Below are 144,179 nucleotides of genomic sequence, written 5' to 3' on the forward strand. Positions count from 1 at the left end.
ATATGTCAACAGCCACACTGAAAATGTCTCTCTGCTTAACCATTTCTACCAGAAGGGGGACCAGTCCGTCTGCCGTAGACGGAGAGTGGCCGACGGCGAGCTGAGGCAGAGGAGACGCCAGGGTGAGCAAGCCGACTTTGGGTTTAGAGTTCGACTCCGGATCCGGGGACCAGCAGATCCAGCAATCCGCATCTTGCCGTGATCCCTAGGATTTTAATCATGCCTCTCTGTCTGTGTGTGAGTGCAGGCAGGCTGACAATGATTTCCTCAGTGATTACGTACAGAGCGAGTCCCTGCGGGGTAGGGGCCCCCTCTGGAGCCATCCTGATGGCTTTGGGGGCCTTGCTTCCATTTTCCATTATTATGTGGACTACCGGAGCGACAGCGCAGTCCAAGACCTTGCAGGTTTGTGATGAGGAGGGAGCTTCCATCTTCTCTCTGCTTCTTCATCCTCTTTTAAGAACAATTTAGACGTAGACTTAGATCAGATTCCGAACCTAATTCATGATTAGCTGACTGGAGTGAGAAAAGGAAGAGTCTATAATAGTTTTGATGCTGTTAGGTGGATATGAAGTGAAAAGTGTAATTATCATTTTTCCGCCTTTTTTTTGGTTTTGTTGCATTTTTTTCTGCACTCTCACAGGAGGCGTTTTGCTGATGTCTTTCTCACGCGGATGCATTTGAGATGAGAGGCGAAAAGCAAATATTCCGCTTTTATTTCTAAACGAACATCATGCCTGCACGCGTGTGTGTTTTCCCGGAGAATGGAAGCGCATGACGGGATTACTATATCCTCACACTTTTCCCGATACCCAGCTCAACTACTAAATAGTGTCGCCTATATACCGATCGGGCTAATTGGATTTTATAACATCCACCTACTCATCACAAAATAACAGCAAAAAACTCGTGTTGAGACCGCGCGGCAAAGGGGCTAAGTTGCATCTTTCTGTAATGGTAAAAAGGCAGCCGCGATTTTGGCCAGTGGAATTTAGAGAGACTACACCTTTAGACTATCCCGTTTTACACAAATTATCAGACAGAAACTGAGCAACTTCAGCGTTTTCTATAGGATGTCGCGCCGCAAGCAAGCTAAGCCAAGATCACTGAAAGGTAAGTGATAAGCCTATGTTTGCTGGCTCTCAGAACATTTTTATTTTTAAGGGTGATGACAAGTCTAGACGAGCATGAACTGAACTTATCGCTCACTGAAATGTAACTGTCTTCCCTCTTCTTCTTCTTCCTTTTTTTTTTAACGCATTTGGAAGTGTTCTTCCTCTTTTATGTTTGCGCATGAAATCGGCTGCTCATATAGCTTATAGCCCACGTACTTGGCATCGGGGGGATGGGGGAGGTGGGGGGGTTGGTCGCTTTCAGTTCAGACTGTATTGTAATGATAGTTAAAGTGCAAGGGCAGGGCATGGATCATTCAGAGAGCAACAGTGCAGCGCGACGCCGGCAAACATCTGGATGTGTTAAAGACGCTCCTGGTCGGAACTTAAGCCGTCTGATGGAATGGGGTGCAGAGTCACGTGACAGCCCCCCTCCACCCCCCCACCCCCTCGTCTGAGAAACTAAGGAGGAAACATTTCGTATGTTGGGGAAAGGGAGGGCTGTGATGTGTGTGTGTGTGTGCGTGTGTGTGTGTGTGGGTGTATACAACAGTTAAACGTGAAATTAGAGGTGGGATAAGTGTTGAGTGCTAATTGGACATGTTCATTAATAAGTTGTAAACATCTGGATTTATCAGTCATCAGCTCAAAGCAACAGAGTAGTGTTTATATTTCATTAAAAAGAATATATCTTAGCACAGCATGAAAAGTATATAATGTAGAGTAGATGTATATGATTTTTGTTTTTCTTTATTTTGTTTCCGTTTCATCTCTTTTTTTTTTTTCTTTTTTTTTTAAACAGTTGGACTGGTGGTAATTTGAGCGTGTATTTGTGTCTGAGTGTACATGTACATGTGTGAGCGGGTGAGAGAGGGAGGGGGGGGAAATAGAGACAGAATGAGAGAGAGAGAGAGAGAGAGAGCGAGCACACGCACACTTACACACACTTATTCATGCACTACTTTTCTCTGTAGCCTTTTGGTGGGGGAGCTGCTGGGTTATGGAGGTTGAGCTCCAGTTCATCTGGCAGGCATTGTATTTTGCTCAGCAAATAATTGTCCACAATTTCACATTCCCAGCTTGTGGTCTGTGGACCCCCTTTCTCTCTACCCCTTTCGTTCTCGGAAGTCTTCATCTCAAAGGAAGATTACATGGTCTGCGGTAGTACATTCATGCAGCCACCATTTTAAATCAATACCCAGGAGAGGGTGGAAATGTGAGTGCATGCACATCTTAAAAATTGTCACATTCTGTTTCCAGACCTGCACTGCTCTATTCACAGTAAACAGCTCTATACATAGATTTCCTATTTTCTCAGAGCAGATTGGCATTGACTTTTTTCTTTTTTTTTTGTTAGTTAGTGTGACATTTGTTATTCTCAAAAGACACATCACTTATATATAATCGTCTCCTGCCAGCATGCCTACATGCTACAAGTGTGTGTGTGTGTGTGTGTGTGTGAGAGAGAGTGTGTGTGTGTGCATTCAGGAGAACATCTGTTAAGATTTGTGTACATCTATGTGTGCGACAGAGAGGGATAGAGAGTGAGCATATCAGTATGCAAATGAAGTCAGAGTGATGACATTGTTTGTTTTGTTATTGTCTCTAAAATTTAAATTGGAAAAATGTAGCGCACAAAACATCCCGACTTTTATGTCTTCATTCCGACTGCTTCAGCGGAGCAGAAATGCAGATACGTCATAGATATTTCCCTGTTTTGGATCAGACCCAAGGAAGGCCAGGCAGATGTTATTTATTGTTCTTTGTCTATCTGTTTCCTCAGGGACACAGATACACTTATACAGATGTCCACAATAACTTTCCTTGTCATTTTTTTTTTTTAAATAGTTCCTTGACACTGCGTTCTTCACTCTTGTTTGTAGAAGACAGCAATTGTCATTTTCTTTGTAGACTTTTTAAAACATTATTTAAAACTAAAAGTGACATCTCTAAATTTGCATTTTTCTTCATGTCTTCATGTGCATGTTTGTGTGTGTGTGTGTGAGCCTGTGTCTGCGTGCACTGTTATGCACTGTATGTTTTCGCGAACAGAATGGGGTTACAGAGTTCAGGTTTCACTTTTATAGGTTGTCTTCTGCTGACTTGAAGCAGTGGTCAGTGTGGACGGTGCTGTTTTTTTGTTTTTTTTTGTTTTTTTTTGTGCACAGAAAGAACACTTTGTTCTGCGGAAGGAAAAATAAATAGAAGTGCCGATGGAACATAGAGGGAAGGTAGAACGGGGCATCATGTGCGGCGTGTGAGGAACCGGTATGGATAGTATGGACGTGGAGTGTGTGTGTGTGTGTGTGTGTGTGTGTGTGTGTGTGTGTGTGTGTGTGTGTGTGTGTGTGTGTGTGTGTGTGTGTGTGTGTGTGTGTGTGTGTGTGTGTGTGTGTGTGTGTAGAGATGAGAAAATAATGCTGTGACAGTTGGCACTCTTTTTTTTTTCCCCCCCTTGTGTATCCTAACACGCACACACACATACATATACACACTCGCACACGCGCGCACACACACACACGCACGCACACGCACGCACACACACACACACACCTCCTCAGTCTTGGCTGCTTGTGGGAGTCAGAGGTTATGTTTTTGGTCCCATCGAGGAAAAGGGCAACATTACAAGTCCCGTTTCAATTAAGTCTGAGAGACAGATCCGGCTACGTTATTGCTTCGGGGAATAAATGGCACAGGACAAGACCATACATCATTCGCTTATATGCAAACACTTCACCCCAGCCACTGACATTTACTCAATCCGGAGCCTTCTACATTTCTCAACTGTAGGCACATTGTAATTTTGTTTTGATGTGCAGAGGCTTTGGGTCAGCACATTGCCTCAGTCAGTGGTGAGCAGCGAGGAAGGAGAATCTCACTCCAAATCCTGCATGTAGCGTGTGATGACTGCCACGTTGCCTGTCCTACAGCACTTCCTGAATAATGTGAGGCTGGGTTGATATTTTCATTTGGAGCACAAATGACACTCTCAAGCTTCAGTCCTGATGTGTTTATTGGCTGAAGTGGAAGTTTCCAGGTCTGTCATCTGCATATATAAATATATTTTCTGCGTCATTTACTTCAAGTACAGCGGTTGTCATGAAATCATTGCTGTGTCATGTATACCTTAAATATTTGATGTTTTTGCGGAGCTGAAATTTGTCGCCATGTGAGTGTGCTCTGGAGTTTGGCTTTGCTATACATGAAAGGAAATATTATATTTACACTTTAAATATAAACCTCACAGATCATTTATGAAAACTGGGAAGGGCATATTAAAAACAGAGTTAATATAATAAGTCTGTTTTAAGTTAAAATTCCTCTGCTCAGACACACACAGATTAGACTTGAAGTACGTTTTTATTTTCCTCTGAATAAAACTGCAACTGAAATTTGACCTGTCAAGGAAAACTAAAACAGACATGTTTTTATTTAAATCCACATTTGTCATATTTTGAAGCTTTTTCTTTTTGGAGAAAAGAAACTTGACCATGTCCGTTATGCCCTCAGATGCATAACCACTCCCCCTTTCAGTCCTGCCTTGTGTAGGTAAAAAAAAAAAAGGTGATGGCACCTTTAAGCTTGAGTGTTTTTGTGAGGAAAAAACTACTCAAAAACTCATTCAGCTCTTTATTTCAAACACACACTCTATTCAGAATGTTTAATGCTAAATGTAATAAAGGCGTCTGCTTAATTTGAACAATTTAAAATGCACAAATGTGCTATTCCTCTCTATTTTTTCTCCCCTATTAAAACGTCTACTAACAGTTGCGTCATTCCTAGTTTATAGTTAGCTGCAGTATTCCAGTCTGTTCACAATTAATGATCTGTGGCATAACACCCATTAACACTTTTCTAATGTGACACAAAAATATGGTTAGTATTATCATTAAGGAAATTATGATGGAGCCGTAGAAAAATCCCATTAGCACGGCTGTCAGTGCTCTTGACATGCGGCTCAGTGTGTTGGACTGGGTGTCGCGGGAGCTGGCCGATATCTCTTCTTATTCCATGGCATGTGTCTCTCTTGTTGTCATGGATTGTCTGCCACATGGAGAAAGAGTTCTGATTCAGAGACAATGATTGATTCCCACCACTGCTGCAAATGAAATTATACATCGCTGGGTTTATTTGCATCTGTCTTGTTCGCCTGTATAAATAGCACTTATATATATATATTTTTTGAAAGCTAAATTTGCAATAATTGCATAATGGGATTATTGATTTGTGATGTTTTTTTTTATTTTTTTATATTGCTACTAGTGGAGTGCAATTTTTTTTATAATAGGTGCTCTTATGATTTGCTTACAGTACGTGGCAATATATGAAGTATTACAAATATTATGCAATGTGATTAACATGCTCCTCTATTGCAAATTATTTATGACACTAATCACCAGTTCAAATAATGCTCATTAAGAAAGTTATTCATGTGCAGTGTGTGTCCTCCTCCCTCCCTTCCCATCCCTAATTGAGGAGGGTTGACCTCTTGACCCGAGCTAAATTGAGTTGTAGTCCCTGTGGCGAGCGTCTCCTTCCCGGTCAGTCAGGGCGGATTACACAGCCATTGTGTTCGGCACTGTATCGTCCAAGCTGGCTGTAACCAAGCAGATGAGTCACGCATATCCAAGAACACACTCAGGGCTTTTTTTTTTTTATGTATGAGAAGTGCTGCGAGATACCCATACAGACAAGCGCGCACACACACACACACACACAGACACACACACATACACACAAATACGTGGCCAAACCTCTTTTAAAAGAGCAAAAGATGTACAGTATATACACACACGATTGTGTGCGTACTGTCTACACACACTCCACTCTATTCTCTTACACAGCAGGAATTCATTTGATGGATTAGGAAAGGTCCAAGCTGCTGAGTTTGTCATGTTTTGCTTATTCATGTCTATTAAATCATTAGTTTTTTTGCGGCTGTGATATTTCGTTGTCTGTGCATGTGGTGACCAATCTGTTTCATAAATTTTGTTTTGTTTAGTACAATTTGGTTTTTTTCTATGTGTTTTGTTTTTGCTTCTTGTTTGCGCTCTCGTATCTGTAGTCAATTAATTCATCCTGAAAAAGGAAATGTCCCGTCTTGGGGATTGTCACTCACATTATAATGACAGTTACTACGTTCATTTTTGTGTGTGGCCAGTGTGTTAATTAGTGTGGCCTTTAATGCTGTGCCACTTGTTGTGGGATTATGTTTTTTTTTTTTCCTGCTCCGTGTTTTGAAAAATCAAAGGAGCAGTGCTGAAAAGGTCCCAAGTGTGTTTGGTATTGTATCAACAAAACGTAGCAGCATGATTACAGTTTGTCACCGACTGAATGATACACTGTACCTTGTCAAACATTAATTAACTGATAGCAGTGACGCATTAATAACAGTGCGGACTGAGTTGTGTTCAGTTGAAGTTATAGTCATTATGGGGCGATCATGAGCCTGAGAGTATATTAATTAAAACTGTCCCGCTATTTGTATTTGTACTGTGTTATGATTGTTGATCAAATGTCCAGCTAGTATGAAGCATCACAGGAGTGTGCCCTTACCTGACAGCTCACCCTCTATGATCACTCTTAGCTAGCTATTAATTATCTGGGAGACAGGTGCAAATGAGAAAAGAATTTGCACCGTGATGGAGGTTGTTTACTTTAAATGACAAAACTTTTAATAAGTTCACAGTGGTGACAAATCATCACAAACTGCCGTTATGTTTAAGTTCTTATGGCATTGTAAAATAGAATTTTCTGCCTGAACTCCCTCATCTCACCAACAGGGATGGTAATCAAAACAAAAACTCCAGCTCCCACCACCAATCTCTGATAGAACCATGGGGGATTTATTAGGACCCCCTATCCCTAGCCCATTTAAATGATCCTAGATGCAAGGCGCTCAACAGTGCTGGAGAAACTCATTAAACTCTCAGGGCGTCAGTCACTAAGGCCTCCTTTAACAGGACAAGGTTTCTGTGTTGGCTGACGCAGTCCTCTTTGGTGGCTCTGAGGGATATACCTCCATGGTGTCCAACTATGTCTGTTCCATCACTTTTAATTGATTTAGCTAATTAATTACCAGACCCATGACCATTCGTTTAGCATATTTCTTCAGTACATCACTTATAATTGTTACTAAGGGAAATATTTCTGATCAGATATTAATACTTGAATGAATATTGACATTTCTTTACAAAGGTTTTTTTTTTTTCTCTTTTTTTTTTTTTTGGAAGGAATTCCTCAGGAATTCAGTTTTGGCTGGACAAGGCCTGACGGTAAAACATAGTTGCTCCGTCGCTTGCCGTCTTCATAAGAAACAGCTCAACACTTTCCTCTTCATTTTTCACTGAGGTTTGACACCCTGCTTGACACTGACTCGTGCTCCCCTGAGGGATAGGCTTCTGCCACCATAGGATCTTGCCTTAATTATGCAAAGTACAGGATATTTTGTGTGATTTTAAAAGTGCGCCAGTTTCTGCTTTGGCAGTCACTGCCACACTCCCCTACTGGGAGGTCCTGTCAGACTCCCCCTTCCTCTTTGCCCAGGAAAATGAAAGGCTAGAAAGAAAAGACACAATGGAGAATGCATTTCAACTGCAGGGGTGGAACGCAGAGGCGTAAGAAGTCCTCAGTGAGACCCTCATTTTACATGGAACAGGTGGGAGACTCTTTTGTTCTCTTCCCGCTGTTAAAATCCATTTCATTTCTTGTCCTTGACATGCCACAAGGAATTCTCACCAGTTCCAAAAAGGCTCCAATGTAAGAGGTTCTTACCTTTTACTAAACAGAAGTCATGTTTTTCAAGGCTAGTGCTGTTGTAAAAAAAGTCAAAAGTGGACCTAATGAGCAGATCTGAGTGCTGATCAAGCCGTCACCACGTCCGCCATCCTGTTAAAGAGCAAAAGCACTTTGCAGCTGTTATGACACACAGCGTGAATATATATCTTATAAATCTTGTAATTTTCTTCTTTGCATTTAAGTTCGGATCACAGCTTTCGGAAGATACATATCTATCCTTGCGTCTACAAATCTTCTTTTAGATACCCGTCTCTTTTCACTAACCAAGGTACTATACAAGCTTCTTACTAATGCAGTCATCAAGGTGTTTTTCACTTGGTCACTGTTGATGTCGGGAGGACGTTTCATGGGAGACGTTCATAATTCATCACGTCATTACCCAGTCCAATATGTTATTTACGTGGGTGGCTGTTTGCCTTGTTGCCAAACCTCATACATATGAAAGGCTTGCGTGGATTCCCAAACCACAGGTTGAGCTGTCGAAAGCTGTTGAAATCTCCTGGAGTTTCCATACAGAAAATCTCAATAGTAAATAATAAAAAAGAAGGAAATCTCAATGTGTCTAACTTGTTTTTCACTGTTAACTGTTTCTTTCCCTCTTTTTCTCTCCCCCCCCCTCCCCAACCCCCCTTCTCTTTTTCTGGCAGTAGAAGACAATGTGACAGAGGACCAGCACAGTCCCGGGCAGACTGCCATTCCAAGCGGTAATGCTCCATTTCATATTTCATCATTTTCGGCTGGAAAGTGGATCATGTGTCTGTTTCTGTGTGTGTGTGTGTGTCTGTGTGTGCGTGTGTGTGTGTGTGTCTGTCTGTGTGTGTCTGTCTGTGTGTGTGTGTGCGCGTGTGTGTGCGCACGCGTGCCTGTAAAATCTTTGTTGGGTTCCGAGTGATAGAAAGTATGTGTTTCCTGTTTTTGAGGTTTTCGTACTGTAAACTGCATGGTTTGCATGTGTTTTTCGAAGCGAGGGGGCCGCACTCTTGTTTATGTGTTTGTGTGCATGCATACAGTACATGCAGGTGTGCTTATAGCTGTCCTTGTGTTCCTGTGTGTTCCTGATGTTTTTTTAGACTCTTTGTTTCCCAACCTTCTGTATGATGTAGAATAGAGCTACCCAGATGAATGTGTCCTGTCTCCACGTGTGCCATTCACACTGGCCCTCCAGGAACAGAGCGGTAATTCAGGTCAGGCTAGCAGAAAGCCCCCTATGAATGAAGCCTGCTCCTGATGCACCACACTGTATATTTTCATTTCATTTGTCTCTGGTAAAGGTTAAGTCTCAGGTGTGGTTATTTTAAACCCGATATGGATGGTTTTGCCCAGCAGGCTGGGGACCCTGGCTACTCCTAGGCTGCCACATTAGTCCAGCATTTACCCACAGCTTTCTGAGTTCTCCTGTGTGAAATACAGGGGCTGCATGCGCCACTACAATAGATCCCAGCTTTTTCCTCCGCTGCTCATGACTGCCATACAATTGATCAGAAAACTTTTTACATGTTTGCTCATCCCTGGAAAAAGAAGAGCAACACCTATCTGCCGCTGTGTTAATGTGTATTGATAGGTATTGGTGGGTGGTTCTGTGGAAAGAAACTGCCTCCTTAGCCCATCTAACCCCAGCTCAAGGGATGAAGGACTGGGCATAAGAGGCAGACTTGCCTCAGAGACCTCCTGTCATCCAGAGCCAAAGCAGAGCTAATGAGTGTGCCTGATTACAACGACCCCCTCAGACACACGAATCTCCCCTCTCCCCATCCCTCCACCATCTCTATCTCCAGAGTGAGGGGAGACAGCCGCCACATGATCGATGTCTGCCTGTGGAGAAATCAGGAGGGCGCACAAATTAATTTCTCACTTTCCTCATTTGACTTCGTCTGACTGATTTATTTTTTAACCCCCTCTCAGGATGCAGCTTGACGAACGGTCAATGAGAAAAGAGTTGTTTGTGGCGGTAAACTTTTAAGATGGTGTGAGATTTCTCTTGCTGTTTGCCAATTTGTCACCTCCAACTTTATTTATTTATTTATTTTTTAAATGCTTCATCACCGCTTGTGTGTCACATGGTCTTTACCGTGACAGCAGTAATCCATCCTTATGGTTAAACCACTGCTCAAACAAGCCCTCTTTTTCCGACGTCAAATTGAAAAGCAGTGGAAAAGCTTACCTGCTTTTCATGCATTTGCCACTTTGACGGACACAGCCACAATTGCCATTAGGCTCCTGACAAGCTAAGGGCTTAATCAGACATGGTGTCAAGATCTGGCTCATAAGTCGACCCCCAGTCGAGCTCTTCTGTGACTCTGCAAGCGTTCTGCAGGCCCCTGCATCCTGTTTCTCATTCATGTTTGATATGAAGCAAAGGCAAAGGAGAAATGCTAACAAAAGAGGCCTTCTACAAGATAGACAGTATTATGCATAGTATAGAAGGGCAGGAACAGTGTGATATCTGAGATTTAATGAGGCAGTGCGCTTTTTTACCCAGAGAGTGTCGAGCAGGCTTAAGATCTGCAGCTTGGCTTTACCACTGCGCTGCCTGTGTGTAATTATAACCACATGCCCTGTGCTTTTTCTTCTCTCTTATATATACATCCCTTTCTTTTTTTCTTTCTCTCTTTTTTTTTTTTTTTTTTTTTTTTGCTCTTGGCTATGTCAGATAGAGGCTGTTTTTTTGGAAGAGGGTGTCAGCTCTGTCAAAGTGGAGTGGACTGAGGCAAATGGAAGTGCTATAGAGATCTGAAGGGGCGTCTGAGTGGCAAGGTGCCGTAGTGTAGAGTAGTGTAGCGTAGTGGTGCGGCGTACGAGACTCTGGCTCTGGCTGAGGTTGAGGCTGCCCACAGATCAATGTACTGCAGGGCTCACTACAGCAGGAAGAGGAAAGGACTCTTTCACTCTACCACTTCAGAAAATCATATTCTCTATTATTCATTTCCTTTGATGTTTTACTGCACTAATGGCATAGCAAGGCGCTCCGTTCAATATTATCACTCCCAGTGAGAGAGCGAGTGAGACAGGGCGAGAGAGAGAAAGAGAGCATTTGGTATGTTCAAATGCTGTTTCTCATTCAACCGCTTTGATTTCCATTCTTCTTTGTAAGCTCATATCTTTTTTTTTTTTTGGTGCAGAGATTTTAATGGCGGATGATGGCGTCTGTATACCTGTGATTATATGTGCTGCTTCCTTCATGTATCGCTCTCTGTGTTGTCTTCATTGTTTGTTCTTCTTAGTCCTCCTGTAACTGTTTGGCACCTTCTCTTTCTCTCTCTGTGCTACTCTTATTTTTATCTCAGCATGCATCATAAAATTTTCATAAATATACTGCATGTTTTTTTTGTAACATGTAACAAGGTGGGAAATATTTTATTGTCAGCGCATCCACTTTGAGCTTGTAATGTGTTTAGCATTTTAAGAGAGACGGCTTTTGACAAACACCTCTGCTAATCTGCTTTCAAATATCAAATGCATCAAAATGTTAAACAGCAATTAGTCCTTAATATGAATCTGGGGGACTTGAAGCAGATAAATCAAATTGCATGTCTCGACCATATGAACACAGACCCCCCCCCACCTCCCCTCCTGCCATCACCACCAATGCAAATTCTTGACAATCGCTAACAATCTGGCAAGTGTCAAGCTCACAGCCTCGTCGTCGGATCATGACGTTCTTTAATGATGGGGGATCAGTGGATGTGACGGTCTAAGTGGAGAGCCCCAAATCCCATCCACACAGAGGAGGATACACTCGGAGGCACATGTGGCATTAGAATGTAGTGTGACCTATATATGGCGGGTGCTCTGCAAAAGTTTTAGATTTTTAAATAATGAGGTGCCGGCAACCGTGTGAAGGTTATTCAATCTTAATGTCCTCCTATTTCTGACAGCCTCCCTCACTCTGATAAAGGAGCGTGCTCACCTTTGATCAGGCCCGCCAACATGTGTCGACAGAAGCTGCTCGCTGGTTAAAATAAATTCTTAATTCGAACTTGGGGGTGGGTGGTTGTAGGGTGGGCTGCCAGGGAGGGGGCATCATAGGATCAGGGAATGATGATCTCTGGGAATGATGGGGAAATGAGGAGATGGGTGAGCTGGTAATAATGTTTTCGACACCAAGGTCTTTCATTGCACAAAGAAAGACTCAGGCGAAAAAACCCTGATGGAGCTAGACGTACTGTATCTACAGGCAAGTAAGAGCGTAGCCCTCAGTGATTTCGTACTGTTGCAGCTCAGTGTTTTGGGGCTGGATTTGAATGAATTTCAGTTTAAAACACTGACATCCATCACATGTTGCGTTTTTAAAAAATTGCTTGGTACCCAACAACAACTTTTCTGTGTCTCTTTTCCTTGTTCTAGGCATTTAATATTTTATTTAATCTTTGAGCTTAGGGTTAGACGTAAAATCTCCAGTGAGGTTAAAGGCAGGGTTCATGGTGAAAGTTAACTTTCTAGATGATAATTATTATAGAGTTCATGCTTTCGCAGCTCGGCCAGATTCACCACTTTACATCTTCATCATCCCCCCCCCCTTTGAGTATTCCTGCACAGTCATACCCTTCCTCCTCTCCCTGTGGTCAGTGTCTCCACCTGTCTCAGTGTGTGGGCCAGACAGTGGGGGACAAGTGGTGTAGGCTTCCCTGCTAGGGACCGCGGGTCCCTGGTGGGGCTAATGGAGCAGAGAATAGAATATCAATTAAAAGGTTATAAATATTTAAGAGCAGAAATATTCAATAATATAAGGGTGGGGGGTCCAGGGGACTCCTCAACTTACAAGATGAAAGTTGTGGCATGATAAATGTCACTAGACACCATAAGAGACAAGAGTGCGTATGATGGATGGACTGGAATTCACAGACAGATATTACATGGCTCTAAAGATGTCAATCACCATTCAGATTTCCACATTTTATTAGTGTAGCACTAATTCACTTTTAACGCTGTAAAGACCGCAAAATTTATCCTTAAAAATCTTCCAGTCAGATCTTCATTATATTCCCCTCATGAATAATTTCTCAGTCTCAGCTACGATCGTCTTACTTCGAGCTGACCTTATCAGAATATGGATCAGCGGTCAATGTAGTTTCCCTCTTGTCCTTACCTCCTACACTAATATTGTCGAGCTGATTAACAAAATTAGAAAGGGTTTTCGGCGTGATGAAAAACTCTCAATATGCCGCAAATCTTCCCCTTCGTATTCCACATGTGATTGTCAGCCTTTCCAAGCATGGTGGTATTGATCTGCTGTCCAGCCTGTAGAGACTGGTAGAAGAGGATGTCCTGATCTGATGGATTACTGTATGAGGCCCAGAGGCACAGGAACCTCAGTATTGACATGGCTCTTTAATCCCAGGGTTGTACGTGACCTTGCCGTGTCAAGACCACCCCCCCTCACTCACGCTTCCCCAACAACCCTCCCATCCAAACATGTAGCAGTTTACACTTCCAACGCTGCATCACAGTGGAGCACCAGAGGTCACCCAGCTCGACCCAGAGCAATGACCCAGCTTGGATTCACTTGGATGCTGGAAGTTACAGCTGAAGCTTGTCACTCAAAACATGAGAAAACAAGGGAGTGGAAATCAAACTCACACATGCATGAAGCTCTTTGGGTTTTAAGCGCATAAATTTTCCAGTTGCTCCGAATTGTTCTTTCATTTGGTCGTTATCGTAGATCTATTACCCGTGAAGCTTTGAGAGAATATCAACTTAATATGAAAAACAGCATAAAGTGCATCTGCATTCTGCACTGAGGAATTTAGTTTTTATATCAGAAAAATAAAATGCTTAAATGTAGCCATCATTTGTTTCCCTGACAGGACCGAGTTGTAATATTAGAGAAATTAATGATTCATAAAGGCCGTCGGAAAAAAATATCAAAGTCTTAACCTCCTCCACAGGCACCCAGTAAAAAAAGACATGAAGTGTTCACATTTCGGTACATATTGTGAATTCTGTGTCTGTGTGTGTGGATGAATCATAAGTCTATATTGTGTGGCTTTTGGCCTCCGTCAGAAGTGTTTCCCCCAGAGCAAGAAAGGCCTGCATCTGTGAGGATTGGGTTGGGATTTTCATTTTCTTGAAACACCTTCTGTTCTGTTCTGCATGGTCCCACTGGGGACCACAGTGCTGATATTTTTAGAGGGCATGTTCCGAGAGCCTCAGTCGCCAAGAGGGAAGGACAATGGAGGGTGTGATGTTACATCAATACTTGGCGCAAGTGGGGGAAAGGAAAAATCCTGGGTGGCCTTGATGAGTTCTGGAACGCCTTTCCTCAAGGAATTTCACAGTTTAAGAGCACCCTACAGAAGGAGGACTTAAAATGGCCGCCAATGTGTATATACACACACGCACGCACACGCACGCACACACACACACACACACACACACACACACACACACACACACACACACACACACACAGTACATATATACAGTGTGTATATATATTTATTTATGTATATATACACCCACACCGGCACACATCAGTGCCACACACTCCTTGTCCTCAGGCACTGTTAACTGTGTGCTAGGTGCAAAAAAAAAAACATGCTTCCTCCTAACGTCCCCCTCCGGAGTTTCAGGACAAACTGAAGAACACTTGCATCAGTGGGACTTAAAATGGCTGCCGGTGAAAGTGCAAGGGCTCTTCTCCCCCTACAAAGCCTTAACCAGGGTGACATGATTGTTTGATTGTAAGTATGGCTTTTTAATCAGTCTTATTGTGAAGTGTAATGGTCACAGCGGGGGAGAAAGAGGGCTGCAGGCCATGTTGCCAATTTATAAGATGCTGTTGCAAGCCAGATTGGGTTTACTGTGCTTCTGAATGAAGATATTTATGGTGAGCTGTGAGTGAACAATGCAAGATTTGATTTGTTATTGGAGTATTTTAGAATCACTTGGAGAACTTCAGGTTCGACTGCTATTTCGAAAGATGATTCCTAGCCCTGGTTCAGGGTAGTCAGTCGCCCACCCCTGGCACTGCTGCAGCACAAAGCCAACAAGAGACAAAACTGCAGATGGATTGAAGAATATTGATGTGCGCGACCCGCGGCTGCCTGCGAGCAAGGCTGAATAATTTAGGGAAGTGTGTGTCGTGACGACAGCCCAACACACACCAATCTCACTTTTGTGTGTCTTACTGTGCTACGCTCCATACATCCACAGTTCTGGCTTAGATGTCTGGATAATATGGCAAGGTCTGTCTCCTTTTGATAGACGCTGACTGATGCACTTCAGCACGCACTGGCGGAATTTCATATTTCTTTGGTCCAGCCAAAACTGCAATCCAGGATTTATTGACTACACATATTCCCATCAGTCTAGTTTCATATACTGAAGTTTTGCTTGGGTGAAGCAGGGCAAACACAACGTAAAACCATTTCTAATAACAGAGCCGCGTGTGTGTGTGTGTGTGTATGTGTGTGTATGTGTGTGTATGTGTGTGTATGTGTGTGTATGTGTGTGTATGTGTGTGTATGTGTGTGTATGTGTGTGTATGTGTGTGTGTGTGTGTGTGTGTGTGTGTGTGTGTATGTTAGATTTGTGTGTGAGAGCATTGTGCCACCCTGTCTGTGTGTGCCTGTATATCTCTCACCTTCACCTGCCCAACAGTTCTGTTATGGCACGAGTGGTTGAGTTACAGGGGCGCAAATTGAACCTGCATTTTTATTACAGCTTTTATTATTGTTTTTATTAAATCCAGAGTCTAGAAATCCATTTTATTGTCACCCAGAGGAAGCTGTAGTACTTCACTGTGTGGGTCACCCCTCTGACTATGTGGTGCTGTCATTTCCTGTGGCTCGGCAGATCCAGAGTGCGCCCTCGAGAGGGCGGCGGAGGATGGTGAGACTGGGCGTCTGAGGAAGAGGCTGCTCTCTCCAGAGGAAGGAGAAGAGGGAGAGGAGGAGGACGAGGAGCCTGCACTGCACAGCTGCGACAGCTGCCGGCAGGTGTTCGAGTCGCTGAGCGATCTCACCGAACACAAGATTAATCAATGCCAGCTGACAGGTAAACAACGTTCAGCCCACCGAGCCTCCCCTCCACTCTGCCACTCAGCTCTTCTCCCACTCCCACTCTCACTCTATGCCTTCACCAGAGAATATGCCACACTATGTGTGTTAGTACACTGAGCCGAGGGGAGCACAACAGCAGACTACCACTTTCCTTGGTAGATATCCAACAACACACACACACAGGCCTCACACACATATCACATTATTTATATGTGCTGTACATCAATATCCACAGACGTGACATACAAATAGGCCTCCATGTGTCCTCATAATAGATCACTGTAGGCTACAGTATATGTATTTATAGTATGTGCATTGTGTCCTTCCCTGTTTCAGTTTAACATTTTATACAGTGCTATACTAATTCTAACATTTCACTTGAGCTGCTACGAAGTCCCACAGTAACCAGACCACCAACTGCAAACAGATCCTTGCTCCAGGAAAGTCCCTCAGCTGGTCCCAGTGCTAGCTAGCTCCAGTAGTAATACCTAGTGGGACTGAAAGAGAAGGATGCCATTGGCAGACTGTGTCATTGACCTGTTGATGGATGAATAGAGCTATAAATATCCTGACAAGGTGGCAGACAGAACTAATGATGTGAACTGAAGGTTTCCATGTGCTTCTCCTGGACTTGCTGTCCTCCTTTACACGTCCTGATGGGCCCGCATTGAGAAACACCATCTGACACACATTTCCCAATGTTTGGGCACAGAGCTTGTCTCTTCCGATTTTCGCTCAGTAACAGAATATGAACAGGCTAAAATGTAATGATCCCGTTTCTGATGTAGCACAGAAGCTTCTGTTTATCATTTCAAAGCAAATTCAAAGCGCTGTGCAAGAGAAAGTTAGTGTAGTCTCTGTTTACATTCAAGCACAGTTTGATTTCATATTTTGCAACCCACAATCAGCAAACCACAAATTATAGGGTCGATATCCCATGAGTTTTACAAAGATTTTCCATTAACTGTAAGATGGTCTCACAGTCTTGTGTATGTTTGTGTGTGCGCGCGTGTGTGTGTACATAAAGTGTGCGCATGAGAATGCTATCATGCCTCCATTGGTGTTAATTTAAGCAGAGATGCATGCATGTTCATTGTAGGAGTGATTTCATATGTGCAGGCGTGCTTGTTTACTTGTATGTGTGCCTCGGGTGCGCTCATGTGTGTGCAAATTTAAAAAAAAAAAAAAAAAAAAAAAAAAGTGATGCTCATTCGACTAAAGGTGTGAAAATCAATGTACTGTTCACTTTCACATGACTGTCATCCAAAAAAATGCATTCATTGGCTTTGAGGGAAACTAAGTCCAGAACCTCCTATCACCCTTTTTTTTTTTTTTTTAATATAACACCCAATTCCATCAAGCCAAGACAGTCTGTTTGGGGAACCTTGGAAATAAAAACAGAAAGGGCATTATTTAAGACATAGGGGGGCGTGCAGTAACACTGTTTGAATTAAAATTCTCTTTTAATTATACTTATTTCATAGTGTTATATTCAGGAAATGTCAGTAATGTTAAAAGAGTTGTGTATTTGAGCCAGGGACAGGCCTTTTATGTTCAGCATCGTTGTAATGTGGTCATGACTGACTCAGCCATATTTTTCCTATAATTAAGCCTGGCTTTTATAAATGTCAATCTTACGGACAAATAACTCTTAATTGCTCAATGATGAAAAAAAACACACTTTGGATAAGAGCCCCCGTGGAAACCAAACAAAAGAATCTAATTGCCATTAGGGTATTGTGATTGTGCAGAAACACTCTATTAGTATTCAAACACAGTGGGAGAAAAGAAACTTCTAGATGGCATACTAAGTACTTTGAATGTGTGTGTGTGTTTGCATGTGTATGTGTGTGTGTGTGTGTGTGTGTGTGTGTGTGTGTGTGTGTGTGTGTGCGTGCGTGCGTGTGTATGTGTGTTTGTGTGTTTGTGTATTCTCTGGAATATGGGAGGAGATTTCCTATGTGGCATTATGTAGACATCCATGACCAATTAATCTGCCTTACATCAAGTCTCTACTCACAGATGGATCCTTTATTAGAACCATTTTCTAATCAACCACCAGCACCTGCTAAACCCTCCATTTTTACAATTTCAAATGTTTTATTTTTGGTAAACAAATTGCAGAGCTTGACTGGAACCAATCCACATATGGAGATTTGCTTGCTGCTTCCTAACAGAACTCAGCTCGGCTTTTTCCCCCAGCTGACAACCCATAAGCTTATACAGTGTCTTACCAGAACCAGATATGCCCACATACACCCCACCACCTCACATGTTTATTATGGGCCTCATTATACTATGTACCCATGTTCTACAGTAAAGCACGAGTTTCACAACAGGAGTGAGACAAAACAGACTAGATAAAGTCTAAACAGGTTCTAGCAGCATGTCGACCACGCCCGATGCACAGAGAGAAAGAGAAAGATGTTACATGTCACTGCGATCAATGGCGGCCATTGTCTCCCCCCCGTCTGGCAGAGGTGTAACACCTTTCCATGCACTTAAGCCGTGACCACTGCAGTGCGCTAAGGGAGCGCATGGGTATGGATTGCCTCGTGTCCCCGATGCGATCGGTGCTATTGATCGCGCTAATGCTGGACTGCGGAGGAAGGCGAGAGCCTGAGAAAGGGAGCAAGGGAGAAGGAGGGAGATGGGGAGAGAGAAAAAGAGAGAGTGCTGCAGGAATGCATCCCTAGGGAGCCCGTCTTGGGCTGGGGCAGGGCTTCAGGAATGCTCCCCAGGAGATCCCAGTGAAGGCTAGGGCAGGGCTGGAAGAATGCTTCTCTAGAGAGTTGAGAGTGGAGGCTGGCTGGGGCAGGGCTACAGGAATGTTCCCCCAGAGCACCCCTTTAACTCTGGGGCAGAAGTGGAAGGGCTCCGCGGGGGGAGAGCTCTCCCCCGTCCCCCCTCCGGCTCCAGGATGGCTGCGGATCAGGTTTCCGTGTGGGGATCAGCATCCTGCCGACAGGGCTTTAGGCTGCCCTGGGGAGGAGACAGGAGGCTGGAGGCACTGCTATTCCATAGGCCTTTCCAAAAACACTTCACAAATGCTTTGTCTCACTGTCTCACTGTATTGTCTGTACACCCTTGTATTGTTACTAATCCTTCATGGAGAAAGAGAAACGGTGTCTGTAGTTTGACTTTTGTTCATAGTTGGCACAATACACGCTCATACTGCTAGATATGAGATTGCACTGGTAGGCAAGGAAACATGCCTTCAGACCTCCTCGCCAAAGAAATACCTTGCCCCTCAGCTCATTTCCACTTGTGTTTACTAGCTAGCCCACACTGTAAATAAAAATAACACCTCTAGCTCAAAATTTAATTCAAAAGATTGCCTTTTCCCAAAGCTTTTCACTGTCACTTCTCCAATTCCGTCTCTCTGAAGGTATTTGAATAGCCTAGTGCACACATGGGCTGTGAGCCTGGTGGCCATTCTTTCATTACGGGTCCAGCTCCCTTGAGCAACACCTTTTCTTGTGTCCTTCACTAGAGGAGGGGCATGGCTGCTCCCCCCAGAGAGATCCGTGCCCTGCTATTTTAACCCTCTGTGAGATGACCTTTTTAATAAGTGTCTTTCTCTGTTTTCCTGCCGGCCACTGTGCGAGCAAACAGAGCATGTCTTCTGCTTCCCTCAGATAAAGGAATCAATCAGAGAGGGTGCAACAGAGAAAGAGAGAGAGATAACTGGGCCATATATGGATTTATATTATGTAGATTTCCCCTTTCTTCTTCCCTGTAGACATTGCAAAATGCACTCAGCTTCAATAAAATACATTTCAGATTTATGAGAAAAATACAAATGAAATACTAATACTCAGTGAAAAACAATAAGATCCTCCCCAACAATCCAGAGGACCGGTAATGGGATAGAAATAGTTTTCGACAAATTTCTAATATGAAGCCTGTCTTTGCAAGGGGTAGCCAGACAAATTTTTTAAACCCTCTGACATACTGTATGTTTTCTCCCTCTTCCATCCCTAACCACGACATGTTTGTTTGAAGTGTTTGAATTCATTTACATCAAGTCTTTGGGTCAGCAGCATGGAAACATTCAGTAATACCCTCAACTATGAACAGGCTCCTGGCAGTCCGTGTTTTCTACTAACTGTTTCCAAAAGGCTCCTATTGGTTGTACTCTTTTTTTTTTTTTTTTTTTTTGGGGTTTTTTTTTTTTTTTTTTTTTCAACTAACTTTGTGTATTGATCCAACAGCTGCTTTGTGGCTGCCAAGAAGAATGTGCCAAACTGCAAAGAATTTATTTGCTTCAAAAGGGCTCACATAAGAGGAAAGCGACATGAGCAAGACCTGATTAGCCGAACTCTGAGCCACTGCCGTTCATCAGAAATTCTGCTGTGTTTTTGCCCGAGCGTCTTGCGACATCCTGGTACAAAGAGCAGCACACTGATTACAAGGCTTTGAAAAGAGGAGAGGCGGTCAGGGGAGAATAGCTACTTCTGGCACAACGCAGCCACTGAAAAGAGACCTCATGCTAGAGTGAGCTCTCAGAATTGGGCTTGAGTCTTTCCTGTGTGTATGTGTTTGTGTGGGGGGCATGTTCTGTGTGAGTGTCTATTGGAGAAAGAAATAGGTAGGAAGAGAGAGAGAGAGGGAGGGAGAGAAAGAAAGGGAGTATTAAAGTAGATGTTTGACTCCACGGCATAGCATCCCTGTGCATTTCCTCTCTGTGCGACAGTGCCAGTAACGTTAACAGGAGTGTCATTAGGAATTCAAAGCATATGCCCTCGTGAGGACGCCCTCTTTCTCTCTCCCCTGTGCTTCACACCGCACACATTATGCACTGTATAAAGTATTTATTGGTCTTTGTAAGACGAGGGCTGCATTTTCTACAGAGAAACAATCAAAATAAGAATAGAGGAGCCTTCATTTTATGCTTGTGTGTGTGTGTGTGTGTGTGTGTGTGTGCGTGTGTGTGTGTGTGCGTGTGTGTGTGCGTGCGTTGGTGTGTGTGTGTGTGTGTGTGTGTGTGTGTGTGTGTGTGTGTGTGTGCGCGTTGGTGTTTGCGTTGAAGGTAGAAATGACTAGCCAGCACTGCAACTCCTTGCCTCCCTTACACTCACATCCCCCATCTATCTTAACACACTCTGTCTCTCATGTATTTGCTTGCTCAATCAGTCATCCGCTTAGGCATGCAAACACACACACACAAGTATTAACGCGCACGCGCGCACACATGCTCCCTCGCAGCACCTGCGTGCTTGCACTTTGCATTTTAGACGACACATAATTCATCGCCCAAGAGGCTGAACACATGCTGTGACTTTATCCAGTTGACCTCTTTCTTAAGTAGGTAGCCACAATAGCAGGGATGACATGTGGACAAAACAGAGATAATCTCATGTACTCACCCAGAACTACACGCACTGAGTGAAAACACTATATCAACGACACTGTTATTTCCCCCTCCACTTTGTAGCATCCCTTTGAAACTACTGACTTCAGTTGTGTGACAAAGACCTGGCCATGGAGCGGTTGTCTCGGTTTCTCTTGCTCTCTTCATCTCTCCCTGGCCCTGGCTCTGCCTGCTCTTTGTTCACTCTCTTCCTCAGCCTGCAAGTCTTTTTCAGCGGCACAAGCAGAAGAATGGCACATTAAATCTTAATAGGACTGCGTCTGGCCGTGTTGAATTGCAGAGCGTGTTAAGCCGGCGCTTTCCTCCCCCTTGGCACACGCTCGTGGAAGTGGAAAACAATTGAATAAAAGAAACCGCTCCCTCCCTCTGTAGCACAAGTGACTTCGGCTGATCTGCTGAAGCTGTGAGACTGAACTGACTCCGGCTCACAAATGGCTTAAGCCCTTACTGAGAAACTGTAGCATAAATTACATTAGTCCATTTCCAAATGCAAAGACATACATGGAAGGTAGACACAGGGTTTACCTGACCACCCACAGTGAAGCTGAACAGTTGGAAAACACAGTCATAACACTGACTATGTACGAGATATCACTCACGACATACTCCCTCTTTCAATATATCCTGTTGGCTGAGACAAATAAAACGGAGTAGAAGAGAACAGAACTAGCCAGGAGAGATGAGTGAAATATGAAGACATGGGAAGGACAGAGGAAGAAGAGGGAAGTTTAGAGGGAGAAATTGATACGAAGGGGGAAGTGCAGAGAGACACAGTCAAGGTAGAGAAGAGCCACTCTTAGCAGCAGCAGAGATGTGAGTCCAGGCCTGCTTTGTAAGGCAGTCAGAGGTGGTAATTAGCCAGTGATGAGTTGACTGGTTGTGTGTCCAGTGCACGGCACTGCTGGGTGGGGCTGTGGGAGGTAGATAAGGCCAGCAGTGGGCTTATCTCTGAGAAGGACAGGCACCAGGCCTGCCAGGCAAATCCACCCACAGACCAGCCGCATTTTATTAACAACATCATTAATGCCAGACAGGTTATGTGCGGTGGCTCGGAAGAGAGACAGGAAAAAGTAAAAAACAAATAAAGTCTCAATTCCTGCTTGGCTGGCCGGTCTAAAGTACATAGGCATCGGTTGACGTGTTTTGAAAGCAAGGAGCTTGTGGAGATGTTTACCAGGTAGGCAGCCAACGGAAGGGCACGGAGAGCGAGCTTGGATCTTACCTCTGGGTTTTGCTCACTCTCCTCTGGGTCCCCAGAATTCAAATGATTTTCTTTTTTCTCTTTCAAACGTGGGACTGCTCACCAGAATAATGATGAGGCAGATACAGAGAAACATAACTAGGCACAAAGAAAAGGCAAAAATGTATTTTAAAAACTTTATGGACATTTTCTCAGCTTGGTTTTCTAACAAATGCTGTGAAATGTAGAAGTTTTTTTTCTTCTCTTCTCTCAGTCGCATAGTCCAGTCAGGTGTGCAATGTTTTAGTTTATTTGAACCATTTTCATTTAAAGAATAATATTAATGATAAAATACAAATGCTGTTACCCTTAAAAAGGTTTTTTTTTTTTTTGTGTACTTTTTTTTGCAACAATCTTATTTCCTTTGATCAGATGGCACCTTAACAGGTGTCTGGTGTGTGGCGGATGAGCATTCACTCGCTCTGGCTTGATTTTTTATAAACAATCGTGTGAAGTGCGTAACATGAACAAACACTTGGTTTGTAATTAACACTCTGTATTAGCATATCAAATGCCAGAGAGCTTTTCTGTGGCATGTTTCTCAACTATAATTTACACCAGCAGTCGACAGGATGTAACATGGCTTTGAGACAAAGACAAGTTCACCAATCAACATACACCTCATTCGCAGACACCTAAAAGAAACATCTACAGGCTTTAAATCATGTTAATACTCCCTACTGAAAAGGTCATAGGATTTTGCTTATGTCTGCATGGAAATGTACTGAACATTGATCCCCATAGGGCTTTTTCCTTAGATGGCCTTTGCCAAACTCACCAGTAATGGGAGGAAGGGAAGGAGGGAGATGGAGGGCGGTGGAAAGAGTGACCAGTCCGACAGGTTTATGTCTCCCTGCAGGCTGAGCTCTGGTGGAGTGGGCCCACAGGAAGGAGAGGAGCCAGCTGTGACGGCATCCTGCTAGCCGCTGTGGTTTAGGAACTTTGGGGTTACACTATCACCGACTCAACATTTCCCCCCTCTCCTCTACCCCTCCCAGGGGTTGTTTTTGTTGGCCAGGGGGTAGTGTTTGGGTGGGGGCTGCTATGGGGCTCTGTGGAACAGCCACTCCTATACTTCAGGATATGAGGAGTTCAACCACCCACAAGGACAGGGATTCTCAAATATCATGTGAAGTAACACATTTGTTCCTCAGTACTAATTGCCATTTTCGGACTGGAAGGTGGGTTCATAAATTTAGTTTTATGGGCAGGATGGGTGTCGTTTGAGGTCTCCAAGGCCACCAGCTGGACTGTGCTTTGGTAGAGGGAACAGCGCGTGTTGGTACAGAACACAATGGTTTTGACAGTAAAGCCACGCTACCAGGTAATACGGGGATGTCCTCTTAATGTTAAGAGCAGTGGGCGATGGGGGGTCCAGCACTGCTGAGAATGTAAAGGTCATCTAATCTATTCCACCTCCAACTTGCCCGGCTGATCAATCATCCTGGAGGAGTCGATCGATTTGATCAGAGAGCCTCTCCTAAGAGATGGCCTCCCAACAAGTAGCCAGGATTCTGCGGAAGGCTGCAGAGCGTGCCAGCTTGATACATGTCTCTGCGATAGACCAAGACATTAAAATCCCTGATTAAATAGTAACTCGCCACCTGTGGTAGCCATTCTCTAAATAAGCCACTGATTTAAAACAGCAAAGAACATCTACTGTTACTATCACTTCATCGTGTTATCAGGCTCACTCTAAATGCAATGCATGTACTTTAAAATCAGATCAACAAAATCCTGAAGGACTGACTGACAGCCAAGAGAGATTGGGCTGTAGTAAACAGAGTGGTAATCTTTATATTAGGACATTATGTGCCCCCCAGTCAAAGCATGATGCATCCTTCTCATCATGAACTTGGTTTGTAGAACATACCCCACAAACAAAGTCAACAGACAAAACCATCGTGTGATTGGATTTTAATCCAATTGCATTATTATTCAGGCCTCCCATTGGCCATTCATTACTCTCACATGGAGCCTGTGTGGGTTGTTATCACCCAATCAGGCTCAAGACTGTATTCTGGAGAGCATGCTTTCGTTTGCATCCTTTAAACCCTGTGAGCCCTCCCTCTCTCCGGGCCCGCCAACGGAATACCTAATTCCAAAGTAAACTGATTGCTCTCTCCAACAAGATTACGCTGTGATGATGTTAGCCAAATGAGACCGCTATTCGGATGCAACCAGGGCTGGCAAGGATGCTTTCCGCAAGATGACTGATCAGCATGTTAAGAGAAACGAGTTTGGAAAAAAAAAAAAAAAAAAAAAGGGAGGAGAAAACGAGGGATAGAAATCAAAAGAGTGTGAGAGAGTTGTGCGCGTGGGGGTAAGCAGAAATGTAATTTGCTTCTCACCTCAGGCGACTGGGCTCTGAGGCCAGTAAATATGCAAACAAGCTGAGCCTGGCCATCAATATGAAGACCCTAGATGATTACTAATCTCCACCGCAGAAGTAGATTGAGGTCTGTACAGCAGCGCCATGCAACATGAGGAAAAAACAGAGGGAGGTTACAGTCCAAACTAGATCTCCATATTGGCCCCCAACAGAGTTATGGGTATATTTGACCTTCAGTTTGAGAAGTAATAAGCTATTTATGATGCATACAAATCAGCAAGACAGCAGCATTAACGTGTCTTAAACGCATATTGCAAACATTTTGAAATGATCCATTAATCTTTCATCATATTCTGAATATAATTCGGGAACTACTGCCGTAACTTCTCGGTAACTTTGAACCTTGTTCTCAACTCGCCCAGGTCTTTTCATCATGGAGAACTCCTTGTCTGATATGAGCTCTTAGACGTGAGGCACAGTAGTTTACCAGCCCATTGTCATTCCCCATCCGTAATCCGGGATAAAAAAAACCTATGGGACATGGACCAGGCTGGAGTCATTAGGTGTGTGCGTGGCTTACCCAGACAGCCAGATAAACCAGATGCCTCGGGATGGCCAGGGGTCATCTCTCTGTGAGAACACGTTGTTGATGTCCTTGTTTCTCTCTCTAGCTCTTCTTCGCCCACACTCCTTCTCTCGCCCCTCGTCATCATTCCTCTCTTTCTTTCCATTCTCTTCCGTTGATTGCTGTGCACAGTCATCACAAACACAGAGGTCCGTGTTGGAGCTTAGCAGTCGAAGAACCTGTCAGCTGAAGGGAAGAAGGAAAGACAAACAGGGGAGTAGTCTGTGGCCTTAGGTTGAATGCCTGAGGGTGTACTACGTGTGGAGGATAGTTAGTGCAGAAGGACGCTCCGCAGTCTGCAGGTGAATCCTCTCATTTTGGGAGACTTAATGCATTTGAATCATCACCTCTAGGGGGTAGTGTTATGACTTTCTGTTTCAGAAGGAACCTTGATATAAAATGCAGCAAAAGTTGTGTCTTTTTTATTTTTTTATTTCTAAATACAGCAGGAGGGCCATGTAAGAGGAATATATATTCTAAGAATGTCTTCCCAGTCTTAAACATAATTGACTATTCCTTGTATTTTAGAGTGTGTTTCCAGCATTGAGCTTTACCCTCTGCAGCGAGTGCACAAGGCTTGAGGATGTTTACCTGGCATGGTGCCTGTTGTAGCTGCCCTCCTGTTGTGGAAAAGCAGGTCAGGCTATAGCTTTGTGTTTGTTTGTTTGTGCGTGTGAGCATTTTTGGGGGTGTGTATGAGTGTGTATGTGTTTCTGTATGTATATGTGTGTGGTATGTGTATGGGGAGGAGGGGGAGATCAGTAGGATGGAAAGGGTCAGAGAGCACATTAAATTCAGCCAGGAAAAAAAATGCAGGATGTATCTCCAATGTAAGCATTTATTTTTCAGGAGCAGATAGGATGTGCGGATATGGGGGTTGGTGGGTAACTGGACTCTCAGTCCAACTGAACCATCCATCTGCTCAGCTATCAATCTTCCCCCTCTCTATCCCTCTGTTCATTTACTCATCCATCCATTTATCCATCCTCGCCCATGGCCAAAGGGCCATGTCTCTTTGTGGCCCTGATAATCTGGACCAATTTCCTCTGCAATTTATTTCCCAGCCAACCACCCACCTGGTCAAGCAGCATCAGGCTTCTCAAGGTAGAGCCACTCATCCCAGCAAGCCCCTTCGCACCAATCACATCCTGTTTTTTTTCCTCCTCAAGCCTCAGATCTTTTGTCTTTTGTGTTTTGAAGTTTCATTTCAGGATTGGAGTAATGCCACCTTTCTTCCCTCTCTAACTGTACGCTCTGACACCACTCGGCAGCCGTTGTTTACCCCCGATGTCCTAACCCTTCTCCGTCTTTTTGTTCTATTATCGTCTTCCATTTCTATCCATAGCTCTCTCTGCTGCCTCCCCTCTTTCTTTCTCTTTCTTTCTCTCTCCCTCCCTCCCTCCCTCCCTCCATCCTGTCATGGCTCCTCAGTATTCTGCTGCTGTCTTGTGTGGAGTGATTTTGCCCAGACACGTCTGGCTCTGGGTAAAGTGCGGTCCCCAGAGAGCGCGCTCTGCAGCCCCCAGGTCGCCGGCACCATGAATACATTATGATCCCCATTTCCATCCTGTTGCCACGGCAGCACTTTTAGAGCCGCAGGGCGATTAAGACGTGTGCTGTCGATACCCTGATAGGAGCAGAAGTTGGATCTGGAAGCTGGCCTTTGATCAGATTCCATCCTCCTGCCTGCTATTGGTGGCTTCAGCACAGGAAGACAAAGGGGTCTTGTGGGCTTTTTATTGGTTTGACAAGCTCACCTGCTGTACATAAGCATACCATGCATCCATCCTCAAGCTCTTTTTCCCACCTCTCTGCTTTATCTCAGTCTTTCCTGCCTGAAACCATTTCCCTCCCTTATTCTCACTTCCGTTGCTCCTCCCAATCGCTGCAGTTCAGCTAAGGCAGCATTATACGCAGTCTCTCTCTGCTCTCTGATATTCTGCTTTCCTCACAAAGGAAGCAACTCCCTTACCTTTTATTGTTTCCTTTTTTTCTTTGGGGGATGATGTATAAAACATGGTGCCTCAGGTAGAGGATGTTGGGTAGGAAGCCATGTCCCCCTAAATGGCCAGCCGTGTGCATGCGCCTAACACTTCACTGAGCAATCTGTCAACATGTCAGCAACACATGTTTTGTAAAAAGCCTCTGGTGGGAGCCAGGGGAAAAAAGGCACTCCTGCCAGACCAGAGAGGAAATGCTTTTTTCTCCTCTATGCAGTGGATTTTCTATTGCTGGTGCTCAGTCCCACGGGCCCCCCACCATCACCCTCCCCTCCCCCCCACACATACACCCGTTGTCTGCACTTCAGAAATTTGAACTGGGGACCCTCGAGGGGGTTTACTGGGAGGGTGGGGGTAGGCTGCGAGGGAGGGGCTCCCTCTTTTTCAGAGCGTATGAAATTGTGAAGGTATATTGTGGCAGGTCCCCAAGCGGTCTTTTCTAATACCTGAGTTTCTGGCGAAGCTGGAAATTACCAGCGGCTCCCCCGAGGGACGGCTTTATCCACACCAGGAAGGGGAGCAGAACTCAGTGGGGAGGTTACTTAATGCATGGCTGAAATAAAAGAATTTCTGAGAGACAGAGGCTGAAAAGCTAGCTTTTTTCTCCCCCCCCCCCCGTTCCCTCTCCCTCTCTCTTTTCCTCCCCAGTAGTATAGTTTACTACTCTCTGCCTTCTCTTGAAGGGTTCTAGTTTAATAAACTTTCAGAGGATCCTGCTGGTGCAGACAGCTAGACAAATACCCTTGTGTGTTCTCTTTTGTCAGAGATACAGCTTTTTGTTATGTTCTTGCAAATTTGATTTCTCCCTCTGTCTTTCGTTTTCTCTGCCGCCCTCTGTCTCTCTCCCTTTCTGCATTTGTCTTCATCTCCCCCGTCCTCCTCTCGCTTTCTGTCTCGCTCTTCGATGCACATGCACACACACTACACAGACACACACAAAGTCAAACTCTGTCTCTTGTGGTTGAGTTTATTGTTTGGTCTGTCTCTTCGTTCTCCCCCTCTGTGCTCCCTTTTGTTTTCTGTATGTTTTGTTGTATTGTGCAGAGAGACTGAGATGCAGATAGAATGCAGACAGTTTGCCCTGGGTGAAGAGAGCGCACAAGCACCCTTGGTGTCTGTTTAACAAAACACATTCATCTATTTACACATGACCAAATGTATAAAACTCTACTTTTTAAGCACAAGGTATGAGGTGTTTTTCATCAAAGAGATTTAATGCATAATGTTTTGGGGGTAATTTACTCATCTCTCTGTATGGCCTTATTTTCTGCTTACTATATGCCAGGATGCCCTTTTCCTTGGTAATCAGCACCTGTATCTAAAGTCCATGGATCATTAATCTTGCCTTGTTCATAACCTAAAAAAAAAAACAACATAAAAATCTCATCCTGTGTATGAAACGCCTCTCTCTCCGTTTCTTTCTTCCTCTCTCTTCCTCCCCCTCTACTGTTGGTAAATAATTCAACCTTTTCCCTGTAACAAGTGCTGGCCTTAATAGGGAGCAGTACCTGTAGTTGGGATAAACAAGGCAGCCGGCCTCACCAGTGAAACAGAGGGATTTGGGCTTCATGAGGGCAGAGGAATAAGTCGTTTCCTTCTGAAAGGCAGAGTAGACTGGCTGACATTAATTAAACCCTATAGGATAAAGGTTATCTGAGGCCTAGCAAAGCAGAGACCGTGCATACATGCGGGATGTTACGTCTGCCGAATCCTAATCAAGACTTCTTGTTAAAGCGACATGTGTGGGCTCAGGCATGTGTAATACGTCTGGTATGTTTGCACTATTACGTTCCAAATTCTGCGCGTTCCAGGGTGCTATTGATGAAATTGGTGACTACATTTCAGAAGAAATGCAATAACCTCTTTGGCCCTCCATCTTCAGTTGCAGATACAGGCTGATAACCCAAGCGAATAGTTCTCAAAATACATGTCCAACGCTTTAGCTACCACCTCTGCTACGTTTTCAGTGTTTGACACATTCCTAAAGAAAGACTGAGGGAATTTTTTTTTAGCGAGTTCCATGTTTAGAAGACATTGTTTTGCCCACCACGCTCTGTGGTGGGAGGTGTGCCTCCTCACCAGAGATCCTCCCATGGTGCACCTGTGACTGAGTCACCTGACCCGAGCTTCAGCATGGCGCTCGGGTGCCATGGCTCATGTTTTACAAATTACCCAGGGGGCCGTGCACCACCTCTGTGCCCATATTTCCTCCCTGCTGTATGCATAGAGCGTGGGATTATATTCCCCAACGCCAACTCCTCCCTCAGACAATGAACAGCCGCAGAGATGACAGTCACCTCACTAACCCAAGAACGCCAAGGAAAATACAAATTAAGGAAGGGAGAAAGCAGTGCTCTGACCTAGTGGCTTCTTCTGTTTGTGCTGGATGTATGCTAGTTAAAGAAAAAACAGCATGGATCCTGTTACCAGGCGGGTAGGGCTCTATGTGTTATGTGTGTGTCATCACGACTCCAATGGTAATCTTAGAACATCTCTTTCTCTCACTCTCTTCCTGACTCGTCAACTTATTTGCATGCCAAATTTAATTAAAGGTCACCTTACTGGTAATATTCTCTTGATATTTAAAGTAGCCAAGTAAGATCTCATTGTGTGCCGTTTCTATATTCGTGGTACAGTAACACTGGCTCTTCCACAGCGATAACATAATAGTAATGGCCGCTCCTTTCATATAGCGATAAAAGCTGATGTCCTCTCGTCTACAACAGTGCAATGAAAAGTAATTAGCTGATATGGATGTTACTGTCAGTGATAACTGATATTGGGGGACTATTACATTCACTCTCCTGAATGATGATCCTTGAAATGGGTTCATCACAGTGAGCTGCACTCTCAGATAGATGTTAGATAACCACATATAAGAAGGAAAACTCCACTTACAAAATTGTTACAATATCCACAAAAATCTCAAAGATTTACTTTACTCTTTCTGTTATACCACGACTCATCTTTAATATTTGATTGATTCACATTATGTTGTTTTTAAAGCAAAATTTAATGTAAAGTCACACTGAGCATCTGAGATTTTCCTCAAGTTTACTTGTATTGAAGGGATGATAATTCATATGGGGGTGTTGGTTGGCAGTCAAACTGAGTTCCTCTCCTGAGAGAGACATAAATAGCCTCCCAGGTGGTGGTGTGTAACTAAGTAAATGGTTACTAAGCCAAGGAGTGCTGGGTCTATGTAAATAGGGCAAGAAAAAGTATCCGTTGAGGTGCTGGAGTGAGAGGAGGGTATTCAAGGGTAAGATGAACCTCAATAATCTCTTTTAGGGATTTTTCTACAGTGACCCTGAAAGTTTTCCACTAAGTACGTCAACATGCAAAGTTTGAGCAAAACAATCCAGGGGAAAAGTTTTTTTTTTCCAGCTGATAAATAGATAAACAGGAATAAATCAATGTGAAGTGATGGATGAATAAGTAAAATGCCCTGTAGTCATTTGTCTGGTTGTATTCAGGCCTCATATTCCAGCCCTGTTCTGCAAATGAAGATGAGGTTGAGGGCAACGAAGGAACTGATTCATTCGGCAAGGCGTGCGCGTGTTTGCGAGCGCGTATTAGTGTGTGCACGTGTGTGTTTTCATAATACTTAGCAGTATTAAGATATGATGATGAGCTGCTTGGATACCAGCAGAAAGCAATAGAAGGGGAAACAAAGCAAACCCCTAAATCTGTCTGCCATTTGCGCTCACATACTGTACACACATGTCATGAGTATTCTGGCACAGTTACTGGGCCAGGGAAGTGCTGGTCTGGGGCCTGGCCCATTCTCCAGAGACAAACCCCCCACCCCCCGCCTCCCGCCCCCCCGCTGCCTCCTCCCTCTCCGCCCCCTTCCCCCTTCCTGTGCAGTCTGTGGACACAGTCTGAGGCGACAAGGTTGCACAACAGCTCACAAAACCTCCACTTTACAAACATGATCATAAAAAAACACAGTCTGCCATTAGAAATCTGTTTAAGAAGAAAAAATAATTAGGAGGACTGTGATAATTGTGTCAAGGGGGAAATACATCAGACGCATTACGGGAAGAACCAGGAAATCTTGCCGTGGCTTTGTTACTTTGCTGTTGATTCAGTTCGACATTGATCCACCCTTCCATCTGTCATCCTTTTCCTCTGCTCCGTCTTCAACTCTCCATTTCTTTCTCTCTTTCTTTCTCCCTTTCTTGGATTCGAGAGTGGAGGAGCCTTCTGGCTTTAACAGAGAGGGGATGAAGATGTTTATTCATCTGGAGGGTATTAGAGCCATGATTAAGGAGAGGAGGGAGTAGTAAGGCTGATGCGACGTCTGCATCGCTCGTTCGTGGGCCGCCTGCGGGATTCTGGCCAACACACCAGGAAATCAAGAAATGAAAAAGAATGAAAAAGAAAAAAAAAAAAAAACTTGTAGTGAAATTTGATTCTCTCGGGAAAGGACAGAAGTTTAGATTTTAGCCGTCTCGCTCGCTCTCTCATTCTCAGTCTCTCTCCCTGTCCTCACAGCTAAGCTAATTATTAATGAATGCGGTTTCTGTTGAACCTTGGAGAGGTGTCAGTGCTGCAGTCACTGAGGGTTAAGAAATCTTGACATTTAAGACAGGGATGCATGAAAATACATCGTCTTGCTTGAGTTGATGCTTGTTTTTCTTCCCCTCCCGCTCTCCTCTCCGAGATGCATGTTTTCTTCTCCCTCCTGGGCTGTCTCCAGTTGTTTTACCACTGACAAGCTGGGATGGCGTTGAGGAAGTATCAAATAGAGCCACAGTGTATTAATCAGGGGAACTGAGGGTCATGGGTCAAGAGGCAGGGTCAGGTTTTTCTGATAAATGCTAATGCTAAAGCTAACACAGGACTCCATTGCTAGGGTTGTTTGTCCATATGCATGTGATTTTTTTTTTTTTTTTTGTCCTTTGGAATGAGAAAAAAGAGGTGTTGATATAATAATTTTTTATGGGCATTTGGCAGACTGACTGCCCTTTTTAAAATGATTCCCAGTGTACCGAATCATAGATCCAAGTGTCTGAAGTTATCCTCAAAAAGTGAAATAACTCTTACTTGAAGACTAGCCCAAGTTTTATGGGTCACTATGAGGTAGTTTGATTAAAAAGAATTAGACCCTATTTCCTAAATGCACTGAGTGCTGTGCTTGGTTTCACGTAATGGATAGCGCCTCTTGAAACTTGCAGAGCAAACCCTATTTTAATGAAGCAACCACACGGTAACTCAGCATATTCCTATATGCACAACAATTTTTTTTTTCCGAGAGATCACATAAATCACATTTCCATGAGTAACCAAGAGTGGGGAAAAATAAAAGGGCATCCAAGTAAACTCTTGCGCAGTGAGGAAATATTAGCAGAGTATACGTAGCATTGTACAGCACAGCGTCGCAGCATCTCTCGCAGTGGCTGACTGGCTGACTGGCTATCTGACTGTCCACTGGGTCCTGCGCCTGGCCTGCCGCAGTGTTGAGGGAACAGCACACACACACATAACACACAGAGGCTCCCCTGCCTATTGAAGCTCAAGCCCAGCCCAGTCCCGCCTGGCCCAGCACTCCCTTAGAGCCAGTGCAGTGAGGCAGGCGGTGAAGGGGCATGCTGGGGGACAGATTGTCATCCTCCTTTCTCCCCCTGGGAGGCTCACTGTGGCTGCTGGTCCAGCCAAGGCCTGGGGAACAGCCTCCTTCCTGTTTGTGCTGTAGCCTACCTGAAGTGGTCAACTGTCCTTCCTCTCCACACCACCAGCCGTTCTACAGGAGATGACACCACTGCCGCCATCCTTCTCCCACACACAAACTGCTCCACCTACATTACACAACTCCAACCATCTTGCTTTGCACCATCTTTAGGTCTTATCTCTGCCAAAGCCTTATAAGGTCTCTTTTGATAAAATTATGAATAAATAGTCTACTGTATATACTGACCATTTGATTATTCCACTTTGCTGAAATGTAGTCTTTTTGTAGCTATAGTAGTATGCAATTAATACACATTTATTAATAATTTATTAATATCACTATTTCGATTAAAACACTATTACGGTACATTTCAGATAATGACATGCACGCTGTGTATTTTGATTCAAGTGTGATTCATGTTTAATAATTCAAACACGAGTAAAATTCAACTGAAACAATAAAACATCAACATTAGCCCACGAGCCCAGCCACTGCACTCTGAATAGTAATCTATTATGAACCCCAAATTCACCTTTCTTGAATAATGTTGTAATTAAATGTCTCCCTATTCTTCTCATCTCATTAATTTCTTTTTTCTCTTTTTGAAAAAAAAAAAGACTTCATTTTGAAAGCAGCAAAATGAAGCGCTCCTGACAATTTAATTTCTTGTTAACCCTGTCTCTGTGACTTTGCCCTGCCCTGATGTAACACCTGCGGAACACAGGCAGAGCCAAACATAATAATACAAGACAGCCTCCCTACTATATATAATATAATACCTCCCTACTATATATAATATATAAATGGCTGTTTTTTATTACAAGCCTTTGTTCAAATGAAATGTTGATTTATCAAACAGTTAAATATAAACAGTAATTCTTCACAGGCCTGTTCAACCCTATCTGACACTCGTGTCACAGTATGTGTTTAAATGCGTTGCTGACCTCAGTGACCTCAATATAAGAGCATGCAGTTGTTATGGAGGATAAGAAATGTGTTACCCAGCATTAAGTCATCTCTGGCCTGCTTTCAGAGTTCAAACACTGCGGTTATGGATTGTTACGTGATGCTTTTCACAGGAAACACAATGAGGCAGATTCTACACACAGACATCTTACAAACATCCTCCTTCATTTCAGAACCATGTTATTATTTTGAGAAATATTATTGATTGAGTATAATCTTTAGGATTGATTTTAGTTTGTCCGTGTTGTGTGGAAAGATGCCACTGTAGCAGAGACACATCTCTGTGATAAGTAATGGAATTCCACTTTTCATTGTGTCTCACTATCATGGAAAGAAAAAGCCTAGTAAAGGATGACTGGCCGCCCTACTTTTCCTCCTCTGGCCTTCCATTTGTCTAACTTTCCTGGGACGCCACTGGGGCACTGTGATTTCTGGGACAGTGACCAAGTGCTCCTGTCTGAGCTGGGGGACGTGGGTAATGTGGACAAAGTAGTTGACAGTTTGCCGCTTCCCCATGGTTGAGAGACAGAGCCATGAGGGCCAGAATAATGGACACCCAGACCACAGAGTCAGGACAGCGCTTGATGTTCCAGCTCTTTGTTTCGGGGCCCCGTGTGAAAAAATCCCCATTGACTGCACTTTGGGGGTGTGTGTGTGTGTGTGTGTGTGTGTGTGTGTGTGTGTGTGTGTGCGCATTTCTCCTCCAAGTGTGTGCAGTGGATATGTGTTTTGTTGTGCGTGTACATGATGTTAGGCTGGAGTAACTCGCTGCTACGGTACTGATGAAACCGCGGGAAGTGAATCCTCATTTCATCTACTGTTTTTCTACCTCGTCCAGTAAAAGATAGCACCCTTGTTCGCTGCTCCTCCAGTCGTCTCACACAACCCCTCATTCTCATCCTGCAGCATAGTGGATTTGATTGATCTGTAGCAAGGGGGGAGAGGGACCTGACATTTCTCAGTGATGTGTAAAAAACATATTGTGTTTGCTAAGAAAAAAAAAAAGGGGGGATGAGAGAGAGACAAGCTGAGTATACACACAACACACAAACACACACACATGCACACACACACACACATATACACTCACAAACAATGCTAAATCTGAGGATGAGAATGTAAGGATAAATAGAGGCTACTTTAAAATACTTCTACTTGTGATTATTTGTGTGTGTGTGTGTGTGTATGTGTGTGTTAATCAGCTGCACAGTGCAAAAAGCCATGTCTAGCCACCTGGCACTTTTGTTGACAGCTACTGGGAATTATCAGTGTTTCATTTTGACTGGATTTGATGTCTTAAAACAGGGATGTAGCAGGACTACTGTGAGTAAAGCCCAGCACTAGTCCTCTTCCAATAGCTCTGTGTCCTCTGAGCTCTCTGTCCTGAATCAACTGAGTGATTCGTTCATCTGACTGGAATTAGTCCCAGAAATTCGACATCCTTCCCTCCCCTCGCTCTCTCAGTCGGGGAGACTGGAGTCTTAGCTAATGTAAAAATTTCTCTCGCCATCTCCTCTATTAGATCTTAAGTGGTTGTGTCACAAACAGGGCCGTACATGATAGTGTGTTGTTCAGACGCACGTTGCTATTTGGGCATCAGAACAGGAAAAGCGTTGAGATGACACATGCATTGTCTCACGGGAAAGGCACACTACTTTTCCCAGTAACTGTAAAAAGATCCCCTCTCTGAATATGAAGTGGGGTCATGGTGTTACATCAGACAAGTTGTCAGCTTTTTGTTTATTCAATGAATCCCTAATCCCCAATGTGCCACAAATACACTCACACAAACACATCTCTTATGACAACCACTACGTACAGATCTCTGGTACAACACACAGGAAGACAAGGTTTGGCGACTGAAAGCACAGGCATGCTTTGCTTCACTGGAATGGCTTTTGAACAAAGTCTAGCTTTCTATAGAAGTGGCAGATGAGTGATAGCAAAAACACTTTTCTGATAAGATAAGGTCCTGGACCTGGATAAGAGTTTGGCTTCCTAAATAGAAGAGATGTACTCTGTTGCTGTCAGGCAGCGATAAGCGATTTTGAACTGCTTCCAAGACCTCAGACACGAAACAGTGAGTTATTCCCAAACCAGGGTCCCTGAAAGGTTTCAGAAGGGAGTATTACTGTGGAAAAAAAAAACAAAACAATAGAATCACCAATGCCTGTTTATCAAGAGTTAGCTTTGGGCAAAGGCTGCAATCAAATGTCAAAGCCTGTGATTTAAAAAAAGTAAGTTGGTAGGTAATTACATCAGAAAAAACTTTCTTGATTTATGTTTTTTGTACTTTTCAAGATATGGTTTACAAAATGTTTCACAATACCAAAAAGGCCAGTTCAGTCAACCGACGGTTAACATTATTTTCACCCAGCTGAAATAAAAAGATCAGAGAACGTCTTCAGCTTTGCACTAAATCAACTGCAATGCTGAATAGACATCCGTGTGGTGCTGATGGTTGTTATAAGACATTTCACAGCATTTTAAAATGGCAAAACACACGTGTGTCTGGGTTTGAGGGTAACAGAATACCTCTGATGAGCAGTGTGCAAACACATTTTCATGGTATTTTGGCAAAAGGCTATTTCTGTTTGAATGATTTCTTACAGTATTTACACCACCAAATGTTAAACTGAGCAATGTAGCTTTAGCTTCAATGCGTTTAACATGATCTTTTTTTGGCACTTATACATGTTAGGTGTTAAGGTTTTCTCAAATTCCATCATATCAATTAAATTGTTTTACCAACCACACTTTCACTACCACTGGAAGGGGATTTCTGAATATGTATAACTTTGTACGTATATTTTATTGATTGAGCCACTGCTGAGCACATCAGCCATTAATATATTTGAAGTATTTGCAATCCAGAAATCACATGTTGCCCTTCTTCTGATCTTGCGTTCAGCTCACACCGTGACAGAGTGGTATCCATCTGCAATGAATTAAATGGTAGTAATTCTTTTCAAATTATAAATATCATTTAGTATTTTAAAACTTGGATACAATATTTGCCACCATATGTGTTATACGGTCCAAAGGGAAACTATGTCATCAGGAAAATTAATGACTTGCTCTCTTAAAAATATATTTATATATCTTGCTAATTCTCAAATTCATTAATTGCATGAATCAAAAAATACTTCAGGGGTTTTTGAAAGCGATGCTGCTGTGTACAGAGACGGCAAACTTACCTGTTCCCAGCATTAAGGATCTTATTTGAACAGGAGTATTTACTCTGGGAAAGGGTGCTATAAATGAACATAGAGGAAGTGGTGCACAAAGAGTAGTTCAGACTGGCTTAGAGGAAACTGAGACTTGCGTGTGAAGGGGGATTTTTTTAGTGGTTACTTTTGCAGCACAAGAAAAAAGAAACACTAAATTATAAAGAGCTATTGCAAATGTCTTTATTAACCTTACATAAATGGATTCCTTGAACTTGTCAAGCTAAGCTTTTTTTTTTTTTCTTTTTTTTTAAGTTTTCGTGTGTTGTAACTTAGGGTTGAATTTATATCTTACTAGTAAATATGGCCGTGAGACATTTTATGCCATCCCCTATAGCAGCGCTCCAAATGAGGTTGTTTTGTTCCATATAGGAGACATTTAAAAGAGAAAGGAGGCGGGGGTAGGGACAGAACTCCCAGAGAGGGACAGGCCTTAAGATGGAGGTCTTCCTCCCAGGACGTGACAGGCTGTTGGCTGGAGGATGCTCAGGAAGGCCTTGGCAGACCAACAAAGACAGCCCTTCAGCTGCAGGGTGTAGTTTTTCAGGCCCCAGCATCCCCTTTGGCAGCAGCACAGAGAGTGCTGGCGTGCACAGGCCCCCGGCCCGAGAGACAGGGAAGTAAGGCCCGTTCTTTTATTTACTCAGGCTGCTGCTGAGGCCTGGGCATTTCTTGTCTGGGTGAAGAAGGAAAAAAACAAGTCCCTCTCTCTTGCTTTCCTCTTGCGGTCTCCTGAGGAAGATTGCTCTTTCATCTACAGTTGTTCACACACTTGTTTTGGCCATTGCGCTTGTATCTGTGTCTTCTATGTGTACATGTATGTGTGCTCATATATATGTTTGTTACTCTGGGTGAATGTGCAGTGTGTGCACTCATGCTCTCTGGTGTGTATATTACTGAGAGTGCCTGCATGTGTGTGTGTGTGTGTGTGTGTGAGAGAGAGAGTGAGTAAAATTGTAGTAAGTCTCACTTTGTGGGACAACTGTACTTGAAATGTACAGTTTCAACTCTGAATGCACAGATGTGACATGGGAAGACAAAAGTACATAGAGACCATGTGTTTTACAGAAGCAGCAGCTGGATTTTTACTCCAGCGCACATGCAACATATTTAAGTCAGATTGGCATGATGATACCTATAAGAATGAATTACATTACTAAACTGTAATATTAATATTAAGGCATTATTTTATCATACAGCAGCTTCTCTAATATTCCCCAAACCTAATATTAACACGGCTGTTTGCCCATCTAAACATCCATTCTGCGAGTAGAACTTGAGCGATGTTTGCGACTCCCACATGTCCCCCACAGATATGACTTCATGTATGTGTGGTATTGGAGTAAAGGCGCTAAATAAATAATATACATCAAGTAAACAACAACAAACAAAAAAAAAAAAAATGGAATGTTGTCCTGACAGCTTAGTAATGTCTCAAGGCAAAGACATCCTCATTTAAGACAGTAGAATTTCATTTAGCCTTGTATACAGGCCCATTTATTTGTTTGTTTTATGCTATTGTCTCAAAGCCAATATGTATGACTGTAAGGCATTGGCTGGGGTCATTCTTCTTGCACTGTCTTCTTCTCCTATACCCTGGGAGGCAGTATGAGAGAGGGCAGATCCGCCCCCTCTGTGGAGGAGGGCATAGCACTGAGTCACCCATCCTCCCTCAAACCAGAGAGAGAGAGAGAGAACAAAACATTGAGACATGCATGAGAGATAAAGCAAGTAAATCAGGCAAGGTTTGCTCCTTGAGTGAGATGTGTGTGCAGAGTGGGCGCCTTGCCAGGGGTGGGAGGTTTCCGGGAGGGCCACGGTGTGGAGGTGGGCTCTCAATGTGCCGCTTTCAGCAGTTTGGAGGGGCAAGGGAATGGCCTCCGACCCCATCTGTTTCCTGAAGATAGGCCCTGATGGGGGTAAGTGCTCAGAGAGGGCATGATATCCTGACAAAGGGCAGATCTCCCAGCAAAAACAACAGAAAGGGGGAGAGAGAGACTTAGATTTGTCAGCTGAAGGAGAGTACAGAGGTTAGATCCTGGAAAGAGCTCATGCTTTTCCTTCGTCCCTCTCATAAATCTTTGCAGTTTCCTCTTGTTTTTCCCATTCCAAGTTTTGGCCTTTTGACACAGTTTTTTTTTTTTCTAAAGGGGTTGGGATTACGTTGTTTTATTTAGGTAAGGAAGTTCACAGCACTTAGAATTCGGCAGCGGGAAGAAGTGGTCTGTAACCTTTTGAACTTGTGGAAAGTGGTGTTCTGTGTTTTCCATTCATATCACAGCACAGTGAACCAGTGGAAAGGAATGTCGGCAACAAAGCGATTTGAATAGGGACACATTAAAGTAACTGTAAAACGAACGGGGGGCTGTATTGTCAGTCGACTGGTGTTCCCTGGTCATTCTCTGCACCTGCTTGTCCTTGAGTGAGATTGTTAGTCACTTGGTTGTCGTCTTCCCCTATCCGTTTCCCAGTACCCTTGTCCCCCCACCCGCTCCCCCTGCATCAGCACATGGCACATTCATCCATCCAGTATCAGTTGCCTCACGGCTTAGCACAAACCACACAGACAAATATGATAATAATGCATATTCTATAATCTGATATCTATTGACTGATGTTCTGAAAGCCCCATGTTTCATGAAAATCATCTATTTTCCAGTGGAGGGTTCCTAAAGGCTATGCATAGCTGTAGTCTAAATTGCACATTTAATCTTCTCTTTCACTCTTGAGAGCTGCTTTTCCCTGCTTTTTTCTCTTTTCTTAAGGTCATTTCAAGGACTCTTGTTTTTCAAAAAATATTCTAGCAATTGTTCAGGAATAGTAGAAATGTTCTAATTTACCTCATGCCAGGCTTACATCCTAAAGTACAGCCATTGTCTTGTGTTGGCTTTAAATGTCAGAGAGATTGTGTTTTGAGTCACAGTGGGCTAAGCCATTACACGGCCACATACAAGGTTAATTGTAGTAAAAGTATTTCCACTTATTCTGTTCTCTAATTATACTTAAAAGTGCATATTCAAATGTAACTTTTTAGATAACACCTAAGGAGAGGTATTGTTTCCACTGAAGAAAAAATGGTCTAAGTTGCAAAGATTTCTAAATTCATACAACTCAACCTAATAATTACTATGACAAATAACACCACGGTGGCCCACCTTTTCTATTTCAAAGAGTGAGAAAAATGAGTTGCTAATACAGTCTTACAAAACAACTCTTTTACACAGTCTCACCTTCTCGCTCCGTATTTTTTCTTCTGACTTGCCCTTGATACCTTGTTTTCTCTCTTTCTGTCTTCTTCTCCAGACGGTGCTGATCTTGAGGATGACCCATCGTGTTCTTGGCCAGCATCATCTCCCTCCAGTAAGGATCAGACTTCTCCAGGACACTGCGAGGACTATGATTTTGGCGAGGAGGAAGGGGGCCCTGGCCTGCCATACCCGTGCCAGTTCTGTGACAAGTCCTTCAGTCGCTTAAGTTTCCTCAAGCGCCACGAACAGAGTCACGGCGATAAGCTCCCTTTCAGCTGTACCTTTTGCAGTCGTCTGTTCAAGCACAAGCGCAGCCGAGATCGACACGTGAAGCTCCACACCGGCGATAAGAAGTACCACTGTGGAGAGTGTGACTCTGCCTTCTCCCGCAGTGATCACCTCAAAATCCACATGAAAACTCACGCCTCCAACAAACCCCACAAGTGCCCTGTGTGCCGCCGAGGCTTCCTCTCCTCTAGCTCTCTCCATGGCCACATGCAAGTTCACGAAAGGGGCAAAGACGGCAGCAGCTCCAGCCTCTCTAGAGCTGATGAATGGAAGCTGAAAGAAACACGCAAATGCAGCCGTTGTGAGGAAGGTTTTGATGTTCCAGAGGAGCTCCAGAGGCACATTGCTGAGTGCCACCCGGAGTGCTCTCCATCAGAGGATGGAGGCTTGGGTGCCACCCTACAGTGCATCTATTGCCATGAGCCCTTCAGTGACGAGGGCACCCTGCTGACCCACATTGACCAGGCCCACAGCCGAGACAGGAAGGGCCACACCTGTGCTATCTGCTCTGAGCACTTTTTGTCTGTTGAGGACCTCTATGCTCACATGGACATCCACCAGCTCCCTGAATCAAGTAACCATAGTAACAGTCCTTCTTTGTTAACAGTGGGCTACACCTCTGTCTCTAGCACCACTCCTGACTCCAACCTCTCTGTCGACAGCTCCACAATGGTGGAGACAGCACCACCTGTGCCCAAGACAAGGGGCAGGAGAAAGAGGGCTGCTCAGAACACATCAGACATGGGCGGACGTTCCTCCAAACAGCCTAAAGTCTCCTACAGTTGCATTTATTGCAACAAGCAAGTATTCTCCAGTCTGGCTGTGCTTCAAATTCACCTGCGAACCATGCATCTGGACAAGCCAGAGCAGGCTCACACTTGCCAGTTTTGTTTGGAAGTTCTGCCCTCTTTACTAAACCTAAATGAACATCTTAAGCAGGTCCACAATGCAGAAGACCATGCTGCCCTGTTAGCCAGCTTGCCTGATGCCCTTCTTCAGTGTAACTTCTGCCCTGAGGTGTTGAGCGACCTCAACGCACTCCAAGAACACATCCGCTGCTCCCATGGCTTTCCTAGTCCTGTGGCCAAGGAGAGCAATGCCTTCTTCTGCCCCCAGTGCTTCATGGGGTTCTTGACAGAGGCTACCTTGGAGGAGCATGTTCGTCAGACTCACTGTGATGGGGGTAGCCTGCGCTTTGACTCCCCCCTGGCTGTAACTCCCAAGGAGCCTATAGTAGAAGTGTACTCCTGTTCATATTGCACCAATTCCCCCATATTCAACAGTGTTCTGAAGCTCAACAAGCACATCAAGGAGAATCACAAGAACATTCCACTGGCACTGAACTACATCAACAATGGGAAGAAAGCCCTGCGGACTCTCAGCCCCTCTTCTCCAATATCTGTGGAACCAACCATGCTGAAACAAGGCAGCTCAGCCTCACGCACTGCCAGTGAGTTCATATGTAACCAGTGTGGAGCCAAGTATACCAGCTTAGACCTTTTTCAGACTCACCTAAAAACTCACCTGGATGGCATGCAGCCTCAGCTGACCTGCCCACAGTGCAACAAAGAGTTCCCCAACCAAGAGTCCCTGCTTAAGCATGTGACAATTCACTTCACTATTACGTCCACTTATTACATCTGCGAGAGCTGTGACAAGCAATTCACTTCGGTGGATGACCTGCAGAAGCACCTACTCGACATGCATACCTTTGTGTTCTTTCGTTGCACTCTGTGCCAGGAGGTGTTTGACTCAAAGGTGTCCACCCAGCTCCACCTGGCTGTGAAGCACAGCAACGAGAAGAAGGTGTATCGCTGCACCTCCTGCAACTGGGACTTCAGGCATGAGACTGACCTACAGCTACATGTCAAACATAGCCACCTGGAAAACCAGGGCCGTGCCCATCGCTGCATTTTTTGTGGAGAGTCCTTTGGCACAGAGGTGGAGCTGCAGTGCCACATCACCACCCACAGCAAGAAGTATAACTGTCGCTTCTGCAGTAAGGCCTTCCATGCCATTGTCCTTTTGGAGAAGCATTTGAGGGAGAAACACTGTGTGTTTGAGGGAAAGGCACAGAACTGTGGTGCTAATGGCTCTACTGTAAGTGGTGGGGATGGCCAGCCTAAAGAAGACGCTGAGCTACAAGGTCTCCTAACTAACAGCCATGGTCCAGGGGTAGCGGGAGGATCTGTGGTGGAGTCCCAGAACAGCCATGATGGAAGTGAGGAAGAGGTGGACACAGCAGAGCCCATGTATGGGTGTGACATCTGTGGGGCATCCTACACCATGGAGTCACTCCTCACTAACCACCAGTTGAGGGACCATAATATTCGCCCTGGTGAGAGTGCCATGATAAAAAGGAAAGCTGAAATGATCAAGGGCAACCACAAGTGCAATGTGTGCTCCCGCACCTTCTTCTCTGAGGCTGGGCTGAGGGAACATATGCAGACCCACCTTGGGCCTGTCAAACACTACATGTGTCCCATCTGTGGGGAGCGCTTCCCTTCCTTACTCACCCTGACTGAGCACAAGGTCACCCATAGCAAGAGTCTGGACACAGGAAGCTGCCGCATTTGTAAAATGCCACTGCATAGTGAGGAAGACTTCCTGGAGCATTGCCAGATGCACCCTGACCTAAGGAACTCCCTGACAGGTTTCCGCTGTGTGGTCTGCATGCAGACAGTCACCTCCACATTGGAGCTCAAGATCCATGGTACCTTCCACATGCAAAAAACAGGCACCATGTCCGGCAACCAACCCATGGGCCGCAGCAATGTCATCTCTCATAACCAGCAGCAACACCATATTCAGAAACCTTTCAAATGCGCCTCTTGTCTGAAAGATTTCCGGTCCAAACAAGACCTTGTGAAGCTGGACATCAACGGCCTACCTTATGGACTCTGTGCAGCCTGTGTGACAGCAGCTGGCTCCAAGAGCTCCAGCCCGACGGTGAATGGAGGAAGGCAACAACAGCAAGGTGGAGCCACCACTCCAGCAACAACTACAGGCGCATGGGTCCAGGGGGAGAGTCTCAGCCCCGGAGACGGGAAAGGCAAAGCCGTCTCTTCATCGTCTTCATCCTCTTCCATATCCTCATCATCTGCTGCCAAGACACGATGCTCCAGCTGCAATGTGAAGTTTGAGTCTGAAGCAGAGTTGCAAAACCACATCCAGACAGTGCATCGGGAACAGGCTGGGGATAGCAACAGCGGGCAGCTCAAGACCCCCCAGGTGTCCCCCATGCCTAGAACCAGTCCCTCACAAACTGAAGAGGTATTGTTAATTAGTGTTGTATTGAATGTGGCTGAATAGCTCATAAGAACATGCCGAGGTTCACAAATAGTTTTGTATTGTTATGTTAAATTGGTAAAACAAAAGTTATCCTTGTATTCAAAGTTAATCCCTTTCCTCTCAAACTTATTTACAGAAGAAGACATACCAGTGCATCAAATGTCAGATGGTGTTCTACAGTGAATGGGACATTCAAGTTCATGTGGCCAACCACATGCTGGGTAGGAGATAACTCTTTTTGTTTCATTCATTATGGTCTTTGTTGCACTCCTACAACAAAATCATAAAAAAACAGTGCTTGTGTAGTATCTTTGTAAATGTGTTTCTCTACATTTCCCAAAGTATTTCTACAATGTAGCATCAATTTAATCAATGGGGCTTTTATGCTTGTGATTTAAATGTTAGAGGGAATGATTTTGTGTGACCGTCATCAATATAATATACAAATCATTAAGGTAAATTCACCAAAAAATTCACCACAAATATTTGATCATTTTAAATCAATTTCAGATATAGTCTTTTTTTATACTTTTTTTTTTTTTTTTAAAAGGTGAATCACATATCAAGGATTGATGTGATATATGTAATAAAATATTTGACCCTGTCTCATTCAGGCTCACAAGTATCTGGATCACATCACCAAATAGGTGGAATTATTTTAATATTTTGACCATCAAATGCATCCCCAGTGTTGTGCCCATCATCTTCATTTCCCCATGCATGTGAATGGTATAATATAGTACGTGTGCATGCTTGTGGAGCACAATCTCTCCACTTCAAACCACTCTGTTATGAAGGTAGTTTGAAGTAGTGGAAACCTAATTATTGAAATATTTAAATATCAAAACAGATTTTATCCAAACTGTTTCAATTCCAAATATTATTCCACAGTTTTCAAAAAAAAAAAAAAATCTTCACATTGCTGCTGTACCTTTTTCTTGTCCTTTTTTCTTTTTTTGCTTGTTTGTGTCCCTTCACTTAAGTACTCTGTTCAGATGACTGAGATCTGAATACAACATGTGGTAACATACTGTCATGCTCTCAGCATTTAATGACGTCAAATCAACTGAAAAAATGGATATTTGATTTTTATCACTTTGTGTATCACAAAATTATTCCAAATTTCTCATTTCCTTTCACAAGATTCCTAAACTAAGAGTGCTGGTGTAACACTAACCTCCACATTCTCGAAATGTCTTTACTTTTGGTTGTCATTTGTATGCAGGCAGAATAATTTGTAGAGAACAGACAATTGGAAAACAGGTTTTCTTGCCTGCAGTAAGTAGGCGTCTGAATTCCGGTCTCACGTTCCTTTATTCATTCATTTATTCAGCTCGTTTGGCGGCTCTTTCATTACACTGCATTATCTGTTGTCTTCAGTGGGAGAGAGACTCATTGATCTGGAACCAAACCGCCTCTCTGTTTGGGACACGCTTCTAGGCGCAGGTGAATTTAAACACGGTGGGCAATTCTATCAGGACCGGTAGGCAATTCTATCAGGGACCCACTGTTTGTGCATAAACAATCAGAAGCATGTGATTTGTGATTTTGATGCTGCGGTGTATTTGCAAAGCAGAGAGACGAGCTGAGAGTGTGTAGGTGTGTATTTTGTATTCATCTTTGCGATCTGCTCACCCACTATTCTACTGGGGGTGCCTAATACAGTACCATGCCAGCATTAGTCCTTTCTCTCGTGAAGGCAGGCACGGAGCACACTGGGAGGGTAGAAAACAAACCCCCCTACTGGTTATTTTATGTCTTTCAGCGGCACAAGCACACAGTTCCCCCATAATAGTGGAATTCAGACAGCTTAAGATAACAGGAGGATAGGTGATTGGGTTATTGTCTGATGTCTTACTTCTCTGATATGCCATTGCTTTGTATTCAACATGATCATGGTTTTCATCAGACTCCTCAAAAGGGTTTCTGTTAGATGGATTCGTTTTGTGATCTGTAAAATATGGAGAAAACGAACTCGTCGTAATGAAAATTTGCCGGAAAGATGAAGTTGTCAAGAAGTGACTGCGTTCTGACAAACAAAACGAACAAAAAGGGAGTTGAATAGAATAAATAAAAATAAAGGAAATAAGTTGAACTGAAAAGCTATAGAGAAAAACATATGCATCAGCTTAGTTGTGTCACACCACTAATGTTGATCTAATGCTTTTCCTGAGGAATACTGTTTTAATGTAGAGTGGGGTTCAATTCAATCCAGCCTGTAATCACTGCAAAGCCAATTTGGGCCAAAAACACAGAAAAAAAAAAAAACTCATTTGGAAAAGCTCTAAATACCTTCTCTACTGAAAAAAGGGACACTTTCTCCTTTTAATGGCCATCTGCACAGGAGAGGGGAAACAGGGGGCTGGGGTCATCTCCGCTCAGCTGTCAGCGTTATTAGCGTAGGTAATGGAGCAGACGCTGGATTCATAGGGGTGTTGTTTTCATCCATGCCCCGCTCCATGGTGTCAGTTCACACTGATAACTCTATATATAGTGGTGAGCCGTGACATAACCATAGTGCTAAGTGTATGGAACAACAAAACCTGAGCCTGTCTCACCCAGACAAGTCCATATTAGCTGCCTTTGTAACACAATAGTCTCCCTAAACTAAGTGCACTCAGCCTCCACCCTCACCTCCTCCCTTCGGGCCGAGGTGCTCGTGGCTGCCTCTTCTGTGTGACTGCCAGCACATTTTGATGCATGGATATTACACTCAAATGATGACGTCCTAGTTCAGACATAAAGCGCAGCTCTGGTGCACAGCTACTCAACATTTACTATGATAATGGAGGTGAATGAAACGGAAGGAGGTGGCTATGTATGCAGAAGGGTGTGTTGCAGACCAACCCCAGCCAAGCCTGTGAACGGCCCCACGTGTCTTAAGATGGAGGCCGCAGCCTGCTAGGGCCCAGATGGATCAGTACACATTTGCTGTACAGCTGGTCGCTCTGTTTGGGGACCTGGTGTGATACTCCTATGGAGAAAAAAATGATATCGCCACCATCCAAGGAGCAATTTAATAGCAGGCCAGAAGACAGCTGGCCACTCTTTAGTTTAGAGTTTTTTTGGCATGGCACACTTACAGAATTGAGGGTGTCCGATTTTTCTCCAGAGACACACAGATTTATACAGCTTTCAGCTGCTGCAGTCACTATCAAACCTTTTACTGCTATTTTTCTTTGAGATTAGAAAACAAATCTGACCATCAGTTCAACTTGCCATGTTGATCTGTAGTAGTCGTATTGGAAAAAAATATTTCAAATCACAGAGCTTTCACAAAGTCGTCTGTTTTTTTTTTTTGAGAGGACCTTTGAAGGTCTTTCATTGACACAAAAGCCTGTTTGGTTTTATCAGCATGCCATCATGCCACCCCATTGCTTCACTTTGACCCCACTGTAAACTATGACATTTGGAGCCTCATGGGGGGCACGTTTGGCCTATTTATCGCACTGTTTCAAATGTCCCTGTGTGGATTTTCAGAGCCCTGACATGTTTTGAAGCACAGGCTCTGTCTTAAAGGGTTTTAAAGGTGAGAAGGGTTTTTTCTTTTCTGTTAAATCTGCTCTCATTCCAATCCTCATCTCACTCCTGTCCATTCCAAGCAGCTACTGCCAAGGTGGCAGCGCTCAGAAGGACAACTGTAAACAAGCAAACCAACCCGCATCCCAGAAAAGTGTTTTTGGGGTCACCTCTACGGATTTTTTGGGTTGGTGACAACACTGAGCTTGAAGCCAAGTCAGGGAGGAGCCTTCTCTCACAGAGAGGAGCCGGTGGCCTGGTCGGCCCAGGCAGAGGGGGGCACTGGAGGGGTGGAAAGGTTCGGGGGCGGAGAGGGAAAGGCACATTTGCTGTACAGCTGGCCGCTCTGTGTGAAGCAGGCACTGTGGGCCGTTACAGAGCTGGAGAGGAGAGCGAGCGAGAGGCCTTTAGCTCTCCCCTAGTTTCTCCTCCTCCTCTCTGTTCTCTCTTTCTCCTTCTGCCCCCCTCTCTGTCCACTATCTCTCCATTTTCCTCTGCCTCACTATCTAACGCTCACATTTTTATAATAACTGAGCTCCAACCTGGCAAAAAAAAAACATACTGTGTTGGCTGTTAGTGGGGGAACAGACAGGAGGCACACTGTAACAGTATTTGAAGCTGAAAGCCTTGTTTTGTTTCTTGCTAAGGGCCGCAAATTATCCTTGACACATATCCTCTTGTCTTGGGCCCCAAGAGCAACTTGGCCGGTGTATGTTGATTACATGGTCTCCATCACTGTCTCTGCCCTGGTGGCAACACATTCACTACCCCATTAAGCTTTTTTTTTTTCTCCTGGTGCACAAACAGAATATGGTATTTTCATTCTTTGTTTCTTTTCCTATAATCCTCTTTGATTAGGTATGTCTGATGGTGTTCCCTCAGTTTCTGGGACTCATTCATAGAGCACATACACATGTAATCTGCTAACAAACATGGCCAAACACTCCTCATTTGACTCCTAGGGGGCTGGATCAGAGTCAGAACTCAATAGACAACACGGCACAGGAACAGGATCAATCTTATGAAATAAGTAAGAGAACAGGCTTGGACCAGCCAGTGGAAACAAAGGAAACCATGCGTGCCATATACCGAGTGTGATATCTGCCTGCTTTTATTAATTGGTGATTAATAACACCTCTCTGTTCGTTAGCGCAGTCACCTCCCGTGCAGCCAAGTGTGTTGCTGCTAATATGCAATTATGCGCACCTTACTGCTCGTTACATTATACCTCTCCCTGACTAATGTGGCGTCCATGAGGAGAATAGAAAACAGAGTGAGCCGCAAAAAAAGAGCTATCAATAAGATTCTCACATTCGCCGTGTTACCTACCTGTCTGGATGGAAAACAAAAAAAACAAACAAAAAAAAAAAAGAAGTTTCTTATAAATTCCTCAATGTAACCAGGAGACTGCATTAAAAGTTTTACAGCATTGCAGAGACTGTTTTGCTCTTCCTGGTGTTTTTGTTGTAAAGCAGAGGTAATTGACATCACCATGGGGATGCTCTGTTGCTAGGCCAGACAAGCTCAGTCTGATGTGGTCCTTATCTATTGATTTTCCTGACATTTCCCCACACCTCACAGACTAGGCCAACATGTGAGAAAATATCTGATGCTCTCAGTTCATACAGCCTGTTTGTACAAACTCTGAGCGAGCACTTGCTGCCCCTTACTGCATTGCAATGGGTGGGTTGGTGTCACCATGGTGATTTGGGGCAAATTCCTTTCGGTGACTGGTTGAACTGTGCTCATTTGCTGAGTTAATCATTCGGAAGCGTAAATTGCAAACTAATTGCAATAATACAGATTTGTATAAATCCTACGATTTTCTTTGAATTTAAAGACATCATCGAGTGACGGATTCACTGGTGTGCTTTTCCAATCTTCCTATGCAAGTCTAGTCAGGAACTTGGGCGACCTGAATAAAGGTAGGCTCTTCCTGTGCTTCTGGCTATGTTTTATTGATATACAGGAGGGATGTCTCCTTTAGAGTGTTAATGCCAACCCTTGTTCTGAAGTGAATCCCATAAATACTGGATGATCAGAATTAACCTCTGCATTACTCCACCTCCCCATGGTCTCTGAGATGTCACCAAGGCCGTGGGTGCACGCGCACCCCTGGTCTGAGGGGGGTTGCTTAGCAGTCTGACTGGAGGGAGGGAGGGAGGGGGGGGGGGGGGGGGGGGGGGGCTTATGGGAGAAGTGCAAACAGACAGTCCTGCCTTAGTAAAGGTCAGAGCTGCAACCTACACCTCTCAAATCCCAGTCTGGCCCTGATGGGACCGGGGTTCCAGTCGTGCCTAGAGATGCTTGTGGTAAGGGAGAATTGCAGTGAGAGTGAAGTGGCGCTCTACTTCTGAACTGCATTGCTTTTAGAGGTTGTCAGCACCAATAGTTGTGTGACAGATCTGATCTAACTTTGTGTAGTGGCTGTGACTCGATGTGTTTTTAGAATGACAGGCACGCTGGGACAACAGCAACTACCATCCGCTACCGAATAGGAAAGAGTTTCAGTGTTGTTCTCAAAATTGTTGTTATGTACGCTTCATAGGTGTAGAGAGGTTTGTGTTAGAATGCTCCAAGAGTACAGCAAAAAGTTTTAGCTCTCTTTATGGTGCACAATGGTGGTTTTCCAAAGTACCATGTAACGAATGACCATCATCATCGAACTTTGGCTGTGTGAATGGCAGACAGGGGAGGAGAGGGGAGGGGGATAGGGTTCTGAAAGGCCCCCCAGCGTCAAAGCCTTAATAATCATGTGAGCAGCGCTGGACTTCATTACCCTCCTGTTCGACAGGCCGAGTGCCAGCCTGGATTGCTGGCTGGCTGTGGCAAGGTCAACGGCGGAGGAAAAACCAGTTACTGTGTTACTCTGGAGCGGAATGGAGAGGGGCGGCCATCTGTCAGCTCAGGCCTGCCATACCCGCAGAGCAAATGGACACGGGCGGCCAGAGGAGAGGCCACAGACACCCACAGAGCTAAACCCAGTGAGCATAACACTGAGGCATGGACACAGATCCAGCCAAAGAGATGGGCCTTGGTACCACTAAAACACATATATACACACACATAGTGGAGAAGATAGGGCTATCTCCAAGAAATTTGGCAGCGGGTTGTGTGTGTTTATGCATGTTTGTTTTTAGTGTCAGTGCACTATTGGGCCCCTACTGTTTTAAGTCCAGATGGCAAACCATTTGATAAAAAGTTGATAAAAGTTTTACATGGCTTGCCAACGGTAAATGTTTTAATCATAGTGTTCCTTTATGAAGACAAACTAACTGCAGAAAATGTAATCTTAGCCTTTACACCAGATTTTACATTTCAGCAGGGACCACAGGCCAGTTAGGGGATCTGGTGGAAGCTCATTCCTTACGACAATACAAACAACGCCGCCATTTGCGGTATTCTCAGATGTCATGCTCTTCCATATCCTACTCTAGTTTTAGTGTTTCACCTTGCTGGCTGTTTGTCTGCGTCTGAGTCGAAGCGACCCTCTCTGTGAGGACCTTTACGATGCCCTCTGGCCAAAGTGGAAGAACCCTGTGGAATGTTCCAAAGCTCTCTAATAGGTTTCAGGTGCTGCGGGCCACCGGCCAGCCCCCCCACCATCACCCCACTCTGTGTGTCTTGTGTGATAGGACTCCCTGCTCAACAGTCAAAGCGCCGCCATTTCTCCTCTAAAAGAGAGAGGGCTGATCTACGAAATGGATACTCATCGTTTAGCGTAAAATCTTTACTTGTTTTTACAATAGTTGTTATTAACTCTTTTTTTGGTTCACACTGAGCCTCGTCCGTCTCCTTTAGCTTACGTTTAATCACCGGTGAAATGAGAATGTAGCAATCCCCTGTGTTACACATGTGGTCGAAGTTGAGGCAGAAATGCAATTTGCATCTCTACCATCCCACAACTCAGCACAGATAGAGTTCCTCCTTGTTTTCCTCCTGCGCCGAGAGTACCGACCCCGCCGGCTCGAGCGTCAACGTGCTCCGGAAAACAGGGAGATGGTCCTGGGCGATTCCCCTTCACATTAATGGAAATCACACAGGAACTCCCTGGATGAAAGCTTTATTAGTTATTAAGGTTTAATGTTGATATCAGTGCTTATATGTTTACTGGAGTGCACGGTGCTGCTGATGTGGAATTGTCAGAGAGGTGCAGATTTAGTAAGGAATTAGTGTACACCCAGGATTTAATTAAGGGGATCTATTTCCATCTTGTTAGAAAGAGATAATGTGGGTACTGCATGCATCATAGGTTACTATATTAAATGCTACTTCCTGTAACAGCATTATATCCACTACAGTAGTGCTAGTAGATTATAGAATGGAAACAACATGCTATATTTAGCTGGAAGGTAGCGTAGCTTTAAGCACATGAGCTCTCACTGTACATAAAAATACATTTTTTATTTCAGGTTACATTTTTGCTTTAGGTTTCTGTGACAGTCATTAGAGGTAAAATGGTCACACTTCCACTCTTTTCATACGTCTTGTTCTATTTCCAACATGACAGTGGAGTGTGAACACTGAAGCGACATGGCCTCTTTGTCTTTCCATTTGTCCCACCACTGCCTAGAGACGTAAACCTTAAGCCACTCACTCTCTGATTAATCTTTAACATTTATAATTACTAATTAAGTTAGTAAGAGACTTTTAATGTAGTCCTCCTTCAATGGGGAGCAGAGAGGACAACAGATCATTAGCTTCAATAATGAATGCGGATGAGACAGATAATGGCCTATGATAGGTGAATACTGACAGTTATATTAAATGAGGCGAGTATATGGGAAATGCTGTGTGCAAGTAGCACTTCATGGATTCAAAGGCACGGGGAGACAAGGTGGTCAAGTACTCCACTAACTCCAGAAAGACCTTAAAGCATGAGGAAATCGTAGCGATAGTCTGTACTAATTGAAGCGTATATCTGTGATACAGTAAAGTCTATTTCAGCATGCAGTTTGTATGATACAATGCATACCTGCGGTGGTAACTCTGTCTGGTTTTATTTATTCGTTCACACTAGTTTCATTGAGTTTTTGGTCTCCCTCATGTCTTCGGTGTATCTCATTATCACATTATTACATTAGTGTCTGCATTATCCTGGTGGCTGTAAGTTGCTGCCCATTAAAAGAGTCATTTCATCTCCGTTTTTTTACCTTAACGACGATGCTTCTCTGGCACATTTCGTGAGCCTTCCCACTTTGGGGAAGGTGCTTATGCCATAATGATTATTATCATTAAGAAGATATTAATGTGCTTAGTGTTTGCGACCCAGCTGCTCATCATGGCCTGAGTTCCCTGCCTGGGAGGGGAGGAGAGCTGCTGCCAAAACGGACAGTGCACGTAGGCCACCGCCCACCTGTCCAGAGGTTTCAGGGTCGGTGGAGGTCACACCTACCTACCTCCCTGCCCTCTGCTGAACTGGAGGAGGGATGGCTCGGAACATGAAATTGGAGGAGATGAATTGTGCTATGTGTTGGGGGGCGAAGTTAAAAAGCGCTACTGGATGAATTCAAGTGATTGTAAGCATCTTCCTCTAATGTCAGCATGCATATTAATTATAGTTATGTTACTGTGCTGTGAGGGGAAATGTATGTTTTCCCTGCAGACATTCATGCCACCTAATTATTCATTGAATTTCAATGTTGTAGCAACAGAGCACTAATATTACTTTTTTTTTTTTGGTTGGTTTTTTGGGGGGGTTTTTTGCATTAAATCTGACTTTTGCAAATAATTTATTTAGTTTCTTTAATTGTGTTAATTAGCCAAAAACGGACTTTCACAAAATCTACACATTTTTCCGTGATAGAAGAGGGACAGCGGCAGGATGTCGCGTGATGACTCTTGTTTTGAAGCATCATGTACACACAGATAGACGGTGTGTGGAGCTGAAGGCAGCCTGGCTCAGCATCCTCCAGTCTCTCAGTTTCAAATTGCTGCTTCATTAGGGCTTGGAAAAGAAACCCATGGTTACATTTAATCAAAATCGGTATGGCAGACCCACATAATCAATCACAATCCTTATCCAATATGCTACGTTCTGTAACTACCAAGCTGGCTTGGAGAAAAGTCAATTATGGCCCCTCTCTCTGCTCCTCTGCCGGGGTTGTGATATTATACTGTTTCTGCTGTTGTTTTCATTATGCAAACATGGACTGTGTGTGCATCTCACACGTACAGCCTTTTCCTATTCATGCAGCTATTTCTTATTTTCCCTTTCTATTATACTGCTAGTTCTTGTATGATACATGGACTGGGGGTTTTGTTGGGGAGTATGATGTGCCATATCTGGAATAATCAAATTAACTATTAATGATTTTTGCTCTCAAACTAACACTTGTGTTACACAGTGGGCTGCAGTCAGTGATGCTGTTCATATTTCATATATTTTGTGTCCATATGGATCCGTTCTCACTATCTCCCTCTCTCTGCGAAATCATTTACAGTTTGTTTCTATAGACATTCTACTTTCTCACCCCACATCCCTGAGTACATTTATGTGAAAGCAAACACGCATACACACGGCGCACTAAGACACACGCACAGCCACACACACACAAACACTGTAAACACGCGCGCACACTCATCACTCAATCCATCAATCCCTTTTTTTTTCCCTTCTTTTCGTCGTCTTGTGTGTTCTTTCTCCCTACCTTTTCACTTCAACGCTCAGCCTCGCGCACAGTCAACGTGCTCCACATAATACACACAAGCTGGGAGACACACACACAGGCACGCACACACAAGGTAGCTAGGTTGGTGGGGGCCATGGCTGCAGCTCTTCTGCGCAGTCCCAGAGTGGCTCCCGGGGCTCGGCTGCCAGTTGTTTGCCAGCGTCTCCGGGTGGAATTCATTCAAATTAAAGTGGTGGAATGAGGCCCGAGTCCCAGAATGCCTCGTCCCTCTCCTTCATCAGCATTCCGCCGATGAGAGTAATTAAAGCAGAAATTAATTCTGCTGTAAGCAGAGGAGCCACAGAATAACTGATATTAGAGGCTGGATGATGAATGCTTGGCATCAAGGGAGGTCTCAGGGGAGGAAGGGGAAATTCACAGATCTCTTTTTCTCTTTCTTTCTTTCTTTCTTTCTTGCTTTCTCGCTGTCTTCCTTTATTTTTCTGTCGTTCCACTTTCCCTCTCGTTTGCGCTCTTTGCCCACTCCTGTGTTTTTATTTCTTTGGTTTATGTTGTCTGCATTTCTCTCTCCTACTGTATGTGTCTCTCTCTGTGTTGTCTGCTTACTACTTGCCCCCTCTCATCTTTACGTTTCTTTCATCCTCCGTGGCAACATTTGTCCTTCCGTGCCGCCTAAAGATTGCCACAGAGAGCTGAAGCCATTGGTTTTAAGCATGACTGAAGACATCACCGCTAAGCCTCCTCTCTCAGTAACAGTATTTCACATTCTGTCAGCACTGGTGCTCTCATTTTCAGTCAACAGGCATATTAGAGTGTACTGATGCTGCAAATGCTAGCACTTTGTTGTTTGTCAACAGAAGCCAAAATGGCAAGTGCTTCCAGGTGAATTCTCGGCTATGATACCAGGGGCATACTATTAAGTGTCACAGATAAAAATATAAATCAATGTAATTGTTAATCAGAATGAGAGTAACCATAGAAATGCATAATCATTGAATTAAACTCCAGAGTGGCTCGGAGCTAAACACTGTGTATTATTTTCACGACAGACTGCGTTTTTTCTCAGGCATAGTTTGAGACTGAACCTTGAAGCTCTCCAGATGATGTGATATTCTACCCAGGATGATTCAATGATCCCCCACATCCCCTGACACTTTATTTTTGGAATAGCACATCTTTAGCAAGAGCAGTCACAAGACTGAAAGACAAACACCTGAACTCTTGAAACACTGAGGCTGCATGAGGCTGTCAGACTGTTTTCCTCTCTCAGAATCAAATGGAATTGAACAAAGGTTAGCTCTTTGGGGCTTTATGGTAATGTGATATACGATGCTGCCATGGAATTTGCCAATGCATGTCTTAGCACTGTCTGACTCTAAGGAAGGAGTGAATGGTAATTACGCTGACCTCTGCCCCTCCCTCTCTTATTCTGCCCTCTGGGTAAAAAGCCTGAGGAGGTAATAAACAATAGATAGATTTGTCTTGTTTGTATTGCAGCTGCCGCAATCTTAATGACACACGAGATTGGTGTCTATTTTGGAAATAATACATGCCAAGATCTGCAGGTAGTTGTTTTGCATTTTTAATTGGTTTGTGCAAGAATATCTCAATCATATGTAAATGAATGGAAGCTCAACCTGAGAGTTACTGACTGTTATTAAGAATTTAGCAGGCTGGCATGGAGCTGAAATACAGAATGAATGATTAGAAACCATAAAGGGCCCCCGAATGCAGAGGAGATGTAAACTGGAGACGGAACCAACCACAAACCTGTTGATGAGGCCAGGTTGTGAGGTTGAAAGGTTTTGAGGGAAGACTTCACCAGCACTGCCAAGTAATGCTAAATCTTGAGGGGACAGACTGGCAGTATCTTCCCTGCTGTTTTACACCTGGGATTTTAACTGTAGATACATTGTACATGCCAACAGAATGACCCACCATACCTCTAATGTATTGTACTTACCTTATACGCACACATGATGTTTTCATTCTAAGATACAAGATATACTTTTTGAAAATCGCCATATGAAAGCACAATATTACCCCCCTCCTCAATCTTCCGTGTCATTTGGCAGCTTCTGTTTCCAGTCTCCCTTTTCCTTTATTCGTTTTTTTTTGGAAAGATGATATGAAGCGTGCAGCAGAAATAGTAATCATACATTTCCTCTAAATTATTTAGTTATGGTGTCTTTTTATAGAGACAAGGTTTACCTGTGGTCCTTACTAAAAGCTTGGTACTTAGCAGCAGTTTTCAGAGTGTATCTCCGCGGTGGATCATATTGCTGTAGTGCGTGATATTTCTCTCTATCATTCCAAATGGCAATGCCGTTATGAACAGGGAGGGCACATCTTGATGTGTGCCATCCTGGAAATGGCGGCAGCATTGTTTGTTTGTCTGCTTTGTTCCGTACACCAATAAAAATACACTCAAAATGAAACCTTGGTATAACGATGACCTTAAACGCAATGACACTCTTTCCCATAACATTGTCCTGTCCAATAGTCCAGAACTCCCTTAAGAGGCCTTACAGCAAGTCTAGGAGGAACCAAATGAGAGAGAAATCGATTACTTTCCTCTCTCCACTGTCTCTGCCCTGGCTGAATTACTGAAACAAGATGCTGCACTTAGAGGAGTCTTTGGAGAGGCAAAGGGAGAGAGAGAGAGAGAGAGAGAGAGAGAGAGAGAGAGAGAGGTGGGGGAGAGACAAACACTTTTAGGGACATGGGTGCCATTTAGACTAGGACCATCTTCTCACAGAAAGCCACTAAAAGCAGTGAATGATCCTCTTCCTGTCCCTGGCTGGGAGGTGGTTAGCCTCCTGTGGTTAGGTGAATACAGAACATACACTCAGGTTTGAGGTCAAGGCAAGATCATTAAAAAGAATATTAATTTCTGATGCCCGAGCGTGCCAATCGCACACATGCAACTGTACCATTCATGATTGACTTGGACCTAAGCATACCACAGTAATGGGGTGTCCAAAACCATGGGACCAGGCCACATGGACGAAATCTGATGTTGTTTTCAGACTTCCTAATGTCAAATGGGTTTTGTTTAACACCCACACCAGATTTTAATGTCTGAACTATGAAGATGAAAATGAATCCCGCTCGTTTGGTAGACAGAACGTGGTGCTTAAGGGACCCAATCCCTGTAAGTGCCATTAAGTGGAAATTGCCGTTCACATATTCCAGTGGTTTGATTAATTACACTCTCTCATGTGTTTTCATAAAGGCCCAATGAAATATGGGGAGCAAATTGCATTGTGTTCCTGTATCCTGTTATGTAAAAGCAGTTTAATTATTGACACATGTTTTGCCACCTGGCAGGGGAAAGGATGGTTGGACATGAATAGAAATCATACAATAGATATTATGGATGGATAGAGCTAGCACTTGAGATGTCATGTGTTTCTGTATCTGTGACTCAGTTTATGTCCCCGTCTTCACCTTGCCACAGATCTCCTGCTGAAGCGGAGCACAGAGCGGTAGTGATCAGCTGGATATGTCATGGTTGTAAAGGAAGCATTTTGTGAAAGTGACTGCACTTTAAAACCTGTTTAACTTTGTGTGGCAGGACTGCTATTTGAAAGGTCTCTTCTAATAAATATGTAGTTAAAGGAGATATTTTGTGAAGGCTCCACAGTCTCTCTGGGGGATTAAAAGATCACTGCTGGCTTTGTGTGATATCTTAAGATAGCTCTTTTTGATCAGAGTACAGGCTTAGACACTGCTTAGTTACTGACACACTGCTACTTTGAACTTAAGGAAGCAATGTAGGAAGACAACAAGCAATGTCTTTATTCCCCATTTCTTACCTTTTTCTTTGTTCCTGTATTTTTCAAGAGCAGTGCCCTCTACTGCCACGGAGACTGAATAACATCAGCGTCTCAGGGCAGTCAGACTCCCTTCTGTTGTAGCCAGTAGTACTTAGGCTTCACTCTATTCTGTATTCTACAGTGTATGTGGAGGTATTAGCTCATAAAACCCTCCTACTGTCATATGAACCCGCTGCCGTCCCCAAGCTCTATATGAACAGCAGGGCTCTGATACTTAGTCCCAAGCTGTTCCTGTTTGCCCAAAACGATCAGGCCTGGCCTCGTGCTCTCTACCTGATCTAGTTGACTGGGCTGTGTAAGTTAGGTAGGCAGTCCCTGTCTCCATCCCCCTCCTCCCTCCCAATATGCACTTGGACCCGGGCTCAGGCTGCACCTTTTGTGTTCCACAGGGATAGGGGGGCCAGATGGAGGAATTTGATTAACCAGCAGTGGAGGACCAAATGTTCAATTGGATACAGAACCAGTTGGAAGGCGGGAGGGAGCGAGGGATGAGGCGGGGTAGAGGGAGAAATCTAAAATGGCTGGTCATGTGCGCCGGCCAACACTTTCCAAAGGGGAGCCCAAACAGACACTGAGGTGTAGTAATGCAGAAGCCCTTTTCCAAGTACCAGCTGGGCCTTTTAGGAGCCTCTATCCCCACAGCAGACACTCGGCAGCCTCCGAGCAGCTTGACTTTACCATATGTGGAACTTTTTTATGCTCCACCTGGTTTCCCCAGGGGACCTGTGCCGCTGGGACGCCGGAGGCAGGTGAATTGCTCTTAATGCAAGGCATTGAATCACTGGGCCAACAACATGAGGGAAGTGCCTAGGGAGAGGAAATGGATCTGCAGAAAGACTGGCGCGGACTGGCGCGACCTTGGAGCTAGTGCCTGCTGCGGAGCAGAAAACGAGGCCGCGTGACGTGTCATTGTGCCTCCACTCACCACACACCTATGATCCACTCTTGTATTTCATTACACAACATTTTGTATCATTTTACAAAGTATTTCTTTAAATGGAACTTAATCCATTTGTAGACTGGTGACTCTCAGCCTCCATTTCGAGCCTCTGTGCCACCACAGTTTCTCCCTGTCGCTCCCTTTTCCCTTTTGGCTGTTTCATATAATTGTTGTAGATTTCGCAGTATTGGTTTCGTAAATGCAGTGTGACTGTATTCTGCTGTACAGAATTTTTTCAGATTTTATTTCCATGCAAATACCAATTTCCTCAGTAATATCAGTTTTTGTGCTTCTGCTTGGTGATAGATAGATATCTTTCTGACATAGTTTGAGTCCAAACCATCAGGACAGGTAGGTCAGATGAGGGAGATTTTAGCCTGGACTGTGGGGGTGTGGTCACTTTCCTGCCTGCACCTGTCTTACTGTGTCTGTGGCACAAAGCCAGAGGTCAGGGGTCACCACAGGGGGCTGTCAAGGTCAAAGGTTTATCACTCTCCGAGGGGTCCTGGAGCCATCACTCAGACCCTACAGTACACACGATCTGCCCAGTTGAGTTTTTTTTTTTTTTTTTCTTCCCCCACTTTTTCTAATCCTTCCAAATGGCTCAGGCAAAACTCCTGACAGCAGCAAGAGAAACAAACTGTGGGGTGTGGAGCTCTAAGCCATCAGCTGGAGATTTCACTTTGAAAAGATTCCCTTTTACTCACTGCCCTTTCCACCAATCAGAGGGCCCGCCAGAGTCCAGGCACCCAGAGCAGCTGCCCTCTGACCCTGCCAGCGGTTGTTGGTTTATTTTGTTTGGGCATTTTAGAGAGGATGGGGCTGCTTTTGACAGGTCAGGCAGCAGGACTTGGATGAGGTCTTTAGCAAAGGCAGCCAGAGAGGGAGAGGGAGAATTTCACAGCTCAAGAAAAGACTCGGGCTACCTCGAGCTTGTGTTGCCGTTCCACTACTACACTCATATTGCTGGAGAGGTTGTCATATTCATTGAGACATGTGGAAAATGGCCCATTTTGGGGGGAAAAGAGGGGCCATTCATGCAAAGTCAATTCCATCAAGCAGACAGAAATTCCTCGATACCCCTGTTTATGCAGCTGTGCCCTCCGATCAAATTACTCCTTCTGCCCCTTTTGCTACCCCCCACCCCAACCTCATCTGAATGTGCCAGGACTCTCAGATGGGTCTCCCACTCACTGGAGGGAGAACGGGAGAGGTAAAGATGCACGAGGGGGCACGTAACCTAGAGTTCCACCTACCCGCAGCAGTAATTGGGGCAGCGCCACAGAGCTTCCATGGGTCAGAGGAGGGGCCTGTCATGTGAGGGGCACGTAGGGGCAGGCAAAGGAGCCACGTCCCCAGAGAAGAAGTACTAACCGTCATGCTGTAGCACCAACTCTGACAGACCGCAGGGAATGGACCCGCCGCGTCGAGCCTGTCAGCTGTTCCAGCAGCGCAGAGCGATCGTGGAGCCCTCCACTGGGACTGTATTACTGAGGGCTTTTCTTCTCTGCCTGTTTTATTTTTTGGGTGGGGAGGGCAGGGTTGCGGGTCTGTGTGCAGGAGGGGGTGTTGAGGGGTATAATTGAGAGCACAGAGGGAGCTTCGTCTCTCCATCTTATGATTTGGAGGTGAAGACAAGCGCCCTCGGGGGCCCCCTGTCAGAGCTTTTGGGCGCACTCAGTGCAGACTTCAATAAAAACACACAAAAAGAATTCCCCCACAAGGGCGCCCGGCTGAATTGCTGACGCCAATGTAAAAGATTCCGTTTTCTGTGAATCATTTAGTACACGACCCTGAGCTCTCTACACAACGTGACAATAACAGGAAACCCCCCTCTGTCCTCCTTATCGTGAAAAAAAAAATGAGAATTGCAACAAACGCCAAAGAACGCCAAATTATTTTTTTCACACATACAATTTCACACATCGATCACCCTCTGCCACTCCTCCGTTTTCCTTTTCCCCTCCCACCTCTCACTCCTCTTTTCTTCTCTCCTCTCACTGTATTCCTGTCATGACAAATGTCAAACAGTCAGTTAGGAGGGTGTTTTTTCTTTTTGGTAACCAAGAGCTTGCCAAGTCGAATGTGCGCTGGGACAAGACTGCTGCGGAAGCATCACATTGGAGCATCAGCATCAGATATTTCTGTGAAAGTAACAGAAATGTTTGAAGGTGTTGTCACAAGCTCACAGGTTCCTGCTGTTTGTGTGCACCAGAGGGAAATGGCGCCTTCTCAGCCCTTTTGTCTCCTCCCTCCCTATTGTTGTTTTTAAACTTATTTCTCTGTTTAGTTGTTATCACTTTTATTGTGGTTAAGAATCTCAGCATGGCTGTTTTTTGTGGGTTTTGACAGAGGGGCTCAGCGTTGTAGTCAGAGTTAAAATTAGAGGAGTTGCTTTTCTGTGTGACTTGGAGACATGTCATCTTCTAGAAGCAGTGGGGAGTCTGTCAGTCACAGCCATGGTGTGTTTTAATCATCTCTGTCCCACTTGGAGAAGCGCTGACGGTTAGAGTGAGGGTTCCCTCCCCTGGACAATACCAGTATGCTAGAATCTCATACACTCTGATGTCAGACATAGCAACCAGTTAAGAAATATGAGACGTTTCTTCCTCAAGTTAATCCTGCAAATTCAATAGGGGAATCAAGCAATGTCTGGTGAATTTGAAGACATATCACAAGTGTGTTTGAAGGTTTTTGTGATCTTTCAAAAGATATGACAGCTGGAAGGAGATTGGCAACAAAATAGCGGGAGTTTGTCACTATAATAAGAGAATGAAGCTGATAGAATAATCAAAACCCACGACGTGTTAGAAGCTTAATGAGCGAGGGCTCCCCCCAAGCGTGCAATAATAATAGTGTTTTGTAATTATATAGCCCTTTTAATAATACTCTAAGGAATTTTAAATAGACATTTCTTTGTAAAGCAAAGTAGGTTAGACTGCAAATTATATTTTCCATAATGTTGCAGTGATGATGGCAACTGTCTTTACAGTACGTCGCCGAGAGAGACAGAGAGAATGCACAGCCAGGATACTGTACAGCAGAGTCAGGCTGCGCATTCCCTTAACCCTGTGCAGAATTGGCCACCACACTACACCCATCCAGCTCGCTCTCCTTTAACCCCAGCCCCTGTCTGAGCATGCTCCCTGCAGACCTCTTCAGAGATATGGCCTCTCATTTCTGAGAGCATCCTCTGACAGTCTTAATGGACAAGTAGTCTCTCTACAAGGCCAGGAGAGCTCTCGCTGAAAAGACCACTCTGGGCATGTCTGGGATAAGTACTGTTTTCTCCTCTCTCTCTCTCTCTCTCTATCTCTCTCTCTCTCTCTCTCGTCTAAGGTTGTGTTTATGGGCCGAAATTAAACGTAGCTGTCAGACGGCAGCAAACACGGAAGGAGAGGGGGGAGAGGAGGATCTTTCGATGCTGTATTTAACTTAGATAACAAACTCTGTAGAAAAGTGACACAGAATCTGTAATTATAGCAAAAAATATTAAGACATTAAAAGATATATTAGAATTATAAAGTCGTGAAATATGAATCTTAATCATAATGCTCTACTAATTGTACTAATTGCAGTTGGAGTTTGGAGATTTACATATATTTTAGGTATTTAATGTTCGCCAGAGTGACGTACGCCACTAAATTGAGCTTTAAACAGAAGTACTTAGAAAAATATTCCTACGAGCCCCCAAGCAATTAATCCAGCTGCCTGCCTTTGTCCACCTACCCATTGTGTTCTTTGTAAAAACCATTCTCTTATACCTCCACTTACTCCATCCTTTGAGACGCCATTGGAAATCCAGGGCTCTGAGTTGAACCCACAGTTGGTTTAAGTGTAATGAAATGTATGTCATGTCTCTGGCTCTCTCCCTCTGGCTTCCCCTCACCCCTGGCCCCCTGAAAGCACTGCCTTTGACAGGAAGGCCTCTGTGGCTTCTTCTGCAGTGATCTTTAGCCCCTTCAGGTCCCATTGACTATTTCAGGACGTCCCTGCGATTTGAGGGTGGACTCAACCGTTCACGCATGCTTCAGAGCATTGACTGAGGAGAAAAATAGACAGAGCGATGGAGTGGAAGCCTCGGACAGCTAAACCGGCCCTCTGGGAAATCCTACTCTGATGCCTGGCCGCATTTAAAAAAAAAAAATAACAAAAAAAAAAAAAAACAGATAGCCTCTGCTCTGATAGTATTTATTAATGTTGTACAGTATGCTTACTGAAAAACACCAAGTTGGAAGTGTGTTTCTGTTCGGTGTGTGGTGCATAATATAGCAACAGAAGTCAGGTGCAGTTTCTGTATAAGGACCCAAGCTGAGCCATTCCACATGATGCACATTTAAATTTAAACATATATTGACTCAGTTCCTAGTACCTGTTTATTTATCATAGATTCAATCTTTATGCAGATGAGGATGAACAGATCATGCATGGAACACTTACTTTGCATCTGTATGTGCGTCTGCTCACGAGGCTGCGTATGCGACTCACCTGAAGCTTTTGTGGGTGTGGGTATGTGACTGTCTGTGTGTGTGTGTGTGTGTGTGTGTGTGTGTGTGTGTGTGTGTGTGTGTGTGTGTGTGTGTGTGTGTGTGTGTGTGTGTGTGTGTGTGTGTGTGTGTGTGTGTTCTATTCTTCCCTTGTGTGCATCTGTGCGTGGACATGTGTCTGTGCATGGGTATTGCAGCTTTGGAGAGAGTGTGCATGTCCACTATATTAGACGGGAGCGCGCGTGGGGGTGCCTCAGCATGTGTGTACTGCTGTCTGTTCGGAGCTCTCAGCGCCAGCAGGGTGCGCCATTCCAATTTACCCATCAGCCACAGAGGCAGGGGGTAAAAGTGCGGGGCATCGCTGTCGGAGATTTCACATTCGAGGGACAAGATTACCAGTCAGGGGACCCCTGTGTGGAGATGATGAGGGAGGGAGACTGCAGGGGCAGAGTGTGGGGGAGTTGGGACTGTTGGGATACGGTGGAGTGGTGAGAGCGGGGAGAGCAGCACGACTCAACACCACCCTGGAATCCGTGGACTCTCTGTTTTCTGGGGAGCTTAGCTGCCAAGCTGCACATCTGTTTGACACCAGGCGCTGTGGTATGGCAGTCAGGGGCTGTCTGTCCTGATTCACATCTCTCCGCTTCCTAGTTTGTTCTAAGAATCTGAACAACTGCTGAAGCTCTGTCTCTTTAAAGATCCTTGCAAAACTGTGCTGTAATGGTTTCAGAAAAAAAAAAAGAAGCAAAACGAAAGGTGCAGCATTCTTACTTTCATATCAGGAAATTATTTATCCTTATGTCTGTTTTTCATTCTACCTGCTCTAACCACATGTACAGGAAAGATTTTTGTATCCTAAACACTAAAACATAATCATGGCATTGTAAAACAATCTTGAATAGTTACCTCAGACCCAGAGACTGAGCCTCGTCGGCCGTGCTCACTCAGCCTGTGTTTGAATGTCGGCCAAGTCAGCTATGGCTGCTCCAGAGGCCCTGAAGCCTGTTGGGGAGACGGGACATTCCAAACAGCATAACTCATTCTTTACACCCTCTCTGCTGCCATTAGTTAATTATATGCAGGTGTTTTCCTTTCTCAGGTTTTGCGCTGTAGATCTTATAAAAATGTAACCGTGAATACATAAAGAGCCAGATAGACAGAGAAAAGGAAGGGGAAAACAGTGTGGAGGAAGTGGCTGAATGTGCTGTGTGAAGCAAATTATTGCCCCCATGTAGATTCATCAGTTCTCCCTGCTGGATTAAGGAAGGGCCTTTCTAATGAAGTTCGCCCCGTCAAAATGAAGGGACTAATTCTGATTTAGCTGAGGTAATGAACTTCCCCTCTCCTAGTGAGAGCAGCACCATGGGGCGAGGAGAGAGGGGTGGTTGTGTAGGAGGGCATGTGTGGGGGGGGGGGGCAAAGGAGAGTGTTAGCAAGAGAGAGAGGGAGGCAAGACGAAGACTAGACAGGAGAGAGACATGGAGTGAGGACAGAGAGATAGAAGGGAGAGAGGAAGCTAGGTGGAGAATGAGAAAAAAATTATGCAAAACGCCTGTCTCGTATTTGCTGAGATATATTAAATTTCCAGTGCGGGTGCCTGTGTTATATAAAATTATGCTAATGTCTCGTGGCCCGCTGCGAATGGCGGCTTGCTGGTCCTGAGCATGCGTGGCTGGCCGCTACACGGAGCGCGCTCAGTGGGACTCAGCTTTTCTATTAAGGAAAACCTCTAGACACCTGATGATGAATTCTCTCTCACCAAATGTTCCCCCTTTTTTGTGTCGAAAATATGAGCGCTTTTCTAAATGACTTTGGAGAGCCCGGCGTGGCGCTCGGCGGCCTGCGTCGAGCAGGGGGGAAGGGGGTATGGGGTGTGGGGGGGGGGGGGGGGTCCCTCTGCAGCAGGCTAAGGGAGTCAATTAAGGCAAGCACTGATAATTATAAGCCGGCAGAACGCAGGGGCTGGCTAATTGTACAGTGTTCCATGCCGCGAGCCCAGCCAAGGGGCCTCTCCGCAACGCTCTCTTTCCCTGCTCCTTTGTGTGGACCACAGACTCCACAGAGCCACATACCTCAGCCTGACAATGCAGCAGTGAGGCTAGTCAAAAAAGCCGGGCATGTGCCCGTAATTAACTTTTTACATTCAGGCCACTCACTCTTTTGAGACCTGAAAGAGATTCTGGTTAGATTCACACCTCATTTCTTCTCTCCTCTTTGCTTGCCAAAAAGTTTTCCTTTGCCCATTTTACTGTTTCTTTGTTTTTCTTTTTTAATCACTTTTGCACAGCAACTTTCATCGAGCACAAGAGTCTTCAAAAGTCAGGGCGTAGTCACTTGACCTTTATTTCCTTCGAACAAGAAAAAGCCCAGCAGTTTAGAATAGGCATGTATAGAGTAAATTAGAGCATTTCAGTGCAGGATGGTGTTTGTGTGGCTGCAGGGGGTCCGGCGCTCCCATGCAATCCATCTCAGCAGCCTGCACTGTTTGTCCCCAATGGACCTCCATACCTGCCTGCAGCTGCAGCGCCTACACATCATTCGTTAACAAGTATTCAGCTTTTGCCTTTGTTGTTGTGGATTTCTCCCTTCTCTTTTTTTTCTTTTCCTCTGCCTCTGTGACCTACACCACTGTTCATTTGACCGAGTTTTAGCCATTGTGGGTTTCAGCTGTAAGAATAGTAGGTAAAGTGGTGAAGGCAAAACACAAAATGGTAGACTATCCTTCAAAGCGCACTGTAGCACCGGATCCTGCTGAAACACCAGCCTCATCTGGTTTTACTTGCTACTTTCCTTTTGGCAGTCAGGAGGGCAACACATTAAATTCAGTGCACTTTCAAATCTAAAAATACATGTTTGCACAAAATCTGAATTATACCCAGTAATGTGGTCATTTTATAAGGCCCACCAAAATTTCAGAAGGTACATATTTCACATGTCTGGTGTAGGGCTAACTTCCAGTGTGTGTTTTTCTTAGTGTTTCACTACATATTTAAGTCCAACTGTGTGCATTTACTTATTCTAGAATACATGATACAGAAATGTCAACACATCATTTAGAAATATTATTGAATGAGATATAACGGGCTACAGCGAACTGTGAGAGATCAAATTTACAAATGGAATTTTCTTCTAATTTTTGTTTTGGCATTATACGGCTGTTTTCCATGTTGCCATAAAATAGTGGAGTCATAAAAGCGTGTATGTGCCTGGTGTAGCCATAGGCAGATAAACACAAAGCACAGCAGGTTCCTCATAAATGATAGGCACATGATTTAGCGTGAACCATTTATCATTAATACGTCTATGTTCAGGTCTTCTGGTATATAATTGTTTAACATACTGTAATAATGATGCATTTCATTTTCTGCTTATGTCTTTGATGCTCCAATGACGGCTACCAGTTTTAGATTCAGCATTTTCTGCCACGTAGTTAAAAAATAAATAAATAAAAAAAATAAGAAATCTGAATATCGCTGAACACATGCACAGGGACTCTTGGCAAATAGCTCAACTGGAAATGTCTGCTCAGTGCGTTTATGTTAAGGAGAAGGAGAAGTGTCCTTATGTTTTTGTCCCCGATGTTTTGTGAACTCCAAAAGGTGTTCTAGTCGACTAAACCTTTTGTAACATCCATTCAAGCGTTACGCATGTTTATCTCGACACAAAAACCTGTCAGTTTGGTGTTTCTACCTCTGGCCCAGCAGCCAGGGGAGCTGTGAGGCGGTTAATGTAGGCGCAGAGTGGCTGATCCTAGCAGGAGCCTAGCCCTGCTCTGATTAGCACCTCCAACGAGCTGCCATGCATCAGAGCTGACATTCTCCCAGAGACGTTGTTCCCCCAGAATCCTTTGCTCTTGCTGTGCGAGGGCGTCACCACTGACATGTCACAGCCAACAATCTCACCTCACCCCTCCTTCTCCCTGAGGAGGCTGGAAAACAGCATCAGGCATGCACCGAACCTGGGACCCTGACATGAGGGCTTTGGTACTTCGCTTAGCTCATCTTTCAAACACAGTATATGTCTTTTACATGCCCACTTCCCTACAGGCAAACTGGAGTAAAGCTTATCCTTTCATGCTGTGGTAGTTTTTCAATCTCTTTGATTTTATTGGCGAGGAGTCTAACACATTTCAATCACTGTTCGTGTAATATATTAACTCTTTGATAGAATGAGGTGAATTTTCCAGGTGCCATGATTAGATCTTGTACTTTAATTTCGACATTTTGCACTCGATTCACTCTGTCCTTCTCAAACTGCGGAGGCAGGAAATAGATATTAGTAATGTTCCCCCCCAGGCGCCAGTTCTCCAATCAGCTTTGGTCCAGGGGGAGTCCATCCCTTTGCGCTCCCACCCACCACCTTACCAGCCCCATCCTCTGCATTCTCCAGGCCTTTAATGGGCCTTGTAGTATCTCTGAAATGAGTTTGTTCCTTATGAGCAGTGCTTCTACCTCAAGAGAGCACACCGCACGGAGGTGGAGTCAATTTGTATTCACCCATAATTCCCTGGGCCTTAATCACTCTGATTTTCCCCCCATTATCTGTTAATGGATAGTTCCCGCGGAGAGAAGAGAGAAGTAAACCCACCTACTGTTTACAGGCCTGAAGCTGTCTACTCTGCTACCATCCACAATCCCGTAGTGGGTTGTATATACAGCAGTGAGTCTGCTGAAAACCAAATCTTCTTGGTTTATTAACATACAACTAAAACATCAGGCGGAATGGTATGAGACAGATGGTGGAACAGAAAGAAACTCTTGCTAAAGGTGAAATTCATCATAAAGAGGATCGCTACAAGCAAGTATTTCCGTTTTTATAGCGCGGTTTAGCAGTTTAGAAACTCAGTATTTCATTGACCTGTTTATCTGACGAGACCAGCTTTGATTACTATGTTCGTCCTGTCTGTGGCTTTTTCCGCAACAACCCATTCCTGCCTGCTAAATATTCTCAATTTGTTCTCCCACTTGTTTACTCATTACTTTCAGCAAAGAACAGCCTTGATTGATGTCCTTAATATCATTTGTTAGAGTGTGCTGCTTTGGCGACACAATCAGCATGGGAGTGAGCTTCAGAGAACCATTCACTATGCCCCAGAGAGGACTGTAAATCTAAGTATCAGATTTTTCTCTTCCAAAGCCAAATGCTACAAGTGATCCTGAATTCCCCTCCAATTCAAACTGCTCCTCAGCACAATTGTTTAAATGGAGTAAGGGGCAGTGGTGGTGGTGGTGGTGGTGGTGGTGGTGGTGGTGGTGGGGGGGGGGGGGGGGGGGGGGGGGGGGGGGTGTTGGAACGGAATAAGCTGAGGGAGTGTTTTTAATTAAGCAATGCCCTGCGTTATACTTAACTACACACCATTATCAGAAAGTTAGACTGTCTTGAGTTACTTTAGTTTCAGTCTTTTACACTCTTAAGCAAAGTAAGACGTCTCTATCAAATTCCTTGACACCTTTACCCCTGCCTTAAACTGACAGAATTCAATATGCTGCAGCTGTGTCGTTGTTACATAAAGAGTTCACTAAACTATGCAAGACAAACCTGCAAGCCCCAGCGTCCCAAACAACCTTCAACAGCACATGAACTTCAGCCCGGATGAAGAAGTAAACAGCACGGAGAAATAAAGACCATTCTTTCTGAGAGTAGTTTTTTCCTCTCTCCCTCTCCTGTCCTCCACATGGGAGAGATATTAGGCGTTTGTGTTTTAAGGAGCTGTGAAATACATAAACCATGAGCCACAGGAACGCGAGGCCCTGTGGATATGCAGATGGGCTTACTTTGCTGGTGTCAGGGATGCTTAGAGGGAGCAGGCACAGGAGCAGTTCTCATCTAAAGGATTTTCTTAGGAGTGCAGAGGGACAGGGTGGTGGCAGCGGAGAACACTCGGGAGACTTGGAAACAGAGAGTGGGAGGAGGGAGAGAAAGAGAGAGAGAGAGAGAGAGAGAGAGAAAGAGCTGACAGTCCCCTGTGGCCCTGTAACTATATCCAGAGTCTGCTCAGTGCATAGAGAGGGGTGGGGGCTCACGCAGGGCCATGCTGATTGGGCAGCCCTGGAGAAGGGCTGGGGTAGCGACAGGAAGTGACCTCAGCCCAATGAGGCAGCTGTAGGGGCGAACAAGCTGACTTCCTCCCTTGGCTCTCACTAAGAAACAGGCTGCCAGCCTGATTCAACCCCTGTTACACTGCTGAATAGAAACCCAGCCCTGCACAGACTGCTCATAATACACTCAGAGTCAAACCTCTGTTCCTCTCTCAAGCTCTTTTTTTCTTACCATCTGTTTATATTTATTTATATATTACGCAGCACTCTTTCAGTTTAGGGCTTTATGTAAATATATGAAGCATGTAGTTGAATTATGTACTATATATACTGTATATTCATCTGGGATTAGCCTATATATATTCTAATTTCATTTTTTTGTCAATGAATCCCATTAAAAGTCACACTGAATTAATGTAACTAACAAGTATTGTCAGTGTAGCTCATTCCTCATGCGCCACAGACTGCTGTCATTCAAAAACTATTAATCAATGAGCTACATGCACCATGCTAAAGCGCCAAATGTGTATTAATCCACGAAAAATAGTTCACAACAAATATTTGATCTATTTTTTGTAATGTTTGGTATAAAAAAAAAGTACAATGCCTGTCTATTTTAGGAAAATACTCAGGCATTTTTTTTTTTAACTTTTTTCTTTAAACTGCTTTTAAATGTTTGCATCTTCAATAAGAATGAGTGGGCTTGGAGCCAAGAGCCACAGCAGGGTATAGGGAAGTATTAAGAGACAGACTAACACATTGTTTGTTTTGGTCTATTAATGGGATTTGATGACATCAAGAAAGATATAGAATAACATCAGCCTTATCCCTCAAATTTGAAGCATATACTATATTTATATCTTTTTGCCGTTTCCCCCGATGCACCTGCTCATAGACATAAACACACACACGCACACACACAAGGTCGGTCAGGCAGGTGCAGAGTTATCTGCATAATGAAGCAGGCCAGGTCTCCAAAGGGACAGCGTTGTGCACTGGGGTCAAATGAGGGCTGCACATATGGCAGAGGAACAGATCTGTGAACCCTGCAGCAAGCTTGACCTTAGTGTACACCCTCACACAGATAAGCAAACAGAATGGTGATCAAAGAGGGCAGTGATCCTCTTGCACGGCTATGTGGATGCTCTCGTGCTATCCTCCTCCCCCCTCTTTCGCTGATGCCTGCTGCTACGCTCAGACGCGCATGTAGGCTACAGAGTATCTCACCTGTCGAATGCATGATTGCAGAACGCACCGTCGAGTCTTTCCCTTTCAGACAACGATGAGCTGCTTTGATCGGCCTTTACCTTTTTGCCAGACAGTCGTGAGGGAATGTAGTCTGTGTACTCGACAACTTGTGGTTTGTTTTCATTTTCTGGAGACGCCACCTTATGTGATATACCTTGCCATATGTTTATGTTATTGAGAAAAGCTTGTAAAAGAACATGTGGTGATATGTTACAGTAAAAAGTTCAATATGTATACGCCCACGCTGTTTCTTTTGGCACTGCACGAGATGTTTCCATTCCTTTCTCTTCCTAGAATATCAGAGGTCACCGGGTTCCATTTGTGACTATTATAGTGTAAATCTATAGGTGAGATACTGTACTGCCTATTTTTCATACCTCTCATCAAGTGACAAGGTCCATCATGCATATGGAAAATAGTTCAAAAAAATGATTGATATAGGCAGAAATATTACATTCTTGATAAAGTTATATTGTGTGTGTGTAGATATATATATATACATACATACACACACACACACACAATATTACTATATATATATATAGTTTTTTTTATGAAACAGCTTTTAAAACTAATTAAAAAAAATATAAAGTTGTCGGTGAGTGAGCAGACAAGAATAACAAACCAGAATGTGTCTTCCTGCACTGTTTTCCAGTGCACTTGTTTTGCCAGATTTGCCTAAAGCACCTTCGATTAACCCTCTGCTTTGGTTCCTCCAGGACTTGAGCCGGGCACAGCTGGTTAGGTGGATTGTGTTTTTGTGCTTTTTGGTACCCAGGGCCTATGTGGTGGGTACTGGGCTGTAGAGACCTGGGATAAACTCTAGATGAGTCCCTGGTGCATACGCCCCACCCCCCCTCCCCTTGCAGTAGCTGGCCCTAATGTCGGGCTTGGCAGGAGCTTGATCGAGCACTAGTCCTGCCCCATGGCAGAGTGTATAGGCCGTTTATTGACGCACAGGAGATGGGCAGTTCTCTGGAAGTCTGAGTCAGCAGATCGTTGTGCTGCAAATGAGCATGCAGGTTCGCAGTCTGAACGACATTTATTTAAGCTATCTCCGGCCATGGCTGAGGTAGTTTAATGTCAAGATAGATGTGTGGGGAATTCTAATGCCAAGCAGATAAACTGGGACTCTGTCTTGCTTGAAATAACTGTCGTATCACTGTATTAAAAATGTTGACATGTGAGGATGTTTCAATGGGGAGAGTGTTTTGGCAGCCTTGACAGTCAGTTTATGCACACTGAAGAAGTGATGACATGATTGGGAGAAACTATTTTTCAATCATTTTTTGTTCTCTCAGTAACAGTAATAACCCTCTGCCCTGTTTTAAATGAGGCAATTTGCCAATTCTTGATATATATTCTTGATTCATCTTCTGCAAAGCACAAATGACTGGTCCTTCATTTTGACTTTCTTCAAATCTGTTTTAATTTGAAGTCGCTAAAAATAGATTATTTTGCATGTAAGTTAATCAAAAAGATGACGCTCGCCATGTTCAAAGTAAAAGGCCTCGTCTGAGCGATTAGGACCCCTTCTGGTCATCCAATTTATGCCTGATGGGAGCAGATCACACGTCATATTATTTCCTGTCTGAGTCATGAAAATTGCAGGCGGGAGTCTTTGCCACAAATTTGTCGAATTTGAATTGTGAAAGAGTAAAGCAGAAAAAGAAAAGCAAGTGTGAGTGAGACCTCTGCTATTCACACTCTGCTTATTTCCCTTTTTATGATTTTCTGTTTTTTTTTTTTTTTTCTTGTGTGTGTGTTTCTTCTCTACAGAGGAAGGATTGAACCATGAATGCAAGCTCTGTAGTCAGTCATTCGACTCACCAGCGAAGCTTCAATGCCACCTCATCGAGCACAGCTTTGAGGGCATGGGAGGAACCTTCAAGTGTCCTGTCTGCTTTACAGGTGTGTATTGTGCATGTATTTAAGTACAGGCGTGTGTGCGTGTGTGTGTATGTCATGGATTTACAACCCAAGGAACTGATAAAAAGATTAGAAAGGCAGAGTTACTTTTGGAGCACATGTTAACTTTCCTGAAACATTTACATTCTCAATATGCAAAGCTTTGCATTTCAAGCCTCTTTTTTTTTCCAGTGTGAAAAGGTAAATGGTTTCTAAATGAGTTGGTAAATGTCAAGCAAGCAGGTCGGCTAAAGCTGAGAGTAGTTTGCTGCATGTGGCTTTTTATTTAGTCAAATTGCCTCCAAATCAAGGCCAAAGAAGTGTCATGAGGTGAGAGGGGGGGAGAGAGCAGGGGGGAAGACAGTGTGAGCAGAGGCGAGATGGGGGGATGGAGGAGTGGGGAAAGAAAAGGAGATGTGCTAATTGTGGATGGCAGTGGTGCTGATAGCTGTAATGATCTCATCTGTCTCTGTGCGTGGAGGTGGAAGGACCGGACTCCTCCTGAGAGGATAGTGCCCTCCTTCAGTGTCAACAGGGTTAACTATCTCTATAATGAAATCTGCAAAGTCGTTAACTTCAGCTCTTCACTCTTTCTCCCTTCTCAGCTCTTTACTCTTCCTCGCACTTTTTGGGTCCTCAGCTCATTTCCCTCGCTTGCGCTTCCTGGCCCCCACCCCAACGCCGCCACATCCCCCACATCCCCCACATCCCCCGCATCCCCCGTATCCCCCGTCAGCCCATCACCCAAAAAAAAAAACTCATTTGTCTCTCCTGCACTTGTTATATCAATTAACATCATTACCTCCCATTTTGCATTTTGCTCAAATATCTTTGTTCGCATTTTTACCTCTTCATCCGCCTCACCACTGAGCTCCGTATTCATTTTCCTCTCTCCCTCTCTCTCCTCCCCCTCCCTCTACTCCGTTCTACTTCCCTCATCGCTGTTTTGGCCTTATCTCTCTTTTAGCAGAAGCCTATTGATATATCCCCTCCTCGACGCACCCCACCTCCCCCACCTCCACCCCTCACAGGGGTCTGGGGCATTTAATATACAGAGCATGCCTCCTTCATCTGAGCCTTCATTTTCCACCGCCGGCTTTGACAGACAGGTCCCCCCTCTCCCTCCGCGTCCATATCGATCACGGCACATGAGAGAGAGGGATGCTGGGAGGGAGAGGGGAGGAGGGAGAGACAGAGTACACCCTCAGGACAGTGGTCGCAGAGCAGACAGACAGATGGGCGAAGGCCTGTAGTAGCTGGGAAGGCAGGCTAGGATGGACTGAAAGGCCTCCCTCTGTTGGGGATGCAGGGGACAGGCAGACTGAAGTCAGAGCACTCAGAGGAAAAGGAGGAACTGAGAGACTGGCTGACAGCTGTCCTTGAATATATTTCTTCAAGTTGAGCCTGGCATAAATTAGAGAAAAGACACTAGTTTAACACCCTAACATAAGCAAACTAACAGTCTATTGTGTAATAAATGTATGCAATTTTTTCAGGCTTCTTTTTCATAATAATACGCGAAAGTTAAAAGACTCCACACTGAGATCTTCATTCAAATGTTTACGCAGCAGAGTCTCCCAGAAATGATATTAATATACTGCTATTGTGTAACAGCATATATGTTTTGAAGGAAACATAGAGCTATGCAAATGATGTTTTTTTTTTTTTTTCAACACAGTAACAAAATGTTCATTAACTTATCGAGCAAGCTGCATAATGTGAAAACTGAATGCTGTAGTTACTTCATTAGTTTTCCTACAATATCTGCAATGAAAGCATAATTAAGTTTTTATGGTGATGTTTAGGCAATCACAGCGCTTGGTTAAGGTCAGGGAAAGATGGTGGTCCCTATTAAATATTGAAGAAGTCAACACTGACTTAAAGCACAAGACAAGACGTGATTATTTTATTAACACAACCAAAACTACAATCATTTGTGAAACCTAAACACACACAGAACTCAAGATACCTGACCGGACAGGATTGAAGTAAAAGTATTGTCAAGAAGTAAATATAAGATGTACAAATAAAAATACTCTTACTTACCCATATACATGTATCTATTGTATATAATTGGATTATTATGCGTTAACATGTAAGCAGCATTTTTATGTTGCAGCTCGCTCAAAGTGATGCTAGTTTAACTCATTTATACTGTGTGATAGTTTAATCAATAACAGTGCATCATATTCTTTAAGATGATCATATGGTTTGTATGTAATATGTTCATTCACAAAGTAAATGATATGAGGAAAGGAAAAACAATACTTTTTCTCCCTGAAATGTAGTTGAGTCAAAGTATAAAGCTCATGTAAATTACAAGTAAGCTGTGAAGTACAGTACTTCAGTAAATGCACATAGTTACTTTCCATCACTGGACATAAAAAAAAAGGTTTTTCCACTTTCCTCAATATACGACTTCACCCAGCTGCTGGAGGTCGCCTGACAGTAAAACATAACTATGGGTCGTAATAAGCTGCTTATACTTATGGGGTTGTTTCGTACATGGAGACGTCTTAATTCTCTATGATCTCAATTCTGGTTTTTGTTTAGACGATATGGATGAGATGCTGTCGATGAATCGTTGCGAGTTAAAAGCAATCAACATAATGAGTCTAAACATAAAAGTAAAACTTTGATCAAACTAGGTGGCAGCAGTGATAGCGGTCGGGTCATTGAGTTCACGTGATTAACAAGGTTACTCTTTGTTTAAAAGATTGTGATTGTGTTTTAGTTTGATCTGCCCACCCATGACCTAAAGCTCAGTGGGAGGCAGGAAGTGACTTTCATTCTTTGACACACCTGATTATCCTCAATCTGTACCAAAGGGAACGGGAGAGAGGACAAATCATACCACAGAACAGACCGGAGGAAAGTATGGGGGAAAAGTAAGTCATAGGCAGCAGATGAGGGGGAGACAAAATAGAGGAGAAAAGGAGACAAAACTTGGAGAAAGCTGAGAAGGTTGCAACTGGCAAGTTTGGATGTGAGATGAAAGTAGGGAAGAGGAGGAGGAAAAGAGAACTGTGTAGGGGAGGGAGGGTAAATGGAGAGAGGTCCATAAGCCCCTGGATGATGAGAGAGAGGCTGACTCTCTCAGGACAGATTTGACAGGTTTCAGAAGTGGGGGAGCCTGCAGCTAGAAGTGTCTGCCTGCACCCTTAGGAGCAGTAGTGAGGGCTGGTGTGGAAATTGTGATTGGGAATATGTGCTTAAGACAAACAAAACAGAAGAAAGTGTGCCTGATGAAAGTCGTGCGTGTTTGTATGTGTGTGTGTGTGTGTGTGTATACACTTTTTTTTTTTTTTTTTACTTATGTCACAGCATGAAGTACAAACTTGAAAAACTACAGGATGCACTGCTTTCAAATCTGCAAGAGTCTGACAAATACAGTAGTTTAATTAGTTTTTTGTTTAGTTGCTGCCCACATTCTGCTCGTGTGTGATGTTAGAATTATGGCAGCTTACATCCAAAGAAAACTGACAGAGGCTTAGCTTTAACTCAAAATTAGTAGTTTTTAGCTTATAGCACCGAATCAACTTCCACAGCCAACTTGTTTGTGCTGCCTTAGAAACCTTGGATCAGCCTCTGTATTGTGAACTCTTAGATTAAGCAGAGACGAACACATGTAGGCTAGACGAATAAATAAATGAAAAGGAGAAAGGGGGGAAAAAAGGATAAACTTTTTTTTCCTCCCTGCACAAACAGCTTAGTATTGGTGCAGTGCAGCCTGCAGAGAGCACCACCCTGCCAAAATAAAGATGAGCTGGGGCCTGTAGTAAAGGAGACGTCTGCCATGGGCGGCCCCTGAGATCTAATCAGAGGGCTTAATATCCCCCACAGCGAGGAGACCTTGGCCCCTCAGCCCCCTCAGCCCTGACACCCCTGACGCTCAACCCGGCTCAGCGCTCTGTTCAGCTCCGCTCTGGCTCCATGGCCAACAAACTCCACAAAGTTCTCTCTCTCTCCCTCTCTCTCTCTCTCTCTCTCTCTCTCTCTCTCTCTCTCTCTCTCTCTCTCTCTCTCTCTCTTTCTCTTTCTCTCTCTCTGTCTCTCCTTCTCGCTCTCTCTCTCGCTCTTATTCTCTTTCATTCTCAGCAGGGAGAGACACAATGGCCAGCCACTGATCCTGTTTGGATGTGGTTTTGGATTATTTCTTCCCCGTTTCTCTATGTCCTCATTTTAACCCTCTAGGAGGACATGTCTCTCTTCCTCCTCTAAATGGGCATTGCAATAGCATTTTTCATATGTGACTCATGCTGCCAAATGCCAATACAATGTCCCTCCATTGCCCGTCTCAGCTTATCCCTTCATTACTAGTTGCATGCTAATTTGACGAACGATGATGAAGGCAAAACAAAGCGTCTAAATTGCAACTCTCACCGCTAATTAAACGATTACCACAGTTTATATCAGCAAACTCTGAAGTTTAGTGATCCCAAGCTTTTAAAGATGTCAAAAGTGAATTGTATAAATTAGCTAAAAAAAGGTTGTGGAGCTTTCATTTACATCTTTGCTTTAGTCTAGCCAGAATTTATTGGTCTTACAGGAGGCTTGAAGGTGCCATTACTGCATTTTAGGCACTGGCACTCAAGCACTCTGGCTGTGAATATAATTTGATAAATGCACAGCTGATTAAATGTGTCTCTTACTGGAACTGGACCAGATACACGTGTAAACAGGGAGAAACAGCTATCATGACATCTCAGTTGTGTTTAGCCCTATTGTACAGTATTTGAAGGCCCCCCAAGTCTCAAATCCATTTTTATTTTTGCTGTATTGACTTTTTTCTCCTCTAGCCAAAGACATAATGAAGGCTTCCTGCAGCTGCTGTGACCTGCTTCTGTACAGTATATGCAGATAAAACACAGCTAAAGAAAATTGTTAATATTGTTTATCAGTGCTTTTTTTTTTTCTTTCCGAGCATTTATTCCCCACAAGGAAAATTGTCATAGTTTTTGGAGCATAACAAATATGCATGATAGCCGAGGCCTTAACCTTGAGCTGAAATGTTTTGTAACGGACTGCGAAACCAGCCATCTATCTGCAATTATGTTTGTCTTCATATTGCTGTGGTCATTAGTTTCAGAAATGGACCATGGAGTTGTTGTTTGTTCATTAGAGGAGGTTTGTTCATTTCTGGTTAACAGGCTGCCATGTTCCAGAGACAGCTGTCACCCAGGCATTAGCAGTCTGAAAGCATCACCACAGTGTGTCTACTTTGGATCTAAACTTTTATTTCCCAGGTCAGGAGTGTGACATTCAATGAAGCCGAGTGCGTCTCAAGTGTACACAGCTCAATAATTAATAACCGCTCTCCCAGGTGAACCCAAATTGGGACACGTTAATGTTGCAGAGCCCCGCCACAGGGCTGCTGCGACCCCAAAGCCATCTCCAACAGACACCTCACCTTTTGTGGCTGTGCTTTTTTTCCCCCCCTCCCTCTCCTTGTGGCCCCATGGTGCACGCATTAGAAGAAAAGTTATTTTGAGCTGTAAGAAATTCAAATGAAGCCCCCACATGCTAACTTTTCCAGAGCATCTAGACCTTTGAGATTAGACAGCCATCCTTAAAGCACAAGGGTCTGGGATAACAAACGGCATGTTTGAAGTGCTCCTTGGAGAGTGCAGAGACACACACACACACACACACACATACACACACACACCCTTAGACACCCACACATGCAAGACACATGCACTCAAGACGCACACAATTGCATCCCCTTAGCTTTCAAGCGTGGACTATGGCTTAATTAAAGCACAAATGCATGGTATATGTTTTAAGTGCCAGCGAGTTGTGTGTTTATATGATGGTGAATGCAGTCTGGGTCTGCATGAATAAGTAGTGCAACACCATGAATATTTATATTGTCAATATAATTAGCGATGTAGACTAATGGAGGCCATGTTTTGCACTTGAAGCCATGCCAAATTTTTGTGGTTGTTTATTTTCTGGCTTGTTGTCCCCACAGTAGAGCTAAATAAAGAGCATCATTATTCCCAAAACATTATGCATTCGCTAGCTCTAGTGCCATGAATATGACCACTCTAGTTTCACTTTTAACATCTATATTGTTCTCCTTTTTTTCAATTATACATTTCATAACAACGTTTTTTTTCTATTGTTGATAGTGCACTCATTTGTTTGTAATTAAGTAATTGTCCTTGCCATTTGACATAGTCTTTCTTCAGTATTTATTCAGGCAGATGCAATGTCGATGTTGCCTTTGTTCCCTCAATGCAGGCAATAAGGCCCGACTCTAATTTACCACAGAAGAGGAGAAAGAGCAGAAGCATCTTACAGTGACATTTTTTTTTTTTTTTTGGAAACACAACACTTGGAAAGGCTGTAAAATTTGTACTAACATTTATGAATTTCCTCTCCGTCCCTGTGTCTCCTTTTCCCTGCATGTGAACAGTGTTTGTCCAGGCCAATAAGCTCCAGCAGCACATCTTCTCTGCCCACGGCCAGGAGGATAAGATCTACGACTGCTCGCAGTGCCCACAGAAGTTCTTCTTCCAGACAGAGTTACAGGTGAGCCTCGGGGGTTGGTGGAGCAAAAAAAATAAAAAATAAAAAATTGGGGGGGGGGGCACTAGCAGAAACTGCGACCGCTAATCACACATGACAGCTTAACAAACACTAAACACTGCTCACTGCTCACTCCAGCCATCCCCTCCTATCCCGGCTGGGGTGAGAGACTCAGAAGGAATTATTTCAGACCGTTTCCAAAACTCATTTGTGATGTGCAGATATGATTTGATTTGCTTATTAGACCAGCAGAGCACTAAAATATCTGGAATTAGAGGATTAGTGGAATGTTCGTTTTTGAAGCTGTAATTACATACAGTGCAGAGGCAAAAACACGGTTGAGTCAATATGCCTGCATCTCCCCTCCTAATCACAGAGGAGGCCTCATGGCTAAATATGAGCTTTGTCCTCTGGGAGACCGTATCTGCCCTTCAACAAAGTTAGTAGTTGGACTTATGAACTCGCAATGTTAGAGAGATAATCCATTTTCTAGCAATCTTTTTCTGCGGTCCTTGGAGAACCTGAAAAAATGAAACAGACCTTATTATATTATTTCACTGTGGTGGTGTTTTCAAGCAGCTCTGTTTTGTTTTGGGGATTCTCTACCGTACACATGGCACACTTCTCATATCCAGATCTTTTTCTATTACCTTTTGAAAGTACATCATTAAAATATGAGTAGTCTGTAACCATCGTGTTCAATCCAATCACTGAAATTATTCTTAATTTGCCTAAAGCACAGAGAGAAACGAATAGCTCCTGACCACGTCTTCCAAGTACAGCTATCTGAAACTTGGATTAGCAGCACTATGTATTAGCAGGTAGCCAGAGGAAGTACCCAGGGCTTGGCTGCCTATTGATCGGCAACGATTTTCATATTGAGATTCAGGTTGTAAACACAGAGGCGTGTGTCTGCCAGGAGGAAGGTGAATGTGATCATTATCTGCTGGTCATTTGAGCACCGCAACCATGAATAAAACACGTCCTGATCCGCCAACATGCAACTCCAACACAGAGAAGGTTATTTAACAAGCCTCGCGCTCCACCAGACTGCCAACGTGGAGTCTTTTCATTCATGCCAAGGCCTCCTATTTATCACAATTTCATCCCTCATTGGTACGAGTGTTCTCTATATAGCAAGGGTTGTTGCAGGTACCTGTAAACAATCTCAAATAACCTGGGGATGTTTTCCTACTTTTTTTGTTTGACATTTTTTGGAATGAAGTGATCTCCACCTCCCGCAGGTGTTGTTTCATGCATGATTATATTGTTTTACACTCTGTGTGAAGAGACAAGAGCAGAACATGAAAGACCTATGGCACTTTGTTGTGAAACAGGGGGTTATGAAAGGAGAGCAGGAGCGAGCTTGGGGGATAAGACGATCATTATGCTCAACCTGTGCCATGCTCTAAAGGCAGTCCCATGTGAATGCATGCTCACACTCTCTCCTAGTACTTCATAGTACATATAGAGTACAAGTACATATGCGGTTTCTTGTCACATCCACAGAAAAATCCTGATTTCTACTGTGACCAGAGCAAAGCTATTTTAGGTTTTGGGTTTTTTCAAAGGTCCATCTTTATTTTAGGATGCAACTCCTGAACCTAGTAATGTCAGATTTGCCTTTTTTTTATATCTATAGTTAAAGTCTTCAACAAACAGTGCAGGTTGGAGTCTTGTTTTTAAGTTGTTGTTTGTTTGCGGTTGCCATTTCCCATGCATCACACTTCAAAATGTCTCACTGACACGGGGCAGTCGTTTGTCAGTCTGTCTGAAGTGGAGCTGTCTTCCAGCAGCGAGAGAAGTGGAAGCTCTCTCACTTTGCTGGGTCTTGAGTTTGGAGTTTCTCCCTATTTCTCCCTGACACTCTGGCCCGCTCGCCGGCTGCCTGGGCTCCTCATCTCTCACAGTAGTCGGAGGGGTCAAAGGGCCAGTGCAAGCTGGGAGAAGGAGCGGCGAGAGGGAGAGCTGCCACGGCAGGTAAAGGGAAGCAGGAACGATATTTTATTAATTTGCTGCTGAGATCCTGAAACAGACCAAAGGCTGTGACAGGTATCCAGTGCACCGCTCCACATCCTCCCCCACCGCCTCCCCCCGTGAACTCTACCCTGCGAGGGGCTAGCCAATTTTCGCCAGCCTGTCGAGATGGATGATGGGAGAGCATCCGTCTAATCAGCCCTCCCAGGACCCCCCGCCCAGCCGCCCCCCTCAGACCAGCCAGATTGACTGACTCCTGGGCCTGTGTGCCCCAGAATCCAGATTCCAAAGGAGAATAATCTCTCCTGCTCTCCCTCTCTCTCCCTCCATTTCTCTCTTTCCTCTTTCTTTCACAGACAAAATAAAAAATAAAAAAAAAGCACTGAGATGCATAGACCACCATTCTCCTCAACACTCTCCAGAGGACTCCCCTCCACTATCACACACACACACACACACACACACACTCACACAGCCTCCACCCTGCGCATCCCTCTCCCTCACCCTATTAAAATATGGAGCAAAGTCTAGATATTTCATGAGGTGCTGATGGGGAGGGCAAGTGGGCTGGCTCTGCAGTGCTCTCTCTGACCCTCAACTGCTGCCCACCCCTTCAGCAACTACAAGGCAAAGCTTCACTATATACTCTCACCCAAATAAAACCCACCATCCCCTCATTTTAAAAGCAGCTGTCCCCTTGTGAGGGGAAAAAAAATGTCCCTGGGTTCTTGCGAAGGCCACATTTCAATGTGAAACTTGATAATAAACTTCCTCTTCCCTTTGCGTTGGCTTCAGATATAGTAGCTTTTCACATTGCAGAAGGAACTGAGCCACTGACAATGCTTCTAGGCTGGATTAATTAACCAGATTCATTAACTGATGGATGCACAGTATTAGCCACAGCTTAAATCTGACATTTCTCTGAGCGCAGTTCATTTGTGAGGAAACGCACAAGTTCGGCTCCTCCAGCGACGCGTTGTACTGGAGAGCTGCAATAGGAGGCTTCTCTCCCAATGATCCCATTTCCTCCAAAGACGAGACAATGAGATTGAAGTTACACAACAGTGAAGATGACATTTTCTGTGTGAGATTCCCTTGTTCCTTTTAAGCTGGGCTGTCTTTTATTCCCTCCATCCTCCAATTTCATTATCATTCCTTGGAAGTGACATGAGATTGTAAGTCATGTGTTAAGTCGTGCCGCGATCGACGGAGGAGTGGAAGGACTGGGGTACTGTATGACTTCTCCCTCTCGTCAGACGCCCGCAGGACACGTACCTTAATTGGAGTGTCTTTTAAAAGGATTCCTTCAAAGACAATCCAAAGCTCCCTGGCCTTAATGAGTGCTGAAAGTGACAAGAGCACATCTGCATCATGTTCTACTTCCCCACACAAATGAGATTCTCCTCTCCCTGTGTGATAGCCATTATTGCCAAGCTGTGACCAATTCCACTGTTTTAATTAAGCATATTTATAGGCTTCACGGTCACCAGGTCAGTGTAAACAGCTTTGCATGTCGTAACATCGGTCCAGACAGAGGATAGCAAGAAATGGACAGTCTGAGAGGAAGGATCGAGGACGAGAGAGAGAAAGAGCAATAGAGGAAACAAGTGCAGGAAATGGGTTAAACGTATCCACAGAAATCAGTGAAATGCATGCATATAATGTTATTATAATCGTATTATAATGCAAGGAATTGCTAAAGTTTATTCTATTCTATATCTTCAATATAAAGACCTAAATCCCCAGAAGTTTTTCTTTCTTTTTTTTTTTCTTTTTTCTTTTTACTGAATTTTAAAATATGCCCCCGAAAACGCCCCAACTGCCCCGTGTCCCAAACGTGTCGTACAAAAGCAAAGCTTCGCTTGTTTGTCCCTAAGTGGCTCTCAAACACCCCATTTCCTCTGAATATCTTGATCTGCCAAGTGTGACAGCTCTTCATGCTTTTGAAAGTTGTATATATATTTATTTCCTTTTATATGACAACTTGTTTTTTTCTTCATCACCCCAGGTGCTCAGATTTCTGTCACCATTTCAAAAAGTTGCGCTACAAAATAAAAGAACAGTGAATTAGAAAGAAAAAAAAAACGGCTGCTTGTGAGGCAACATCATTAATATTTAAGCTTATTTATAATTATGTGCAACACTGTACACACACTGCTTCGCACTGTAAATGGGGACATAAACACCCTTAGATGACTAGTGATGTATCACAATAGTAGTGTTCTAGTTTTGTAGGTGGATCAGAATTAGACAGCATGACAGACCTAATGATCCTGGGAGGATATTCTCTCTCTCTGTGTGCGTGCGCGTGTGTGTGAAAATGTGTTTGTGTGTACACATCTGTGTGCGTGCTGTATGTATTTGTCTTTGTCTCTGTCTCTCCCAGGGTCTGATATGTGCATGCAAACACATTGTCTGGAGGGAGACATGACAAAAACTCCCAGAAGCCTTTGAGCTGTTCTTTTTTTTCTTTTTCCTCTGTTTCACCACTGGGGAAAGTTAAATCCAAACAAAGAGTAGGCGCTTGGTGTACAGTGCTAGAATCCATCACTGGATCTCTCCCTGAAACATGTCTCCTTTACTTTTCTTAGTTGACTTTTCCTGCAACTTTGATAAAAACCATTTTAAGGGCTTCTCAGGAAATTCACTACAGGTTTAATTTACTGCCTGTAGTGAATTGATTTTCAAGTGTCTCTTATGCTGTTGATGTTAACAAAATGCAGCAGGGGCCAAAATAAACAGCATTAGAACAATTATTCCCTCTCGAATTTTCATATTCACACATCGCAACACCAAAGTAATTTAACTCTTCAGTTTTGGAAAAGGCTGCTGAATGACACCAATTGTGGGACAATTAAAAGCTAATTTTCTGAATCGCTCCTCCATTTCAGTGGGAAAACATGAGCGTGCAGTTCAGCTCTTGCTTTCTCACAGATGTGTGGAAATGCAGGAGAGAAAATTTAGTCCTCAAAACTATCCGCATTTGTGAAGTGGCACACGAAAGGGAGGGGGGTCGAATGCTCTGTAGCATCCCTAGTCAAAGTCTGTCCCTGACTGAAGTGGTTAAATGTGAGAGTAATTGTGTTTTGTTTCTGGGACTGACATGTGGAACCCCATGGACCCCATCTCCCTCCCAGTGACAGGCAGAGATCCTCCCACCTCGCTCTGTCTAATTAGAGGATGTAGCCCAGGGCTCATGTCCCAGGAAGACCCATCCCCCTCCCAAGATGGCTCCCCAAAGAAAGCCCTTAATTGGGTTCTTTAGTCATAGTCTTCATTTTGGCTGGAAAGGCATCTGTGTGTTGCTATCACCTCAGAATACAGTTTGTATCGCTCTCTTGTGTTTTTTTTCTTCCTTTCTTTTCTCTCCCTCTCGCTGGCCCTCTCTCTATTGCTTTCCCTCTCTCCCTCCTCCCCCCGTCTCCCACTCTCTCCTCACTTAATGAGGCCCCATAATAACACAGCAGTTGTGCAGTTGTTTTGCTACCTCAGTCAAACAGCGGGATCACTGCATAGTGTGTTTCTAGTACCATTCACTTGTCTACTTAGACAAGGTAATGAGTATCATTTGGAGCTACAAAACACTAGCCCTCAAAAAAGGGTGGTCCGTCATCTCCGGTTACACCTCAGAAGTACTCGGTCGGGGTAGTTAGACATCTAATCAAAGCATTTCAAGCATTATGGATTTATTATATATTTTTTTTACACGCATTCAGTGTGAATATGAGCGGACGTGAAATGACACACGTGGAAGACATTGAAAACTATTGCTGTTGTCAACTCCGCCATTGCCTAGTTCTGTTACTGTATGACCATGACTCCCCGGGCACCTCACTTCAAACAAGACAGTCTGTTACCAAGGAGACAGGGCCGGTTGTGGCACAACAGTGTTTGGGGTCAACCCTCCCTACGGCCTGATAAGTGATGACTGTGGAGAATGCCAACTGCTGTATTATTTATTTATTTGATTGTGTTCTTCATTGGCTAAACTAGCCAGCAGTAAGCCTGGCCTGAGGTCAAAGCAGGAAAGGATTACTCCCTCAGTGGACTGGTCAACAGTAGGGAATGCACAAAGGGAGGATTGAGTCAATACTGGACCGAGTTCAACACACCATTAAAAATCAAGGCAGAATGTAGCCCTCTTGTCTTTCACCGCAGCAGTTTTGAACAATAAGAAAAACACTTCACATGTTGGCGGGATTTTCACAAAATAACCCAACTCGCAGCGGAGTCATTACTGATGGAAGTCAATTGTTCATCTTTCAATCATTAAATATCCAAGTGATTTCCTTACTTAAAGTCACCCTGCAGTTTGGAGCCCTCGAAGAAAGACCACAGGTTCTTTGTTTTAGTATCATTAGGTGACGTTCTCTGGCGCGTTAATTAAATTCCTGAGTGATGACTACGGGTATGCACAGGTCTCAGTGGTTTTGTGCACACTCCCCATGCTCCAGATGCAGCTACGCAGACTTACTGTATGTCAGCCATGCAGGGTAAGAGCGAAACTCGGGACTGACTGATAAGACCTTTAATCAGAGCTTAGAGGGGGATGTTTACAAATTTGACTCCTTCCTTCAAATTTTGATTATAGATAAACTAAATAAGACACTTTTAGCTGCAGGGGTTAAAATGAATGTGCTTAACTCTTCTAATTAAATTGTTTCACTAATGAGTAATCTTTACTGTAAGTAACACTCACTTGACTCACTCATGCATTACCGACTGGCATGTCAACAGACATAGCTATTAGATTTGACATTTTGTTATAAGTTTTCCTTTTGTTAGAGCTTCCTTTCTCAGTACTGAAAAATTTACGATCACAATATTCCCAGCAAATACCCCAAACTGTCCTTAACCGGGACATTTACAGTATTATTGCTATCTTAGATGCTATTGTGACTTTTTGCTCCCACTCAGACTGTTTTATTTCAAGTTGTGTACGTGTTTTAAATCACAGAATGAACCATTGTAAATAACTGTGTCATAATCAGCTCTATAGTTGCAGTTCTTCCTGTCTTACTGTTGGCTTTTTTTATTTCATGTAACACATTAATTACACTTCAGGGTAAAGACAGTTTTATTTTACACTGTGCAAGTTTATAACTTATCATAATGAGCGTGAGTTCAGTTATCTTTTATGTGTTGCAGTTTTTACTTTATTGGACTTCGATCAGGAATCCTGAAATAAAACAAACATTGTCATAAAAACATGTAATTACAGCATTTTCACCTGCATTTGTAGCTTTGTATACGTGTGTGCATTTATTTATCCTTTAATTAATGTTAGTTCATACACTAATACCAATTAGGAACATTTCTATGCAGTAAACATAATACATAATCAGCTATAGATTGGCATAATTCAAAGATATAGCACATCAAACTTGAGGGCTACATAATGCGACAGACTGTGGTAAGTTCACTTGTTTAAAATGCATACTGCTCTGTTTTTTCGAGAATCCTTGAAAAGGCCATGGCTTAAAAAGCTGTTATTGCTCACTCAGCTCCTTAACCACTCAATAAAGCCTGGGTTTAATGTTACATACTGGATAACACCAGGTGTGAGAGGAGAGAAGCAGACACAATGTACTTAGCATGTGCACTGCAGGTATTAACATTACGCTAATCAAACATTGTTAGCGTTGCGATTAAGCTTTACATCCTCTCTCTGTGATGTTGGACAATGTGAAGATTGTCTTTAATACACCGAGATCAGATGAAAGAGCGAGTGAGTCTGCTAGTCCACCAGTCTTCCTCTGTAGAGCTGATGTAAGAGATGCACCTCTGTTGCCTCACTGGAGACCGGGTGCTATCGATGGAGACCAGAGCAATGGGGAACAACATAAAGAATGATTAGTTAATAAATCAACTCCCCAGCCTACTTGCACTTTCCCACTCTCTGCTCTTCCCCAATCATTCCCCATTTTTTTCTCACCCTCTCCCTGTCTGTAGCGGCGTTAAATTCCTAAGACATATTGCACCTGTTTGCATGGGTACACAAGACCCCTGCCGGGTGTTCTCCCTCCTCTTCCACTACCCCTGAGGGCGTTGCAGTAGGGTGATGTAATCAGATGAAAGTGGTGGTTTAATGGTGGCACAGAGCCGGTGAGAGAACAGGAGAGGAGGAAGAGGCTCGCTCCGAGCCAATGCAGCCAGTCTTCATAAGGGAGAAGCGGGTGCGCATTATTGATCAGAGCAAAATTTAATTTAGTGGAGAATTGACTGCTATGGTTTACCTGAATACTGCTGCTAACTGGGCCCTGCAGCAGGCCTGTGTGGCCAGCAGGTGGTTGAAAGGATCGAGGAGGAGATTAAGGGTTGGATAGAAGGAAAGGAAATGGATGATAAGGGGAATGGCAGAGTTTCAGGGGGAATAGGATGGCATTGAAGGAGGGAGTTAGGATGAGAGCTAAAAGGCTTAATGGAGGGCATCTAATCCTAAATTGCAGTGATTCTGGTGTGACACCATTAGTGACGTCCTCCTAGATGGAGCGCTGGACATATTGGACAATTTTGTGAGTAAGGTGTGAATTGTGTGTTTCACATCTAATTTGATATTTGTGGTTGCATACTGTAGGTATTTAACTTATCCAGCGCTGGTGCAGAGCTACTTGAAGAATTTGACAAGGATGAAGATTGGAAAGTGCATTTGCACCCTCCCTCCCATCTCCCTCCCTTCCACCCTCTGTACTCATACACAGAACAGTTTATAGCTACTCTGTGGAGTTCACTATCCACAGAGATAAAGGTATCAGTTTCATTTTTCTTTTAACATTTTTTCCCCCTCTTTTCCTCTATTTCCCTTTAGTCTGCATGGCTGCCACAGCCACTGAAGTCGTTTAACACCGTCCTTGAGAAAGCCCTCAGTGAGAAAACTCCTGGCATGTTTAAGGAAAAGGTAGAATGCAGTGTGTGTCAGACAGAGCTGGGACATGCAGGGGGGGGGGGGCATTCCCCAGAGGGGTTATTTTCCCCTCTAATAGCTGTTACGAGCCCTACATTATATCCAAGGAGCTACGTTCCTTTGGGGTCTACAGACACACACACACACACACACACACACACACACACACCTAGACGCACTGGCACACTCACACAAAGGCATGCACACTCAGTTGAGCACAAATTTTCTCTCTCTGTTTCTCTCTCTTCCACATACACACACGCACACAAACACACACGGGCACACACACACACACACTCAGTCCTAGCCGCTTTGCTCTCCCCGTGTCAATATCCTGCCATTTGAAGTCACGTACTGCAGGGGCTTCTGGGAGTCGCCGAGGAGCCAGGCTGACGGGTAATGGGCCGCATTCATTAATAAGGTTGCCGTGCTCCTGTCCCTTCTCTGCAACGCCAAGGATGTCTTCACCGGGGGGTAGGGGGTTGGTGGAGTGTGAGGTGGGGGGAGGAGGTGAGGTGGGGAGAGAGAGAGAGAGGGAGAAAGAGAGAGAGAAAGAGCGTCCCGTGGGGAGTCTCCTCCCAGACTCACTTAAAGGAGCTTTATTTCAGCAAGAGAGGAGAGAGGAAGGCAGAGGAGCTGTCCGGGGCCACCTCTTTAAAAAAGGGAGAGCAGGGCCCAGGCGAGCCACGCTAACCCTTACAGGGGTCACACTGCTGCTCCCCGTCAAACAGCTTATTACCCCACCTGTCGGGAAGTAATCGCCCTAGCTGAAAGGAAAGCTGTCGAGGTGTTTAAATGCTTTATATGGAAGCAGCCGAAAGGGTAAAGAGGGAAGGAATGAATGCAAGGGGGGCTAATAGTCATCTCCTAGCACTGCCCGAGGGACTCTGCACCAACAGCACTGAAGGTGACTGCTTTGCTGAACCTTCTCACTGAGGTTGCAGTAATCATTTTAGGTTGTCTTTGTCTCTCAGTTACATTTCAAAAACTAGCAAAGCAGTGAGAATGTTATTTCACGTGCTTGTTTACTTAATTGTGTACCTTTGTGCTGGACAAAATGTATGTTGTGTGCACTGACGTGTGTGTGTATTTGCTCATGCATGCGTGCTGATGACTCTGTGACAGGTGTGTCTAGTCCATGCCAGTTTAGAGAGTCCAAGGCCGTGTTTTAAACAGAGCGCAGCAAGTGGGGCATGTAGTTTGCATTAAAGGGATTAGCAGTCACTTCAAAAGATGACCTGGATTCAGCCCACCAGGGACACCAGTTACACACCCCCTGGTCCAGACTCCCTTTAAAGAACCTGGCACAGCTGCCCCACTACAACCACTCTCAATGGTCTGTGTGTGTGCCTGCATAAATTTGGGAGATACAGCAAAACAGAGTGATGCTGTCAGCGTGTTATCCCATCATAGCGAATTGTGGACCGTTACATATATACACAAGTGTGGAGGATCAGATCCTTTTAAAAAATACCTCACCGCTATTTCTCAACTTTTTTTTTTTCCTGCAGTGTATTTGCAGCCCATTCAATACATGTAGGTACTAGATAAACAAGACTCCAAGGAAGATATTCCATCAGGTGTGTCAGTGCCTTGTTATGGATTTGTTTCCATGGACACAGCCTTTGATCGGGAGGCAGGATTTCTGAGGAATGGGATGTTATCTATCAGTGGTCTTGTGCCTTTGTGTTAGACCAGGACTTAACAGTCCGTAATCCCACAGCCAACTGCTATTGATCCACAGACAGGTTTGACTCCTGTGTAAGTTAATTGGATCTGGATAATAAAAGCATAATAATGATGATGTTCAAATGTCAAGATAATCAAAAGACAGTGCCTGTCAATCCTAGCATTTTAAATTACTTGTAAGGCGCAACATTAGTGGCCTTGATATGGACGATGAATAATGTCTGTTTAATGAAAGGCAAGAAGTGAAAAGGAAAAATGCATCGGTTATATGTGATCATAATGTTTCCCCTGTTTCTTTTTGTGTCCTTGCAGAACCACACGTTGACTCAGCACAGCAGCTAACATGGCAAAGATCAGCTCCGTGGCCAAGAACAAGGACCACATGACGCAGAGAATAATGTCTGACCACCAATTACCGTCAGTGCAGTTTTCCACTGACTGTCTTGCACTGAACTTTCAATTCAGTCACACCACAAGGAACCACGCCACAGCAAGAAAAAAGAAAAGCAAAGAAAAATAAAAGAAAGAGGGGGAAAGAACATAAAAGAACCCTCTCCGTTCTTTACTGACCATTATTTCAAAAGTAAAGAAAAAGCCAACTTGTTTGTACATAGAATTCTTCATGTGTTGCTTAACTACAGCTATATTGCAATCTTATACAGTATTTGCCAATGTACAGTTCAAGATGTTTGTCCAAAAAAGAGAAGGGAAAAAAAAAAGATCAATGACATTGTCAATCAGACCAGATGGGACTCAACCAGTTGTGTAAAGGAGAAACAGGGTGCCACTGAGAGTGTAGGAAACTGTAGGAATCCGCAAGTGTTGTCAGGAGGACTCTTTTCATCAGCGCCACTCCTACTGCGCAGTATGTCACTCTGTATCCTGACATGGTCAATCATTATGGGATAGAAAAGCTTGATTCACCAGCATAGGCTGAGATCTTGTCTGTGTGTCTGTCGTAACATGGCTACCAGAGGACCAGCTGAGAACAGCGGTGCGACTAATCTGCACTGCCTGCGCTGGGGTTCAGATGAAAAAGGGGGGGGGGGGAGAAACAACACAGAGAACAGAAAAACAGGACAGGATGCTGATATATGCAAACGCAGTGACACAGATTTGGAAAAGGCTAGTTCCTCTGGTTGGCTCGTGAACAGAAGTTCCCATGTGGCTCTCAGAGCATGGGGAAATCTCCAGCCCACTGACTCAACCTGTACATTTCTGTTGTTAATGTTTACTGCTCTTTGAAGCCTGGAGATTACTGGAATTTTTTTTTTTTGTTGTTATCGCTACATATTTTTTTTTCAATGGGGGAGTAAACCCATTTGGATTTGGGGTCATGAAGATTGAACGCAATTTCAGTCTCTCTCGGGGATATACCGTAGTTACAAAACTCCCTGGCTCTCCTGGAGAGTGCCCGAGTACTCTTCTTGTTTCTCTGCAGTATCCCATTGCTCTCTGCTCAAGCTGGAAGCCACTGTGGCATCATACAAAACTTTAAACCATTCTGTTATGTAAATGTTTTGCATTCATTGAACCTGAGATGCACTTTTGTATGAAACTTTAATGTTTTGACATTTTGATTGAGAATTGTTCGTACACAGTTTACAGGAAATCACCATCTCCTGCAGCTAATGGACAGTTATCTCCAATGTTATTAAAATGTATTGTACAAATATGGAGTTCTGTATTTGGCAGACCTCGTTTTTTTTTGTGTTGCACATGTGATGGAAATATTAAAAACTGTATGAGGAAATGGCTTCCATGTTCCTTCATTATCTATCTAGAAAGCGTGCGTGTGTCTGTGCGTTAATGTGTGTGTCTGCATATACAATTAACCCATCAGACAAGACCTATGACAGCATGAACGCGATCATCATCAAAAGCTTACACTGCTTTTTTTTTTCTTTCATTGTATCAAATTGCATCCTATTTTTCCTCACTCCCTCGTGGCTCTCACTAACGAACATCTGAGCATCTTAAGGGAGGTCTGTGTTATTAATGACTCCATTACCCATCACCCTGTGCGGTCCCATTCTACACACCCTTGCGCTAGGTCTATTTAGGGAGCCTCCAGCACTCCGGGAGACCGAGGAAAAGATTCTTCTGCCTTTGCCGAATGGGACAAAACCCGTGCAACAACATCTGTCTGTCTCAGCAAATGATTCATCAATGGTGACACACGAGCAGCATAACATTTGTTGAAGCTTTCAGTTTTGTTTTGAAAAGGCTCAGCGCTGCAGCTCCTAGCACTGTAACTAGGTTATACTCTGAGTAACAAATGACTGTGAACTAATGCTTCATTTGAAATATAAAGCAGATACTGTAGTTCATTATATCGGAAATTCTGCATACTTTACCAAATGTTGTATGCCTATTCTACATAAGTAAAAATAATAATAGAAGCACAATGATATGCCTACATATATTGTTTTGATCTTTTATGGGCAAAACATATATAAAACCATAAATGTGATCCCTCTGGATAATAATATTAAAGCTCATTTGTCACAAGAAGTGATCACATACAGTGTTTTACAAAAGCAATGTAATTGAGTTTTGTGAAGCTTGTCTTATTGAATTTTCTCATTTCAAGCGTAACATCAAATGTGCATGTTGTCTGTCATCTATTAGCTTTTATTGCATTACTATAACGAGGATCAGATGAGGAATGGGCAGAGTCTCATGCAGTGACAGACTTCCACAATGAAGAACCAACCCCTCGTCCACATCAGAGATGGTACAGCCCAACATTAACTGTCATACTGAATGCAAGCTGGGCATCCATTAAACAACTTTGCTAGCATCTCCCTGTGCCAGGCACTTTTAATAAGCTTCAAGGGCATTTGAACGGGTCCAGAACTTTGCTTTGCCAGAGATGGACTGGCCCACATCATCCATTACATTAAATTGGGTGGCGGCCTCCAGCTCATATTTATGATTTAATTAAATTCACTTGTGAGGCGTATCAGAACCACTACGGCCTCCCTTTTAAAGCCAGCCTAAGCAGCAAAAAACACACACGCACACACACACACGGCTACACACATGAGTGCATACACAAGCGTTGTGTTTCTGACACTCGCCCAAGTGTGAGACTTTGTGGGCGCTTTGGCAGGGGCATTCTCAGGGGTTCATTTAAAGCAATATAATTACACAGCCCCCAAGTATTCTTCTATCAGAAAGCAGCAGAATGGATGGCTTGTTCAGAGATAACTTAGCCTGGCTGATCCTCCACAGTGTCGTCGCCTGAACGTAACCTCAATGCAATTGGAACTCAGTGCTGCTGAGAGCCTGGCCAGTCCTTAGTGAAACTGGGCAGCTGGGCCAGATGTCGGGAGCAGAGCCGGCATTTATGGGGCCCTAAGCAGAATTTGATTCGGCCAAGGGCATAGGTTTGGTCTTAACATTGGGACGCAACAATCCCGCCACCCCTCCAAAACAGAGAGATTGACTTTTTAATGCTGTCAACCAAATGGTTTATTAACATACAAGATCTGAATTTACATTCAGAAATGCCCATATGCAAATGGAATATATGTACATGTGTAAAAATATCAATAAAACATCATCGTATAGTATGGCATAAAAATGTCAAAAAACCTGATTGTATAGTAAGGCATTAAAATGTTAAAGAAAAACATCATAATATATTAAGATATAAAAATGTGGTAAATGCAGGCCATAAAAATGTCATAATACAGTAAAACAACAAAGTATAGTGTGGCATGGAAATGCCAAAGAAACGCCATAGTATAGTATGGCAAAAAATTCAAAAAAAAACTCACAATAAATTAGTTCCTAAAAGGTCATAAAAACGTCATAGTATGGCAAAGCATGAAGCTGCATAGTATAGTAAGGCATAAAAATGCCAAAAAACATAATTCTATAGTATGGCATAAAAATGCAAAAAATGCCATAGTATAGTATGGCCAAGAAGTCAAAAAAAAAAAGATCATGTATTAAGGCATAAAAGGTCATAAAAATGTCACAGTATGGCAAGGCATGCAACTACATAGTATAGTAAGGCATAAAAATGCTGAAAAACGTCATATTATAGTATGGTTAAAAAATGTTAATAAAGGAATATGCAGGTGGAGGACCTTGTGGGAGTTGAACCCATGATGCTCTGAATGAAAGATGACAGTCCTAACCATTGTACCAAAGTTACCCCATTACTGACATTTGGTAATGCAGGACACAAAAATGTGGTGTGGCATGGAAATGCCAAAGAAACGCCATAGTATAGTATGGCAAAAAATTCAAAAAAACATCATCATATATTAAGGCATTAAAGGTCATAAAAACGTCATAGTATGGCAAGGCATGAAGCTGCATAGTATAGTAAGGCATAAAAATGCCAAAAAACATCATTTTATAGTATGGCATAAAAATGCAAAAAACGCCATAGTATAGTATGGCAAAAAATTCAAAAAAACAAGATCATATATGAAGGCATAAAAGGTCATAAAAACATCATAGTATGGCAAAGCACGAAGCTGCATAGTATAGTAAGGCATAAAAATGCCAAAAAACATCATTTTTAGTATGGCATAAAATGCAAAAAACGCCATAGTATAGTATGGCCAAGAAGTCAAAAAAAAAAAAGATCATGTATTAAGGCATAAAAGGTCATAAAAATGTCACAATAACTACATAGTATAGTAAGGCATAAAAATGCTGAAAAACGTCATATTATAGTATGGTTAAAAAATGTTAATAAAAGAATATGCAGGTTGAGGACCTTGTGGGAGTTGAACCCATGACCCTCTGAACGAAAGAGGACAGTCCTAACCATTGTACTAAAGCTACCCCATTACTAACATTTGGTAATGCAGCACAAAAATGTCATTATACAGTAAAACGACACAGTATGGTGGGGCATGGAAATGCCAAAGAAACGCCATAGTATAGTATGGCAAAAAATTCAAAAAAACATCATCATATATTAAGGCATTAAAGGTCATAAAAACGTCATAGTATGGCAAGGCATGAAGCCGCATAGTATAGTAAGGCATAAAAATGCCAAAAAACATCATTTTATAGTATGGCATAAAAATGCAAAAAACGCCATAGTATAGTATGGCAAAAAATTCAAAAAAACATCACAATAAATTAATTCCTAAAAGGTCATAAAAACGTCATAGTATGGCAAGGCATGAAGCTGCATAGTATAGTAAGGCATAAAAATGCCAAAAAACATCATTTTATAGTATGGCATAAAAATGCAAAAAACACCATAGTATAGTATGGCAAAAAATTCAAAAAAACAAGATCATATATAAAGGCATAAAAGGTCATAAAAACATCATAGTATGGCAAAGCACGAAGCTGCATAGTATAGTAAGGCATAAAAATGCCAAAAAACATCATTTTTAGTATGGCATAAAATGCAAAAAACGCCATAGTATAGTATGGCCAAGAAGTCAAAAAAAAAAAAGATCATGTATTAAGGCATAAAAGGTCATAAAAATGTCACAATAACTACATAGTATAGTAAGGCATAAAAATGCTGAAAAACGTCATATTATAGTATGGTTAAAAAATGTTAATAAAAGAATATGCAGGTGGAGGACCTTGTGGGAGTTGACCCCATGACCCTCTGAACGAAAGAGGACAGTCCTAACCATTGTACTAAAGCTACCCCATTACTGACATTTGGTAATGCAGCAGAATAATGTCATTATACAGTAAAACGACACAGTATGGTGTGGCATGGAAATGCCGAAGAAACGCCATAGTATAGTATGGCAAAAAATTCAAAAAAACATCATCATATATTAAGGCATTAAAGGTCATAAAAACGTCATAGTATGGCAAGGCATGAAGCCGCATAGTATAGTAAGGCATAAAAATGCCAAAAAAGATCATTTTATAGTATGGCTTAAAAATGCAAAAAACGCCATAGTATAGTATGGCAAAAAGTTAAAAAAAAACATCACAATAAATTAGTTCCTAAAAGGTCATAAAAACGTCATAGTATGGCAAGGCATGAAGCTGCATAGTATAGTAAGGCATAAAAATGCCAAAAAACATCATTTGATAGTATGGCATAAAAATGCAAAAAAAGCCGGCAAAAAATTCAAAAAAACATCACAATAAATTAGTTCCTAAAAGGTCATAAAAACGTCATAGTATGGCAAGGCATGAAGCTGCATAGTATAGTAAGGCATAAAAATGCCAAAAAACATCATTTGATAGTATGGCATAAAATGCAAAAAACGCCATAGTATAGTATGGCCAAGAAGTCAAAAAAAAAAAAGATCATGTATTAAGGCATAAAAGGTCATAAAAATGTCACAATAACTACATAGTATAGTAAGGCATAAAAATGCTGAAAAACGTCATATTATAGTATGGTTAAAAAATGTTAATAAAAGAATATGCAGGTGGAGGACCTTGTGGGAGTTGAACCCATGACCGACACAAAAATGTCGTTATACAGTAAAACGACAAAGTATGGTGTGGCATGGAAATGCCAAAGAAACGCCATAGTATAGTATGGCAAAAAGTTCAAAAAAACATCATCATAAATTAATTCCTAAAAGGTCATAAAAACGTCATAGTATGGCAAGGCATGAAGCCGCATAGTATAGTAAGGCATAAAAATGCCAAAAAACATCATTTTATAGTATGGCTTAAAAATGCAAAAAACGCCATAGTATAGTATGGCAAAAAGTTCAAAAAAACATTACAATAAATTAATTCCTAAAAGGTCATAAAAACGTCATAGTATGGCAAGGCAGGAAGCTGCATAGTATAGTAAGGCATAAAAATGCCAAAAAACATCATTTTATAGTATGGCTTAAAAATGCAAAAAACGCCATAGTATAGTATGGCAAAAAGTTAAAAAAAACATCACAATAAATTAGTTCCTAAAAGGTCATAAAAACGTCATAGTATGGCAAGGCATGAAGCTGCATAGTATAGTAAGGCATAAAAATGCCAAAAAACATAATTTTATAGTACGGCATAAAATGCAAAAAACGCCATAGTATAGTATGGCCAAGAAGTCAAAAAAAAAAAGATCATGTATTAAGGCATAAAAGGTCATAAAAATGTCACAGTATGGCAAGGCATGCAACTACATAGTATATTAAGGCATAATAATGCTGAAAAAAGTCATATTATAGTATGGTTAAAAAATGTTAATAAAGGAATATGCAGGTGGAGGACCTTGTGGGAGTTGAACCCATGACGCTCTGAATGAAAGATGACAGTCCAAACCATTGTACCAAAGTTACCCCATTACTGACATTTGGTAATGCAGGACACAAAAATGTCATTATACAGTAAAACGACAAAGTATGGTGTGGCATGGAAATGCCAAAGAAACGCCATAGTATAGTATGGCAAAAAATTCAAAAAAACATCATCATATATTAAGGCATTAAAGGTCATAAAAACGTCATTGTATGGCAAGGCATGAAGCCGCATAGTATAGTAAGGCATGAAAATGCCAAAAAACATCATTTTATAGTATGGCTTAAAAATGCAAAAAACACCATAGTATAGTATGGCAAAAAGTTCAAAAAAACATTACAATAAATTAATTCCTAAAAGGTCATAAAAACGTCATAGTATGGCAAGGCAGGAAGCTGCATAGTATAGTAAGGCATAAAAATGCCAAAAAAAATCATTTTTTAGTATGGCATAAAATGCAAAAAACGCCATAGTATAGTATGGCAAAAAAATTAAAAAAAAACATCACAATAAATTAATTCCTAAAAGGTCATAAAAACGTCATAGTATGGCAAGGCATGAAGCTGCATAGTATAGTAAGGCATAAAAATGCCAAAAAACATCATTTTTAGTATGGCATAAAATTCAAAAAATGCCATAACGCCATACTATGGCATAAAAATGCAAAATACGCCATAGTATAGTATGGCAAAAAATTCAAAAAAACATCATCATATATTAAGGCATTAAAGGTCATAAAAACGTCATAGTATGGCAAGGCATGAAGCCGCATAGTATAGTCAGGCATAAAAATGCAAAAAAACATCATTTTATAGTATGGCTTAAAAATGCAAAAAACGCCATAGTATAGTATGGCAAAAAGTTCAAAAAAACATCACAATAAATGAATTCCTAAAAGGTCATAACAACGTCATAGTATGGCAAGGCATGAAGCTGCATAGTATAGTAAGGCATAAAAATGCCAAAAAACATCATTTGATAGTATGGCATAAAAATGCAAAAAACGCCATAGTATAGTATGGCAAAAAGTTCAAAAAAACATTACAATAAATTAATTCCTAAAAGGTCATAAAAACGTCATAGTATGGCAAGGCAGGAAGCTGCATAGTATAGTAAGGCATAAAAATGCCAAAAAACATCATTTTTTAGTATGGCATAAAATTCAAAAAATGCCATAACGCCATACTATGGCATAAAAATGCAAAATACGCCATAGTATAGTATGGCAAAAAAATTAAAAAAAACATCATCATAAATTAAGGCATAAAAGGTCATAAAAACGTCATAGTATGGCAAGGCATGAAGCTGCATAGTATAGTAAGGCATAAAAATGCCAAAAAACATCATTTTATAGTATGGCTTAAAAATGCAAAAAACGCCATAGTATAGTATGGCAAAAAGTTCAAAAAAACATCACAATAAATGAATTCCTAAAAGGTCATAACAACGTCATAGTATGGCAAGGCATGAAGCTGCATAGTATAGTAAGGCATAAAAATGCCAAAAAACATCATTTGATAGTATGGCATAAAAATGCAAAAAACGCCATAGTATAGTATGGCAAAAAATTCAAAAAAACATTACAATAAATTAATTCCTAAAAGGTCATAAAAACGTCATAGTATGGCAAGGCAGGAAGCTGCATAGTATAGTAAGGCATAAAAATGCCAAAAAAAATCATTTTTTAGTATGGCATAAAATGCAAAAAACGCCATAGTATAGTATGGCAAAAAAATTAAAAAAAAACATCACAATAAATTAATTCCTAAAAGGTCATAAAAACGTCATAGTATGGCAAGGCATGAAGCTGCATAGTATAGTAAGGCATAAAAATGCCAAAAAACATCATTTTTTAGTATGGCATAAAATTCAAAAAATGCCATAACGCCATACTATGGCATAAAAATGCAAAATACGCCATAGTATAGTATGGCAAAAAATTCAAAAAAACATCATCATATATTAAGGCATTAAAGGTCATAAAAACGTCATAGTATGGCAAGGCATGAAGCCGCATAGTATAGTCAGGCATAAAAATGCCAAAAAACATCATTTTATAGTATGGCTTAAAAATGCAAAAAACGCCATAGTATAGTATGGCAAAAAGTTCAAAAAAACATCACAATAAATGAATTCCTAAAAGGTCATAACAACGTCATAGTATGGCAAGGCATGAAGCTGCATAGTATAGTAAGGCATAAAAATGCCAAAAAACATCATTTGATAGTATGGCATAAAAATGCAAAAAACGCCATAGTATAGTATGGCAAAAAGTAAAAAAAAACATCACAATAAATTAATTCCTAAAAGGTCATAAAAACGTCATAGTATGGCAAGGCATGAAGCTGCATAGTATAGTAAGGCATAAAAATGCCAAAAAACATAATTCTATAGTATGGCATAAAATTAAAAAAATGCCATAACGCCATACTATGGCATAAAAATGCAAAATACGCCATAGTATAGTATGGCAAAAAATAAAAAAAAACATCATCATGTATTAAGGCATAAAAGGTCATACAAACGTCATAGTATGGCAAGGCATGCCACTACCTAGTGTAGTAAGGCATAAAAATGCTGAAAAACGTCATATTATAGTATGGTGTAAAAAATGTTAATAAAAGAAGATGTCAGTGCAGAGCCTTGTGAAATTTGAACCCATGACCCTCTGAATGAAAGGTGAGCGTCCAAAGTATTGTACCAAAGTTACCCCATTACTGAAATTTGGTAATGCAGGCCATAAAAATGTCATAATACAGTAAAACAACAAAGTATAGTGTGGCATGGAAATGCCAAAGAAACGCCATAGTATAGTATGGCAAAAAATTAAAAAAAAAACTCACAATAAATTAGTTCCTAAAAGGTCATAAAAACGTCATAGTATAGCAAGGCATGAAGCTGCATAGTATAGTAAGGCATAAAAATGCCAAAAAACATCATTTTATAGTATGGCATAAAAATGCAAAAAACGCCATAGTATAGTATGGCAAAAAATTAAAAAAAACATCACAATAAATTAATTCCTAAAAGGTCATAAAAACGTCATAGTATGGCAAGGCATGAAGCTGCATAATATAGTAAGGCATAAAAATGCCAAAAACATCATTTTTTAGTATGGCATAAAATGCAAAAAACGCCATAGTATAGTATGGCCAAGAAGTCAAAAAAAAAAAGATCATGTATTAAGGCATAAACGGTCATAAAAATGTCACAGTATGGCAAGGCATGCAACTACATAGTATATTAAGGCATAAAAATGCTGAAAAACGTCATATTATAGTATGGTGTAAAAAATGTTAATAAAAGAATATGCAGGTGGAGGACCTTGTGGGAGTTGAACCCATGACCCTCTGAATGAAAGATGACAGTCCTAACCATTGTACCAAAGTTACCCCATTACTGACATTTGGTAATGCAGGACATAAAAATGTCGTTATACAGTAAAACGACAAAATATGGTGTGGCATGGAAATGCCAAAGAAACGCCATAGTATAGTATGGCAAAAAATTCAAAAAAACATCATCATATATTAAGGCATTAAAGGTCATAAAAACGTCATAGTATGGCAAGGCATGAAGCTGCATAGTATAGTAAGGCATAAAAATGCCAAAAAACATCATTTTATAGTATGGCATAAAAATGCAAAAAACGCCATAGTATAGTATGGCAAAAAGTTCAAAAAAACATCACAATAAATGAATTCCTAAAAGGTCATAACAACGTCATAGTATGGCAAGGCATGAAGCTGCATAGTATAGTAAGGCATAAAAATGCCAAAAAACATCATTTGATAGTATGGCATAAAAATGCAAAAAACGCCATAGTATAGTATGGCAAAAAGTTCAAAAAAACATTACAATAAATTAATTCCTAAAAGGTCATAAAAACGTCATAGTATGGCAAGGCAGGAAGCTGCATAGTATAGTAAGGCATAAAAATGCCAAAAAAAATCATTTTTTAGTATGGCATAAAATGCAAAAAACGCCATAGTATAGTATGGCAAAAAGTAAAAAAAAACATCACAATAAATTAATTCCTTAAAGGTCATAAAAACGTCATAGTATGGCAAGGCATGAAGCTGCATAGTATAATAAGGCATAAAAATGCCAAAAAACATAATTCTATAGTATGGCATAAAATTAAAAAAATGCCATAACGCCATACTATGGCATAAAAATGCAAAATACGCCATGGTATAGTATGGCAAAAAATAAAAAAAAACATCATCATGTATTAAGGCATAAAAGGTCATACAAACGTCATAGTATGGCAAGGCATGCCACTACCTAGTGTAGTAAGGCATAAAAATGCTGAAAAACGTCATATTATAGTATGGTGTAAAAAATGTTAATAAAAGAAGATGTCAGTGCAGAGCCTTGTGAAATTTGAACCCATGACCCTCTGAATGAAAGGTGAGCGTCCAAAGTATTGTACCAAAGTTACCCCATTACTGAAATTTGGTAATGCAGGCCATAAAAATGTCATAATACAGTAAAACAACAAAGTATAGTGTGGCATGGAAATGCCAAAGAAACGCCATAGTATAGTATGGCAAAAAATTAAAAAAAAAACTCACAATAAATTAGTTCCTAAAAGGTCATAAAAACGTCATAGTATAGCAAGGCATGAAGCTGCATAGTATAGTAAGGCATAAAAATGCCAAAAAACATCATTTTATAGTATGGCATAAAAATGCAAAAAACGCCATAGTATAGTATGGCAAAAAATTAAAAAAAACATCACAATAAATTAATTCCTAAAAGGTCATAAAAACGTCATAGTATGGCAAGGCATGAAGCTGCATAATATAGTAAGGCATAAAAATGCCAAAAACATCATTTTTTAGTATGGCATAAAATGCAAAAAACGCCATAGTATAGTATGGCCAAGAAGTCAAAAAAAAAAAGATCATGTATTAAGGCATAAACGGTCATAAAAATGTCACAGTATGGCAAGGCATGCAACTACATAGTATATTAAGGCATAAAAATGCTGAAAAACGTCATATTATAGTATGGTGTAAAAAATGTTAATAAAAGAATATGCAGGTGGAGGACCTTGTGGGAGTTGAACCCATAACCCTCTGAATGAAAGAGGACAGTCCTAACCATTGTACTAAAGTTACCCCATTACTGACATTTGGTAATGCAGCACAAAAAAATGTCGTTATACAGTAAAACGACAAAGTATGGTGTGGCATGGAAATGCCAAAGAAACGCCATAGTATAGTATGGCAAAAAATTCAAAAAAACATCATCATATATTAAGGCATTAAAGGTCATAAAAACGTCATAGTATGGCAAGGCATGAAGCTGCATAGTATAGTAAGGCATAAAAATGCCAAAAAACATCATTTGATAGTATGGCATAAAAATGCAAAAAACGCCATAGTATAGTATGGCAAAAAGTAAAAAAAAACATCACAATAAATTAATTCCTAAAAGGTCATAAAAACGTCATAGTATGGCAAGGCATGAAGCTGCATAGTATAGTAAGGCATAAAAATGCCAAAAAACATCATTCTATAGTATGGCAAAAAATTCAAAAAATGCCATAACGCCATACTATGGCATAAAAATGCAACAAACGCCATAGTATAGTATGGCAAAAAATTCAAAAAAACATCATCATATATTAAGGCATTAAAGGTCATAAAAACGTCATAGTATGGCAAGGCATGAAGCCACATAGTATAGTAAGGCATAAAAATGCTGAAAAACGTCATATTATAGTATGGTGTAAAAAATATTAATAAAGGAAGATGTGAGTGAAGGGCCTAATGGGAGTTGAACCCATTACCCTCTGAATGAAAGGTGAGAGTCTTGACCATTGTACCAGATTTACCCCATTACTGACATCTGGTAATGCAGGCGATAAAAATGTCATAGTACAGTAAAACGACAAAGTATAGTATGGCATGAAGATGCCAAAGAAACGCCATAGTAATAGTATTGCAAAAATTTAAAAAAAAAAAAGATCATATATTAAGGCATAAAAGGACATAAAAACGTCATATTATGGCAAGGCATGCCACTACATAGTGTAGTAAGGCATAAATATGCTGAGAAACGTCATATTATAGTATGGTGTAAAAAATGTTAATAAAGCAAGATGTCAGTGTAGGGCCTTATGGGATTTGAACCCATGACCCTCTAAGTGGAAGGTGACAGTCCTAACCATTGTACCAAAATTATTAACAGTTGGTAATGCAGGCCATAAAAATGTTAAAATACAGTAAAACAACAAAGTATAGTATGGCATGAAGATGCCAAAGAAACGCCATTGTATGGCAAAAAATTCCAAAAAACATCATCATATATTAAGGCATTAAAGGTCATAAAAACATCATAGTATGGCAAGGCATGAAGCTGCATAGTATAGTAAGGCATAAAAATGCCAAAAAAACATAATTTTTTAGTATGGCATTAAATGCAAAAAACGCCATAGTATAGTATGGCAAAAAATTCAAAAAAACATCACAATAAATTAATTCCTAAAGGTCATAAAAAAGTCATAGTATGGCAAGGCATGAAGCTGCATAGTATAGTAAGGCATAAAAATGCCAAAAAACATAATTCTATAGTATGGCATAAAATTAAAAAAATGCCATAACGCCATACTATGGCATAAAAATGCAAAATACGCCATAGTATAGTATGGCAAAAAATAAAAAAAAACATCATCATGTATTAAGGCATAAAAGGTCATACAAACGTCATAGTATGGCAAGGCATGCCACTACCTAGTGTAGTAAGGCATAAAAATGCCAAAAAACATCATTTTATAGTATGGCATAAAATGCAAAAAACGCCATAGTATAGTATGGCCAAGGAGTCAAAAAAAAAAAGATCATGTATTAAGGCATAAACGGTCATAAAAATGTCACAGTATGGCAAGGCATGCAACTACATAGTATATTAAGGCATAAAAATGCTGAAAAACGTCATATTATAGTATGGTTAAAAAATGTTAATAAAGGGATATGCAGGTGGAGGACCTTGTGGGAGTTGAACCCATGACCCTCTGAATGAAAGATGACAGTCCTAACCATTGTACCAAAGTTACCCGATTACTGACATTTGGCAATGCAGGACACAAAAATGTCGTTATACAGTAAAACGACAAAGTATGGTGTGGCATGGAAATGCCAAAGAAACGCCATAGTATAGTATGGCAAAAAATTCAAAAAAACATCATCATATATTAAGGCATTAAAGGTCATAAAAACGTCATAGTATGGCAAGGCATGAAGCTGCATAGTATAGTAAGGCATAAAAATGCCAAAAAACATCATTTTTTAGTATGGCATAAATATGCAAAGAACGCCATAGTATAGTATGGCAAAAAATTCAAAAAAACAAGACCATATATTATGGCATTAAAGGTCATACAAACATCATAGTACGGCAAGGCATGCCACTACCTAGTGTAGTAAGGCATAAAAATGCTGAAAAATGTCATATTATAGTATGGTGTAAAAAATGTTAATAAAAGAAGATGTCAGTGCAGAGCCTTGTGAACTTTGAACCAATGACCCTCTGAATGAAAGGTGAGCGTCCTAACTATTGTACCAAAGTTAGCCCATTACTGAAGTTTGGTAATGCAGGCCAAAAAAATGTCATAATACAGTAAAACAACAAAGTATAGTGTGGCATGGAAATGCCAAAGAAACGCCATAGTATAGTATGGCAAAAAATTCAAATGAACAAGATAATATATTAAGGCATAAAAGGTCATAAAAACGTCATATTATGGCAAGGCATGAAGCTGCATAGTATAGTAAGGCATAAAAATGCCAAAAAACATCATTTTATAGTATGGCATAAAAATGCAAAAAACGCCATAGTATGGCAAAAAATTGGCATAAAAATATCAAAAAACATCATAGTATAGTAAGGCATGAAAATATCAAAAAACGTTATAGTATAGTATGGCATAAAATTGTCAAGAAACATCATAGTATAGTAATGCATTAAAATGTTACAAAACGTCAAAATATATTAAGATATAAAAATGTGAAAAAACATCAAAATATAGTAAAGCATGAAAATATCAAAAAACATCATAGTATCGTGAGGCTTAAAAATTTCAAAAAACGTCATAGTATAGTAAAGCAGAAAAATGTCCAAAAACGTCATTGTATAATAAGGCATAAAATTGTCAAAAAACGTCATATATAGTAAGGCATTAAAATGTAAAAAAAAAAAACGTAATAATATATTAAGATATAAAAACGTGAAAAAATATAGTATAGTAAGGCATGAAAATATCAAAATAAGATCATAGTATAGTAAGGCATAAAAACGTCATACTATAAGTAAAGCATAAAAAAATCATAATATATAAGCATTAGAAGTTATAGTATAGTAAGTCATTAAAAAACGCCATGGTATAGTAAGGCATTAAAACTGGAAAAGAACTGCAGTGAGGATGAGAGATTATTTTCCACTCCTGCATGTCCAATCCAGTTAAGATGCATATCTGCAGATGCATCCACTTTACAAACTTTATTTAGTGAATACAAACAAGATCTTGATTTGTAAATATATATAAATATCTTGTGGAGCATTTCAAGTGCTCTTGGGGGCCCCCTAGTGGCCATGGGGGCCCTAAGCAGCCGCTTAGTTCGCTTATGCCTTGGGCTGGCCTTGGTTGGGAGTAGCTGAAATGCCATTGTTCTTGTCCAAGTTGTGTGTGAAATGGTATTTTGTTTTTTTATTTGACAGCCTATAATACCTATAAACCTCTAGAGGAAAATGGCAGCCTCATGTTAAGACTTTATCAAAGAATTATGAAATCCTCCTGAACCTGTGCAGTATGTTGCTGTCCAGGAAGCTGAAAATGTATATAAGTATGCATTCAGTGCTTGTCCCTTGTGTTCCGGTGTCCTTGCTCTTCTTTGGTGCAAAATTTAGTTTGGTGAAAACTCCACATTGTTAGGCTGTGCATTCCTCCCACTGAAGGAGACCTCAGAGACCTCTTATGGCATTCAATATGTGCGCCCAAGCATGAGATCCAGATCCATTTGGCCGGGAGATCCACTGGGAGTGTCTGGGGTAACCCAATCTCTCACACCGGCACTCCACATCCAGAGAGCCATCTTTTCACTTCAAAACTGTGTCAGCAAAATGGACGCCTCAACCTAAGTATGTAGCCCTGCTACAATGTTTATGCGTCGAGCACAAGGGCCTTTGCTATTGTCTTTTGTGTATTCCCTGTGTAATTTTATGTACACCCTGTTTCTATGTCTTTAGAATGTAATTGTAGTAATAATAGCAACAGAAAAAAGACAGTTACGAAAGCCATGCATTGTCCTCCTCAGAGTAAAGTTACTTTAAACACATTTTTCCTGCAAATGTATGGATGACAAAGACAGTTATCAGGTAATAATCAAAAAGGGGTCCTGGAGATGTGAACATAACCCTCAGGTCTGGTGATTCTCATCCCACATTTCAAACTACACAAGTAAAAAACCAGAACATGTAAATAAAAGTGGATTTTAAAATAAAATATTTATTCAGAGTTGATTTGTGTCGGGGGGAAGATGCATTTTCCATCTTTCCATCCATTTTAAAAACCATTTATCCTCCTCAGGGTCACCGGGGACTTGAGCCTATCCCAGCACACATTGGGCAAGAAGCAGGGTACACCCTGGACGAGTCGCCAGTCTATCACCAAGCTCACATACATATAGACAAACAAACACAATCACACACTTCCCTCCTCTATAGCCCCTCCTAATGATCCCCCCTGTCTCCTGAACTGGGAGAGCTGAAGGTGAGTATCCCCCTCCAGTCATCTCCCTCTGCTTCACCAAGACAGACACTTGAAATAGACAAGGCACTATATCTTTTTTTTTTTTTTTTTTTTTGGATGGGATGGGGTAGGATTTTCAAAAATGTATTAAACACCAAGCAATAAAATATAGACCAGGTGGGGTCAAATTCACTGCAACTCTCCAGGCTCCACAGCCAGTGTGGCTGTTGTGATGAGATGAGGACAAGGGAAGAGTCTAACAAGAGGAGAGAAGAAGGGAAAGAAAGTATCAATAATGCAGCATACACTGTATACAGCTGACAGAAAAATGGAAAACACATTGCCTGAGAGAGAGGAGGGCACTCCGAATTCTGGACTCAGTCCCTTGTTCCTAAGTGCCAGAGCATGAATTCATTGGTTAAATGATTTGAGTTTATTGTCAGCTGTTCAAATGCTTCAGTGCATTGGGTCTGCGTGATCCACGAGCAGAAATGTCAAGATAGATTTCTACACTTTTTAGACCGTTAAATCTCTTTAGCCATGTTTTACAATGAGCAGAAATCTTTAAATATGTACATAATGTTAATACTGTCTGTCATGTGTTTATTTAATGAACACATGGCAGATAAACACTGGTGTGCCTTACAAAAATAAATGTGGAGAAGGAGACCGAAGCATAATACAAATAAAGGGGAGCTTTGTTTTTTGATAGTATTTTTTTTAATGTTTATTTTCTTTATTTTTGGGAAATCTAGAAAAATCAGTTAAACGTGTTGCTTCAGGCTGTCAGTTTCGCATTTATTTCCTCTTGTTTGCTCGCTGGTGATGAACTAAAAAATGCTCTATAATGGAGCCCCATGGGAAAACAAGGGCCCCATTCTCCTTGTATTCTCTCCCCCTGTCTTCCTCTTTTCCTTTTCCTTAATTTCATCCTGCTTTTTTTTTTTTTTTTTTTTTTTAAATCTGGGGCTTCCCGTTCACTCTTATCCTCTCTTTCTCATCCTTCACTCTCATCACTCTCTCACCCATGTCAGTCTTCCTCGCTCTCGCTCTTCCACCACCCCTCCTCTCCCATTGCATCTCTTGTATTGTAAACAGCTCACAAAAGCATGACAAGGTCTCTGCTCATGTTCCCCCTGCCTCCCTCCCTGTTCTCCCAGCTATTTGTTATTGTCTCCTCGCTATCGTTTGTGTTTGTCTCTATCACGCTTTCTTTATTCTGTTTTTCCTCTGCGTCAGAAAAGCAAAAGTTAATTAAATATGGAACGAGATGGAGCAGCATCTCTTTAAACCATCATGTCATTAAAATGGCATCCCTGGGAGATCAGCTTAAAAGGAGTCGGAGAACAATGTCTTCTCAGTCAGATATTTATGGGCCTGGTTATGTAAACATGCTCCCTTTATTCTCTATGTATATTTCATGTAATTATCACTTTTTGTAGCGCTTCCCCCCTGAGATTTGTAGAGGCAAGAAGTTACTAGGGGAATGTCATTAGAAGAGACTATTGTTACAGCGCAGCTATGATACTGCGCCAGGAAAAAGGCTACATTCTCGTCCTGGTGAAACCTTTTATCTATATTTGACTTCATCATATAAAAATCATCAATGTCTTCTTACAGCATATCTGCAGCTGAGACTCAAAACTCATAGCCCACTCTTTGCAGATGCCCATCATTATTAAAAACCAAGAAACACACAGAGTAAAGCATGCAACAGTTTTTTCTCCTCCCTCCAGCTTTCATCTGATCTGGACACCAGGTTTGCAAAAACCCTGATGCCTCTTACTCAGCCCGCCCATGTGTCCATGTGTTAGAAAAGCTGAAGATCTGGAGTGAACTGGATTCCTTCAGCAGCAGAGGCCAGTGACTGGTGCTTGAAGGCCTGGGTGCCAGCTGACGGAAGCTGCTAATTAAGAGGGCTGGAGAGCCAGTGGGGTGCCTTATGAAACAGGGGCACCTGGGTTTCACAAGAGGGGGGCTGGATATCCATCACAACTCATCTGTGTTGCACAGAGAAGACTATAGTTTGCTCCAGCCCTATGCCACGTAGCACTCTTTCACTCAAGCATAATGTCAAATACGGCTCACACAAAAGCCCCCCCACCCCCCATCCCCGCCTGCGCCCTCTCTCAGCTTGTTTGCCATCACAGAGGGAGATGTTATTGCATGGCATGATGAAATTGCACGTGTCAAGGTGCATTTCATTCAAGCCAAATGCACTTAAATGCAGATGCAAAAAGAAACAGCTGTGTATACACACAGTCAGATACACACGTGTAATATAAAAAAATCACTCGCACAGGATCCAGACTCCCACATGCATAACTTAATGCCCCTCTCCTTTCCATTGTTCGTCGAGTCTTCTTCGCTGTAGGGTCAAGATGTCTCTAAGTAATCTAAGTAGCTCTGACTTAAGGGACAATATAAGGTCTGCCATGAGTTCTGTCATTACTGTTTTACCCACCAGAGGCAGATACAGCTCTCGACCACCACTGAACCTGCCATATTGCTATCCAACCTGACCCCACAGATGCAGTAAACCTAAGTGAACCACAGTTTCTAAAGTCGACGGCAATAACCACTGCAGAATTGCTTTTAATCAACGTCTGAAATGAGGGTGACTTGAAGCGTCGCCCCATGCTGATTAAATGTAATTGTTTAATTGCCAAGTGCTGGGAACCCATCCTAAGAGGATTCCAATGGAATTATTTAATCTCTAGTCAGGAAGTACACTGCAGGAAAAAGCAGAGGGAAAAAACGGAAGAACGGAAAAAGGCAAAAATCAAGCAGAAATAGTCTGTTTTTCTTTTTCTTTTTGAGTATGTCCCTCATGAAATATTAACAGTGGTTTACATTTAGTTAGCTGAGAAAGTGAACAGCCTACGCAGGGGAAAATGTACACTAAGTGATGCTATATTTTCAAGAGAGAGGTCAGAGTTTTGACCTGTGTCTGCAGATTAAAGTGGTTTGGTCTTGTCTGCAGGTTCACTTTTATGTTTCCAGCTTTACTCCAAAATAAAAGTGCAGTATATCAGTCATTGCTTGGTTGTTAAGAGTGCGGGTAAGTGAAAGCACTGCCATCTTTTGTGTTCTTCCTTATGCCAAACATTACAGTGGCTTCTGTCACCTTTTATTATCAATTGCGTAGACCAGATGTGTTATTTGGTTTGAAAACAAGAGATCTCAGCATTAAGTCATTCCAAGAAAGTGCTAAAGGGGAATCTCTAAGAGTTTAACTATGCAGAGATTCTCATGGGGAAATTATATAGGCACTCTCCCCCCCTCTGATCACTGACTGAGTCTCTGCTAATGGGGCTCTATAAACTTAAGGGGCACAGGTGCGCTCCATTTGGGGTCACAGCTTTTAGATACACTGCTTGGGGGTCATAGAAATCCAAACCCCCCCTAATAAACACTTGCACATACAGACACAGAATATGATTAAAAAGGCACACGCACGCACACACACACACACACACACACGCACACACATACACGAGCACAAAATTAGTATTTCTCATCTGTGGTTTTCATGGTGCTTCCACTCCCAGACAAGCTGGCATGATCCCCAATACACGCTCAGCCAGTAGCCAATCGGTTTGGCACACATGCCATGACATTTCAATCTATCAACAAAATCAATAGCGGTACTCCTGATATAACTGCGCACAGTGCAAGCACTCCTCACAGTGATATGGCTCTTGCTGTCGCATTTAGATACACAGGGAGTAAACCCAGGCTTGCCATTCTGCTGATAAATGCAGTTCTGTCATCCCAAGGGAAATGTGCCTGCATCCCTCTGGTCAGAAGTGTGCTTCTGTCCCCCCACCACGCCACAGGCGGAGAGGGAGCGAGGGGAGGTGGGGGAGGCCGGCAGAGGCCTGTTCCCTGCAGCTGTGCCCTTATTCCCAGCACCTGACCAGGGGCCCAGATGTGCACACAAGCAACAGTAACAATTTGAGCAATGTAAGTCCCCTGTGGGACCCAGGCACCTGCAAAATGTAACCCCACTATCTAACATGATGGCGTAATTACAGGTTTAATAAGTCTACATCTGGAAAGAACTTGTTTAATCTATCAAATCAAACCTACCTAGACTGGGGAACAATACAAAAATGGTATTGCACTCTCAGCATTTCATCTGCACATCAAACAAAAGCCACTCTGCACTTGGCACTGACCCAGTTAGCCGTCAGGTAGACAGCAACCACAGGTCATAACGCTGCCATGTATGTGCTTTCATTTATGTGTTACAATGCAGCACATAAATAAAGTGTTTGTTTTTTGTTTTTATTTCATGTCATAAAGACTATCAGCGAGTTATAGGGATGTGTTTATTTTTAAAAATTCTAAATTTAAATCACTTAAAATAAAACAATCATTCAAGTATTCATACAATAATTTTCTTTCGGCTGCTACTCTAATAAATCATTTACACAAACAGTAAAAAAAAAAAAAAAAAAAATAGCATGAGTGCAGAGTATATACAACAATATACAACAAATGCTAAAGCATAGGACATACTGCAACTATTGTCTTTTTTATTTCTATGTGACAGTAAGTACCGATATGATTCTCCGAGAGTAAATCTGAAGAGAGCACCATCCAATTTTATAGACCTGTGGTTATTAGGTTACATTCTTCTATTACAATCGAAATCAGTCGGGGTGCAACAATATTTAACTTACAATTCAAACACAAACAATAAAGTAAAAGCAGTTAATGGGAACCATGGAAAACCTCAAAGACTGTCTTCACTCCATGATGAATGGAAGCTTAATCCTACAAGCACTGCACACGCAGGAAGCTGTAAAGGTTAATGGTGACATCTAGTGGCACAAGGAGACACACACCTGCTCTTCACAGTCAAATGATGTTTTGGTATTGTTTGTAAACAGATTACATCTTTATGACATAAATCCAAAAACTTGTAAAACCACCTAAAGAAATGAAAAATAAAAAAGACGCCAAGTGGTGGTTGTATTGCTCTGGAGTGGCAATATGATTGATAATCAATAGTAATACAATATAGTATATAGTTTCATAGCTCAAATAATTTGAATGTTTTGTTTGCATTGTTTTCCAACATTCCTGTAAAAACAAATTATTTGTTAATATGGGGTGATGAATGTGCAGAAAATGTGCTGAATGTATGAAGAAACACAATCCTTTACTAATGTAATTTAATGGAATGGAATATATTGTAACGGCAAAAAAAAATAAGATGAGGAAAAATAGCCTCTTGCTAGGCTTTGGTAAAACATTTCATTGTACATACATGTATACTTAATTGCACTTTGTGTTTTCATCACTGTTCTTGTGTCACAGCAAGAGTAGTAAACTTTCTAACAGCAGAGGGTGATAGTGATCTGTTTTACCTCAGCTGCAGCAAGGATGTCACAGTGGGCGCGACACTTCTTATGAACATAAATATAAATAAATATAGTGTATGTAAATTCAACATATAAGCTGCTTAATTGAACGAATTAAACATTACCCACAAATTCCTCTTTAGCCTGGTAATGGTTATGTTTCATTTTCTAGAGAATATCTATCATATAATCGAGTGGACAATGAATGTGCTAGAGAATGTTTCTTGACCTTATTTCAACGGACAAACACAGAACAGTACAAAAGACAAAGCTGACAGGTCTCATTATTACATCGTCTGCATGGCATGTATCAATAGGCCTGAAGGAACGGTTGTGTTTCACTCTTTCGTTGTTTTTTCCTTCGACCAAAAACACAGCACTGGTAAACTTGTCCAGTTCTTGCAGTAGGTAGAAATTCTATTGTATCAATTACCATAATACTTTTGTTCAGATTCAGATTTTTTTTTTTTGGCAGGATAATTATTTTCATGCTTATGATGAATGATTAATACACAGTGAACTGATTGACAGTCAATCACATTATTCTGTATAGTACCAACCTTATACATCATCATCCCAACACAATTGAGAGCCATTGATTATGGTCTATATGACAATCTGTGTTGCACAGTTTAGCTTCATCTGCTGAAACTGTGGAATTTATGGGATTTTTAATACTTCCTTCCAACGCTTTGGCACACTGTTCGTCCCCATCCATCCCTATCCGTCCGCTTGTCACTGGCCAGCACGAAGGACAGATGACGGGGGAGTTGTGTGCCGCTTCGGGCAGAGAATCTTGCTAAAGGCCCTGCGGAAGCTACTGTGGCAAAGTGGGTACAGGAATGGGTTAATAGCAGAGTTGAGCCACAGGAGCCAGAAGGTGACCTCGTACCAGTGATGCTGGATGCACCGCCCTCTGCAGGCAGCACGGATGATCATCAGTAGGGTGTACGGTGCCCAGCAGATGGCAAACACACACACTATGATGGCCAGGGACTTAGCAATTTTCTTATCCCTGGACAGACGGCTGGGCTGCGCCGCCCTGCTGGTTGAGGGATCGAGTTTACCCAAACTGGGAGAGGAGGTCTGTGAGTGGATAGAGCCTTTTACAGCCAGTTTCATCCCAACCCCCCAGTTGTGGGACAGGGGGATACCTTCCCCCTGGGCAGAGGCAGGTTCGCTCATTTGAAGGTGTAGCTGGGCCTCCCTGCTGTGGAACCTCCTCCTGCGTATGCTGAGGTAAATGCTGAGGTTGAAGAAAGCCACTGAGATGAAAGGAGAGAAAAACTCCAGCATTGAGGCACTCAGCAGGAAGTACCAAGAGTAATAGAACTCCGCAAAGCACTCATCCTTTGGCACGCGGCTTCTACCCACAGCCAGCTCCCAGAATATGATAGCTGGGCCGTACAGGACAAAGGCTAGCACCCAGACACCAATCATCTTGATTATGGCTTGATGAGTCATTCTCTGCCTGGCACGATAACTTACCTGCAGCAAATATAAGCATAAATCAGAAAATATATTTTGAACAATGCTGCCAGTATGGGGTCACTCTTGCTGCATTCTTGCTTCATTCATATTATTGTAGAAATATTATAGGGCAAAACAAGACTAAAAATCTCCATAAGTACACTCACTTTAGCCGTAAAAAGGTAGGTCATGTTTATTTAACACCAGATTGTTGAAGTAACATAGTAAAAGACCAATAACACACTGCATTAAGAGTAAACTTGTGCATTCAAAATATTACTAAAATACAATGACTAAGCCAAAGGTACTTAAAGTATTTAAAGTAAAAGTTCATATTGTGCAGGCAGAATGGCTCCTGTCAGTCTTATTTATTATTTTTCGTTCTAAAACTGGATTGTTTTTAGTGATGCATTAATGTGTAAAGAGGGTTTAATCTACAGTGGTGTATCATATTTTGTAAGCTGATCATATGTTTTGTATTTACATTAATGTATTAATGTGTAAAATCACTCGTAACTGCAGTGTAGTGGAGAAAAGGTACAACAATTGCCCCTGAAATGTATCAAAGAACTAAGCAAAGTTCAATTACCTCAAAAGTCAACTTAGTTTAATACCAGCACTGTTTACCACAACACTGATCTCCCTGAGCTAATCACAGCACAGTGTTACAGCGAATATGGAGGCCACTCAGAAGCCATAAGCCACCATGTTTACAAACCATCCTGTCAAGCAGTGAAACAGTGAAGCCCTTCATCACTAGGCCTCCACTGAGCCCAGAACTGAGGATTTTAGAATATAACCAAGTATCAAGCTCATAACATTGGAACATATAATATTCATCCAGATACATAATTATATGTTTGTGAAATCAATAATTTCGCTGCAGAGACAAAACAAATGAACTCCACAATGTGTCCAACACTCTGACAGCATGCAGTACAGAAAAGTGTGTGAATGAGTGTTAAGTCAATGAAGCACCTCTCATGACCACTTGTCTCAATTAGTGTCACATCCTATGTCCCTGTCCACATTCTAGTTCAGCGGGCAGCGTACTCTACAACCTCTCCAGCTGCTCTGAAGATATGCCACTGTTCTGAATGATGAGAAAGTAACTGCGGTTCTTCTTCAAAGAAGATGAGAAATGGCTCCGTTTATGTTTGTATAGATTAACTGGTGCACAGTAATTCTCGTGCTGCTTCATGTAATGATGTAGCACTCAACAGAGAAGATCGGGTGCCCTCATGACTCCAATCTGAATTTTTTAACATTATCTTTTTAAATTGTTGGATTCCTCCTGAGACCCTGTAGGATGAATCTTAGCTCCTTCTTGTAACGGAAACTAACACATAATATATGATCTTTTTTCTTTATTACTGTGCAGCTAGCATTTTGTTAATGTGCTAACATTTCATCTAACTGCCAAATATATGCATCTAATCTGACTCCATCTTTTCTTTTCAAAGACAAACTTTGTCCTGTGACTGTTGACGAGCCTTTGTCTTTCAATGTTCAGAGAGAAATGCTTTTAGGAAAATGCTGCTTGGCTGCCGGTGGTCCGTTTCTGCTATGATTGATCTCTCCAGGTTGGAAGGACCATGGCACGGAGGAGGATCTCTATGATCAAAGCTAGCTAATTAAAGAAGAGGCTCTCTCTCTCTCTGGTGTTATTTGTATTCATTGCTCTGATGTTAAGTGTTTGCTTGTGAAAGGAAACAGAACACTCTCTGTCTACTATGCCAAGCCTCATCCCACCTTTGAGTCAACACACTGTGTATAGGATATAGTCAGACGGCTAATGCACAGACAAGTCACAACAAAAGATTCAATGGGGTGAACAGCTGCGGCGGTTTGGAAATGTATGTTAACTATTATATACGTGCCAAGACAGCCAGAAAATAGAAAAATCGACATTAGTGTCTGTGTAAAGAAAAATAAAGCAGTGGAATATAGATTGAATTATTTAAACCTGATGAGGTGGAAATTAAAAGTATTTAATTAATTCAAGTTTAGTCATCGAATGTTATATCTTATTGACAGCCACGTGTTGTTTTCTGCCTATTTTCTGCAGCCCAGTCTGTCCCAAAGTCGAAATGTGACTTTTTTTTCTTTTTCTTTTTTTTTTTTTATCTTCGTCATGGGGAAGGACTATAATTAGGGGTGGCACTGGGCCTGAATGGGTCAGGAATGATTAACCTCTGCAGATGGGCACATTTGAGAGTATGAGGTGGTACTGCCCCTACCAATGACCTGGGAGACTCACTAGTCAGAAATTAAGCCACAAACCACAAGCAGCGAGCATGTGAATAGCTACAAGGGAAAGAGCATTGCAGCTTTTACCATTGTACTTTACATGCTTCATTTGAATGTGAAAAAAAGTTATTTCTTTCGGGAAGGAAATGGAGAAGGGAAAGTTATCCCAAGAAAGTTTAGAAATAGCTCTAAACATATTGTACTCTAGCATAACTTAATTTAACTATGACAAAATATAATTTCCCTGTATATGGCAGGATACTGTGTGTCACAATCCTACATTCACATTATAGGTGTGTGTTGCAGGACGTTCCACTCACCGCTCTGGTGACTGACAGGAAACGGTCATAGCTGATGAGGACAATGCTGAAGACAGACGCAGAACAAAGCAGGTAGTCCATGACCAGCCACAGTTTACACAGTCCTCGGCCCAGTGTCCACCTGCCTGTGAGGATGTAGGGGATATAGACTGGGATGCAGAATGCCCCTACAGAAAGAGATCAAAAACCAAGGCATGTACAGCACATTTTCAGTAATGTGCAGCGATGTGAACAATTTGCTCGAGTATAAACAGAAAATCAGTGACAATACAGTAAAGCACAGCTGCAATAATGTAAAATATGTCTAAACAGGAGAAGTTATAACTGTACATTAATAAACACTTCCAAATGTTCTCATATCTGCTCATAATTACACCATAGTGGGTTATAAACCATGTATTAAATGTTAATATAGCGCTTATAAATACTAAAGAACTGGATTAAAGATAGACTGTATTAAAGTGCTACCATAAAATTTTTTTTTTTTTACCTCACTGAACTTTAAATGAAGGAAGAAGGATTACAAATACTGATGAGTGAGTGTAAAATAGCAGATCATAGTAAGATTGTTTGCAAAAGTTAAGCAAGGAAGGAAGGAAGGAAGGATCTGCAGCTGCAAAATTTTTTGAATGTCCACCTATTAACTAAAAGCTTTACTTGGTAATACACATCTAGCACGGAGAGACTGGCTGCCACACGCAGCAGCATCAAATGTATTTCAAGGATTTCAAAACTGCACTCATCATATATCATATCACATACAGAAAATGCCCTTTATGACAGAAATGTGAAATTCACACTTTATTCTCTTATTTCAGAGTTTATTAAAAAAAAAAAAAAAAAAAAAGATTAAGGTTGAACTCACCTACAAGAAAATCTGACACTGCCAAATTGAGGAAGTAGTAATTGCATTGTCTTCTCAAACTCTTGTCCACTTTAAAGGCCAAAATTACCAGTGCGTTTCCCAAAACTATCACAACAACCAAAGTCACCATCATCATCATCAAAATGACAAATATGGGTCCTGAAAACACGAGGCTGCTCTGGACTGCACTGTCAAAATAGTACACACTGGAGTTGGAATCTGTTTGCTCCTCCGACATGATGTAAGGTGAACGACGCGGTCCTCAAATCCTCAGTAGACCAGCTGCTGATCATTAGAAGCCAGCAACAGGTGCCAGGCGAATTGGACTCAGCATCCAACACCCCCATAAAAGCTCAGACAGCCTCGCTTTCTTGTTCAAACTAAGCACAGTGACCAAGAAAATCCACGAGAGAGCGCACAACGCTCTCCACAAAACGCTGCCTGGACACTTGATGAATTGCGCATTTACCAGTAGCTGCGGGAGGTAACTGCTGTAATGAGATTACTTCTCCAAACGATCGCGGAATAGATTTTAATCACACAAGTAGATATATAAATCATTTCCATGATCCGTATAATAACCTATGAAATGACGTGATATTGGCACAATAAGTTGTATACAGTAACAAGACACAAAAGTTTGGTTTCCACTCTCACTTATGTGAAATGAATGGGAGTTAGCTGCTACATCTCTCCTCTTAAAGTAGGAATGGTGTTCATCCAGCATTATCCCACACTTTGTTGAATGGAAAGATGTTTGCAGCACAGCAAATCTGATTATTTATCAATTTGACAATGTGTCATTTTATGTGTCATTTTCATGCTGTGAATCAACACAGGGAGTGTGCTGTTTGTTCAATAGTCTCAAGTCATATCTGGTCCCATATGAGATCCATTCACGAAAACCTCATATTTGATTCACAGGCACACACTTCCTCCAGTTGAATAAGCTTGCGCACACAGTACCACGCAAGCAAGCAGTCTATATCAATTTTAGTAGTTGCCTCACAACAGCATGCTGGGATATGATGCATGACATTCATCGACGTGGAGGCATGACAAAATAAAATTTGGCATTTACAGATGGCATTAGGATGCAACCTCTATGTGGATAGATGATCAGGATCAGGATAAATGTAGGCCTATGTTAATGTCAGGTGTACATGCAGAGATCCAATTGCAATTGTCCAGATAATTTACCAAGATACAGATCATCAGTTAACACCAGGTGTAAATAGGGCCTTCCCTCATCCCACACTGAACAAGGTAATAAGAACTTTACGGTTCAACTATAAACAAACAATAAAACAACTAAAAAAGCAGGTGTTTCGGCCTCTATGTCTCCTCCATGTTCATTTCTTTTGTTTCTTCACAGCTGATACAAGTTTCATATTCAAGGTTTTCACCCAGTAGCACTTGTATGATTTATAAACTGGGTTACAGCCATTTCTCTCCCAAAATAAATCTCACTCTCCACTTTTCCCTCCCACCCTGCCAACAGCCAGCACATTCACTCTGGCTGATATGAAAACCTGCGCAAGCCACCAGCAGTATGATGGCCAAAACAGGAGCGAGTGGGAGGCACACATACTGGGGCTCTCACTGAAGCCTCATCAACACGCTTTGTGAGAATAACAGTTTTACCAGTTGCAGGCTTATAAAATATTTAAGTCCAAAATGTAGGAATTTGTATATTTCATGTTCCTGTTTAGCTACTTCCTGTGTGTATATGTAACCTCGCAGTGACACACACAGTGGAAGAAGCTGTAGGCCTTATTTGCATTCTGATTCCATCCTGTCAGTACCCCAGCTGTGTGGTCCGAGAGAAATGAGAAACACTGCAGAAGTGATTGAAGGAGCCCAGCTTGAATTACTGTTATTTTCTCCCAAATGGAACCACCGCCATCTCCCAGAGTTGGTCACGCCGCAGTTGCAGCACAGGAACCAGTGCACGGAACGGCACATGGCAAAGTGTAGGGGTTTTAATGCAGCTTCATTCGCACTCCTTGTTGTTCACAGTAAGCTCAATTAAAGTGAAATGCACAACCAAATCAGCTCTTTAGAAATTTGACCAGAAATGCTTTTGCAGCTTCGTCTTGATTCATTTGAGTCATCATATGCCCCACTTTCCATTCCCAGCATGTCAGCTTTGTCGAAAAGAAAATGATTGAATGTTTTACCACATGAGAAATGTTTCATAATGGCAATTTAGAGCTGGGAGCTGGGAAAACAACATACATGATTTTTCTTCATCTCAAAAAAAAAAATGCAAAAGGTACAAAAAATTTTAAAAATACACCTTTGGGAATGGGTGTGTAATAGGTAGTCTAGCAAAGAGCAGGGATTGCGTAAGGAACTTGATTCACATACTATATAAGATGATTACACATATTGTCAGCTCACATACAGTATGATTAACTGCTCTCCTTTTACTAGAAAAAGAATGACTGACAAAATAACAAATGACAAATAACTATTCATATTGGAAAGGTCTTAAACCCTGTTATATTGTAATTGCTCATATAAATAGAATTGTCCCTTAAGGGCCAAACTGTAAGTTTAATAGTTGTGTAGTTTTTAACTGCCTATAAAAAAAGGTTAGTAATAGTGAAATACCCATAAATGTCAGTAATTAAAATATGCAACAATTGCACAATCACGTCATGGAAACTGGTATCATGCCATCATGGAAACTAATGCACATAGGTTTACACCAGTGATGCACTATTGCTGTGCTCCGGAGACACTATTAACAGAAAATGTTGTTTTCCTATCTGCCTATCGTGGCTTGCAAATCACAAATTGTAAATGGAAAAAGTTCTTCATAATGGATAAAACATTGGCATTAATTTTGTTCTTGTTTTTGATTTGCTTCCATCAGATTGGACGTATTCTATTCCCAGGAATTAAATCAGTCATAGATAATGTAAACATTAATATTAGATCAGTACTCCAAAGGTCATGCACAAAGGTGTTCTGGGTAATATACAGAGTGAATCAAATTTAATATTGGGAACTGAATCTCCAAAGCCCAAGTTGTATTTTATTTTATTTTATTCTTTTTTTTTTGTGCCTCAATAAAATGTTTAATCACTGCATACATATTAAACAAAATGCAAGGAAAGTGTTACAGGGAACCAAACAATTTGGCAGGTGCATTGTCGTTGGATTTAGAAATGCATGTGCAGTGAGTCATCTGAATATGAAGGGCACTCAGTGTCACAAACAAAGCAGTGTCACAGAGGGTACACAGAGGCTCTAGTGTTGCAGATTATACTGTGCCCTGCTGTGGCTCTCCATTACGCTAGTACTCAAGTGTTTGTGTTTGGATGCTGGGCTGGAGTACTGATGGTATCACACTGTAACAGTCTGCCTATCCAGCAACAAACCAAATCATGTACAGCACACATCCTCCCTTTACACCCCAATGGAGGCTTTTTTGGGGGTCCTTCCAAGGTCATTTTCATATAGTATGTTGTAGGTTACAAATTAGTCATATAAATGGTCAGATTTTCAACAGATCTTCAATATTGAAACATGCAAAACAAGTAAACAAGCCTACAAAACAGGCTTGATCATTTGACAACCATTTCTCTGTGAACAGTTTAAAACTATTGTCTGCCTGTTGCTTCAAGGATCCGAACACTCTTCCAGAGAACTGCAGCAGTGTATAAGAATGTTTTGTGCTCATGGACTTCTGGAACTGAAAATGTGATGTTAAGCTGCAAGTGAGGTTTAGTGGAGATCGAGCTCAGAAATAGTTGACTATTTGTATTAAAATTAGTCATGCAGTTTCAGTATTTTGCCTGTAATGTCTTTTAGATTCTCAAAATGCAATGCTGTACATCTATCAGGAACATGGAAAGTGTCTAACTGATTTAGCGAATGGTACAGTCTTGATTTATTTTTTTTATTTTTTTTTTTGCATTTCACTGCATCTCTGGCCATTGCGCCCAGGGCACAGTCCCCTTTGTGCAGATTTGCTGTGACTTGGCTCGTTCCAGTGACAAACAATACCTGACTTTGAAAAGACATTCAAACAAAAAGCTGAGACAACAACCTGAACAATTATCTAACAATTATCATTTTCCAAACAACAAAAAAATATTCAATTGCTACAGATAGCATTTTGAAATTAGCATTTTCATCACAAACTCTACCAAGTTTCCTCCGAGTTGATTGCCCTCTAAAATCAAAAAGAGAAAAGCTTGCTCCAACTACTGATTTGCAGGGCTACATCAATATTCACGGTATGGGATAATTGCCATTTGAACATAACAGAAATATCCCCTGGTAGTCTCAGTCTTCACATCACATCAGAGCTGTCACAGTTTACATAATAAATGCTAATCATTAATGAGAGAGCTGAACTCATAGTTGGATGGCTTCACAGCCTCACAGTCTGTTTGGCAGAGCTGCCTGATAGATGAAGGGTGCTGGCATTTAACTTACGCTCCAGATCCACAGAAGCTCATTGAAATGCTGTGGGTGTGCCTCATCCTGACAGTATTTTGACTTGTTAAATTTTTCATCTCATTATCAAAAGCTCCAAGCTGGTTAATCCATATATAACCGCACCCCACCCTCATACCAAAATGTATTGAGTAAGTCATTGTAAATATCACTGAGCAGTAATTATTACTGTAAGAATGATGTAAGAATTAAAAGAATTATAGTCAACAAGTTTGGAGCTGTTAAATTTAGAAATTTAGCAATAGCATGTAGTCCCTATTGCCTTCTTTTTCAAATGTTCACCACGATGTATACAGCACGGGACTTGCTGCTTCCACTTGCTTCTGAATGAATTTTTCTGTTATTGTGATGTAAATATGCATTTAACATTCTTCAAAATTAGATTGTTACTTCAATTTCCTTGCTAAACCTGAAAAACAAATTACTGGAGGTAATCTGTCCCAAAATAGTATCACATCAATCCTAAAGCGTCAATGCAGAATTAAAGCAATTACTTTAGAATTACAGTATATTCCTCATATGAATATCAATGCTTTACTGTCTTAACACCCATCGGTGCTATTGACAATACCCATGTGAAAATAAAAGCTAAACCTGATGATCCACTAGGGACAATGCCGTTCAGACCATTTTAGAGAAACAATGAATGTGCCTTGTGAGTGAAAATTACTTTTTTAAGCATTGTAAACTCTGTGGTAAATGTGGCACCTTGGGTCATCTCCATATAAAAGAGGTAATATAGAAAAGAGAAGACAGCAAATAACAAATTACTTGCACCATTTATTTCATAAAACCTCCTGAACACCATCAGTGGTGCAAAGAACAGTCCCATGAAAGGCCCTCTGCAACCATGGTCCACCCACACAGGTATGTTAACTTCTGTTACCTGATCAGACCTGAGGGCGGTGTGGGAGTGTTCAGGTTGGGCTTAATTTGTGTTTTATCAAACATTTTACGGTCGTGTCACCCTCCGTCACTTCAGCCACCCTCCTTCTCTCCTGCTTGTATCATTTCACTGTGTAGCTATAAAATAAGAATATAAACAAACAATATTTCCTGAATGAGAGATCCCACACTCCTCTGAAACTGGCTGGAAGTCACCTGTGTGGGTGTACAGGTCATTAAAGGAAGGGACACAACAAAACTAACCATTAGTGTAGTACAGCATGTCCTATCATGTGCTGCACATCGGGCTACAACAGACTGTTTTCCTGCAAAGTGCTGCCTGCGTTTTTGGCAATTATCTTTTCTTGGTGCTTGAAGATATTGTATCCTCTAAGTCCGCTAAGACACGGAAAACATTATAACTGTTGAATCCTGGAATAAGTTATATATTGTATTCTGCACCACAGGTAAGCATACCACATGTTGGACTCAAGGAGAGAGAAGGACTATTGATCTGCAGTTATTAGCTCTGAGCTCATGTTGCACATCATGCAATACAGAAGACTCACAGAGGATTTATCATTGGCTATTATCTTGTAATAGATTAAAAAACATAATGTGTCAGTGGAAGAATAACTTTTCAGACCTACTTCCTTTTGAGCCAATCACTTCAGCAGTCAAATAAGCCTCTCCTATTCAGACAGCTCTATGTGAAGGGAATACATGCTGTACTTCCTTTCCCTACCTTTCCCTCGCTCACTGTCTCTCTCTCGCTGCCTGTCCCTAAAATGTCCCTGCTGGGGATTCTATCTCTTGGTTCCTTTTGAAGCAGTGGCCTCTCTTTGCCTCCATTATCTTGTAATTTGTGAGGGATTACGCTCTGGAGCACACACAGTCCACCCCGTTGCTTAAGAACTGTGACAGCTTACAATAATTGCCATGCTAATTAGCAGGAACTAGCCCAGTGCGCTTCTTTCCCTCTCTAGACCTGATTTGATGAATATGCTTTGATTAATGTCTGCAGCAGTGTTTCCATAACTTCCGATCCGCTGTAATTAACCATGTCACCAATAATAGTCACTGACTGATATATGCTAACAAATAAAATGCAGAGGCTATTGTTTTCTGAAGGACAAAGAGGAAACCTGTTTTCAGGCACTGAGAGGGTTTTATTCAGGTGCTGGCCCAGTGTAGGGAGCAGTTATTGGAATAAGATCAATACAAACATCCCTGGAGTGTGATGCAAATCATGATCAGCTCAGCCATAATGACTTGAAAAGACCACCTTTAGCCCATGATGCATTTCCCAGCTGATGGAGGTGGTTACTCCTTTCTATCAATAGCATATAGGGCATGGCAATGATTACAACCAACAACAAGATAGGTACACTGGCTGAAAATTAAAAAGGAAGCTGTGAAGTGGCTTTTTCTTGCCCCAGCATGGGGGGGAACAGGTGAGAGGGCTACAATTGAACACATCCTGGGCCTAATATTGAGCGACACCATTTTGACTCAACTGTCATGCATAATGTTATACAAAGATAAATGACGACGAACCAATGAGGCCAAAAATTGCTGATTTTGTCAGTGATTACAAAACCACAAAGAATATAATTAAATTTACTTTTTTTTTTTTTTAAGGAGGTGAATGTGGGTCAACAAAAATTTGAGAACTTTTACTTTTATGCAACTAAAATGTAATATCTAGCATTGCTACAAAGGTAGGTTGCATGCCAATTAGCAGCCTTTGTCAACCCCCCGAACAGAAAACATTTGTTTGATGTATCTCCTCTGTTTTTTTCCCTCTTTTTCAGAGCAGTTTGTCTTTGTATGGCATTATTGTTAGGATTTCCAAGACTTGTTACCCTTAATTCCCTGTGACGATACATTCTGCCGTTATTCTGACGATTGCATCTGCAATTTAGGCGCAGCTGAGGTGGCCTCTTTGGAGCTCTGCTGGTTGTTTCATGTTGCTTTGAAAACTCATATAACAAAGTGCTGATTTACAGACTTTTCTTGCAAATGCTGCTGTTGCTATTCAAAAGCAGCATGTTTCTGCATGTGATTTAGTGACTTCAGCATTCAAACCTATTCCATTAGGACTTTATCTTATTTTGCCGACCCCTTCTGCAGCTGTATTGTGTAACAGCCTTCAACGTTTCTGATCAACAGATCTCTCTTCTCACAGGTGAATCACTAACTCATCGTTGAAGTCCTCTTCGACACTAACCTTCATTACAGCATGACCTCCCCTCCATGCCAGATATGCACATACCTCAGGGGACCTAATTGCTTGAAGTAAGCAGGGCCTTCAAAGCCTCACATGGAGAACCAACATTCAATACCTCAAAAATACCTACAGCTACAGTTTTCTACATAGAATAAAAGGGCCAAAAATGTCAAGGATGATTGACCTTTAAGGCAAGACATGGCAGGAGAAAACATTGTTTTTTCAAGCACTGGACAATTTTGAGATTTTGGGCTACATCTTGCTTCCATGACGTGTTCTTTCAGACTACTGGACAGAAAATGTCCAAAATACATTTTTAGGGGTTTATTTCACTTTTTCTGTTTGGGTCTGTAAATTTCTCATAAATTCAACAAAAGTTAGTTTGTAAAAGTTAGTTTTATTCCTATCTATATTCTGTTTTGACAGAGAGGTTTGTTTACTTATCATTTATAGCCTTATGTAACATTTTATCCCTGAAAACATGGCAAAAATGATTTTTTTTTTTTTTTTTTTTTTTTTTTTGGCTGTTGACAATAGGGTATTTTCTCATTTTCAATGTGATAAAAAGAGACATCCGAAATCTCCTCTGCAAAAACATTGACTCTAATATTTCAACAAATTGAAACAACAATTTTGATCCTGGCTTTATCCAATTCGTGTTCAGGAAATGTATGCAAATTAGTGCATATTTAATCAGAAAATGTGTATGCATATTTAAACACAAAATTTCAGAAAACATATAATGCAAGAAATAATTGTCTTAAAATAAGTAATCAACTGCAGGCGTTTCAAGCTGATATCTATTCCCTATTCACCTGTAGTGTCTTGCCGGAAAACAGAAGTGAGGTAAAATTATGGGTAGAGGTTTAAAATGTGGCTGCACTGTGCAGATTTCTGCAAATTTTGCCCAATCATTGTAACTGTGTCCCTGGCAGAAGCTTAGAGAGTAAACACAGCTATAAACTATACAGACATCACCTGGTGCAGCAAATGCTTCCATCTAGTGTGCAAATGAAGAATTGGGCTCTAGTGAGTACTTTGGTGAGAAGTTCATTAGCACATTAACAAATTGTTTGCAAGTGGAAAAAAAAAGAAATGCACTAAAATTGTCAACCAGAATTATCCATTGCAACAATGAAACTGCATGCACATATGTACAAGTCAAAGTTGAAACAGGAAGTGCAAAATATACTAAATAATTTCAGACGGTTTGTGATGGTTTTAATGTTAACTTATTTGATTACAAATTATTAGAGTTCTTTATATCAAAAAAAATATTTTTTGGCATTTTTACTTTAATGAAGATTAAAGTTTAATCTTTAAAGATTAAAGATTAAAGTATTCTCAATTATTCTGGCTAATATGACAGTAGTCAGGTTGAAGCTGTGTTGATCTAATCACAGTGATACTGGTTTAAGTTGTCTTTCTCTAACAGATGCGATAAAGCAGAAGAGTGAGGGAGGTGTCAGACGAAGCTGTAAATAGTCTTATGACAGAGGTCCACCAAGGTAAGATAGAGACAGAGACAGAGAGAGATATGAGATGGTAACTACAAGCAACGAAACCCTCGTGACTGGAATCAAACTAAGGATGCTGCATGCGATTCACTCTATCACTGTTGCTATAACAATAGTAAGAAAAATGTTAAAACCTCTAAGAAACCATATGGTTCACCCACACAGGTGTTTTCCCTTATGTTGCCTGATTAGAGCTCTTCTCAGGACTGTGTGTGGGTGTGTACAGACTGTGCTTAATTGACAGCTCCATCACTTGCATGTTAGTTAACTTGCACCTGTTATGGCAGGAGAACTTGATCTATATCAATAATCAGTTATTTATTCACTTTCCCAATAAACAATTTTATGTTTATGGGAAATCTCTCTCTCTCTCTTTCTCTCTCTCTCTCTCACACACACACACACACACACACACACACACACACACACACACACAAAGGTCCAAAGGTCTGAGAGCACTTTCCATATATCCTTAGCTACGTCCCTGTCCCTGTAGACCCGTGTAGCAGCTGTCTAGTCACATGACGGCTGTCAGCTGATTTAAATGATCAAATTTCGGCTGTGTTGTGTGTCAACTCTCTGGCTGAACCAAACCAAAGTCTGAGTTTGGATGTAAAGAGTTGAAAACCCCCTACCTGTAAGTCACTCTAGCTAACGCACATTAACACGCAAATTAGGCAGTCTTAGGGTAAATTTGCCACAAACCCTTTGTGTAAGTTGCGCTTAGTTTATGCTTAAAAATAAGTTTCCCCTGAATTACTTAGTTAAAAGAACTGAAATAAACAGTTTGACTCACCATGTGGACGAAATATTTCACGTTTTATGTTGTCGTCGAGAAGCTCTACTCACCTTTTAACGGTTGTATTTCTACCTAGTAAAATAAGCTTGTGCTAAATATCATTGACAGGGATTTAACGTCTGCTATCTTTACTATTGGGCCAAAGGAAGTCGAGCTAATGGAGGCAGATGCACCTGAGGACCAGCTTCTTCTCTATGCTAAAGATGGCCGTTGTTCTCATATTCAGAGACTCCTTAAGTCAAGGATCGACCAAAGCATTTTTCTCGACATCAACTGCAGATGTACGTAGTGAAAACAAAATGCCACAATCCGCCGGCTGTTTTATCTCCAGGTAAACCGGAAACTGTTATTTTCCTCTTCCTCACTGTAGCTATTTCTAAAGCCAGTTCAGGATGGACACCCCTCCATCTGGCCTGTTACTTTGGACACAGAGATGTTGTGGAGGAGTTACTCAAGGTGAGAGCTGATGTTGATATTGCTCCGTATACAGTTATGTTCAGCACATATTATGTATATATACATATACATTTTTATTTGCTGCCAGAGTTTTTACTGTATTTGCAGGCAGGTGCTGATGTGAATTTACAGGATAACATGGGTGACACACCTCTACACAAAGCAGCCGACACTGGTAGAAAGGTAATAGAAAGAAAAATAAAAGTGCTTCCCTACTAGCTCATGTATTATAATAAGAAATGCTATATGCATTGTACCTTGTCATATACTGTATTTCTATCCAGCCAAACTAATGTCCTAGGAATCACTGTCACAGACTCCATCAAATGTCTACTTTTCTCCAATTGAAGCTTTAGAGTGATGACAAGTTATGGTCAGATTTTTATTTATTTATTTTTTTACTTTTACTCTGGACCCTTAAGGAGATTGTTCTGTTGCTGCTGCGGTATGATGCCTGTGCCAACATAATCAATGGAACAGCTCAAATCCCCAAAGATGTCACAGAGGATGATGAAATCATTACAATGCTGGAGGGTATGAAATGATGGGAATATTTGCTGATGGCTTCTCATCACTGTGGATCAGCTGCCGTTGTTCTCAAATAGTGTTTGTTTGTGCAGCTGCAGAGAGGAGGGAGACAAGGCGGCAGGAGGAGAAGCTTCTGGAAGCTGCCAGAGAGGGGGATATCTCAACTCTATCTAAACTGGTTAGCGTCTGAACCTTTGTTGAACCATGGCAGAATATCTGTCTATTCTTGATTTGATAACAAAGTGTAAAAATTCACACAATTAACCACAATTGGAACAACAGACTTTGCATTCTTCTCTGTCCACATAGCCAACGTTAGCCAGCACCATTTACATGATTATGGTTGTATTAGTCTACTTTTCAGTTTTAAAAAGTCACACATAAATATATTATAGTCAAGGGTCTCAAAGGTCTAAGGCTCAGTCAGGGGTCAACTGTCCTGATGACCTGCTGTATGTTTTGCAAACCAGTGGAGACTGTTCAGTGGATAGTTTGTGAACAGTTTTGCAGTGCAATGCTAAGCTGTTTGTCTGTGGTTCAACTCTCCTCTCTTCTTTAGCTCAATGGGAAGGAAGTGCCAAATATTCACTGCAGGGATGCGGTGGGTAATACACCCTTACACTGTGCAGCCTACAGAGGGCAGAAGCAGTGCATTATAAAGCTGCTCAAGTCTGGAGCCAACCCTAGTATCAAGAACAACAATGGTACATCTATTATCTTGTTCTCAGCATCATCCCTTATTTTTCTAATATTTCATTAGTTCAATAATGTTTAGGACAGTTGTCCTTGGAATCATAATTTGTTATCAAAGCATTTTAAAATCCATATGCGTGGTAAATACTATGTTCTGCTAATTTTGTTCCTAGGCTGTGTCTAAATGTGTATAATGATTTGCTTGTATGGCTGATGATGTTGCAGACCAGACAGCACTGGACCTGGTCCGTAGTGATGAACTGAAACACACTGTAGCAGCCTATCAAGACAAGGTGAGAGCAGATCACTAGTTTTAAAACCTGCTACCTGAATTATCAGGTCTGCTCATGTAAGGCACTGCTGCACATTTTGTAATACCAAAATTGAGTATACTTACAAGGTCCAACTAGTGCTCTTGACTTCAGACAATTAGTATTAAACCTGCCGTTTGATTCATGGTCCATAAAAGATGATCCAATTATTCCTTTGATTACTTTGATGATCGCACCATCATCTGGCTAGAATTTAGCCAGGAAGGATAAAAATCTGACTGATTTTTTTGTGCAATGGGCTGACCTTGTTCATGTTTCCCAAAGGACACTCATATGTGCACGCAGTTTCATTGTTGCAATGGATAATTCTGGTTGACAATTCTAGTGCATTTCTTTTTTTTCACTTGCAAACAATTTGTTAATGTGTTAATGAACTTCGCACCAAACTACTCACCAGAGCCCAACACAATCTTGGGCACTCTAACTAATAGTTTGTTGTATTGAAACTCAGTGCCTCATGTGTTCAGCACCTAATAACAGATTTGATGTTTTAATTTTCTCTTGTAGGAAAAAGTGGTCTATGCTATCTGCACCTGGTCTAAAAATAGTAGATGCACCCAACCATCTTTGTGCATTTTCGCATTGTCTTTGTACATGTTCACTTGAGGTCTGGCAACTGGGGAGGAAAAGCCTTGCAAGTCAGCAGTCCTTGCTCTTGCTTGGATGTCTGATGAGCCTGGCATAGCTTCAATGCAAAGCATTGAGGTTATTGCATAGTCATGATGGGAATAAAAAAAAAAAAAGACTAGACACTATGCTGTTAAGTAAATTGCAAAAAAATATTTACCCCTGAAACTACACAGGACTTAATATCTCGGTCTTACCGAAAACTCTTCAACACTGTCAATGAGGCTCTGTCTGAGAATTTTCTTTTTTTTTCCCCACAAAGGATGTGAACAGTGGGGTGCAGAAGATTGAAGGCCCTCTTTGGAAGGTACCCAGATGTTGAGGTGTATTCTTGTCTATTCTTAAAAAGTCAGGCAATTTTTTTGTTCAGGCTCCCCCACATTTGATGGTATAGACTTTACTTTTGTCAATGTAGTTAACACACAGTGTCATCATCATCATCATCATTATTTTTAGTATTATATACAAAAGGTCCCTCACAACCCTTTTTTTTTATCATTCTGAACAAAAGACAAAATTAATATCGTGCTCCCCTTCTGCACAATATATATTTATACATTTAAATCATTTACTATTGCTACATAGTTTCATACATCTGTTATTGACTTAATTTGTCTCTGACAGAGTTCAAGGTTTCTTGGATGGCGATCCCACTGGGTGGTAATTGAGGATGGAACTCTCTCCTGGTATCCCAGACAGTGAGATAACTTTATTTGTACACTTGTATCTTGTAAAGCTAAAACATTATAGTATGTACTGAGCATGTATAGTGTATCGTATATAATGTACATAGGCTGTTAGCCACTATAGAAGTCACTTTCTTATTACGCCATCCTTCATTACTGCTGTGTGTAAAAAGCCAGGCTTAAACGCACAATGCTTCGATGTTTCTTGCAGTGGCTGAAATAAAAGCAAATCTAATTTCTCCCAAACAATTCTTGTTGGATCAGTAATGGTTCATCAAGCATGCAGTCAAAACTGAAACTTTAAACAGTGACTACAGCTGTACTATATGTAGATTACAGCTGTGTTTTATTTTATACACTGTCTGTTGTTTGTGTGCTTTTTCATTTGTTTCTTTTCCCAGGGCTGACGCACGGGCTGGTGTCAGGAAACAGGGCTGTAAGTCTCTAACACAAGCCTATTGCATGGTAGGTCGAAGAGGTCAGAGGCTCATTGTAACTGATTAACCCTCATGACTACGCAAGGATGCTCAGTCCTTAGATGTTTCATTTGTGATAACATTGCACTTATGACACGATGATGTTCGACATCCAGTGTGCAAAGCATGGCCATAAGTGATTTCATGTTTGTCATTCCAGGTCAAACCATGGGATCATTGCTTCTTCATGCTCAGGTGCTTTGATGACACTGTGCTTTATTTTAAGGTCTCCTCAAAGACAAATTCAGTGGCAACAAGAAAAGTGAGATGAGATTCACCTTCTACACCCTCGCCTCCCTAAATAGTCTGACCGATTCAGCTATAGCATCTGCATAAGTAGACAAATATGTAAATGTTACTGGTATTTTTCCACTTAGAAATGGTTGGATGCGTTTGAGGCACATTCATCCTATAGTACCCATCACTGCACCGAAGAACAGGTTGTCGATGATGATGGTGATGGTGGTGTGGGAGTGGGAAACCTGACACAAGCAGTTCAGGTAAGATTTAAGTTACATTTTTTAAGGTGTTGCCGCATGTAGGGAAGCAATGCCGTTTAGTGTCTTTGTTTCCACAATGTATTTTAAAAATCAATGTTTGTTGAGCTGTGAGGGTTCCCCTGTTTAAGTGCCTCTGTCCTGTACTCCTACAGGCAGCCAGTACTTGCCAGCAGAAACTGGAGAGTGAAGTGTCAATATTTCTATACATGGTGAAGAATGAGGAGAATTCTGGTAAGTGTCCCAGACTGTGTCACATACCAGTGCATTAACTGTGTTGGTGGGATAAATTTTTCTAAGATTATTAAAAATTATTGTTGATAATAAAAATAATCACATGATGAAAATAATTGTTAGTTGTAGACCTATTATATAATATACATTTTAAGCAGCAATTATATTTTGTCTTTTTCTGTTTTCAAGCATTGGCTGCTCCTCTTCTGCTAAAAGCCAAAGAGACCAGTGAGCTTTCCAGTGAAACTTGTGCCGCCCTCCATCTGTGCCTTGAACTATTGTCAAAACAAGAAGAGGTAGGCAAAGTAACAAACACAATACAGTCCGATTGTAATCTCATCATACCTTTCCTCACACCTAATTAAATGCTATCAAAACCATAAAAACCTTGCATATATTGTAATGTTTGTTATGAAAGTGAAACAGCGTTCGCCTTTTGATGTAAAACAAATTTCATATAAATCTGACATCTAATTTAATCTAGTAATATTGCAGCTCACTGAGCTTCTATGAATGTTCATCTCATTGATTCCCATAACCTCACCCATGTGCTGAGCGCCTATTGGTTGAATAAATTGTACTGAATGATTACATAGCCCCTCCCCTTTACGTTATCTCTTTCATACCAATCAGGTTTGAAGTTTATGTTTGAGTGCGTGCACGCGTGTGTGTCCCTGTCCACCTGTCCTCATGGTTGTGCCGTGCCCTTGGTGTTGGGGGTGGAGGCAATGGAACAGTGTGGTAATTACTGGCATGTCTGTAGGAAGGACACAGGCAAGATCCGCTTTTATGCTTAGGTCTGCATTCAGCTTGCAGATCAGTGTAGACGCGCACACACGCACGCACGCACGCACGCACGCACGCACGCACGCACGCACGCACGCACGCACACACACACACACACACACACACACACACACACACACACACACACACACACACACACACAGACACACACTTGGATTTGGATCCACACACTCCCGCTCCAGGGAAAGGCTGTGCATTGAGCGAGGGAACTCAAGTGTGTGCATATTCACAGGCTCAGCTGGCGATACATGCTTTCACCCTCCAACAGTCAGAATACACGCTCGCAGGCACACTTCCACATGCCAGAGCATCCGAGCACAGGAGAAAGAAGAGACAGCGACAGCACTTTCTGCACAGGTACAAACCAAATAGTTTTTCTCTGCTTTCCTGTCATCGTTTTTTTTTTTAATTGTCATCTGAATAACTGGCATTGTTTGCAGTGAGCTGGTCCCAGATGACTTGGCGTGAGGTGTTTGAAGTTTGGCATCAATTCTGATGTTTTTAGGGTGGCGTTGATTTGAGGGTTGGTTTGAAGCTTTGGCACAAACGAGAGCTGTTTATCAATATGCGCAGGTCATTACTGTGGATTTAATTATCTGAATTTTGCCTGTGAAATGTAGCTTGTTTGAAGTGCTACTGAACACACTGCTCATTGCATCTTTTTTAATGAGATCATCTTATAATGTAATGAATTCTGAGTGAAACTGATGGTATAGAGAGGAAACTACTTTGATTAGATAGTTTTTTTATTTGATATGGTGATACTTAAGGTTAAGCTTTTAAGATATAATTGTCTGTTTGACCATTTTAATGCAGGAGTTGTTTTATTTTTGTTTCACAGTACCGTACGACTAAATTAAGAATTCAAAGATATACATTGGTGTCAAACTCTGTCTCATTACCAATTAAGAGACTGTGTCGAGGGATTGCTGTGTGGAGAATGGTATGCACTACAACTCTCTAAGTGTAAAACCATCCGCAAAGCAGGAATTAAAATGATCTTAATATGGAGACACAACTAAGGACTCCTGTGTCTTTGTATGTGGTTTTTGTAGAATGAGCTGTTGATAACTGAAGCGATTTTGCATCAGATAGAATGAAGTCTGCTTTAAAAGTCAGCTAGATATGATATTGCTCAACAGTGCCCAAATGTAGCATGTTTACAAAGTGATGTGTGCATTGCCAAATCACATTATCTTAGTATGAATTGGCAACAGCTGCTGTCCTGTCACATGGAATAAACCGCCGTTGTTATCGCAGGGAGGCTGAGGACATTCATCACAGTCGCATCACCCAAGAAGCATTGAAAATCACATAACAATGGGCAGTGAATTCATTTCTAATAACCAGATAGTATAACAAGTAGAAAATGTCTTAACAAGCATGTTACAGCCACCGGTCTCATGTTAAGCTTCTGCTACTACGTGCGCTAAATGGATTATATTTTCTACAGTGCTGAGATTGGCTGTATTAGGCAGGATTAACTTTAATCCCATATTCCCATTGTCCTGCCACAGATGCCTCCGTCGGTGCCACTTACACATTTGTTTTCTACAGTACATAACACACAGGAGTCACGTGTTGTTGTAATTGTGCTTTGATTTCCAGGCAGATGTGTAACAGAGGAGCACGAATTATATCTCAAAGGGTTTCACAGCAATTACAGTATTGCCCCTCAGCAGAGAAAATGTGGTCTGACCCAGTTCAGCAGCTGCTGCAAAATTAAAGTATGCTGGTGAGAGCACCACATTTATTCAGTATATGCAGGACACAGTATGACGGGTTAGCGACGACATGACAATAAGGACAATGTTAACTTTCTTCACAGAACATTGTATTGAACATTGAGCTGCAAATAGACAATCCTGGGCGGAAACCATCCTGGAACGTTGTTATAGTAACTCAGACAAAACAGGTTTATAAGCCAAACCTTTCTCTGTGTTTCTCAGGCAGCAGGCTTCCACATTTGTCAAGAAAACAGATGGAGGCTTTTAGCATGAAACCACTTAGTGGTGACACACCAAGCAGATCCGTCACATTGTATTGCTCTGAAGGCGAGAGAATGTGGCATTGTATTTTCTTTTTTCCTCCGTAGTTATTCATAAATTTGGATCAACATAGTATAAGAAAGCAGATTGCCTTCAAACCCTTGGGAATTGGAGAGAACACAAAGTACAGTTTGCCCCTTACTTCAACCATGGCTGCATGTGTTACTGACCTACTGAGTGTCATGTCATACCCAGGAGAGACAGACTTCAGTGGGGGACTGCTAAATTTTTTTTGTTGGTCCCTGCACTGGCCTCCTTCTTTTTCAGGTCATGAGATCTGTATAAGATGAGGAAGTGCACATTCAACCTAGTTCTTTGGGACACAACGTGTGCACCTACCACTATTTCTGTGTAATTGGTCACTATATCTCTCTGCAGTTCTCATGTCACACTCAAATAAACAATTTTTTAGTTGCTCAGCTCCCAGCCATCGAGTCATGCATAGTTTGTTATACAGTTACAACTGGTTAGAGACAATTAGTTATTACAGAGTACCATATAAAGCTGTAATAAAATTTCCCTCTGAGATTTGCGTCCCCTTCAGCAGAGGAAGCAAATTTTAGAACAAAGTAAATGCTGTACCCTTTGGGGTGTTGGCCAAGGAGAAGCATCCCTCCCAGGCTCCAGCAACAGCTACAGCACACAGCCTCAGCAGGGCTTAAAATAGCGCTGTTTGTGCTCAGGCGAGAGGATGCAGTGAGAGCGAAAAAGCTGGCTGGGATAGTTACACAACAAAGTGTTGTGTTCCTGAATGGGCTCTTAAACCAAGTGCCAGGGACATGGAGTGTTAACATAGGCTTCTACACAGTGGGCTCATTTACTTTATACCATATATTCAAAGAGGCTGGAATTAAGTGATGTTTTTCAAGGAGAATCTATTTATGGATATTTCTAATGGCTCTTATTAGCCAACATCACCATGTGTCTCTGTTTGGGAAAATGGGCAACTGGCAAAAGCACAAACATTTTAAAACAAGAGAATGATACAGATTTTCTAACTATTGGATTTCGTTGAAATTATAATTTCTTATCATTTAATCTTTTCAAAATATGATTATGTTATCATAATATGACTTCCCAGATTGTGTTGAAGGACATATCTTTAAGTCTGGGGAGAAACTATAAAGATGTATGTGTTTCTCAAATATGAATTGAACAGAATCTAAATATCCACTAACACTGTGTTCCTATTTTCAGACTGAACACAGGGCTGAACAAACAATATAGCAAGTGTGATGACAGCAAGAGCAGAAGTGCGGTTTGTCCTTGACTGTAGGTGCCAGACGGCTGTTGAAGCTCGTGCGAAAGAAGCTGCTTTTCAGCTTCTGTCACAGTTACAGCAGAAGTCTCAGTGAAACAGAGTCCATGTTTATGTACAGTAGTTTGTTTTTACAAGGATAAAGGTCTATATAAAGTGATCATGGATAATTTAAGTGTGAGTGTGGGTTTATTGGTTACAATCAGATGTGCATATGTACAAATGGGGTGATATGTGGTAAGGTCATAAATGTGTCAGGATAAACAGTCAGTTAACAAACTTAATGTAGCGTGACATATTCTGATCATAGGGGTTTTATAGCTCTGTCGCAGAGTTAGGATCTGCATATTGTTACAAATCAGTCATCCTCACCTTTGTAAGTGTATACGAAATAAAATTTCACTGAGTCAAGTCTGGGACACAAAAGAAATCTGGTGTACATTATGTATTTCCAAAAGATACATAATAAGCTTAGCTGGTGTTAGGGGTGCTCCAATTGGAATCAGATCAATATGCATTACAAATGGCTGGATTAGCAGCACCAAAAACTAATCAGCAAATAAGCAAATGTGTTACTCACTGTTTTCACTGCCTCATCCATCTCCACTGCACAGACATCTGCAGCAGTTTTGAAGTTGGAGCTGCTGACTGCAATGGGACAGTTCTATATACTGAATATTATATGTTATAATTGAAAAAAAATCTTGTCAAATAAATTTTAGAAAATCATACACATACTGATGTGTATTTCACAGTTTTTACTTTAGGAATTTTTTTGGGAATATCTCACATGAAAATGACGTCCTGGAATTTCACCAAAAACATTTTTTTGACCTTGTTGATCACATAAAATCTCCATGGTGATCACTGAAACATGATGGTTATAGGTACATATCTGATAGAATAATTCTGAACTGAATTAAAAGAAACCCTCCTTGAGCACATCGAGCACACAGCAGATTCATCAACAGGTGTGCATGGCTGTGCCCACAACATGATGTTTCAGGCATTAAAGAAACTTTTCATCTTAAATAGAAGACACTGGCCTTGTTTTGCAGTCTCAGATTTAGAGTGTAGTTTCCAAGCTCCTGTTTCTCTCAGACTTCACTGCGTTGCCCAAGGTGATTCTGGGAGTTTTTTTTTTTCTATAATCAGTGAACTTTCAGTGAACTTTCTGTCTTTGTGTTTCTTCTTTCCTGTTTATGTTACTTAAAAAGGCATTTCATTGGTAATTGAGTTTATTTATGTAATTTAAAGTTTTAATTGTCTTAGCCATTCTTAATCATTTACAGTAGCAACTGTAGATTTTTTTTTTTTTACTTTTTTACTTACTGACTTATGTCCAGTTAGTGAAAGAGGCACGACAGCAGCGTTAGACAATAGGAAACATTGATCTAGTTTGTCCCACACTGGCCTGGCTCAGGTTGCTCTGAAGGTCCTGGGCTACAGAGCTCTCAGAGACTGGGGTATTTGGTTCCGACTGGAGGAAACCAGATCTGTGGACAGGTATAGAACAATGGCCTGCCATCAGAACCACTAAGACAATCAAACCATCAGTCAATATTTGGTAGTTACACTGTCTATACTGAACACATGCATTAGAAATGTTGCCTCAAAACACATGAGCATATTCCCTTCTCATACTGTACTTTGTCTCTGGTGGCTTGTGCTTCCAGGTGTGGAGCCTGAAGTTAGAGCAGGAGGTGGAGAAGAACAAAGCTCTGACAGAGGCCCTGCAGAGTTTGGCAACTGAACACTACGAACTCAAGCAGTCGCTGAGCAAGAGCAGGAGGTCGTCTACCCTCAGTACTCTCACCGAAGATGACTTCTATGACGCTGAATCAGGTCAGCAGCCCTTACTGTAAGTGGTCAGTTAGTGATGTAATCAAGAAGTGAGGATCTCACTGGGGCTATAAAAGACCAATACAGGAAGTAGTTTTTTTATGGAGTGTCTTGGCCAAGTTATAAATTACAGTCTCAAGCATTATCTTCTCTGATCATCTTCTAATTTGACTAGTTTTCAACTTAAAAATGATACTGTGTTAAATGCATTGTTGAGTGAATTGTGCTCATTCCTGACATTGCAGAGCTGTCCTTAAAGGTAACTTGTGGAGTTTTAGACCAGTAGCAGCCCTATGGAGCACAGTTTTTACATGTGGGTCCTATGACATGCTACACGTTCCAGACAGGAAGAAGAGTGCAAGTTTGGATGTAAACAATGAGCAAAGGAAAGGTTTTTGTTTTTTTCAAATCTCTTATGAGGAGGCCATTCAACATGTTTGTCAGGCCTCAATGACAAACATATTTCTTTTTAGTGAGTAGCACTAAATGTAAACATTGCTTTTTGTTTAGAGAAGAAAGCTCCACAGGGCAACTTGTGACACATGTTTACATACTTGTGTCTGAGCAAACGCTTCCAGCCAGCATATCTTCATCACAACAATAATGAGCATAGTTAAGAAATACAGCTGTACAGAGTGTGTGTGTGTGTGTGTGTGTGTGTGTGTGTGTGTGTGTGTGTGTGTGTGTGTGTGTGTGTGTGTGTGTGTGTGTGTGTGTGTGTGTGTGTGTGTGTGTGTGTGTGTGTGTGCGCGTGGTTGTGACAAGACTATTGGCACAATATCTGTCTCTGAAATTGCCCAGACAACATTGTCAATGTCCTCTTCTCTTATACTCAAGGGTATTCAGAAAGTGATTATGCTCCAATTCAATTAAATTACAATTCAAATCATTAGTTAATGGAGAGGAATTAGACAGTGGTTACTCACCAAATGTCTGTCCTGTAGGTTAATTGCATCAGCAACATGATTATGGTAAAAATGTATTGCACAAAGTTAGCTTCTCTGTCTAGTCGAAAGCCTTCCCTCTACAACATGTTTGTGGACTATAGAGCAATCTTTTCTCAAGAATCATTGCATTATTCATAGATAGCCCTGAGTTATCTACTGGCCAGAGACACTCTGTAGTAAGACTCTAAAGTGTGCTCAGCATATGTAAGAGAATTTTCACGGCTAAGCTGAGTGAGTAAACCCCAACCATGTTTTTCTTTTTTTAATATAGAGAGTGTTTGTGCAGCAGGGTTGTATCTACTACATCCTGATTCATCCATGCAGCTGTTATGTCTGAAATTGCAATTCCTGTCAGCACATCATTTAAAATAACTCAGACTAACATATACAGTCCTCCATCATAGAGTGTGCAAATACAACACCATTCTCCCTCCCCTCCCCTTTATGTATGTGACAGTACCTGTAATGTCACTGACAGTACCGGTTAGGGGAGGAGTTGCATCCAGCATGCACAGAGCAAACAATGTTGGAGGAAATGAAGCCTCGCTGTGGCCTCTCATTGGAACACAATCCTCAGGTGGGGTTTGGCTGGCAGCAGGGAGGGGGAGGTTGGAGAGGAACTTGAGCACAGGTGGTTATTTGCAGACAGTTTACTGTTGAGGCTGCAGCTTTCTGAGCTGGCGACTCGAACCTGTGTGTGTGTGTGTGTGTGTGTGTATGTATGTGTGTATACATGCGTGAGAGAGTGTTTGGCATCACCTGGCATCTGCCCCCTGTCATCATCCTGCAGAGTCGGAGTCGGAGCTCTCTGTGAGCGGCTTCCTGTCTGTGGCCAGTCACTCCTGTGAAGAGGACGAGGGGAGAGACACCCCCCTTCGCAGCAGCCTCCGCCATTCCAACGCACACAGGGGGCCTACCGGAATGTCAGGGGAGGGTAACCGTGGCAACCAACCAGCCCAGTACAATGGAGTCAAGAAGCACAGGTGGGACATGCTCCAGTTATGATGTCATGCTTGTTTACTGGCTTATACGATGATTGTGAGACGGGTGGAAATTCAGAGACATCCATGCTGAGTGCTCTCCAGCAGAGTTAAAGTAAAATATAACTTTAAATTACTGAAGGACTGTTGGGTTGCAGACCTCCTCCATCAGCTAGCTGATAGGCCCGTAAATGGCAGAGTTGGTGTAATGGGACACCACCTTTCCACTCCGCTCTGTTTTTGTAGTCAAGTGTTTTTGTTTGAGCTCCCAATCCACAGAGAATAGCCTCTGCTGTGTTTTTCCAGACGGATCCAACTCTCCAAGTGAACAGTCAACTTAGCGCTGTGTTTTGGTGCTTTGTTTCGTGAAGATTTGACAGTCTCTTTCATTTCCGTAGATGCTGGTTCTGCCTTGGCCTCTCTTCTTTAATCCAACAAGTGATCCATGAATAATTTAGCATGTGCTGGCTCAGAGTAGGAGTTGGAGGAAAGGGGCCTGGCTGGCTGACTGGTTGGCTCTGTGTGCATATGTGTAGGTATGTGTGTGTGTGTGTGTGTGTGTGTGTGTGTGTGTGTGTGCTTGTGTTTGTGTGTGTAGTGCATTAAAGATTTATGAGGTGTCTGTTTATTTGGAATTACTCCTGTCATTCAGAGATACGTCTGTCCCTGGTTGCCTGTAGATGGGCTTAAGAGTAGTTGTTTAACATTTCTCTCACCTTCTGTACCTTTCTATAATAACACCCTGCCATAAATTCTCTAAAAATGTCCAAATAATCTGCCTTTGACTGAAGAATACAGTATCGTAAATGTTTTATTTTGAAGATTTGAAGACTTATATATCTCAGCTGTTGGCAATGTTGGCTGTAGGAAGTGCATGCAAAGTATTGATGTAACATATTCATATGCCCTACTTCATTTCCATGTTGGCTTGTGTTTGGGTGGCCTCTGCTGAACAATGCAGTTGAAAAAATAATTTTATCGGTATTATTATTTAGAATATAATATAATCTAAGATAGATAGGTCAGATTTGTTTATAAAATTTGAGCACTTCATCAAAGAAAGGATGGTTTTATTCAGCAGTTGTAAAAACTACAGGTCTCATAAATCTTCAGTCATGTACAAGTCCAGCTGTAGATCCAGTTTACTTCAGAAAATAGAAAACCCCATTATCATGTTTCAGTTTTTCAGTCTAATTAAAGAAATCCTCCATGCTTAAATGCGTTTTTGAGCAGAGGCTAGCATGTAGTATAGTATGGAGCAAACCCAGACTCTCTCCCTCTCTGTTTATTTAGCTAATTTAGGTTTTTATTTGTGTTGAGGACACCATCTTCCTCCAGCCAGTAAACGTTGTAAATCTGTCAACACTACAGCTGTCAGCAAGACTGGAAGATAAACGGGGCTGCTTGACTAAATTACGTCTCTGTTGTGACTAAGTTTAAGATTTAGAGGGAGTTGGAAATTGGCTGTGTGTGGCAAAGTTAACACAGAGATCAGAATTTAATTAATCTAAATGGTATGCAAACTTAATTATGTGAGAAGTGTTGCTGAACCGAACTTGCAAAAAAGAACAATTTAAGGAGTGCATCTTATAACCAGTCTTTGAAACCAACACACATGCAGTTGTACATCCATTCATGGATATTGCATGAGGCTTGACCGGAGCAGCTGACAGCTCATTAGCTTACAGGTGTCAGATGACTTTGTTTCCAAATGGTGGGTCAAGCTATGTTATCTGTTTTGCAGCTTTTAAACAGTTAAAACTCTCAGCAGCCCGAAGACAAAATACCTGTTTTAGTGTGTGGTTGACGCTTGCAGGTAGTGGATTTGGTGTCATATTATGAAAGTAAATCACTAAATCAAGTGTGGAGAAAGCCAGGTCGGATTGCCTGAGGTGTCGATGTTTGCCTGCACGTGACACAAACATTAAAAATCTCATGACTTTCCATTAATAAAGATAAAAACGTATTGTATTTACACATAGATGGATGTTTTGGCACATAGTATTGGCACTGTTAGAAGCTGTCCTCATTAATGTAATTCTCTCTCACAGTTGACAGTGTTTCTCTGTCTTTATCCTACTGTCCCGTAGAACATCTCTACCGTCTCCCATGTTCTCCAGGAATGACGTCAGCATCTGGAGTATCCTGAAAAAATGCATTGGCATGGTGAGAACAGACAGACTTCCTTCAACAGATTTACCTTTAATTTGTTACACTGTAATTTGCAGTTTGGAGAAAATGAAAGCAGAGACTTGAGATTTTGTTTTTAAGTAGTCTTATTGAATAAGAACTGAACTTACGTGAAAAGTTAGGTCATTGTGATAAATCAGTTTTGCACTTCCTCATTACTTTCTTACCCTTGGTAGTATCATTCTTTAGTATCGGTGTCCTAAGGGATCCTAGTCTTCACTCCAGACCCTGCCTGGATTTCATTACATTTAATAAGGTCTATTAATGTTTTACTCCTTAATTAATCATGGATAATGAGTCGTGCATAATGTGGGCCGACAACTAGATATACAGTCAATATACAGACACACATGGGACACTGCTGTATACTTAAAGCCTGTTAGAGTTGAGACATATTGATTGAATTAAGATAATATCTCCTAACTCCTCGCACCGTGTTTTTTTCTTTTTTTGGGGGGTAAATAACTGTATTAGGCAAAAATGAGGCAAACCTCTTCTGAGGCCTTACAGTGGGTCTCGGATATCGCAGTCAAATGTTATACATATAAAGAGTAGTGTTGATTCATGGCACCACCTTAACATATTGAATCTGTCCATTAATTGTGACCTTTTACACCCTAAGTGCACATACATGCACATCTCAAACGCATCAGATAAAGATCTTTGTTAGTGTATTCACATGTTTATACACATATTATGTAACTGATTCACACATCATATATAAGCTTTGCAAAGAGGCCACTGATTGCAGCTCTTCTGTATTCAGTTGCATTCACTACTCATGCACTAGTCTGTGCCCTCACAGCTTCTTTTATCTTCTCCAACTCTTTCAGGAGTTGTCAAAGATTGCCATGCCTGTGATATTTAATGAGCCTCTGAGCTTCCTCCAGCGGCTAACGGAATACATGGAGCACACCTACCTCATCCACCAGGCCAATGCCACAACAGACTCTGTCGAGAGGATGAAGGTATCACCAGGCTCATGTTCACTTTCTGCAATAAAAACACATAAAATATAGTTAATCTCCAAGGTAATATGTCAGTACTTATTTGAGTCAAGTCAAATCATAATTCATAAAGCACTCTGCCATTATTTAACTTTGTGCTATCACAGTCTTTTTGAATCAAACAGTTACATGCTGTTATGGGACTCAGTAGTTACTACTTTATATTTCCTATCATAATAAAACATTAAATTAGTTGTTTGCAATTAATCATAAGTCAATGCTCTGTAGTGTGTTGCAGCATTTGCTGTGTCAGCTGTAGCATCACAGTGGGAGAGGACTGGGAAGCCTTTCAACCCACTACTGGGGGAGACCTTTGAGCTCATCAGGTAAGACAGTAGACAACCTTATATTCACACATCTGTCGTGAGCACACTTATGCACAAAACATTTTGTATTTAGTGACGATTTAAGATTTTTTTTTTTAGTGGACTTTCCCTGTAGTAGCAGCCATGTTCTTGTTCTCCATCAGAGACGATTTGGGCTTTAGGTGGGTGTCAGAGCAAGTAAGCCATCACCCTCCAGTCAGTGCCTTTCATGCTGAAGGCCTCAAGGAGGATTTTGTCTTCCACGGCTCCATCTACCCCAAACTCAAGTTTTGGGGAAAGAGCATAGAAGCAGAGCCCAAGGGAATCATCACACTGGAGCTCCCCAAGTGAGTGCACAGTCTGAGACTGCTTGTAAGTCTCATTTGATTCCTTTTGAGCATCATCTTACACAACGTGTCTGACAACTTCTCTTTACTTTCCCACTTCTTTGTCTCTGCAGATATAATGAAGCCTACACCTGGACAAACCCCTCCTGCTGTGTCCACAATATCATTGTTGGTCAGCTTTGGATTGAGCAGTACGGCAATGTGGAAGTGATCAATCACAAGTAAAAAAAAAAAAAAAAAAAAGAAATCTCTTCTCTTTGTGGTGTTCTGTGTGTATGTTTATCTGCAAACGAGCTTGCCTAGTACATTTCCACGCATAGAGACCTGGGTACATGAATAACTTGTTTCCGTGCTCTGCAGTGGAGCGTTGATCTACTTTCAGATTCAGCTTATTGATCATGGGAGCAGAACTGGGACAGTTGCCATTAAAATAGAAAAGCGGGAGCAGGATAATTAATGTTTGAGAGCCTCAGCTCACAGAAGGAGAATAGTAAAACAGAATTAGTAAGCAGTCTGTCATTCTGTGGCAGGACTGGAGAGAGATGCAGCATGACGTTCAAGCCCTGTGGCCTCTTTGGGAAAGAGCTCCATAAAGTGGAGGGATACATCCTAGATAAAAGGTATTGTCTCTGTTGAATTATGATTTTACTATTTATCAGACGTTCAATATTGCCTTAAAGCAATAAGCACATCTATCATAAATTATTACATTTTTAATTACTTTGTCATATGTAATGTTACAAGACAGTTCATTTTATAGTGGTTTTAGTCATCAGGATTGTCATAACAATAAAGCTCAGAGATGATGTATCAAATAACAAAGACATCTAAAGCTGTGTTTTATTAATGTTTGTACTTTGTATGTTTGCAGTAAAAAGAAGCTCTGTG

The 144,179-nt window shown here is 41.9% G+C and overlaps 3 protein-coding genes and 1 long non-coding RNA gene across 9 annotated transcripts in view; 2 read left to right on the plus strand and 2 right to left on the minus strand.

Moving 5' to 3' along the window:
* Positions 1 to 241: 241 nt before the first annotated feature.
* On the plus strand, positions 242 to 91,646 carry LOC130178414 (zinc finger protein 521-like). Of its 4 annotated transcripts, none has more exons than XM_056390611.1 (9): positions 412 to 1,113; positions 8,558 to 8,614; positions 15,705 to 15,905; positions 40,655 to 44,160; positions 44,315 to 44,399; positions 44,793 to 44,825; positions 72,661 to 72,792; positions 79,211 to 79,326; positions 90,206 to 91,646. In XM_056390611.1, exons 1-9 carry the CDS (start codon positions 1,074 to 1,076, stop codon positions 90,233 to 90,235), a joined length of 4,200 nt encoding a protein of 1,399 aa, XP_056246586.1. In that variant the 5' UTR covers positions 412 to 1,073; the 3' UTR covers positions 90,236 to 91,646. The 4 variants fall into 4 exon arrangements, with proteins under 4 accessions (XP_056246589.1, XP_056246586.1, XP_056246587.1 ...); XM_056390612.1 differs by having other exon boundaries at positions 8,561 to 8,614; XM_056390614.1 differs by lacking the exons at positions 412 to 1,113; positions 44,793 to 44,825 and adding an exon at positions 242 to 405.
* A 19,524-nt stretch (positions 91,647 to 111,170) lies between these two features.
* On the minus strand, positions 111,171 to 117,622 carry LOC130179193 (histamine H3 receptor-like). Its single transcript, XM_056392005.1, has 3 exons — positions 117,128 to 117,622; positions 116,263 to 116,429; positions 111,171 to 113,710 (listed from the first exon to the last, which is right to left on the minus strand). Exons 1-3 carry the CDS (start codon positions 117,363 to 117,365, stop codon positions 112,958 to 112,960), a joined length of 1,158 nt encoding a protein of 385 aa, XP_056247980.1. The 5' UTR covers positions 117,366 to 117,622; the 3' UTR covers positions 111,171 to 112,957.
* A 9,180-nt stretch (positions 117,623 to 126,802) lies between these two features.
* The window catches only part of LOC130179021 (oxysterol-binding protein-related protein 1-like), a 19,957-nt gene continuing 2,580 nt past the window's right edge, over positions 126,803 to 144,179 (plus strand). Inside the window, exons 1-24 of one of the 3 annotated variants that reach the window (XM_056391725.1) lie at positions 126,803 to 126,869; positions 127,177 to 127,312; positions 127,402 to 127,487; positions 127,596 to 127,670; positions 127,910 to 128,021; positions 128,108 to 128,193; positions 128,575 to 128,719; positions 128,934 to 129,001; positions 129,930 to 129,974; positions 130,292 to 130,365; positions 130,755 to 130,818; positions 130,990 to 131,091; positions 131,207 to 131,329; positions 131,482 to 131,560; positions 131,750 to 131,856; positions 137,350 to 137,518; positions 139,253 to 139,445; positions 141,533 to 141,608; positions 142,466 to 142,600; positions 142,868 to 142,965; positions 143,109 to 143,291; positions 143,405 to 143,512; positions 143,822 to 143,911; positions 144,163 to 144,179. The exon at positions 144,163 to 144,179 is cut by the window's right edge and continues 110 nt beyond it. In XM_056391725.1, the coding sequence (XP_056247700.1) occupies positions 127,189 to 127,312; positions 127,402 to 127,487; positions 127,596 to 127,670; positions 127,910 to 128,021; positions 128,108 to 128,193; positions 128,575 to 128,719; positions 128,934 to 129,001; positions 129,930 to 129,974; positions 130,292 to 130,365; positions 130,755 to 130,818; positions 130,990 to 131,091; positions 131,207 to 131,329; positions 131,482 to 131,560; positions 131,750 to 131,856; positions 137,350 to 137,518; positions 139,253 to 139,445; positions 141,533 to 141,608; positions 142,466 to 142,600; positions 142,868 to 142,965; positions 143,109 to 143,291; positions 143,405 to 143,512; positions 143,822 to 143,911; positions 144,163 to 144,179 (2,359 nt within the window). In that variant the 5' untranslated portion in view covers positions 126,803 to 126,869; positions 127,177 to 127,188. Of the gene's footprint in view, positions 126,870 to 127,105; positions 127,313 to 127,401; positions 127,488 to 127,595; positions 127,671 to 127,909; positions 128,022 to 128,107; positions 128,194 to 128,574; positions 128,720 to 128,933; positions 129,002 to 129,929; positions 129,975 to 130,291; positions 130,366 to 130,754; positions 130,819 to 130,989; positions 131,092 to 131,206; positions 131,330 to 131,481; positions 131,561 to 131,749; positions 131,857 to 137,349; positions 137,519 to 139,252; positions 139,446 to 141,532; positions 141,609 to 142,465; positions 142,601 to 142,867; positions 142,966 to 143,108; positions 143,292 to 143,404; positions 143,513 to 143,821; positions 143,912 to 144,162 lie in introns of those variants that run through there. The other 2 variants (XM_056391726.1, XM_056391727.1) reach the window with 2 other exon arrangements.
* LOC130179023 (uncharacterized) lies at positions 140,496 to 142,861 on the minus strand. Its single transcript, XR_008829220.1, has 2 exons — positions 142,553 to 142,861; positions 140,496 to 141,587 (listed from the first exon to the last, which is right to left on the minus strand). It is a non-coding gene; the product is annotated as an uncharacterized LOC130179023 (long non-coding RNA).

This window comes from Seriola aureovittata, chromosome 12 (genome assembly GCF_021018895.1).
Source record: "Seriola aureovittata isolate HTS-2021-v1 ecotype China chromosome 12, ASM2101889v1, whole genome shotgun sequence".
In the NCBI taxonomy this organism is placed as follows: domain Eukaryota; kingdom Metazoa; phylum Chordata; class Actinopteri; order Carangiformes; family Carangidae; genus Seriola; species Seriola aureovittata.

Coding starts and splice junctions, on each gene's coding strand:
- LOC130178414 (XM_056390611.1), top strand. CDS start 1,074: ATGTCGCGCCGCAAGCAAGCTAAGCCAAGATCACTGAAAG. Junction 44,161..44,314: donor GTCCCTCACAAACTGAAGAG/GTATTGTTAATT, acceptor ACTTATTTACAG/AAGAAGACATACCAGTGCAT. Junction 44,826..72,660: donor TGGATCACATCACCAAATAG/GTGGAATTATTT, acceptor TCTTCTCTACAG/AGGAAGGATTGAACCATGAA.
- LOC130179193 (XM_056392005.1), bottom strand. CDS start 117,365: ATGTCGGAGGAGCAAACAGATTCCAACTCCAGTGTGTACTATTTTGAC. Junction 116,430..117,127: donor AGTGTCAGATTTTCTTGTAG/GTGAGTTCAACC, acceptor CTCTTTCTGTAG/GGGCATTCTGCATCCCAGTC. Junction 113,711..116,262: donor TCCTGTCAGTCACCAGAGCG/GTGAGTGGAACG, acceptor TATTTGCTGCAG/GTAAGTTATCGTGCCAGGCA.